Source organism: Somniosus microcephalus, unplaced genomic scaffold, assembly GCF_052327205.1.
Source record: "Somniosus microcephalus isolate GS21.2 unplaced genomic scaffold, FLI_Smic_1.0 scaffold1, whole genome shotgun sequence".
NCBI lineage: Eukaryota > Metazoa > Chordata > Chondrichthyes > Squaliformes > Somniosidae > Somniosus > Somniosus microcephalus.
In genome coordinates, this window is record NW_028225188.1 from 1,390,389 (window position 1) to 1,534,567 (window position 144,179).

Below are 144,179 nucleotides of genomic sequence, written 5' to 3' on the forward strand. Positions count from 1 at the left end.
ACCGACCCCTGGGCGTTGCGTGCTGGCGTCAGCGCGTAATCGGAGGGGGGTGATTGACGCGAGGCGCCCACCAATCAGGAGCGCGGAAAACGCTGGGAGGACCGGGCGGGCTGACGGTCCTCCAACCAATGGCGGCGCGGGAGGGAGGGGGGCGGGACCTCGGTGGGCTGCGTGCGCCGATCCAACCGACCCCCCCTGGGCGTTGCGTATATGCGTCAGCGCGTAAACGGAGAGGGAGTTGATTGACGCGACGCGCCCGCCAATCAGAAGCGCGGAAAACGCTGGGCGGACCGGGCGGGCTGACGGTCCTCCAACCAATGGCGGCGCGGGAGAGAGGGGGGCGGGACCTCGGTGGGCTGCAGGCCGCTTTCCTGCTTTCATTGTCGGCAGGAGCTGTTAAAGGGAAGGGGAGGAGGAGGTGGAAAAAACCCAGCTTGTGAGTGTTTATTCCTTTGCATTACCTTTATTGCAAGGCTATTCATCAATTGCATACATTTAAAAATAAGTGAACCTTTTCTCTTTTCGACTTTTATCCAGAACAAAGAGCCCTGGTGCTGTGAACATTTTGGTGGGCAGCCACTTTTAAAGGGACAAAGACCAGCATTCTTCCTCCCTCTCTCTCTCTCTCTTGTGAGTATTTGTGGTGGGTGAGAGGGTGGGGGGGTGAGTCAAAGGGGACTGCGGCCCCTTTTCAACAAAAAAATTGCTTGGTCATTTAAAGGGGAATGGGTGCCCCCCAGGTATTTAAAGGGGCAGTGCCTCTCTCTTTCTGTATCATGTAAGAGCAGGGAGGTTCTGCTTGAACTGTACAAAAACACCAGTTAGGCCACCGGCTAGAGTGCTGCGTGCAGTTCTGCTCGCCCCATTGCAGGAAAGATGTGACTGCTCGAGACGGGAGATTTTCGAGGATGTTGCCAGGACTAGAGAATTTCAGCTACAAGGAAAGATTGAATACATAGAAACATAGAAGATAGGAGCAGGAGTAGGCCATTCGGCCCCTCGAGCCTGTTCTGCCATTCAATGAGATCATGGCTGATCATCCAAATTAAGTACCCTGTCCCTGCCTTCTCCCCATATCCCTTTAGCCTTAAGAAATATATAAGTACAGGAGTAAAGAAGTTGGAGTCGATTATTAAGGAAACAGTAACAGAGCATTTGGATAAACATAATTTAATAGGACAGAGTCAGCATGGTTTTATGAAGGGGAAGTCCTGTTTGACAAATTTGCTTGAATTCTTTGAGGATGTAACATATAGGGTGGATAAAGGGGAACCAGTGGATGTGGTGTATTTGGACTTCCAAAAGGCATTTGACAAGGTGCCACACAAAAGATTACTGATCAAGATAAGAAATCACAGGATTGGGGGTAATATACTGGCATGGGTGGAAGATTGGCTATCTAACAGAAAACAAAGAGTTGGGATAAATGGTTCATTCTCGGGCTGGCAATCAGTAACTAGTGGTGTTCCGCAGGGGTCAGTGCTGGGACCCCAACTCTTTACAATCTATATTAACGATTTGGAGGAAGGGACCGAGTGCAACATATCCAAGTTTGCCGATGATACAAAGATGGGAGGGAAAGCAGTGTGTGAGGATGACATAAAAAACCTGCAAAAGGACATAGACAGGCTAAGTGAGTGGGCAGAGATTTGGCAGATGCAATATAATGTTGGAAAGTGTGAGGTTATGCACTTTGGCAGAAAAAATCAAAGAGCAAGTTATTATCTAAATGGAGAGAAACTGCAAAGTGCTACAGTACAAAGGGATCTGGGAGTCCTGGTGTATGAAACACAGAAGGTTAGTATGCAGGTGCAGCAGGTGATCAGGAAGGCCAATGGAATCTTGGCTTTTATTGCAAGGGGGATGGAGTATAAAAACAGGGAAGTCTTGCTGCAGTTATACAGGGTATTGGTGAGGCCACACCTGGAATACTGTGTGCAGTTTTGGTTTCCATATTTAAGAAAAGATATACTTGCTCTCGCAGTAGTTCAGAGAAGGTTCACTCGGTTGATTCCGGAGATGAGGGGGTTGACGTATGAGGAAAGGTTGAGTAGGTTGGGACTCTACTCATTGGAGTTCAGAAGAATGAGAGGCGACCTTATCGAAACATATAAGATTGTGAGGGGGCTTGATCGGGTGGATGTGGGGAGGATGTTTCCACTGATGGGTGAGATTAGAACTGGGGGGCATAATCTTAGAATAAGGGGCTGCCATTTCAAAACTGAGATGAGGAGAAACTTCTTCACTCAGAGGGTAGTAAATCTATGGAATTTGCTACCCCAGAGAGCTGTGGAAGCTGCAACATTAAATAAATTTAAAATGGAGATAGACAGTTTCCTAGCAGATAAGGGAATTAGGGGTTACGGGGAGCGGGCAGGGAAGTGGACGTGAGTCTAGATTCGGATCAGCCATCATCCTATTGAATGGCGGAGCAGGCCCGAGGGGCTGTATGGCCTACTCCTGCTCCTACTTCTTATGTTCTTATGTACTCCAATTATATAGGGCCTTGGTGAGACCACACCTGGAGTACTGTGTACAATTTTGGTCTCCTTACCTAAGGAAGGATATACTTGCCATAGAGGGAGTGCAATGAAGGTTCACTAGATTGATTCCTGGGATGAGAGGGACTGTCGTATGAGAAGAGATTGAGCAAACTAGGCCTGTATTCTCTTGAATTCAGAAGAATGAGAGGGGATCTCATTGAAACTTATAAAATTCTAACAGGACTAGACAGACTAGATGCAGGAAGGATGTTCCCGATGTTCGGGGAGTCCAGAATCAGGGGGTCACAGTCTAAAGATAAGGGGTAAGCCATTTAGGACAGAGATGAGGAGGAATTTCTTCACCCAGAGAGTGGTGAACGTGTGGAATTCTCTACCACAGAAGGCAGTGGAGGCCAATACATTAAATATATTCAAGAAGGAGTTAGATATATTTCTTAAGGCTGAAGGGATCAAGGGATATGGGGAGAAGGTAGGAACAGGGTACTGAGTTTGGATGATCAGCCATGATCTCATTGAATGGTGGAGCAGGCTCGAGGGGCCGAATGGCCTACTCCTGCTCCTATCTTCTATGTTTCTATGTCTTAAAGGAGGATAGCAAGGCGGAGAGGTTCAGGGAGGGAATTACAGAGCTTAGGGCCGAGGCAACAGAAGACACGGCCACTGATGGTTGAGCAATTATAATCATTGATGCTCAAGAGGGCAGAATTGGAGGAACGCAGATATCTCCGGGGGGAGGAGGTTGTTTTCTTTGGAACCGAGGAGGCTGAGGGGAGACCTGATTGAGGTGTATAAAATTCTGAGGGGCCTAGATAGGGAGGACCTATTTCCCTTGGCAGAGGGGTCCACAACCAGGGGGCATAGATTTAAAGTAATTGGTCGGAGCTTTAGAGGGGAGTTGAGGAGAAATGTTTTCACCCAGTGGGTGGTGGGGGTCTGGAACTCGCTGCCTGACAGGGTGGTAGAGGCAGAAACTCTCATCACATTTTAAAAAGTACTTGGATATGCACTTGAAGTGCCGTAACCTACGAGGCTACGGACCAAGTGCTGGAAAGTGGGATTAGTGTGGATAGCACTTAATCGGCCTGCACGGACAAGATGGGCCAAATGGCCTCCTTCTGTGCCGTAATTTTTCTGTGATTCTATCGCGGGGGGCGGGTGGTTGTGAGGCTGAAGGGAATAACTAAGATAGGGAGGGGCGAGGCCATGGAGGGATTTGAAAACAAGGATGAGAAGTTTGAAATCGAAGCATTGCTTAACCGGGAGCCAATGTAGGTCAGCGAGCACAGGGGTGATGGGTGAATGGGACTTGGTGTTGAGTTACGACACGGGTAGTTTTGGATCACCTCAAGTTTACATAGGGTAGAATGTGGGAGGCCAGCCAGGAGTGCGTTGGAATAGTCGAGTCTAGAGCTAACAAAGGCCCAGGTGAGGGTTTCAGCAGTGGATGAGCTGAGGCAAGGGCGGAGACGGGCCATGTTACCGAGGTGGAAATAGGCGGTGTTTGTTATGCTGCAGATATGTGTTCGGAAGCTCATTTCAGGGTCAAATACGACACCAAGGTTGTGAACAGTGTGGTTCAGCCTCAGACAGATGTTAGGGAGAGGGATGGAGTCAGTGGCTAGGGAACAGAGTTTGTGGCAGGGACCGAAAACAATGGCTTCGGTCTTCCCAATATTTAATTGGAGAACATTCCTGCTCACCCAGAACCGGATTAGAGATCGTGGAGGGGTCGAGAGAATTGGTGGTGAGGTAGAGCTGGGTGTCGTCAGCGTACATGTGGAAACTGAGGCTGTGTTTTCAGATGATGTCACCAAGGGGCAGCATTTAGATGAGAAATAGGAGGGGCCCAAGGATAGATCCTTGGGGGACACCAGAGGTAACGATGCGGGAGCGGGAAGAGAAGCCATTGCAGGTGATTCTGTGGCTATGATTAGATAGATAAGAATGGAACCAGGCGAGTGCAGTCCCGCCCAGCTGGACGACGGTGGAGAGGCGTTGGAGAAGGATGGAGTGGTCAACTGTCAAAGACTGCAGACAAGTCAGGAAGGACGAGGAGGGGTAGTTTACCTTTGTCACAGTCACAAAGGATGTCATTTTTGACTTTGAAACTTGATTTGACTTCAGGGCCAAGTCAGTGAGGTGGATTGGGCTGTTTCTGGCCCGCTGGTTATTGTGGGCACGGCTGGACACCAGACAAAATTAGCCAAAAAAAAAACTGCTTCCCCCCTTACCCTTTCTACACTCCTTTTACAGGGTTTTAGAAGTGGAGCATTTACAGCCAGGAAGCTCAAACCAAACATCACGTCAAGATCTGACAGAGTCGCTCGATTCATCAGGACCTGATTCAGTCGCTTCTCCAGTCTGCTGGCACACCCGTGAGTTCACACTGATGAGAGACCTTTTAAATGTTCTGAAAGAGCTTCAAAATCTACAAATACCTGAAGTGGGGAGAAACCCCGGCCCCGTGTGTGGGAAGGGATTCACTCAGCCATCCGCTCCAATGATACACCAGCAAGTTCACACTAGGGAGAGACCTTTAACCCGCTCCGTGTGTGGGAAGGGATTAATTGCACCATCCGTGCTGCTGAGACACCAGCTTGTCCACACCGATGAGAGACCGTTGACCTGCTCCGTGTTTTTGAAGCGATTCTCTCATTCTGCCACCCTCCTGAGACACCAGCTTGTTCACATTAAATGTTCTGACTGTGGGAAGAGATTTAACAGGTCCCAGGATCTGAAGAGACACCAGCTGGAGAGAGCAGGAGAGGTTCTGTTCACCTGCTCCGTGTGTGGGAAGAGATTCACTCGGTCCTCGAATCTGCTGGCACACCAGCGAGTTCACACTGGGGAGAGACCAGTGAAACATTCCGACTGTGGGAAAAGCTTTAAAAGGTCCCAGGAGCTGAAGGGACACCAGCTGGAGAGAGCAGGAAAGAGGCCATTCACCTGCTCCGTGTGTGGGAAGGGATTCACTCGGCCATCCCACCTACTGATACACCAGCGAGTTCACACTGATGAGAGACCATTTCAATGTTCTGACTGTGGGAAGAGCTTTAAAAGCTCCATGGAACTGAAGTTACACCAGCGAGTTCACACTGATGAGAGACCATTTAAATGTTATTACTGTGGGAAGAGCTTTAAAAGCTCCGTGGAACTGAAGGTACACCAGCGAGTTCACACTGATGAGAGACCATTTACATGTCCTGTCTGTGGGAAGAGCTTTAAAAGCTCCACGGAACTGAAGTTACACCAGCGAGTTCACACTGATGAGAGACCATTTAAATGTTCTGACTGTGGGAAGAGCTTTAAAAGCTGCGCGGAACTGAAGGTACACCAACGAGTTCACACTGATGAGAGACCATTTATATGTTCTGTCTGTGGGAAGAGCTTTAAAAGGTCCGGTGAGCTGAAGAGACACCAGCGAGTTCACACTGGGGAGAGGCCGTTCACCTGCTCCGTGTGTGGGAAGGGATTCACTCAGTCCTCGAATCTGCTCGAACACCAGCGAGTTCACACTGGGGAGAGGCCGTTCACCTGTTCCGTGTGTGGGAAGGGATACACTCAGTCCTCGACTCTGCTCGAACACCAGCGAGTTCACACTGGGGAGAGACCGTTCACCTGCTCCGTGTGTGGGAAGAGCTTTAAAAGCTCCGCGGAACTGAAGGGACACCAGCGAGTGCACACTGATGAGAGACCATTTACATGTTCTGTCTGTGGGAAGAGCTTTAAAACCTCTGGGGAGCTGAAGGGACACCAGCAAGTTCACACTGATGAGAGACCATTTAAATGTTCTGAGTGAGGAGGACATAAAAACCTGCAAAAGGACATAGACAGGCTAAGTGAGTGGGCAGAAATTTGGCAGATGGAATATAATGTTGGAAAGTGTGAGGTTATGCGCTTTGGCAGAAAAAAATCAAAGAGCAAGTTATTATCTAAATGGAGAGAAACTGCAAAGTGCTACAGTACAAAGGGATCTGGGGGTCCTGGTGCATGAAACACAGAAGGTTAGTATGCAGGTACAGCAGGTGATCAGGAAGGCCAATGGAATCTTGGCTTTTATTGCAAGGGGGATGGAGTATAAAAGCAGGGAAGTCTTGCTTTGTTATACAGGGTACTGGTGAGGCCACACCTGGAATATTGCATACAGTTTTGGTTTCCATATTTAAGAAAAGATATACTTGCTCTCGAGGCAGTTCAGAGAAGGTTCACTCGGTTGATTCCAGAGATGAGGGGGTTGACGTATGAGGAAAGGTTGAGTAGGTTGGGCCTCTACTCATTGGAGTTCAGAAGAATGAGAGGCGATCTTATCGAAACATATAAGATTGTGAGGGGGCTTGATTGGGTGGATGCGGGGAGAATGTTTCCACTGATGGGTGAGACTAGAACTAGGGGGCATAATCTTAGAATAAGGGGCTGCCCTTTCCAAACTGAGATGAGGAGCAACTTCTTCACTCAGAGGGTAGTAAATCTATGGAATTTGCTACCCCAGATAGCTGTGGAAGCTGCAACATTAAATAAATATAAAACGGAGATAGACAGTTTCCTAGCTGATAAGGGAATTAGGGGTTACGGGGAGCGGGCAGGGAAGTGGACGTGAGTCTAGGTTCGGATCAGCCATGATCCTATTGAATGGCAGAGCAGGCCCGAGGGGCCATATGGCCTACTCCTGCTCCTACTTCTTATGTTGTAAGAGCTTTAAAAGCTCCGGGAACCTGAAGAGACACCAACGAGCTCACATTGATCTGTAGCGCAGGGCCCTGCAGACAGCGGGGGCATCATGAACATGGAATGGATGAATGTTTTGAAATTCTTGTACTGCTGTTTAATCTTTAAGACTGTTGTGCTGATGATTCCTTTCGATTGACTGTTCATGGTGTTACATAGAATGTACAGCACAGAAACAGGCCATTCGGCCCAACTGGTCTATGCCAGTGTTTATGCCCCACACCCGCCCTACTTCAATTAACCCGATCAACATATCCTCCCATTCCTTTCTCCCTCGTGTGGCTTCCCCATAAATGCATCTGTGCTGTTCACCTCAACTACTCCCTGTGGTAGTGAGTTCCCCATTCTCACCATTCTCTGGGTAAAGACATTTCCCCTGAATTCCCTCCTGGATTTATAAGTGACTTTTATATTTATAGCCACATAAATATGATGAGATTTTGTTAAGCTGACCAGTATGTTGTTGTTCTTTGTCTTTTTCTGATGAATGCAACATTACTGAGCCCCTGTACCCGTGTTATGGGATGAAGTGCCAGACAAGTGAAGGCACAACGTCTGGGTGTGAATCTAATAATAACCTCATGGACCATATAGGTGTGATAACCAGACGGCTTGTGGTTATAGTCTGGTCACAGATGGACTAAATTCCCTGAATTAGCAGGAGTTCAGGAGGCGGTCAACAGACGGGTCCAAACAATCCCATTTCCTGAGTGGTAACCAAGCTTGTGTCTAAGAACAGGCCACTTAAGCCGTTGTCAGTTGGAACAGACTCGAGAAGATCGCGCGTGAATCCACTGTACTTCTATTCTCCAGATTGAGGGAATTATCACCCGATCTGTGTTATGCAGCGCTCTTAATAAAGCCTGGAGAGACCATTTGTGTTCTTGTGAGCTTGGTTATCTGGTATCTGAAACCCTGGGACTCCCGATCATTGGAGTCAACCTCAGTGTGTGGAAAGGGATTCCCTGGTGTATCCCACCCGCTGACACACCAGAGTGTCCACAGTGTGACTGCGGTGGGTCGATTCCACTGTTTCCGATGCCTTTAATCACATCCAGGACTGAACCATGTTAATTCAGGCAACTGGGGCTTGTTAATGTTAAAACCCCAATAACTGGGCTGGATTTTAATATTCTTTATAAATAAATCAGCTTTGTTTGAAACACACAGTCTATTGAGTCCCTGTTTCTACAATAAGCTATGGTGTGGAGATGCCGGAGTTGGACTGGGGTGGACAAATGTAAAAAGTCACACAACACCAGGTTATAGTCCAACAGCTTTATTTGAAATCACAAGCTTTCGGAGCGCTGCTCCTTCTTCAGGATGACTTGTTACATACATTCCCCGTCCTTTCAATAATTTAACTGTGAGCTGTGGTCAGTAGGTGGCACTCTTGCCTCTGAGTCCCACTCCAGAGACTTGAGCACAAAAATCTAGGCTGACACTCCAGTGCAGTGCTGAGGGAGTGCTGCACTGTCGGAGGTGCTGTCTTTCCAATGAGATGTTAAACCGAGGCCCTGTCTGCTCTCACAGTTGGACATAAATGATCCCACGGCACTATTTGAAGAAGAGCAGGGGTGTTATCCCCAATGTCTTGGCCAATATTTATCCTTCAATCAATGCTGGTACATGGAACTCGGTTAATTAGCTTCTGAAAGGTGTTTGTGTTTAGTTCATTCGATATAGGGAAAAATGTGGTTAGTATTAGAGACAGAGGGAGATATACAGATATCACTTAGCAACCAACCACCCTTGGATATTTTCAGAATAGAATGTTTAGATTAGAAATGTTATGTTATGATAAGAATGTCTGCAGACTAGAAGGGTTCTGCTTACCACAGCAAGGCCACGGTACTTTTACGTGCATCTAACGTTGTTGATGTATGTTGAAGAAACTGTCGACTTGTGTCTCTGGACGATGCATTAACCAGCGACTACCACATTAGGCAATGCCAGTTCCAGTTTGATAAGAAAGCACCGTATAAATATACTCCTGACATGTAGGTGGCGGAGAGGCTTTTGGGAGTCAGGAGGTGAGCCACTGGCTGCAGAATACCCAGCCTCTGATCTTTCCTCCTGGTCAGGATTGAGCTGAATTCCTTCCTGTTGAAAAATGCTTCGTGTGACATTTGGAGTTAACCCCTTAATAGCAGTATAAAAAATGTGAAATATTCAACTGTGGCGAAAATAATGAATGGCTGATGGGTCCTTTTTAAATGTGGAGGCTCAGATAATCAAAGTCCCAGTAACTCTTTCCCAAGGGTACAAAGGTCCTGTTTAAATAAAAGAGCTAGCATAGTGGATATGGAAGCTGGTGGGGGCAGGGGATCAATAGAAATGTTCCAGGCTGAGATGGATACATGGTTGTTGGGTAAGTGTATCGAGGGATATGGAAGCTGGCGGGATCGGGGGTCAATAGAAATGTTCCAGACTGAGATGGACACATGGTTGTTGGGTAAGTGTATCGAGGGATATGGAAGCTGGTGGGGGCGGGGGGTCAATAGAAATGTTCCAGACTGAGATGGATACATGGTTGTTGGGTAAGTGTATCGAGGGATATGGAGCAAAGGGGGGTAACTGGAGTCGAGGTACGGATCAGCCATGTTCTGATTGAATTGCAGAACGGGCATCGATGGAGCTGAAAGGCCTCCACCAGTATTCTGGGCTGGAGAACCATAATGATGGTGGGCTAAAAATAAGCCCTTTTCAATTTAATTTAAAATAAGACAATACTTCAGAAAATATGATTAAATATAAAATAAATATTCACAACCTCCGCCTTTTTACTTTAGACACACCCCTCCTCCAGCATTCATCTGTGTGAAAGGCTCAGAGGGTGTGGAATTCTTAAAGTGCATCCAGGAGAGCTTTTTGAGCCAGCATGTAGAAAGTCCTACAACAGAGGGGGCGGTACTGGACCTAATTCTAGGGAATGTAGCTGGGCGTGTGGTAGAAGTGTTAGTAGGAGAGCATTTTGGTGACAGTGACCATAATTCGGTGAGATTTAAGGTAGTCATGGAGAAGGACAAAGATGGACCAGAAATAAAGGTTCTAAATTGGGGGAAGGCCGATTTTAATATGATAAGGCAGGATCTGGCCAAAGTGGACTGGGATCAGCTACTTGTAGGAAAATCCACATCAGAGCAGTGGGAGTCTTTCAGAAAGGAAATAGAGAGAGTACAATGGCAACATGTTCCCGTAAAGGTCAAGGGTGGGACCAACAAGCCCAGGGAACCCTGGATGTCAAGGGATATACGAGAATGGATTAGTAAAAAAAGGGAGGCTTTTGGCAGATACAAAGGACTAAAAACAGTGGAAGCCCTAGAGGAGTATAGAAAGTGCAGGGGGGGTACTTAAAAAAGAAATTCGGAGAGCAAAGAGGGGGCATGAAATAACACTGGTGGACAAAATAAAGGAAAATCCCAAGGTGTTTTATAAGTATATTAAGGGCAAGAGGATAACCAGGGAAAGAATAGGGACCAAAGTAGCAATCTGTGTGTAGAGCCAGAAGATATTGGTGGGGTTTTAAATGAATATTTTGCATCTGTGTTCCCTATGGAGAAGGATGATGTAGGCATAGAAATCAGGCAGGGGGATTGTGATATACTTGAACAAATTAGTATTGAGAGGGAGGAGGTACGAACGGTTTTAGCGCGCTTAAAAGTGGATAAATCCCCAGGCCCTGACGGGATGTATCCCAGGTTGCTGGGTGAGGCAAGGGAGGAGATTGCAGGGGCTCTGACACAAATTTTCAGAACCTCTCTGGCTACAGGGGAGGCGCCAGAGGACTGGAGGACAGCTAACGTAGTACCATTGTTCAACAAGGGTAGTAGGGATAAACCAGGGAATTACAGGCCAGTGAGCCTAACATCAGTGGTAGGGAAATTATTGGAAAAAATTCTGTGTCGGGGAGATCATGTCTAACCAATTTGATTGAATTTTGAGAGGGGGTGACCAGGTGTGTGGATGAGGGTAGTGCAGTTGATGTAGTTTACATGGACTTCAGTAAGGCTTTTGACAAAGTCCCACATGGGAGATTGGTCAAGAAGGTAAGAGCCCATGGGATCAAGGGCAATTTGGCACATTGGATCCAAAATTGGCTTAGTGGCAGGAAGCAGAGGATGATGGTCGAAGGTTGTTTTTGTGACTGGAAGCCTGTGCCCAGTGGTGTACTGCAGGGATCGGTGCTGGGTCCTTTGCTGTTTGTAGTATACATTAATGGTTTAGATATGAATGTAGGAGGTATGATCAGTAAGTTTGCAGATGACACAAAAATTGGTGGGGTGGTAAATAGCGAGGGGGGAAGCCTCAGGCTACAGGACGATATAGACGGATTAGTCAGATGGGCAGAACAGTGGCAAATGGAATTTAACCCTGAAAAGTGTGAGATGATGCATTTTGGGAGGACTAACAAGGCAAGGGAATACACAATGAATGGTAGGACCATAGGAAGGACAGAGGATCAGAGGGACCTTGGTGTGCATGGACATAGATCCCTGAAGGCAGCAGGACAGGTAGATAAGGTGGTTAAAAAGGCTTATGGGATACTTATATTCTATGCCTCAGCTAATGAAGGCAAGAGCAGGGAGGTTATGATGGAGCTGTACAAAACGCTAGTTAGGCCACAGCTGGAATACTGTGTGCAGTTCTGGTCGCCACACTATAGGAAGGATGTGAAATAACAACAGAAAATGCTGGAAAAACTCCGCAGGTCAGGCAACATCCGTGGAGAGAAATTTGAGTTGACGTTTCGGGTCGAACCCTTCTTCAAAACTGGAAAGAAAAGATAGATCGGAGGCAGGGCTGCGATCGGACAAAAGAATAAAAGAAACAAAAGAAGTAAAAGAGATTAGAAGCTAGACGAGATGGTAATATGCTGAGATTAGGTGTAAAGTGTACTGGCAGGGCAAAAGATAGCTGCCAGGTGTGAGAGAGAAACAAAAGGAAAGGGCGGGGGGGGGGAAAAGGAGTGGAAAAATTACAAGAAAAAATGAAATGGGGGCCGAGCTTATGATCTGAAATTGTTGAACTCGATATTGAGTCCGGAAGGCTGCAGACTGCCTAATCGGAAGATGAGGTGCTGTTCCTCGAGTTTACGTTGAGCTTCCGTGGAACAATACAAGAGGCCAAGGACGGTGAGGTCCGAGTGGGAATGGAGCGGTGAATTAAAGTGACGGGCGACGGGAAGCTCGGGGTCACCCTTACGGACTGAACGGAGGTGTTCCGCAAAGCGGTCACCCAATCTGCGTTTGGTCTCCCCAATGTAGAGGAGATCACATCGTGAGCAGCGAATACAGTACACTAGATTGCGAGAAGTACAAGTAAATCGCTGTTTCACCTGGAAGGGGTGTTTGGGGCCCTGGACAGTGGGAAGGGGGGAGGTATAGGGGCAGGTGTTACATCTCCTCCGCTTGCACGGGAAGGTGCCAGGCGAAGGGGAAGGGCTGTTTGGGGTGATAGAGGAGTGGACTAGGGTGTCTCGGAGGGAGCGGTCCCTGCGGAATGCTGAAAGGGGAGGGGAGGGGAAGATACGTTTGGTGGTGGGATCACTTTGGAGGTAGCAGAAATGCCGGAGGATGATCCGTTGAATGTGGAGGCTGGTGGGGTGAAAGGTGAGGACAAGGGGAACCCTATCGTGGTTCCGGGAGGGAGGGGCAGGGGTGAGGGCAGAAGTGCGGGAGATAGAACTGACACGGTCGAGGGCCGTGTCAACCACGGTAGAGGGGAATCCTCGGTTGCGGAAAAAGGAAGACATGTCTGAAGCACTGGTGTGGAAGGTGGCATCGTCGGAGCAGATACGGCGGAGGCGGAGAAACTGGGAGAATGGAATAGAGTCCTTACAGGAAGCGGGGTGGGAGGAAGTGTAGTCCAGGTAGGAAGGATGTGATTGCATTGGAGAGGGTGCAGAGGAGATTCACCAGGATGTTACCTGGGCTGGAGCGCTTCAGCTATGAGGAGAGACTGGACAGGCTGGGGTTGTTTTCCTTAGAGCAGAGAAGGCTGAGGGGGGACCTGATTGAGGTGTACAAAATTATGAGGGGCATAGATAGGGTAGATAGAAAGGAACTTTTCCCCTTAGTAGAGGGGTCAATAACCAGGGGACATAGTTTCGAGGTAAGGGGCAGGAGGTTTAGAGGGGATTTGAGGAAAAACTTTTTCACCCAGAGGGTGGTTGGAATCTGGAACTCACTGCCTGAAAGGATGGTAGAGGCAGGAACCCTCACAACATTCAAGAAGCATTTAGATGAGCACTTGAAACGCCATAGCATACAAGGCTACGGACCCAGTGCTGGAAAATGGGATTAGAATAGACAGGGCTTGATGGCCGGCGTGGATACGATGGGCCGAAGGGCCTCTTTCTGTGCTGTATAACTCTATGACTCTAACTCTGAGCCGAAGTTCCTCGAGTTGCAGACACTTCTGGTCACCACACTTTAGGAAGGATGTGAAGGCCCTTGAGAGGGTGCAGAGGAGATTTACCAGAATGGGTCCGGGGATGGGGGATCTTAGCTCCAAGGACAGGTTGGAGAAGCTGGATTTGTTTTCATTAGAGCAAAGGAGGTTGAGGGCTGATTTGACAGAGGTGTACAAGATTATGACGGGTTTGGATAGGCTAGACGGGGAAAGGCTGTTCCCACTAGTTGATGGTACAAGGACTAGGGGACACAGATTTAAGGTTTTGGGCAAGAGATACAGGGGGGATGTGAGGAAAAACTTTTTTACGCAGCGAGTGGTGAGGACCTGGAACTCACTGCCGACGGAAGTGGTGGAAGCGGAGACACTGAATGTTTTCAAGGGGAGACTGGACAGGCACTTGGGGGAAATAAACTTGCAGGGCTACGGGGATAGAGCGGGGAATGGGACTGACTGGATTGCTCTACAGAGAGCCGGCACGGACTCGATGGGCCGAATGGCCTCCTTCTGTGCCTCTATGACTCTATGTGGTTGCTGTGGATCACACTGGGGTCCACCAGCTCCCACATGCTACAGCTGCAACACATCACCTGCCCGGCCATCTCTATTGTATTTTATTTAACTAATTAGGTTTCCAAGGTTTGAAATAACCAATTGTCTATTAATAGTTTTTAATCTAGGTAATAACCTTGTTTAATTTATTACATTTAGTTATATGCTTTAGGTCTTTACTGTAACTTAGCCCACAGTCCTAATTAAACCCGAGTTGTTTATATATTTTCACGTATCAAGCAGCCCCTCTTACCCCCACCTCATCGAATTCGCTCACTCACCCAATTCCCGAGTTAAGTACTCTGTAGAAGCCGTACTCCGTAGAACTGGACTCCGTGCTACTTACCTCCCAAACATTTCTCCTTCCGCACTCAAAAGGCCGATGAATTTCAGGTCCTGATGAATGGAGTGACTCTCTGAGATCTTGATGTGAAGTTTGGTTTGAGTTTCCCCGTCTGTCAATCCTGCCCTTCTCACAGCCTGTGAAAGGAGTTTCCAAAAGCCATCACTGAGAGTCCAGGACAGAAATTGACAACATTCTCCCCCAGCAACAATTCTCTTGTCCTCACCCAATCACGTTCCCTTAGCAACAAGGTATTGAAACTTCTTTTATACATTCTCGCAAAATATTACACACAGGTGTCTTCAACCAATCTCGCTCCCCAGCAACAACTCCCCGGTCCTCACAGGATACTAGTTTGGCAACATAAAATGATATGGAACCTTCCAGAACTTTGGGCACTTTTTAATGGTTAATTACAAAACGGGCAGTTTTGCAGCTACCAATTACTGTAACTCATCAATACTCACAATTCTCATTCATCGACTTTGCATCATAGAATAGTAGAATTACATTAATACATCCAAAGGGCTTCCAGCAAGTAGTTTACAGAAGGCTGCACCACTGAATAAATGTGAAATATTTAGTGTTTCCCACATTCAATAACTGTTCATTTTATTTTGCCTCATTTGAACACATTAATCTGACTGGCTGAAGGGCACTGATGTAATTTGATTGGCGGCCTTCTATCAATTATCTTGCCTACCCTCAATCTGGCAAGAAACTACTTAAAAATGTCGACTATTCCTCAATTCAATTAATGTCAAGCACAATGGTTTTAATGGGAACAGACACAAACAGTTAATTCCTGCCCCTTGCCCACCACAACAGCACTTAGACATACTATGGGGAATCCTCATGGAACAAAGATGGAAGCTTTGTGAATTTAACACAAAATGGGGGCAGCGAATGTTATAAAGCCTAAGGGGGAATTACAGGTTGTGTCCCGAGCTGAGCCGCCCCCTCTTAAGCTGAGTTTGTTTTGTCTTGTTTCTTATTTACAAGTTCACTTCTTACAAAACATTCTTTAATTCTTTATGTTGCTGCTTTAAGCTATATAATTTTCACCCTAACAGATATGCACTTGAAGTGCCGTAACCTACAAGGCTACGGACCAAGTGCTGGAAAGTGGGATTAGGGAGGATAGCTCTTTGTCGGCCGGCACGGACAAGATGGGCCGAATGGCCTCCTTGTGTGCTGTAAATGTCTATGATTCTATGATTCATTGATCATCCCATTCCCAAGCTGACTCTGTGTTAACACCTCAGACGAGCCGTCCCACGTAGGGTGACTCCCTCAACCTGTTCTCCCAGTTACAGAACCAGATTGTCTCTCTCAGGAATGCCCAAGCCTCTGTTGTCTGGGCACCAACTCACTCGTGACCTCACATGTTGCCAACAAGTCTGCTGCCGGAGCAGTTTGCAGTGTTATTAGGTCTGTGGGTCTCTTAGCAACAACCTCCCTTATCGAGGCAAAGGGCTCATCTCCTGACTTTGGGTGTTATCATTCCAAACTTCAGCATTCTCTGTCTTTTAGCTTCAATCTGTCTGTGTCCACCCAGTGACAACACTGAGCTCCTCCCTCCAACCACTGACACTCACCCTCACCCTCTTGCTGAGAAAGAAAGACTTGCATTTATATAGCGCCTTTCACAATCTCAGGACGTCCCAGGGCGCTTTACAGCCAATGAAGAACTTCTGAAGTGTAGTCACTGTTGTAATGTAGGAAACGCGGCAGCCAATTGGTGCACAGCAAGCTCCCACAAACAGCAATGTGACAACGACCAGATAATCTATTTCGGTGATGTTGATTGAGGGATAAATATTGGCCCCAGGACACCGGGGAGAACTCTCCTGCTCTTCTTCAATGTAGTGCCATGGGATCTTTTACATCCACCTGAAAGAGCAGACGGGGGCCTCGGTTTAACATCTCATCCGAAAGATGGCACCTCTGACAGCGCAGCACTCTCTCAGTACTGGAGTGTCAGCCTAGATTTTTATGCTCAAGTCTCTGGACTGGGACTTGAACCCACGACCTTCTGACTCAGAGGTGAGAGTGCTGCCCACTGAGCTAAAGTGCCTGGAGCTAAGCCAGCTGGGATACTTGACATAGGATGACATCGGATATACGGCACAGAAACAGGCCATTCGGCCCAACCAGTCCATGCGGTGTTTATGCTCCACTCGAGCCTCCTCCCGTCTTTCCTCATCTAAATCTATCAGCATAACCCTCGATTCCCTTCTCCCTCATATGCTTGTCTAGCCTCCCCTTAAATGCATCGATACTATTCGCTTCAACCACTCCCTGTGGCAGCGAGTTCCACATTCTCACCACTCTCTGGGTAAAGAAGTTTCTGCTGAATTCCCTATTGGATTTCTTGGTGACTATCTTATATTGAGGCCTCTAGTTATGCTCTTCCCCACAAGTGGAAACATTCTCTCTGTATCCACTCTATCAACATTTTTCATAATTTTAAAGCCCTCTATTAGGTCATCCCTCAGCCTTCTGTTTTCAAGAGAAAAGAGACCCAGCCAGTTCATCCTTTCCTGATATGTATACCCTCGCATTTCTGGTATCATCCTTGTAAATCTTCTCTGCACCCTCTCCAGTGCCTCTATATCCTTTTTATAATATGGTGACCAGAACTGTACGCAGTACTCCAAGTGTGGTCTAACCAAGGTTCGATACTGGTTTAGCATAACTTCACTACTTTTCAATTCTATCCCTCGAGAAATAAACCCCAGTGCTTGGTTTGCTTTTTTTATGGCCTTGCTTACCTGTGTCGCAACTTTTAGTGATTTGTGTATTTGTACTCCGAGATCCCTTTGTTCCTCTACCCCACCTAGACTCGCACCCTCCAAGTGATAAGTGACCTCCCCATTCTTTCTACCAAAATGTAATACCTCACATTTATCTGTTCAGCCTTGGTCACTCTGCAAAAACTCTGAAATGTTTAATAATGAAATCAGGGAGTCAAAAAGCTCAGGTGAGGCAGTTTAAAAAGACAGTCCCTGACCAGAGATTGCTGGATGCTGACACTCGGCGCTCACGAGGATAGAATGTCCCATTCCCCAGGCACGGACATCCAGCACCTTGATCACAGCAACAATTCACAAAGCGTTGGCAATGTAACTTGGAGCAGAGACGGTTAAGTGGAGCTGTGATCGAGGTGCTCAAAATTATGAGAGGTTTTGATCGAGCAAACAAGGAGAAGCTGTTGTCACTGGCAGGAGGGTCGGTAACGAGAGGACACAGATTTCAGATCATTGGCAAAAGAATCGAGAGAGGAAATGAGGAGACTTTTTTTACACAGCGAATTGTGATGACCTGGAATGCACTGCCTGAATGGGAGGTGGAAGCAGATTCAATAGTAACTTTCAAAAGGGAATTGGATATATACTAAAAGCAGAAATTTGCAGGGCTGTGGGGAAAGAGCAGGGCAGTGGGACTAATTGCATCGCTCTTTCAGAGAGCTGGCACCAGCACGATGGGCCGAAAGGCATCCTACTGTGCTCTATGATTCTATAACATCAGCTTCTCTCTGCACACTAGTACTGAGAGAACAGGGAATAATCTTTAAATCCAGCTCAGTTATTGGGGTTTTAACATTAACAAGCCCCAGTTGCCTGAATTAACATGGTTCAGTCCTGGATGTGATTAAAGGCATCGGAAACAGTGGAATCGACCCACTGCAGTCACACTGTGGACACTCTGGTGTGTCAGCGGGTGGGATACACCAGGGAATCCCTTTCCACACACTGAGGTTGACTCTAATGATCGGGAGTCCTAGGGTTTCGGATACCAGATAATCAAGCTCACAAGAACACAAATTGTCTCTCCAGGCTTTATTAAGAGCGCTGCATAACACAGATCGGGTGATAATTCCCTCAATCTGGAGAATAGAAGTACAGTGGTACAGAGGGCCATTCAAGTGGAGGGAGTAAAAAGAAATGTTGTAGTGGTAGGGGATAGTATCATTAGGGGGATAGATAGGGTTCTCTGCAGTCAAGAGCGGGAGTCCCGAAGGCTGTGTTGCCTGCCTGGTGCCAGGGTTAAGGACATCTCTTCTGGGCTGGAAAGAAACTTGCAGTGGGAGGGGGAGGATCCAGTTGTCGTGGTCCATGTTGGTACAAACGACGTAGATAGGACAAGGAAGACGGTTCTGTTAAAGGAGTATGAGCAGCTAGGGGTCAAATTAAAAAACAGAACCTCAAGGGTAATAATCTCTGGGTTATTACCTGAGCCACGAGCGAATTTGGCTAGGATAAATAAAATTAAAGAGTTAAATGTGTGGCTCAAAGACTGGTGTGGGAGAAATGGGTTTTGCTTCTTGGGACACTGGCACCAGTACTGGGACAGGAGGGAGCTGTTCTGTTGGGACGGACTCCACTTGGCCAGTGCTGGGACTAGAGTCCTGGCGAATCATATAACTAGGGCTGTAGAGAGGGCTTTAAACTAATTAGTGGGGGGGAGGTTTCTAGAGAGCAAATAATAGAAATGACAACAGAGAAGGTCATAGACTTAGGTAGCAGTGGGGGAATTAAAAAACAGAATGTGTCAGGAAGGGACAGAAGGTATGGAGTAAAAAGTAAAGTACTAAGAAGGGAAAAAACAGGAACTAAGTGTTACAAAACATATTTGAAAGTTCTTTATCTGAATGCACGTAGCATTCGTAACAAAATGAATGAGTTAACGGCACAAATAATGACATATGGGTATGATCTTGTGGCCATTACAGAAACATGGCTGCAGGGTGACCATGACTGGGAATTAAACATACCAGGTTATTTAACAATCAGGAAGGACAGGCAGGAAGGGAGAGGAGGTGGGGTAGCTATGTTAATAAAGGAAGGAATCACTATAATACAGAGAAATGATATTGGGTCAAAGGAGCAGGATAGTGAAACAGTTTGGGTGGAGGTAAGGAATAATAAGGGGAAAAAAACACTAGTGGGTGTAGTCTATAGGCCTCCGAACAGTTGCAACTCTGTTGGACGGAGTATTAATCAGGAAATAGTTGAGGCTTGTAATAAGGGAACAGCTATAATTATGGGGGATTTTAATTATCATATTAACTGGACAAATCAAATTGGGCAGAGCAGCCTTGAGGAAGAGTTCATTGAGTGTATTAGGGATGGGTTTCTTGAGCAGTATGTAACTGAACCGACCAGGGGGCAAGCCACCTTAGATTTGGTCCTGTGTAATGAGACAGGATTAATTAAAAATGTCCTAGTAAAGGATCCCCTTGGAATGAGTGACCATAACATGGTTGAGTTCCATATTCAATTAGAGGGTGAGAAGGTTGGATCTCAAACAAGCGTGCTGAGCTTGAATAAAGGAGACTATGAAGGTATGAGAGCGGAATTAATTAGAGTGGACTGGGAAAATAGATTAAAGGGTAAGACGGTACATGACCAGTGGTGTACATTTAAGGAGTTATTTTACAACTTCCAAAAAAAATATATTCCACTGAGGAAAAAAGGGTGTAAAAGAAAAGATAGCCATCCGTGGCTAAGTAAAGTAATTAAGGATAGTATCCGACTAAAAACAAGGGCATATAAGGTAGCCAAATCTAGTGGGAGGATGGAAGATTGGGAAGTCTTTAAAAGACAGCAAAAAATAACAAAAAGATTGATTAAGAAAGGGAAGATAGATTATGAAAGTAAATTAGCAAAAAATATAAAAACAGACAGTAAAAGTTTCTATAGTTATATAAAAAGAAAAAGGGTGGCTAAAGTAAATGTTGGTCCCTTAGAGGATGAGACCGGGAAATTAATGGTGGGAAACATGGAGATGGCAAAAACACTGAACAATTATTTTGTATCAGTCTTTACAGTAGAGGACACTAAGAATATCCCAACACTGGACAAACAGGGGGCTCTAGGGGGGGAGGAACTAAATACGATTAAAATCACTAAGGAAGTGGTACTTGGTAAAATAATGGGACTCAAGGCGGATAAATCCCCTGGACCTGATGGCTTGCATCCCAGGGTCTTGAGGGAAGTAGCGGTAGGGATTGTGGATGCATTGGTAATAATTTTCCAAAACTCACTGGACTCAGCAAAGGTCCCGGCAGATTGGAAAACTGCTAATGTAACACCCTTATTTAAAAAGGGTAGTAGGCAGAAGGCTGGAAACTATAGACCTGTTAGCCTAACATCTGTGGTTGGTAAAATGTTAGAGTCCATTATTAAGGAGACAGTAACGGGACATTTGGATAAACATAATTTAATAGGGCAAACTCAGCATGGTTTCATGAAGGGGAAGTCATGTTTAACAAATTTGCTTGAGTTTTTTGAGGAAGTAACATACAGGGTGGATAAAGGGGAACCAGTGGACGTAGTGTATTTAGACTTCCAAAAGGCATTTGACAAGGTGCCACACAAAAGATTATTGCTCAAGATAAAAAATCACGGGATTGGGGGTAATATTCTGGCGTGGGTGGAGGATTGGCTCTCTAACAGAAAGCAGAGAGTTGGGATAAATGGTTCGTTCTCAGATTGGCAACCAGTAACTAGTGGTGTTCCGCAGGGGTCAGTGCTGGGTCCCCAACTCTTTACAATCTATATTAACGATTTGGAGGAGGGGACCGAGTGTAACATATCAAAGTTTGCAGATGATACAAAGATGGGAGGGAAAGTAGTGAGTGAGGAGGACATAAAAAACCTGCAAAGGGACATAGACAGGCTAAGTAAGTGGGCAGAGATTTGGCAGATGGAATACAATACTGGAAAGTGTGAGGTTATGCACTTTGGCAGGAAAAATCATAGAGCAAGTTATTATCTTAATGGCAAGAAACTGGAAAGTACTGTAGTACAAAGGGATCTGGGGGTCCTGGTGCACGAAACTCAAAAAGTTAGTATGCAGGTGCAGCAAGTGATTAAGAAGGCCAATGGAATGTTGGCTTTTATTGCTAGGGGGTTGGAATATAAAAACAGGGAGGTATTGCTGCAGTTGTACAAGGTATTGGTGAGGCCGCACCTGGAATACTGCATACAGTTTTGGTGTCCATACTTAAGAAAAGACATACTTGCTCTCGAGTCAGTACAAAGAAGGTTCACTCAGTTAATCCCGGGGATGAGGGGGTGGACATATGAGGAGAGGTTGAGTAGATTGGGACTCTACTCATTGGAGTTCAGAAGAATGAGAGGCGATCTTATTGAAACATATAAGATTGTGAAGGGGCTTGATCGGGTGGATGCGGTGAGGATGTTCCCAATGATGGGCGAAACTAGAACTAGGGGGCATAATCTTAAAATAAGGGGCTGCTCATTCAAAACTGAGATGAGGAGAAACTTCTTCACTCAGAGGGTGGTAGGTTTGTGGAATTTGCTGCCCCAGAAAGCTGTGGAAGCTACATCATTAAATAAATTTAAAACAGAAATAGATAGTTTCCTAGAAGTAAAGGGAATAAAGGGTTACGGGGAGCGGGCAGGAAATTGGACATGAGTCTGGGTTCGGAATGGTCATGGCCCTGTGGGTAGTGGAGCGGGCCCAGGGGCCGTGTAGCCTTGTTCTGCTCCTACTGTGTTCTAATTCTGTTAGATTTCAGGAGATGGTTTTATTCCTGTTCCTGGCTGGGGTGGAGATCGCCTTTACAGAAGGTAAGTACTGTAGAAAATATAGGGACAGAGTGATCCCCTGGAAGAATTTCGATCGCCTAGATGGGTCGGAGAGGAATTTCCCAGATTTTTTTCTCCCAAATTGGCCATTGGGTCTTTATCTGGTTTTTCGCCTCTCCCGGGAGATCACATGGGTTCGGGTGGATGCAGAGTGATAGAAGATTTGAGGTTAGGATCAGATCAGCCATGATCTTATTGAATGGTGGAGCAGGCTCGAGGGGCCGATTGGCCTACTCCTGCTCCTATTTCTTATGTTCTTATGTTCTTCTTGAGTCTGTTCCAACTGACAACGGCTTAAGTGGCCTGTTCTTATACACAAGCTTGGTTACCGCTCAGGAAATGGGACTGTTTGGACCCGTCTGTTGGCCGCCTCCTGAACTCCTGCTAATTCAGGGAATTTAGTCCATCTGTGACCAGACTATAACCACAAGCCCATCTAGTTATCACACCTATACGGTCCGTGAGGTTATTATTAGATTCACACCCAGACGTTGTGCCTTCACTTGTCTGGCACTTCATCCCATAACACGGGTACAGTGGCTCAGTAATGTTTCATTCATCAGAAAAAGACAAAGTACAACAACATACTGGGCAGCTTAACAGAATCTCATCATATTTATGGGGCCATAAATATAATAGTCATTAATAAATCCAGGAGGGAATTCAGGAGAAATTTCTTTACCCAGAGAGTGATGAGAATGGGGAATTCACTCCCACAAGGAGTAGTTGAGGTGAATGGCATAGGTGTATTTAAGGAGAAGCCAGATAAACATAGGAGGATATGTCGGAGGAGGCTCGTGTGGAGCATAAACCCTGGCATGGACCAGTTGGGCCGAATGGCCTGTTTCTGTGCTGTACATTCAATGTAATAACATGAACAGTCCACCGGCGCGCTCGAGGCCTTCCGTGATCGGTGGGTATCGGAGGGACTGGCATGTATCATCACCACCGAAAATAGAATTTTAATTTAATTTAAGTTTCCTTTAAACTTTTTTGGTTATGTTACATGTTTTATTGGTTGTGATGGTTGACTTTTAATAGGCAATTGCCTGTGATAAGGAGAAAAACAAAAATAACATTAACAGTCAAATCAAGGGAATCATCAGCACAACAGATTGAAAGATTAAACAGCAGTACAAGAATTTATAAAACATTCATCCATTCCACGTTCATGTCACCCCAGCTGTCTACAGGGCCCTGCGCTACAGAACAGTGTGAACTCGCTGGTGTCTCAGCAGGTCATTGGAGCTTTTAAAGCTCTTCCCACAGTCAGAACATGTAAACACTCTCTCATCAGTGTGAACAAGCTGGTGTCTCAGCAAGTTGGATGAATTAGAGAATCGCTTCCCACACACAGAGCAGGGAAATGGCCTCTCCCCGGTGTGAACTCGCTGGTGTCTGGTCAGAACCCCGGGGCTTTTAAAGCTCTCCCCACAGTCAGAACATTTAAATGGTTTCACATCATTGTGAACAAGATGGTGTCGCTTCAGGGCACTGGAGCTTTTAAAACTCTTTTCACACACAGAACATTTAAACACTCTCTCATCAGTGTGAACAAGCTGGTGTGTCAGCAGGGTAGATGAATCAGAGAATCCCTTCCCACACACAGAGCAGGGAAATGGCCTCTCCCCAGTGTGAACTCGCTGGTGTCTGGTCAGAACCCCGGAGCTTTTAAAACTCTTCCCACAGTCGGAACATGTAAACGGTTTCTCATCGGTGTGAACAAGCTGGTGATCCTTCAGATGCCCAGGGTATTTGAAGCTCTTCCCGCAGTCAGAACATGTAAACGGTCTCTCATCGGTGTGAACAAGCTGGTGTTGCTTCAGGACCCTGGAGTATTTGAAGCTCTTCCCGCAGTCAGAACATTTAAATGGTTTCTCATCAGAGTGAACAAGCTGGTGTGTCAGCAGGTGGGATGAATAAACAAATCCCTTCCCACACATGGAGCAGGTGAACGGACTGTCCCCAGTGTGATTGCGCCGATGAATTTCTGATGCAGACGGGGAACTGAATCTCTTCCCGCCGTCCCCACCTTTACCCGGTTTCTCCCCGGTGTGACGGTGCACGTGTCTCGCCAGGTCAGGCGATCGGCTGAAGGCGAGTCCACACTTGGAACACGTGAGCGGTTTGTCCGCGCTGCGATCGCTGCTCTCTCCTTCCATGTGCAAAGGCCGATGATATTCAGGTCCTGATGAATCGAGCGACTCTGTCAGATCTTGTGATGTTTGGTTTGAGCTTCCTGTCTGTAAATGCTCCACTTCTAAAACCCTGTAAAAGGAGTGTAGAAAGGGGTAAGAGGGAGAATGTTGTCTCATGTCCCCCTTTCCCAGCCCAGGGGCAGTGAAGCTGAATTTCAGGCTCCAGTTGCTGCACAGGTTGGTTGAAAGGATCAACAGTAATGGCGGCTGCAATCCCCACAAGCCCCCGCACTCCAGAAAGCGCCCCGGCCGCCGCACTGAGTTGTGGCTGACCCCGCGCATGTGCCCCATGGCCCTGCCCTCAACTACTCCACAGGCACCCGGCCCTCACTGCGCATGCTCAGCACACACCCTGAGCCCCTGTCAATCATCCTCCCCTGCACCTGCGCGCTGGGCCAGAGCTCCAGGCTGCCACGCGGGGCTTTCTTTGTAAAGTCGGTGTTGGTGAAGAGCCGCAATCAGTGAGGGAAACATAGAGTAGGAGTAGGCCCTTCGGCCCCTTGAGCCTGCCCCACCATTCAATGAGATCATGGCTGATCATCCAAACTCAGTACCCCGTTCCCGCCTTCTCTCCATATCCCTTGATCCCTTTAGCCTTAAGAAATATATCCAACTCCTTCTTGAATATATTTAATGAATTGGCCTCCACTGCCTTCTGTGGTAGAGAATTCCACAGGTTCACCACTCTCTGGGTGAAGAAATTCCTCCTGATCTCTGTCCTAAATGGCTTACCCCTTATCCTTAGACTGTGACCCCTGGTTCTGGACACCCCGACAATCGGGAACATCCTTCCCGTATCTAGTCTGTCTAGTCCTGTTAGAATTTTATAAGTTTCAATGAGCTCCCCTCTCATTCTTCTAAACTCCAGCGAGTATAAGCCCAATCGACCCAACCTCTCCTCATACGTCATTCCTGCCATCCCAGGTATCAGTCTGGTGAATCTTCGCTGCACTCCTTCCATGGCAAGAACATCCTTCCTCAGATAAGGTGACCAAAACTGCACACAATACTTATGATGTGGTCTCACCAAGGCCCTGTACAACTGCAGCAAGACATCCTTGTTCCTGTACTCAAACCCTCGCGCTACAAAGGCCAACATACCATTTGCCTTCTTAACCACCTGCTGCACCTGCATGCTTACCTTCAGCAACTAGCGCACAAGGACACCCAGGTCTCGTTGCACTTCCCCTTCTCCCAATCTATTGCCATTCAGATAATAATCTGCCTTCCTGTTTTTGACACCAAAGTGGATGATCTTGCATTTATCCACGTTATATTGCATCTGCCATGCTTCTGCCCAATCACCCAACTTGTCCAAATCATACTGGAGTTTCTCGGCACCCTCCTCACAGCACACATGCCCACCCAGCTTTGTGTCATCTGCAAACTTGGAGATATTACATCTAGTTCCCTCGTCTAGATCATTAATATATATTGTGAATAGCTGGGGTCCAAGGACCGATCCCTGCGGTACCCCACTAGTCACTGCCTGCCACTCGGAAAAAGAGCCATTTATTCTAACTCTTTGCTTTCTGTCTGCCAACCAGTTCTCTATCCAATTCAATACCTTGCCCCCAATCCCATGTGCCTTAATGTAGCACGCTAATCTCTTATGCGGTACCTTATCAAAAGCCTTCTGAAAGTCCAAATACACCACATCCACTGGTTCTCCCTTATCTATTTTACCAGTTACATCCTCAAAAAATTCCAGTAGATTAGTCAAGCACGATTTACCTTTTGTAAATCCATGTTGACTTTGTCCGATCCTGTCACTGTTTTCCAAGTGCTCTGCTATTACATCTTTTATAATGGACTCTAGCATTTTCCCCACTACCGATGTCAGGCTTACCGGTCTGTAATTCCCCATTTTCTCTCTACCACCTTTTTTGAATAGTGGGGTAACATTAGCTAACCTCCAATCCATGGGTACTGTTCCAGAGTCTATCGAATTTTGGAAGATGACCAGTAATGCATCTACTATTTCTAGGGCCACTTCCCTGGTGATTGTAATTTTTTTGAGTTCCTCCCTCCCTTCCATTTCCTGATTTACAGCTATTTCTGGGATGTTACTTGAATCCTCTATAGTGAAGACCGATGCAAAATACCTGTTCAATTCAACTGCCATCTCCTTATTTTCCATTATTAATTCCCCAGACTCACTTTCTATAGGACCAACGCTCACTTTGTTAACTCTTTTCTTTTTAAATATCTATAGAAACTCTTACTATCTGTGTTTATATTTCTAGCTAGCTTTCTCTGGTACTCTCATTTTTCTCTCATTAATCTTTTAGTCATTCTTTGCTGTTTTTTATATTCTGTCCAATCTTCTGACCTGCCAGCCATCTTTGCACAATTATATGCTTTTTCTTTAAGTTTGATACTATCTTTAACTTTTTTAGTTAACCACGGATGGTGGGTCCTCCCCTTGGAATTTTTCTTTCTCGTTGGAATGTATCTATTCTGTGTATTCTGAAATATCCCCTTAAATGTCTGCCACTGCAAATCTTTGACCTATCCCTTAACCTAATTTGCCTGTTCACTTTAGCTAGCTCTGCTTTCATGCCCTCATAATTGCCCTTATTTAAGTTTAAAATACTAGTCTTGGACCCACTCGTCTCTCCCTCAAACTGAATGTAAAATTCAATCATATTATGATCGCTGCTACCTAGGGGCGCCTTCACTATGAGGTCATTAATTAATCCTATCTCATTGCACAATACCAGGTCTAGTATAGCCTGCTCTCTGGTTGGCTCCAGAATGTGCTGTTGTAAGAAACTATCCCAAAAAGATTCTATGAACTCCTCATCTCGGCTACCTTTGCCCATCTGATTTTTCTAGTCTATATGTAGATTAAAATCCTCCATAATTATTGCCACACCTTTCTGACAAGCTCTCGTTATTTCTTCCTTTATACTCCATCCTACCGTGTGGTTACTGTCAGGGGGCCTGTACACCACTCCCACAAGTGACTTCTTGCCTTTATCATTTCTCATCTTAACACGCAGGTGCAGCAAGCAATTAGGCAAGCAAATGGTACGTTAGTCTTTATTACAAAAGGATTGGAGTATGAGTAAAGTCTTACCGCAATTATATAGGGCCTTGGTGAGACCACACCTGGAGTATTGTGTACAGTTTTGGTCTCCTTACCTAAGGAAGGATATACTTGCCTTAGAGGGAGTGCAACAAAGGTTCACCAGACTGATTCCTGGGATGGGGGGATTGTCCTGTGAGGAGAGATTGAGGAGACTGGGCCTATATTCCCATGAATTTTGAAGAATGAGAGGTGATCTCATTGAAACATCTACAATTCTTACAGGGTTTGACAGGGTAGATGCTGGGAGACTGTTTCCCCTGGCTGGGGAGTCTAGAACCAGGGGTCACAGTCTCAGAATAAGGGGTCGGCCATTTAGGACTGAGATGAGGAGAAATTTCTTCACTCAGAGGGTGGTGAATCTTTGGAATTCTCTGCCCCAGAGGGCTGTGGAGGCTCAGTCATTGAGTATAATCAAGGCTGAGACAGATAGATTTTTGGAGTCATGGGGAATCAAGGGATATGGGGATCGGGCGGGAAGGCAGAGATGAGGTAGAAGATCAGCCATGATCTTATTGAATGGCGGAGCAGGCTCGAAGGGCTGAATGGCCTACTCCTGCTCCTATTTCTTATGTTCTTCATGTGATGAAATAACTCTGTGTTCTGGCATTTGAATTGGCTGTTGTTGTTGTACTTATTAATGTCTGGAATGTTCTACAGGTGTAACCACCAATGCTCCTCCCTAGCCCTGCCCCTCTGGATCCTTTGGATTGGTGGGAGTCTTACTTATGTGACCAACAGGCAGAGTACTAGGCGCAGGCAGGTAGTGCAGGGATCCGCTGTGGCCATCCCCCTCTCCAACAGATACACCACTTTGAGTACTGTTGGGGGGGATGGCTTATCAGAGGAAGGCAGCAGCAGCCAGCTTCCTGGCACCAGGGGTGGCTCTGCTGCACAGAATGGGAGGAGAAAGAGTGGTAGAGCTATTGTAATAGGGGATTCTATTGTAAGGGGGATAGGCGTTTATGCGGCTGCAAACGAGACTCCAGGATGGTGTGTTGCCTCCCTGGTGCAAGGGTCAAGGATGTCTCCGAGCGGCTGCAGAACATCTTGGAAGGGGAGGGTGAACAGCCAGTTGTCGTGGTCCATATAGGCACCAACGATATAGGGAAAAAGCGGGATGAGGTCCTAAAAGCGGAATATAGGGAGTTAGGAGGTAAATTAAAAAGCAGGACCTCAAAGGTAGTAATCTCAGGATTGCTACCAGTGCCACGTGCTAGTCAGAGTAGAAATAGAAGGATACTTCAGATGAATACGTGGCTAAAGGAATGGTGCCAGGGGGAGGGATTCAAGTTCCTGGGACATTGGAACCGGTTCTGGGGGAGGTGGGACCAGATCAAACCGGACGGTCTGCACCTGGGCAGGACTGGAACCGATGTCCTAGGGGGAGTGTTTGCTAGTGCTGTGGGGGAGGGTTTAAACTAAAATGGCAGGGGGTTGGGAACCTGAGCAGGGAGACAGAGGAAAGGGAAACAAGGATAAAAGCAAAAGATAGGAAGGAGAAAAACAAAAGTGGCAGTCAGAGAAATCAACGGTTTAAATCAAACGTGGCCACAGTAAATAATAATTCTAATAGGTCTAAGAGCATTAAAAAAACAAGCCTGAAGGCTTTGTGTCTTAATGCGAGGAGCATTTGTAATAAGGTGGATGAATTGGCTGCGCAAATAGAGGTAAACGAATATGATTTGGTTGGGATTACGGAAACGTGGCTCAAGGATGGCCAAGACTGGGAACTCAACATCCAGGGGTATTCGATATTCAGGAAAGACAGGCAAAAAGGAAAGGGAGGTGGGGTAGCATGACTGGTTAACGAAGGGATTAACATGATTGTAAGGAAGGATATTAGCTCTGATGATGTGGAATCTGTATGGGTAGAATTGAGAAATACTAAGGGGAAAAAAACGTTTGTGGGAGTGGTATATAGACCTCCAAACAGTAAGGTGGAGGTTGGGGATGGCATTAAAAGGGAAATTAAAGAAGCGTGCAATAAGGGCACGGCAGTCATCATGGGTGACTTTAATCTACATATAGATTGGGCCAACCAAATTAGTAACAATACTGTGGAGGAGGAATTCCTGGAGTGTTTACGGGATGGTTTCCTGGACCAATATGTCGAGAAACCAACCAGAGATCAGGCCATCTTAGACTGGGTATTATGTAATGAGAAAGGATTAATTAGCAATCTTCTTGTACGAGGCCCCTTGGGTCGGAGCGATCATAATATGATCGAATTCTTCATTAAGATGGAGAATGAAGTAGTTGACTCAGAGACTAGGGTCCTCAATTTAAATAAAGGAAACTACGATGGTCTGAGGAGCGAGTTGGGTAGGATTGATTGGGGAATGGCACTCAAAGGGTTGACGGTGGATAGGCAATGGCAAACATTCAAAGACCGAATGGATGAACTACAGAAGTTGTTCATCCCAGTTTGGCATAAAAATAACACAAAAAAGGTGACGCAACCGTGGCTAACAAGGGAAATTAGGGATAGCATAAGATCCAAGGAGAGGATATATAAATTGGCCAGGAAAAGCAATAATCCTGAGGATTGGGAGCAGTTTAGGATTCAACAAAGGAGGACAAAGGGATTAATTAAGAAAGGGAAATAGAATATGAGAGTAAGCTTTCAGGGAACATAAAAACTGACTGTAAAAGCTTTTATAGATATGTGAAGAGAAAAAGATTGGTGAAGTCAAGCGTAGGTCCCTTGCAGGCAGAATCAGGGGAATTTATAATGGGGAACAAAGAAATGGCAGACCAACTAAATACATATTTTGGTTCTGTCTTCACAATGGAGGACACAAATAACCTCCAAGAGATGCCGGGGAACATAGGGTCTGGTGAAAGGGTGGAACTGAAAGAAATCAGTATTTGTAGGGAAATGGTGTTAGGAAAATTGATGGACTGAAGGCCGATAAATCCCCAGGGCCTGATAATCTACATCCCAGGGTACTTAAGGAAGTGGCCCTGGAAATAGTAGATGCACTGCTGGTCATCTTCCAGAACTCGATAGACTCTGGAACAGTACCCATGGATTGGAGGGTAGCTAATGTTACCCCACTATTCAAAAAAGGTGGTAGAGAAAAAGCGGGGAATTATAGACCGGTAAGCCTGACATCGGTAGTTGGGAAAATGCTAGAGTCCATTATAAAAGATGTAATATCAGAGTGTAGTGTATGTGCCTTTAAGAGCCCCATGTGTACTGTAATGCCGGTAATGGCCACTCGGCTATATAAGCCTGAGTATTATGTTGTATCTGTTAGTTCCCCTCCAGACTTTGTTTAGTAAACACCTATCAAACCAACTCCTGTCTTCAGTGTCTCTATCAACACACAGACACAACAGTGGCGACGAAGTGCAAACGGACTTACCTACAATTCAGCAGCACCTCAAGGACATCGATTCCTCTGGCGTCCAGAAGAATCAAGAAGTGAAAGAAGCTGTTGTTTCACCAGCTGGCCAAGCTGGTGGCAGGTACTGCGGTAATCCTTCCTGGGCGTCAGGCTGGGCCAAGCAGCGAAAGCGGAGGCAAGCAGTAACAGATGGGGAGGGAGCACTCGGGAGACGGCCGGCACTGCAAGCAGGTCGGCGTTCAGACCGAGACAGAGAGTCCGGCGGGAACGAGTCTCCAACTGTAAATAAATAAATAAATAAAAAAGAACGGAAACCGCGGGAAACAGCGTTGTCATCGGCAGCAGCGGCGGGAAAGCGCCATATCTTTTCTGCAGAAAAGAAAGAAAAGCGCGGGAAGCGCCATATCTTTTCTAAGATGCCTAATTCTGGCAATATTGATGCTTTTGATAACGAGATAGAGGATTGGACCACATATGTGGAAAGAGTGGAGGTATATTGCACCGCAAATGGAATAGAAGATGAAAAAAAAAGCTTCAGTACTTCTAAATCTAATGGGCACAAAGACATACAAGCTGTTACGAAACTTAATCACTCCAGCCGAACCGATGGCCAAGAATTTTAAGGAGATTGTTGATACCCTACACTGCCAATTCGAGGCAGGACTGGCAGATTCTCTACGAGACAAATTCATCTGCGGTCTCCTAAGTGTAGGAACACAAAAAAGGCTACTTTCTGAGAAAGATTTAACACTGGACAAGGCTTTCAGTGCAAGAGGAGCTGCAGAGATACAGCAAAAGCCACAAGACTTCGGCACCCATGAAATGACACGGGGTTTCGAGAGATGTTATCGCTGCGGCAGATCCACCCATGACCAGAGGGACTGCTGGTTCAAGGACAAAGCATGCAGGCAATGCGGAAAGATGGGACACATTACACGTGTATGCCGATCTGGAAACAAAAAATCCACTAACAGGAAAAAAATCAATAAGGAAAAGCACAGAAAGGTACAAATGATGACGGACAGTAGCTCCGAAGACCAGAAGAGCGATAGCGACTCCGGGAACAAGAGACTAAGCTCTCTCAAATTACATAATGTAATTGCCAAAGAAGATTACCAGACCATTTGGGTTACCCTCACAATAGCAGGGTCCCCAGTTAAAATGGAGCTAGATACAGGATCAGCTCTGACCATCATAAATCGATGGGATTACGAGCGGCTATTTCCGCATATACCTTTAAAAGACACATCCATTATCTTGAAAACATATACGGGGCAGAAAGTATACCCCAAAGGAAAAATAAGGGTGCCTGTTGTATACAATGGCAAGGAAATACAGAAGTTGTATTTATACGTTCTACAAGATGGTGGTCCACCGCTGTTGGGACGTGAATGGATCAGGAAAATACGTTTAGACTGGCACTCCATTCAGGCACTGACGGTGACCAGTAAGGAAAAAAATGATGATGACGTCATACCTGAACGATTAAAAGACATCTTGGCCAATGCCAAGGAAGTGTTTCAAGAGAAACTAGGAACCTTGAAAGGCATCACCGCCTCAATAAAAGTGGAAGATGCAGCAATTCCCAAGTTTTTTAAGGCAAGACCAGTGCCATACGCAATTCGTCCAGCAGTCGAGGCAGAGCTGGAGAATTTGGAAAAGGCAGGCGTATTATCTAAAATAGATTGGAGCGAGTGGGCAACACCCATCATCCCAGTCATGAAGAAAGCATTGAAGAATGATAAATCTGAAGAACAGAGAAAAATTCGCATCTGTGGAGACTTCAAGGTGACTGTAAACCCAGTCCTTCACACGGTACAGTGTCCTCTTCCGAGGATAGAAGATATTTTCACCTCACTATCCGGAGGGAAACGTTTCACCAAAATTGACTTGGCACAGGCATATCTACAGATGCAGGTTGAAGAGGCCTCTAAAAAATATCTCACGATAAATATACACAAAGGTCTGTACCAGTACAATCGACTGGTTTTCGGAGTAGCATCCGCTCCAGCTATCTGGCAAAGAGCTATGGAGAAAGTCCTCCAAGGGATTCCGGGGACTCAATGCTACCTAGACGACATCCTTGTAACAGGAGAAAATGACAACGAGCACCTTGCCAATTTGGAGCAGGTGCTCACTAGGCTGAGAGAACGGGGCCTACGAGCAAATCGCCCCAAGTGCGAATTTTTCCAAAATCAAATATCATACTGTGGCCACATAATTAATAAGGAAGGGTTGCATAAGTCACCTGAAAAAATTGAAGCGGTCATAAAAGCCCCAGCACCTGAAAATGTTTCACAATTAAGGTCGTTCCTGGGATTAATAAATTACTATCATAAATTTTTACCGAACTTATCAACTCTTCTACACCCTCTTAATGAACTGCTACAAACAGGAGTAATTTGGAAATGGAGCGAGGGCTGTAAACGTGCCTTCCATAAATGCAAAGACTTAATCACGTCCAAAGAAGTTTTGGCTCATTACAACCCATCACTGCCAATCAGACTGGCGTGCGATGCATCCCCTTACGGCGTAGGAGCAGTATTATCGCATAAATTCCCTGATGGCTTGGAACGACCGATAGCTTTTGCGTCACGCTCATTGAACTCAGCTGAGCGTAACTATGCCCAAATCGACAGGGAAGCACTCAGCCTGGTATGGGGAGTGAAGAAATTCAACCATTACCTACACGGACAAAAATTTACCTTATTGACTGACCATCAGCCCCTCATCTCCATATTCAACCCTAAAAAGGGTGTTCCCATTATGACAGCGCAAAGGCTACAGAGGTGGTCCCTTTTTCTAGGGGCACACCAATACAACATAGAATACAAAGGATCAAAACAGCATGGGAATGCTGACGGTTTATCGTGCCTACCGTTGCCAACGGTAGAAGAGGCACCTACAGTAGACCCAGTGGAGATGTTCCACTCAACCATAGTGGAATGTCTACCAGTAACAAATTCTGCCATTGAAAGGGAAACTAGAAATGACCCAACTCTCTCACGAGTCTACAATTTAACAGTGAAGGGATGGCCAGCACATGGCGAACCACTGTTGCCAGCATTCTCGCAAAGAAAACAGCTGTCAGTGTGCCGAGGAACCTTGATGTGTGGATCCAGAGTGGTGATTCCACCCAAACTCCAGGATAAAGTTCTAAAGGAGCTTCACGAAGGGCATCTGGGTGGAGTGAAAATGAAGAACCTAGCCAGGGCGTTTGTATGGTGGTCAGGTATCGATGGAGACATCGAAGAAATGACCAAGAGCTGCCTAGGGTGCCAGAAGGTCCAAAACGTTCCACCACAAGCCCCTCTACATCCATGGGAGTGGCCCTCATCTCCCTGGCAAAGGGTACACATCGACTTTGCTGGTCCATTTATGGACTCAATGTTCTTAATCGCGGTTGATGCACACTCCAAGTGGCTGGAGGTAATAAAGATGTCCTCCACCACCACGGAAAAAACCATCACAGTATTAAGGACCATATTTGCCAGGAATGGGCTGCCGGAACAGATCTGTTCTGATAATGGACCGCAATTTGTGTCTGAAGAATTCAGGAAGTTCTTAAAAAACAATGGGGTTAAGCACTACACGTCCGCCCCATACCATCCCGCCACCAATGGATTGGCTGAAAGGTTTGTCCAGACCTTCAAGAAGGCCATAAAGGCCATGGGTAATGAAGACATAAAACTTCAGCACAAGGTGGATAACTTCTTGTTCGAATACAGGAATGCAACACATATGGTTACAAACCAAACTCCCACCATGATGTTCTTCAATAGAAGCCTAAGATGCCGGCTGGATTTGATCAAGCCCAGCATCAGAAGGGACGTGGAGAACTGGTAATTTCAAGGCATGAATGAAAGGCCAACTAGAACCTTCCAGATAGGTCAACAAGTTTTGGCCCGGGACTACCGTACCGAGAAATGGCAGCCTGGAACTATCGGCACACGACTAGGACCGCTGATGTATACCGTGGACATCAGAGAAAGCATAATAAGGCGCCATGCTGACCAAATCATAGAGTCATCCGAAATGGGACAACCTACACCACAACTCTATACGCCTAACGATGAAGTAGAGATACCCATATCTACCTCCAATCCAGTGATACTGGAACCCGATGAACCCGACACTGGCATTCAAGCCGAATCAGCCTTGCCAAAAGAACCTACTACACCACCAGAAACTACTACACCACCGAGGCGTTATCCGGACCGAGTCAGGAAGCCTCCAGAGAGACTGACTTATGATTAATTAACTGCAGCAATGTATAGATTATTTTTCTTGTAACATGTAATTAATAATTACTTAAAATATTATGTACTGGTTAGCTAAAAAGGGAGGAATTGTAGTGTATGTGCCTTTAAGAGCCCCATGTGTACTGTAATGCCGGTAATGGCCACTCGGCTATATAAGCCTGAGTATTGTGTTGTATCCGTTAGTTCCCCTCCAGACTTTGTTTAGTAAACATCTATCAAACCAACTCCTGTCTTCAGTGTCTCTATCAACACACAGACACAACACAGAGCACTTAGAAAGCAGTGACAGGATCGGACAAAGTCAACATGGATTTACAAAAGGTAATCATGCTTGACTAATCTACTGGAATTTTTTGAGGATGTAACTGGTAAAATAGATAAGGGAGAACCAGTGGATGTGGTGTATTTGGACTTTCAGAAGGCTTTTGATCGGGTCCCGCATAAGAGATTAGCATGCAAAATTAAGGCACATGGGATTGGGGGCAAAGTATTGACTTGGATAGAGAACTGGTTGGCGGACAGAAAGCAAAGAGTTGGAATAAATGGGTCGTTTTCCGACTGGCAGGCAGTGACTAGTGGGGTACCGCAAGGATCGGTCCTAGGACCCCAGCTGTTCACAATATATATTAATGATCTGGACGGGGGAATTGGATGTAATATCTCCAAATTTGCAGATGACACAAAGCTGGGTGGGAGGGTATGCTGTGAGGAGGATGTCATGAAACTCCAGTACGATTTGGACAGGTTAGGTGATTGGGCAGAAAGATGGCAAATGCACTATAATGTGGATAAATGTGAGGTTATCCACTTTGGTGGCAAAAACAGGGAGGCAGATTATTATTTGAATGGCAATAGATTGGGAGAAGGGGAAGTGCAAAGAGACCTGGGTGTTCTTGTGCACCAGTCGCTGAAGGTAAGCATGCAGGTGCAGCAGGCGGTTAAGAAGGCAAATGGTATGTTGGCCTTCGTAGCAAGAGGATTCGAGTGCAGGAACAAGGATGTCTTGCTACAGTTGTACAGGGCCTTGGTGAGACCGCACCCTTGAGTATTGTGTGCAGTTTTGGTCGCCTTATCTGAGGAAGGACGTTCTTGCCATGGAAGGAGTGCAGCGAAGATTCACCAGGCTGATACCTGGGATGGCAAGAATGACATATGAGGAGAGATTGTGTCGATTGGGCTTATACTCACTGAAGTTTAGAAGAATGAGAGGGGATCTCACCGAAACCTATAAAATTCTGTCAGGCCTTGACAGACTAGATGCTGGAAGAATGTTCCCAATGGTCGGGGAGTACAGAACCAGGGGTCACAGTCTAAGGATAAGGGGTAGGCCATTTAGGACTGAAATGACGAGGAATTTCTTCACCCAGAGAGTGGTGAACCTGTGGAATTCTCTGCCACAGAGGGCGGTGGAGGCCAGTTCATTAAATATATTCAAGAAAGAGTTGGATATGTTTCTTAAGGCTAAAGGGATCAAGGGATATGGAGAGAAGGCAGGGACAGGGTACTGAATTTGGATGATCAGCCATGATCTCATTGAATGGCTGAGCAGGCTCGAAGGGCCGAATGGCCTACTCCTGCTCCTATCTTCTATGTTTCTATGTTATAAGAGCTGGGTTTTACTCATAAGTGCTGGGTCGGTGATGAATGATGGTTGCCCTGTGTTAATATTATGTTATGTTCTTACTTAATAAAAGCCTTGAGTGTAGTGTATGTAACCTGTACCACCTTAAGAGACTACCTTAAGGTGATGAACTACTTTCTGATGGCTCCTGTATATTGTAGTACCGGTGGTGACCACACTGGTATATAAACTCTGTGGAGCAGTTTGTATTTCAGTTCAGCCCTGACCCTCAATTACTAAAGACCTGTTTAAGTATTCTGTTGTCTGTGTCCAGTTATTCAGCATAACTACATTTGGAAAACACAGACTCAACAGTGGCGACAAGTCTGATCGTACCTAGCGGCAGTTTTGCATCCAAGGAAGCTTCGTCCTCAGAACGGGCGTCGAAAAGGGGCATCCGCCCTCATCATCCTGCTGAGCACCGCATCGCACAGGAGGCATCGGGAACCCAGTTTTGATTTGCTGGCCACGAAGTCCACCATCAGCAACAGGCAGTGATCATCCCTTCTACGACAGCGGCGGGTAAGCCCGATCTAGCGACACGGAGAGAAAGTCGGCCGAGTTGTCAGTGGGAGAAGGGGAGGGAAACCGAAGAAAAGGGCGGAGAACATGACCGCAGCCGGTGAAAAGGGCCGGACCGCAATCGGGCAGAGACGCGCAGCAGCCAGAAAAGCGTTAATGTCCACGAGGACCGCGGGAGCAGCAGGGAACAAGAGCAGCAGCGTCGGGGGAAATAAGGACCGCTGGGAGGAGAGAACGGCAACAGCGCGGTAATCGCCATTTTAGCCAGCGGGGGAAGATAAGCGCAGGAAAAGCCGCCAAGCGCGGGAAGCCACCATTTTGGAAAAATAAATAAAATAAAGGAAACTCAACAAGATGCCAAAAACGGGTAACATCACTGCTTTTGATAGCGATGTAGAAGATTGGGCCACTTATGTGGAACGCGTTGAAGTTTACTGTACAGCGAATGAGGTACCGGCGGATAAGAAAGCACTAACCATATTAAACTCGATGGGTGCGAAGACGTACGGGTTATTAAGGCACCTTGTAACACCAGATAAACCGGTAGGAAAGAGTTTCGCTGAGATTGTTACTATCCTGCAAGAGCATTTAAACCCCACGCCGCTGCTGATAGCGGAACGATTTAAATTTTACAAAAGAATTCAGCTTAAAGAGGAAAGCAACGCTGAATTCTTAATCGAACTGCGCAAGTTATCAAAGTACTGTCAGTTCGGTACAGGACTAGCAGACGCTCAGAGATAAGTTCGTGTGTGGGCTACTAAAGGAAGGAACCCAGAAGCGATTGCTAGAGGAAAAGGATCTTACGCTGGACAAAGCTTTCAGCATTGCAGCATCGCATGAGGCAGCAGCACGAGGCACTGTGGAAATGCAGCAAAGGCCATCGGAATTCAGCACCAATGAAATGGCATTGGGTGCAGCAAAGTGTTATCGTTGCGGAAGGACAATGCATGATCAGAACCAGTGCTGGTTCAAAGATAAAGAATGTAGGAAATGTGGCAGACTTGGTCACATAGCGAAAGTATGCCGGTCAGGAAAGAAGACCAGCAACAAAAAGTCGCCGCAGGAGAAGTACAAGAAAGTACACAAGGTGACAGAGAACAGTTCGGATGAACAAAAGACGGATTCAGACTCCAGCAGTAAGGAACTGGGTTGTCTAAAAATACATAATGTGGGTAACACAGCAGACCACCAAACTATCTGGGTCATGCTTCGGATAGCAGGAGTCCAAGTGAAGATGGAATTGGACACTGGATCGGCATTGACGGTCATGAATAAGCAAGAGTACAAAAGGTTATTCTCACACATTCCCCTGAGGGATACGGAGATTGTATTGAAAACATACACGGGGCAAAGAGTATACCCCATCGGAAAGATAAAGGTAAAGGTGGTCTACAATGGTAAAGAAAGTCAGGGAATGGACTTGTATGTGTTACCTGAGGGAGGTCCACCACTACTGGGACGGGAATGGATCCGGAGAATAAATATGGACTGGCATTCCTTACAAGCACTAACTGTAGATTCCTGTAAAGAGGACGATGTCAAACATAAACGACTGTCCAAAATATTGGACGATGCTAAGGAGGTGTTCCAACAGGGACTGGGAACACTGAAAGGAATTACGGCAAACATCAAGGTTGAAGAACATGCAAACCCAAAATTTTTCAAAGCCAGACCGGTACCTTATGCGATACGACCTGCTGTGGAAGCAGAGCTGGAAGGGCTAGAACGTTCAGGAGTACTGTCAAAGGTGGACTGGAGCGAATGGGCCACGCCCATTGTTCCCGTCATGAAGCGTTCGTTGAGCAACAAGCCGGGGGAACCTGGGAAGGTTCGCATCTGTGGCGATTTCAAGATCACTGTTAATCCGGTTCTTCACACGGTGCAATATCCGCTTCCGCGGATTGGGGATATCTTCGCTTCGCTGTCTGGTGGGAAACACTTCACCAAGATAGACCTGGCGCAGGCGTACTTACAGATGGAAGTTGATGAAGCGTCACGCCAGTATCTCACGATCAACACACATAAGGGCTTATATCGGTATAATAGACTGGTTTTTGGAGTGGCATCGGCTCCAGCAATTTGGCAAAGGGCCATGGAGCGGGTATTACAGGGAATTCCAGGCACACAATGCTACCTGGACGACATTCTGATTACAGGAGATGATGATAAGGAACACCTCGCGAATTTGGAGCAGGTGCTCACCAGATTGAAAGAATATGGACTCAGAGTTAATCGCCAGAAATGTGAGTTCTTTCAGAAGCAAATCTCATACTGCGATCACGTCATTGACCAGGAGGGGCTTCATAAGTCACCTGACAAGATCGAAGCTGTTGTGAAAGCTCCCGCTCCGGTAAATGTATCCCAGTTGAGGTCGTTCCTTGGGTTGATTAACTATTACCACAAGCTTCTTCCAAATTTATCCACGGTGTTACACCCGCTGAACACTCTTTTGCAAATGGGAGTACCATGGAAGTGGAGCGAGGACTGTAAGCGGGCTTTTCAAAAAAGCAAGGCACTGATCACCTCTAAGGAAGTGTTGGCTCACTTTAACCCAACGCTGCCTATTCATTTAGCTTGTGATGCTTCTCCATATGGTATCGGGGCAGTGCTCTCACATAAGTTGCCAAATGGCTTGGAAAGGCCAGTCGCGTTCGCATCCAGATCATTGACCTCTGCTGAGCGCAACTATGCTCGGATAGATAGGGAGGCTCTCAGCCTCGTGTGGGGAGTTAAGAAATTTAACCATTACCTGCAAGGCCAAAGGTTTACGCTGCTGACAGATCACCAGCCGTTGGTTTCCATCTTTAACCCTAAGAAGGGTGTTCCGGTTATGACGGCGCAGAGGCTTCAGAGATGGTCCCTTTTCCTAGGGGCACATCAATATGATATCGAATTCAAAGGTACAAAGCAACATGGTAATGCTGATGGGCTGTCGCGCCTGCCACTACCTACAGCGGAAGAGGCACCGGCAGTTGACCCTGTCCAGATATTTCACTCGACCATCATCGAATGCTTACCAGTCACCAATGCGAGTATTGAGAGAGAGACCAGAAACGACCCGACACTGTCTCGGGTCTACGATTTGACAGTGAAGGGATGGCCAACACATGGCGAACCACTGTTACCGGCATTCTCAGCCAGACGAGAGCAGCTGTCCGTCTGTCAAGGAACATTGATGTATGGAACAAGGGTGATTATTCCTCCTAAATTAAGGGAGAGAGTTCTGAAGGAACTGCATGAAGGTCATCTGGGGGGAGTCAAGATGAAAGGCCTTGCTAGGGCTTATGTGTGGTGGCCAGGTATCGACAAACAAATAGAGGATCTGACTAAAAGCTGCTCAGGGTGCCAAAAATTTCAAAATGCACCTCCAATTGCACCGCTGCATCCATGGGAATGGCCTTCAACCCCATGGCAACGTGTGCATATCGACTTTGCAGGTCCATTCATGGATTCCATGTTTTTGATAGCGGTAGACGCACATTCTAAATGGCCAGAAGTGATTAAGATGTCGACCACTACCTCTGAAAAGACGATCGCAGTTCTAAGAACCATATTTGCAAGGAATGGGTTGCCGGAACAAATATGTTCAGACAACGGACCACAATTCGTGTCAGAAGAATTCCAGAAATTCATGAAGAAGAATGGGGTGAAACACTATACATCTGCCCCATATCATCCGGCTACAAATGGGTTGGCCGAGAGATTTGTACAAACGTTCAAAAAGGCGATAAAGGCCATGAGCGAAGACCATATTCCACTACAACACAAGGTGGACAATTTCTTTATGGCATATCGAAACACCACGCATGCAGTGACAAATCAAAGCCCTGCCATAATGTTCTATAACAGGAGGTTGCGGTCCCGATTGGATTTGTTAAAACCCAATGTGCATAGGGAAGTCGAAAACAAACAATTCCAGCACGTAAATAACAAGGGCACTCGGAGTTTCGAAATAGGACAACCAGTGTTGGCCAGGGACTATAGGAATGATAAATGGCAATCCGGAACAATTCGTGCCCGACAAGGACCCTTGATGTACACGGTAGACGTTGGTGAGAACATAATACGACGTCATGCTGACCAACTTGTGGAATCGAGAACAAGGGTCGACCCCATGTCTACGGCAGAGACACCAGTTGAAGAAGTTATTGAGCCTGTAGCATCTACCTCAGACTCGAACGTACATGATGACATTCAATCCATAAGAGATCAAATGGATGAGTCACCCCAGCAACAAGAACCAGAGACCCCTGAGAGGCTTTATTGGGCCAGGATCAGGAGGCCTCCTCAGAGACTGAATCTTTGAACAGTTTTGTATGAAAGTTGTATATATGTTATCCATGTTATGTTTAAATTGGGGTGTACACTGTTAAGCTAAAAGGGGAGGAATTGTAGTGTATGTAACCTGTACCACCTTAAGAGACTACCTTAAGGTGATGAACTACTTTCTGATGGCTCCTGTATATTGTAGTACTGGTGGTGACCACACCGGTATATAAACTCTGTGGAGCAGTTTGTATTTCAGTTCAGCCCTGACCCTCAATTACTAAAGACCTGTTTAAGTATTCTGTTGTCTGTGTCCAGTTATTCAGCATAACTACATTTGGAAAACACAGACTCAACATTGAGTTTTAAGCTTTAACCTCTTGGATTCAGACCATTATTCGGCACATCAATTTTATTAAGTAACAACTTTTGGAAGATGGATCGATTTTTGAAACCAGAGCGTTTGGATATCGATCCCCATTCAGCAGACGCGTCGAAGAAATTTACGCATTGGCTTCGATGTTTTGAACACTTCATCGCATCATTCACTGATCCGACGGTTAACAAGTTGGGTCTTTTAACCAACTTGGTAAATCATCAAACTTACTCTATAATTGAAGATATTACTACATATGAAGAGGCCCTCACAGCCCTTAAGGCCCAGTACCTTAAGTCGGTTAATGAAGTATACGCCAGGTATCTTTTGTCTACTCGCAGGCAATTACCCGAGGAATCCCTGGATGATTTCCTGCAGGACCTTAAGGCTTTGGCTAAGGATTGCAATTACAAGGCTGTCTCTGCCATATTGTATCAGGAAGAAGCCATCCGCGATTCTTTTATATCTGGCCTCCGATCTAATTATATTAGGCAGAGACTTCTCGAGAATGACTCGTTAGTTTTAAAAACAGTCGTCGCTACGGCTCGATCGTTAGAGGTAGCCCAGAAGAATTTAGAAGTGTATGCATCAGCCCATGCGTCTCTCTCAGCCTCTTGTGTTCCGAGTATGGAGGCATCCATAACACCAATAGAGCCTCCACTTAATCCTATTGTTGCGGCTGTAGCCCATGGGTCTAAGTGTTATTTTTGTGGGCAATCTAAACACCCCAGGCAAAGAGGCCCGGCCAGAGAGGCTACCTGTTTTAAATTTAAGAAACGGGGACATTTTAGTAAAGTGTGTAAGGGTAATCCTGTACCCGATGTTTTCTCTGCTGCGGCCTCGGTTACGGTTGACCAGACCATACCGTGTTCCTTGTCGAAATCTAGGATGGACATCAAGATTAATGGTCGTCCTACTGGGTGTTTGATAGACTGTGGCAGTACTGAAAGTTTTATACACCCCAATCTTGTTAACTCCTGTTCATTGAAGGTGTATCCTACTCGAAGTGAAATTGTGATGGCGTCCAAATCCCTTACTTCGGAGGTAACTGGATATTGTAAAGTTACATTGACCGTTAAGGATACGGAGTATAAGGACTTTAAACTCCTCATATTACCTCAGTTGTGTGTGAACTTAATTTTAGGTTTGGACTTCCAGTGTCAGCATGAGAGTGTCACCCTTAAGTATGGTGGATCCCAGCCTCCGTTCACAGTCTGCGGCCTTTCTACTTTAAAAATAAGTCCGCCTTCTTTGTTCGTGAACCGTGCTCCTAATTGTAGACCTATAGCGACTAAGAGTCGACGGTATAGCTCAGAAGATAAAAAATTTATAAAAGAGGAAGTGGAAAGGCTTCAACGGGAGGGAGTCATCGAACATAGCAATAGCCCGTGGCGTGCCCAGGTGGTGGTGGTTAAAACTAATGAAAAGAAAAGACTTGTGGTCGATTATAGCCAGACTATAAACTTGTATACCCAACTAGACGCCTATCCTTTGCCTCGTATTTCTGAGATGGTGAACCAGATAGCTCAGTACCGCGTGTTCTCCACCATTGATTTAAAGTCTGCCTACCATCAACTCCCCATCAAAATAGAAGACCGACCTTATACGGCCTTCGAAGCTAATGGGCGCCTGTATCAATTCCTTCGGGTGCCCTTTGGAGTGACGAATGGGGTATCTGTCTTCCAACAGGAGATGGATCATATGGTGGATGAATACGCGTTGGAAGCAACATTCCCGTACCTGGACAATGTTACTATCTGTGGGCACGACCAACGGGAGCATGATCAAAATCTCGCGAAGTTCCTAGAGACTGCAAAGAGGTTAAACCTGACCTACAACAAAAACAAGTGTACCTTCAATACTACATGTTTGTGTATTCTTGGTTGCATTGTGGAGAATGGGGTAATCGGGCCGGATCCTGAAAGATTACGCCCACTTAAGGAATTACCTTTACCTCACACTATAAAAGCTTTAAGAAGGTGTCTGGGATTCTTCTCATACTATGCCCAGTGGGTGGCTAACTACTCAGATAAAGTCCGACCTCTTATTAAGTCGACGTCTTTTCCGCTGTCGGTGGAAGCTCAGGAAGCTTTCTTTAATATCAAACGGGACATTGAGAAGGCAGTGGTATGTGCCGTAGATGAGAAGATGCCTTTTCAAGTGGAAAGTGATGCATCTGATTTTGCGTTGGCAGCAACTCTTAACCAAGCTGGTAGACCAGTAGCCTTCTTCTCTCGTACATTGCAAGGACCAGAAGTTCGACATTCTTCAGTGGAAAAGAAGGCACAGGCGATTATCGAAGCAGTCAGGTATTGGAGACATTATCTCGCTGGCCAATGTTTTACGCTCATTACTGACCAGCAGTCCGTGGCCTTTATGTTCAACACTAAGCAGAGAGGCAAGATCAAAAATGATAAGATTTTAAGATGGCGAATAGAACTGTCAACATATGACTATGATATTCAGTACAGGCCTGGAGTATTCAATGAGCCATCGGATGCTTTGTCACGAGGAGTATGTGCTAGTCTAGGTATAGATAAGCTTCAAAGTCTCCACGACGCACTCTGCCACCCTGGGGTTACCAGAATGAACCATTTCATTAAGTCCCACAATCTACCCTACTCTATTGAGGAGGTCCGGACAATGACCAGAACCTGTCGTGTTTGTGCTGAATGCAAACCCCGCTTCTATAAGCCATCCGAGCCAGCCCATCTTATTAAAGCAACTCGACCATTTGAGCGTTTGAGTCTCGATTTTAAAGGTCCCCTTCCATCGAGCGACCGTAATGTCTATTTTCTTAATATTATAGACGAGTACTCTCGGTTCCCTTTTGTTATCCCCTGTCCGGATGTGACTAGTGCTGTTGTAATTAATTGCCTCTGCCAACTGTTTTCCTTGTTGGGCATGCCTAACTATATACATAGTGATAGGGGTTCTTCCTTTATGAGCGAAGAATTACGACAGTTTTTGCTATCGAAGGGGATTGCAACGAGTAGAACTACCAGCTATAACCCTCGTGGTAATGGGCAGGTCGAGAAAGAAAATACGACAGTGTGGAAGGCTATCGTACTGTCTCTGAAGTCACGAGGCCTGCCGACCTCTCGCTGGCAGGATGTCCTGCCAGACGTGCTGCATTCCATAAGGTCTCTTTTGTGTACAGCGACGAATGCCACCCCTCATGAAAGGATGTTTAGTTTTCCAAGAAAAGCTACTAATGGAGTATCGTTACCCACATGGTTGACGACCACGGGCCCTGTGTTGTTGCGCAGACATGTGAGAGGCCACAAGACTGATCCACTGGTGGAGGAAGTACAACTCCTCCATGCTAATCCCCAGTAATGCGCATATTCAATATTCGGATGGGCGAGAGGATATGGTCTCTATTAAAGATCTTGCACCTGCTGGAGCTCGAAAAGAGTTCGACTCTGAGAGTAGAGTTTTCAATCGTGGTGTTGGACCTTCAGAGACACAAACCCTCAGTGTGGAAAATACTGATGATTCTGGGAATTCGAATGAACCGGAGTTAGTACTCCAGGAGGAGCCTCAGCAAGAGTTACGTCGTTCCCAGAGGATTATCAGACCTCCTGACAGACTGAATCTATAGCAGGGGGTGAATGTGATGAAATAACTGTTCTGATATTTGTACTTGTACTTGTAATGTCTGGAACGTTCCACCGGGGGGGAACCACTAATGCTCCTCCCTGGCCCCGCCCCTCTTCTGGTATGTTCTACCAAGGGCTCGGTCGATGATGAACTCTGTTAACTCTGCCATGATTCTTACTTAATAAAAGGCTTCAGTCTTAAGCTTTAACTTCACGGATTCGGGCAGTTATTTGGCACATCAAGGGGCCGAATGGCCGACTCCTGCTCCTATCTTCTATGTTTCTATGTATTCAATCTTTCCTTGTAGCTGAAATTCTCTAGTGCTAGCAACATCCTCGAAAATCTCCCGTCTCGAGCAGTCACATCTTTCCTGCAATGAGGCGAGCAGAACTGCACGCAGCACTCTAGCCGGTGGCCTAACTGGTGTTTTGTACAGTTCAAGCAGAACCTCCCTGCTCTTACATGATACAGAGAGAGGCACTGCCCCTTTAAATACCTGGGGGGCACCCATTCCCCTTTAAATGGCCAAGCAATTTGTTTTGTTGAAAAGGGGCCGCAGTCCCCTTTGACTCACCCCCCACCCTCTCACCCACCACAAATACTCAAGAGAGAGAGAGAGAGAGAGAGAGAGGAGGAAGAATGCTGGTCTTTGTCCCTTTAAAAGTGGCTGCCCACCAAAATGTTCACAGCACCAGGGCTCTTTGTTCTGGATAAAAGTCAAAAAGAGAAAAGGTTCACTTATTTTTAAATGAATGCTAAAGCATTCTTTTACTTTGCCATTCACTCGTGGTCAGAGTTTTATTTGACTCCAAAGGCTTCTGTTGGGATCGTGTCAACCTAGAATATCACCTGGTCCATGTAGCCCCAAATTAGCTACAACAATTGGCGCTGCGAGCAGGGTCACCGAGTGACTGGCCGCCCTGATCAAGCGGACACACGCTCGAGTGATCTAAAAGAACAAAAGAGAGGTGAGATGGCATATGTAAAATTGTGCTAGGATACTAACAACCGTAAGACTGCATTATTTCTTGTAATTCCAGGGAAACTAGGTATAGCCTGGGAGGAGAACTGGAGATTCCAGGGAAACCAGGTATAGCCTAGGAGGAGAACTGGAAGAGAGGAGAGGTAAAGGAGCCGGACCAACCTTTACCTACACGTGACGGACCCCGAGAGAAAGGTATTTGTGTTCTCAGAATCGGGGGGCCGAAGATAGTGACCAAGGGACATAATGTCGAGTAAGGATCTGAAGCGGGGGCCCCCGGGCTCCCTCATCGATACTTTTATGACGGATAGATGTACCCTTATTGAAAGAATGCAGGAAGACGGGTGGGACGTATCCAAAGGTTTGGACCGACAGCGGTCATGGTGGGACACACAGAAAAAGGGAAGAACTAAAAAAGCAGGAGTACTGTTGGTTCATCAATTGGCAGGATTGATAGAACAGGCAGAAAAGGCAGCGGTGAGTCTTAAGGGAAAACAACTTCAGATAGATAACCTCCGAACAGAGTGTGAGGGATGTAAAAAGCAAATAGAAGTCCTCAAAGGAGTTAATGAAGGACAACAACAATGGCTGAGAGAATATAACCGACAAACCTGGGGAGAGACAGGGAGAGAAGAAGCTCTGCCCCCATATACCAACCCCAGCGCACCCCCAGTTTATAATGTAGCACCGGTGACAAGGCAAGACCCACTGAATGACCTAGTGGTTGCTAATAGGGGAAGAGCAGATTGGAAAGCATTTACCCCAGGTGAAAAGGAAGCCGTTATGAGCCGTCTGGGAAAACTACAGACCCGGAGTTCTAACACTAAATTTTGGGCGGAGCTGGATTCAGTTTGGCAGGGTCATTCCCTCCACCTTAGGGACGTACACCAATTAGTGCAGGCAGCATGCCCCGTGGACAGATGGCGGTTGGTGCCTGAAAACCAAGGCGCTGGCAATGCCAACACAGACTACCGCAACGGAAGATGGGTGAATCAATGCCCACTAAAAATGAATAAGGAAGAAATGACTCCCGCCTTCCAGTTATACAAAATAGCAGTACAAGGGGTGTTAGGAGAGGCCCCCACAAATTGGAATAAAATAACGGCGTGTAAACAAAAGAAAGGAGAGGGCTCTTCAGAATACGGGGAACGATTGTTCGCCGTCTACGGAGAATCCTCTGGACAGCCAAACGCGGTGAGAACAGACCCAGCCTTTATCCAGGCATTTAAAGATGGGCTGTCCCCCCCCCCCCATCAGGCAATCCTAAAACTAGGAGTACTGACTACCAGAGTATATGATGAGATAGTTGAATGGGCATGTGGCGTTGACGGATTACAGACTAGGGAGAAGGAAGAGGTGCAAGTGAAGAAGGAGAGAGTAAGTGCAGTCCAATCCGACAATGTCGGGTCAGGGACAAAACCGAAAGGCGCTTGCCACAATTGTGGTAAGGTAGGACACTTTATTAGAGACTGTAAGCAACCAAAACCGTTGAAGGAGTGTAGTTATTGTGGGAAAAAGGGGCACTTGGCACTCACATGTTATCAAAGGCTAAAGGAGACAGGAAGCCTAAAGGATGCTGAGATGACCGTCCCAACTGCTCAGTATGAGGATTTTAAGAAATGGCAAAGTTATCTCAAATGGCAACAAGAATGATATTCGGTGGCCCCCATACAGGGAGGAAGAAAAAAGGGGGGGCGAATATATGTGTCTGCACTAATAGGGGGCCGACCATGTGAGATGTTAGTGGACACAGGAGCAGCAATATCTATAACCAACCTCCCCCTCCCTGTAACAAAGAAAAGTGCGGTAATTACTGGGGTGGGCGGTGAAGGTGTCACAGCCTTCCGCAGCATCCCGCAAGTAGTAGAAATAAATGGGCGTTATATCCCCATGAGCTTTTATGTATGTAAAAATAATGAAGGGACTATAATGGGTAATGACCTGTTAAGAGAGTACCAGGTATTGTAGATTGTGGAAAGGGTAAGTTAACCTGGCCAGATGTAAGTGGAAAGACCCAAGATGTGGGGTGCTTAACGGGCCACACGACAACGTTAGGAGTAGCAGCAATAAATACGTGGTCCAACCCACCTCTACCAGAATATGAAGACATTTGTAACTCTGTGGAGGGCACCTGGGCGGCGAACAAGCTGGACACTGGTAGGGTCAACATGGACCCTATCATAGTGCCCGGACCAGAGCATAAACCCCATCGTCAGTACCCCATAAAGCCAGAAGCCCGTAAAGCAGTAATAGAGATAGTAAAAGGGTTAGTGGAGCGAGGTATTCTAAGGGAAACAACCAGCACCACTAACTCCCCGACCTGGCCAGTGGGAAAACCTGACGGGAGCTTCAGGCTTACAATAGATTACACCGCCCTAAATAAGGTAACCCCAAAGTTACACCCCATAGTTGCTAGCCCCTCCACGATATTAAATGGGTTAGACCCGGGGCATAAGATCTTTACCGTGCTAGACATAGCTAACGGGTTCTGGGCTCTGCCATTAGACCCGGGGTCTCAAGAAAAGTTTGCCTTCACAGTAGGCGACAAGCAATATACATGGACCCGACTTCCCCAAGGGTTCCATAACAGTCCAGCGATCTTTCACCAGGTCATGTGTGACATTCTCCAAAAAGTGGAACTCCCACTTGGGAGTACCACCCTCCAGTATGTGGACGATATACTCATAGCGTCCACTACAAAAGAGGGACATAAGACTGCACTCGGTGCAGTCCTAAAGACCTTAGGGGAGGCAGGACTGAAGGTCAGCCCCAAAAAGGCACAAATAGGCAAAACCCAGGTCTTATATTTAGGACACCTTATCTCACAAGGGGTAAAGGAGATGCCCGCAGATAGAAAAGGGGCAATACAAACCATGCCTAGACCGGTAACAGTAAGAGGAGTAAGGAAAGTACTGGGGCTTTTTAATTACAGCCGAAACTTCATCCCGGGGTTCGCAAAAACAGCGGAACCCATACAGCGATTGGTAAGAGGGGGTAAGCCTGCCCTGGACCCCATTGAATGGGGTCCTGAGCAGGAACAAGCTTATACCCAACTTAAACGAGATCTGATATCAGCCCCAGGACTAGGACTCCCAGATATGAACAAACCCTTCCACATACACTGCGATAATGAGGAAGGATTTTATTCGGCCGTAGTCACCCAGGAGCATGGAGATAAACGTAGACCCGTAGCATACTATTCCACTGCAGAAGGACCAGTAGTATCGGGACTCTCGCGCTGCATAGCCGCTCTAGATTGTGCAGCTTGGGCCGTAAAAATTAGCGAGCCCGTTGTAATGACAGGAGATATTATTCTCCACACAAAGCATACTTTGGTAGAAATGTTAAATACCAGAAAATTGCGATCAGTCTCACACTTGAGACGAGCGAAATGGGAGGCTGTTCTCCTCCCTCCCAGTAAAGCAGTAACAATAGTCAGAGACGCAAGGGAAAACCCGGCTGAAGGAGTATTGGGGTCGGGTATTTCCCATGATTGTGGAGATGTAGATGCTGACTTAGAGGGAGACAAGATAAAAGACACTCCGTTACCAGGGGCTGAAGAGACCCTGTACGTGGACGGGTCCCGAAAATATATAGACGGACAGCCTCGTACGGGCTGGGCTGTAGTAAATAGTCAGATGAGAACTGTACGATCGGGGAGACTTGAAGGAGGCTTGTCAGCCCAAGTAGCAGAACTAGTGGCTCTGACAGTAGCATTAGAAGAGTCCGAGAATAAAATTGTAAATATATATACAGATAGCCGATATGCGTTCGGTGTAGTCCATGACTACATGACTGCATGGGGCAGACGGGGATTTGTAACTACCGGAGGAACCCCCATAAGACATCAGGAAAGAATCGAAGCCCTCCTGGAAGCGAGTAATAAGCCTAAACAGGTCGCAGTAATAAAGATTAAAGCACACCAAAAAGAACCAGCCAGAGACAGTCCAGAATGGACGGGTTATATGGGCAACCAGGCAGCTGACAGGGCAGCTCAGGCAGCCCTGATCTTGGAACGGAAAGAAGCAAACCTAGAACGGAAGGAAGGAAAGCAGATAGCGAAACCATCCGCGGAGTTAGCCTTAGGATGGGAACCCGAGGAACCTGTAGCCAGTGTAGATAGCCCAGGAAATGAAATTAGTATCGCTGAGCTACACGAGGATATATTACCTAGTGAAAGGCAAAGATGGAAAGAACAAGGAGCCAGACCAACAGCAGACGGAGTATGGCGAATAAATAACAAGGTAATGGCCCCCGAGTGTATACAGAATACCCTACTCAAAATACACCATGGATTAAGCCACTCTGGAAAGGAGGCGATGCAACAGACTTTAGATAAGGAGTGGTGGTGGAAGGGTATGGGGCGGGACATTGCTAAGTATTGTCAACGATGCATCGTGTGCGCTCAGCATAACCCAGGAAGACCGGTTAAGATTAGATTAGGACACCAACCCAGGCCCCGAGGGCCATGGGAGCACTTGCAAATTGATTTTACGGGGCCCCTACCCATGTCAAAGGGTAAGACGTATTGCTTGGTAATCATTGATCAATTCACAAGATGGGTGGAGGCCTTTCCCACCAGAAATTGTACGGCCACTACAGTCGCTCAAATCTTGGCGGAGGAGGTAATCCCACGTTGGGGAATGCCGCTCCAGATAGATTCGGATCAAGGGACCCACTTCACAGGAGGTGTGGTCAAACATATGTGCCAGTTAATGGGAATTAAGCAAAAGTTTCATATACCCTACCATCCCCAGAGCTCGGGGATGGTAGAAAGAATGAACCGAACACTAAAAAATGCGCTGGCTAAGGCCATGCAGGAATCGGGAAAAACATGGGTGGAAGTGTTACCTATCATTCTGATGAAATTACGAGCCACCTGTAATCGTACCACAGGCCTTGCCCCGTATGAACGTATGACAGGACGAGCAATGCAATTGCCAGAAGGCATAATTACGGGAGGGGTGGATGTAGGCCCCTTAAAGGACAAGCTACGGCGATATGTCCAAGAAATGAGTAAACAACTAAAAGAAATGCGGACGCAGGTAAGGTACCGCCAGAGGGAGCAGGACGAGAAGGAATTCCCCTTCCCGTTACCAGAAGTCCCGACAGCGGGAACTAGGGTAATGCTAAAGGTATTACCAACCAAATCAGGCTTTGCTCCCAAGTGGAATGGGCCTTACGAAGTTATTATTAGTGGAGATACTTGTGCCTGTCTAGACATACGGGGAAAGGGAGTGTGGAAACATTGGACACAGCTAAAGATATATGAGCCAAAGTCATCCCTGGAGCCTCCTGAGACGGAGACTACCGGGGAGAGTGAAACCACGAAAGAAAAGACTGACTAAATGAATGTAACCAGCATAAAATTAAGATTAAAGTTGTTAAGGTATTGTGTTAAGGACTCAATCTGTAGGGGCGTACAACGCAGATTGAGAATTGATACTGTTTGGTTAAGGCATAAGGATTACGCTTCGGGGTTACAGAACTCGTACTCGGCCTTGGAAAGGTGACTGCGATTATGCGAGATCTGTTATGGTGTTTGGATCGTTCTGACCTGCTGACATCCAACACCCATTTTAAGTTTTAAGCCTTAATCTACCTCAGAAGGGGTGTGCATAGAAGTTACTAATAATACACCCTTGTATTATTTTCCAGGTCAACATCAGCTGATTAATGCCTGATACTTTGATCTGTTTGCCTGTGTGGGCATTTATTTCGTGGCTTATTGCATCGGTTGTGCTTGTGTGCTTTTATCTTAACGCGTTGTTACAAGAGTGTTATCGGGAGGGCCAGAGAAACCATAAGCCAGTTTCAGACAGGCAGTCCTTACTTAAAATTGAAAATGAAGACCGTAATATGTTTAGTTGCGATAATATGCATTGTTACAGTAACCCGGGGCAGACCGCGGTGTAAGCGTAATTTACACGTAAATACCTTTGTTTATATGTCCTACGAGTATGCTAAGAAAAGGGAGCAGTCCAGCTGTTGGGTCTGTATCCACATCCCGTTACATAGTAGGGGTGGAATACCCCTTCGTCCGGTGGCCTTTAATGTTACTCAAATGCTAATATGGATGCACCACCAGAACCAAACTAACGTACCGTGTGAGGAGGCAGTTGGAAACCGTACTGCCACCAGGGGTGCAATCCGACGGAACCCTTTTACTGAAATGAATTGTTCCGCCCTCAGGACGGCGGGTTATGAAATGACCGAGTTTGAGGGATGGTATTATACATCCTATAATACCAGTGTAAACCCCCCTTATCTGGTACTAACCAATACCAGTGGAATGGGAAACCCACGTACGGGAGTGTGTATTATGCGTAACCTAGAGAAAGGTGGGGTCCCGGTAGGAAGCAGTAGCTGCTATAAGATCATTAACTGTACCACCGGGCCGAACGGGACGTCCCAGGCAAATAGGATTCTGATTCCCCCCCGGCCGGGGTACACGGAGTCCGTTATCCTAACGGGACCCAGCACATTCAATCAAGAGCAGGATCCAAGTAACCCAAGTCCTGGGCTAGATAGTCTAAAAGCCTATAATGGTACATATTTTATATGTGGTCACCGAGCCTATCCATGGTTACCCCGGAATTGGACGGGTTCGTGTTACTTAGGTTATGTAGTACCCTACATTCACCTCTTGAATGAGATTGGGGAACACCACGAATTTAAGAAATACCGGATTAAAAGAGAGCTAGGAGCTTATCAAAGATTTTTTGGTGTAATAAACTCTCCCTATGGAATAATGAACTTAATGGATGAAACAAGGAAGTTGGCAAGGTTAATAGAGGTAGTTGCCAATGTTACTGGGGAAGCTTTAACAGAAATGAGTACCGAAATGGTAGCCATTAGAACAGTAGCCCTCCAAAATCGAATGGCCTTAGATTACCTCCTTGCGGCACAAGGAGGAACCTGTGTCTTGATAGGAAGTGAGTGCTGTACTTATATCCCTGATAGTGCGGAAAATATCACAAACTTAGTAAACCACATGAAGGATGAAGTGAAGAGAGTCCATACCAATCCGGGAGAAGGATGGTTGGAGTGGCTAGGACTAACAGGATGGGGTTCCTGGATAACGCATGCATTGGCTATCATCGTTGCGATATGTGTTGCAATATGCTGTCTGCTAACTATAGTGAGAGCTTGTTGCAAAATGGCAATGACACCGGTAATGCCAGTCAGTGTGATTCAGGCGGATGAACTATCGCTTATGGAAAAGGACAAGGAGGACCAACCTGAACCAACTGCCTTCCCTCGGATGAGTCAGTGGTTGTAGGAACAACACTGTGAAGAAAGAAGATTGATGGTCAGCTGGACCAAGAAGATCGTGATCCAGGACCAAAAGGAGGGATTGTTAAGGAGAATTTCAGTACTAAGGACTTTGCAAAGACTGTCGGGATACTTGACATTAAACTGGTTGACAAAGGGGCCCCCTGAACTCGCACGTAGGCTGGGATGAGATAATGCCAGCTGCAGTTTTGTTATTGAACGATTGTGGTCACCTTGCGACGGAAAATAGGTTGGACTTCTGCTTCTCCTGTCTGCGGTTAAAGGTCCCGAAAAAGGTTTTAGACCTAGGGTCCATCGCTTGCTTAAAATAGGTAACCATTATAGATGTCACGGGGTATCGCGGTGATTAGTAATATGAGGTAATTTGTTTTGACCCCTGTATATAGGCAGGGGCTTTGTGTGTGTAAAATGAGAAGTGTGGCGATTGCACACCGGGTGTATAGCTGCTTCTCCCAGAGCTCTGCAATAAAGCATTCTTTTACTTTGCCATTCACTCGTGGTCAGAGTTTTATTTGACTCCAAAGGCTTCTGTTGGGATCGTGTCGACCTAGAATATCACCTGGTCCACGTAGCCCCAAATTAACTACAACAAAAGTCCTGGAACTCCCTCCCTGACAGCACTGTGGGAGTACCTTCACCACACGGACAGCAGCGGTTCAAGAAGGTGGCTCACCACCACCTTCTCAAGGGCAATTAGGCATGGGCAATAAATGCTGGCCTTGCCAGCGACGCCCACATCCCATGAACGAATTAAAAAAAAACTTCATCCCATAACACGCACACAAGGGCTCAGTAATGTTTAATTTATCAGAAAAAGTCAAAGTACAACAACATACTGGTCAGCTTAACAGAATCTCATCATATTTATGAGGCCACAAACTTAAAATAGTCACTAATAAATCCAGTAATGAATTCAGGAGAAGTGTCTTTACCCAGAGAATGGTGAGAATGGGGAACTCGCTACCACAGGGAGTAGTTGAGGTGAGCAGCACAGATGGATTTATGGGGAAGCCACATGAGGGAGAAAGGAATGGGAGGAGATGTTGATCGGGTTAATTGAAGTAGGGTGGGTGTGGAGCATAAACACCGGCATGGACCAGTTGGGCCGAATGGCCTGTTTCTGTGTTGTACATTCGATGTAACACCATCAACAGTCAATCGAAGGGAGTCATCAGCACAACAGATTGAAAGATTAAACAGCAGTACAAGAATTTATAAAACATTCATCCATTCCATGTTCATGATGCCCCAGCTGTCTACAGGGCCCTGTGCTAAACAGTGTAACCTCGCTGGTGTCTCTTCAGCTCCCCGGAGCTTTTAAAGCTCTTAGCACAGTCAGAGCATTTAAATGGTCTCTCATCAGTGTGAACTCGCTGGTGTGTCAGCAGGTGGGATGGCCGAGTGAATCCCTTCCCACACACGGAGCAGGTGAATGGCCTCTCCCCAGTGTGAAGACGCTGGTGTGCAATCAGATGCCCGGAGCTTTTAAAGCTCTTACCACAGTCAGAGCATTTAAATGGTCTCTCATCAGTGTGAACATGCTGGTGTCCATTCAGATTCCTGGAGCTTTTAAAGCTCTTCCCACAGTCAGGGCATTTAAATGGTCTCTCATCAGTGTGAACTCGCTGGTGTTCCAGCAGGTGGGATGACTGAGTGAATCCCTTCCCACACACGGAGCAGGTGAATGGCCTCTCCCCAGTGTGAAAACGTTGGTGTCCATTCAGATGCCCGGAGGTTTTAAAGCTCTTACCACAGTCAGAGCATTTAAATGGTCTCTCATCGGTGTGAACCAACTGGTGTTTCTTCAGATCCCCAGAGGTTTTAAAGCTCTTCCCACAGTCAGAACATTTAAGTGGTCTCTCATCAGTGTGAACATGCTGGTGTCTATTCAGATTCCTGAAGCTTTTAAAGCTCTTCCCACAGTCAGAGCATTTAAATGGTCTCTCATTGGTGTGAACCAACTGGTGTTTCTTCAGATCCCCAGAGGTTTTAAAGCTCTTCCCACAGTCAGAACATTTAAATGGTCGCTCATCAGTGTGATATTGCTGGTGTCTCAACAGGTTTGATGGCTGAGTGAATCCTTTTCCACACACGGAGCAGGTGAATGGCCTCTTTCCTGCTCTCTCCAGCTGGTGTCCCTTCAGCTCCTGGGACATTTGAAAGCATTTCCCACAGTCGGAATGTTTCACCGGCCTCTCCCCAGTGTGAACTCGCTGGTGTGCCAGCAGATTTGAGGACCGAGTGAATCGCTTCCCACACACGGAGCAGGTGAACAGAATCTCTCCTGCTCTCTCCAGCTGGTGTCTCTTCAGATCCTGGGACCTTTTAAATCTCTTCCCACAGTCAGAACATTTAATGTGAACAAGCTGGTGTCTCAGGAGGGTGGCAGAATGAGAGAATCGCTTCAAAAACACGGAGCAGGTCAACGGTCTCTCATCGGCGTGGACAAACTGGTGTCTCAGCAGCACGGATGGTGCAATTAATCCCGTCCCACACACGGAGCGGGTTAAAGGTCTCTCCCTAGTGTGATCTTGCTGGTGTATCATCGGAGCGGATGACAGAGTGAATCCCTTCCTACACACGGGGCCGGTGAACGGGCTCTCCCAGTGTGTACCCACTGGTGTTGCTTCAGGTACTTGTAGATTTTGAAGCTCTCCCCACACACAGAACATTTAAAAGGTCTCTCATCAGTGTGAACTCGCTGGTGTGCCAGCAGACTGGAGGAGCGATTGAATCAGGTCCTGATGAATCGAGTGACTCTGTCTGTTCTTGACGTGATGTTCGGTCTGAGCTTCCTGTCTGTAAATGCTCCACTTCTAAAACCCTGTAAAAGGAGTGTAGAAAGGGGTAAGAGGGAGAATGTTGCCTCATGTCCCCCTTTCCCAGCCCAGGGGCAGTGAAGCTGATTTTCAGGCCCCAGCTGCTGCACAGGTTACATATGAACATACGAATTAGGAGCAGGAGTAGGCCACTCGACTCCTCGAGCCTGCTCGCCATTCAATAAGATCATGGCTGATCTGATTACTCCACATTCCCACCTACCCCCGATAACCTTTCACCCCCTTGCTTATCAAGAATCTATCTACCTCTGCCTTAAAAATATTCAAAGACTCTGCTTCCACCGCCCTCTGAGGAAGAGAGTTCCAAAGACTCACGACCCTCTGAGAAAAAATGTCCTCATCTCTGTCTTAAATGGGCGACCCCTAGTTCTAGATTCTCCCACAAGATGAAACATCCTCTCCACATCCACCCTGTCCAGGCCCCTCAGGATCTTATATGTTTCAATCAAGTCACCTCTTACTCTTCTAAACTCCAGCAGATACAAGCCTAGCCTGTCCAACCTTTCCTCATAAGACAACCCGCCCATTCCAGGTATTAGTCTAGTAAACCTTCTCTGAACTGCTTCCAATGCATTTACAACCTTCCTTAAATAAGGAGACCAATACTGTACACAGTACTCCAGATGTGGTCTCACCAATGCCCTGTATAACTGAAGCATAACCTCCCTACTTTTGTATTCAGTTTCCCTCGCAATAAACAATAACATTCTATTAGCTTTCCTGATTACTTGTTGTACCTGAATACTAACCTTTTGTGATTCATGCATCAGGACACCCAGATCCCTCTGCATCTCAGAGCTCTGCAATCTCTCACCATTTAGATAATATGCTTCTTTTTTATTCTTCCTGCCAAAATGGACAACTTCACATTTCCCCACATTATACTCCATTTGCCAGATCTTTGCCCACTCACTTAACTGATCTATATCCCTTTGTAGCCTCCTTATGTCCTCTTCACAATTTACTTTCCTACCTATCTTTGTGTCATCAGCAAATTTAGCAACCATGCCTTCGGTCTCTTCATCCAAGTCATTTATATAAATTGTAAAAAGTTGAGGTCCCAGCACTGATCCCTGTGGCACACCACTCGTTACATCTTGTCAACCAGAAAATGACCCATTTATGCCTACTCTCTGTTTCCTATTAGCTAGCCAATCTTCTATCCATACCAATATGTTACCCCCTACACCATGAGCTTTTATTTTTCGCAATAGCCTTTGATGTGGCACCTTATCAAATGCCTTCTGGAAATCTAAGTACAGTACATCCAACGGTTCCCCTTTATCCACAGCACATGTTACTTCCTCAAAGAACGCCAATAAATTGGTTAAACATGATTTCCCTTTCACAAAACCATGTTGACTCTGCCTGATTACCTTGAACTTTTCCAAGTGCCCTGCTATAACGTCTTTAATAATAGCTTCTATCATCTTCCCTATGACAGATGTTAAGCGAACTGGCCTGTAGTTTCCTGCTTTCTGTCTCCCTCCCTTTTTGAATGAAGGAGTTACATTTGCTATTTTCCAATCTAATGGAACCTTCCCCGAATCTCGGGAATTTTGGAAAATTAAAACCAACGCATCAACGATCTCACTAGCCACTTCTTTTTAGATCCTAGGATGAAGTCCATCAGGACCCGGGGACTTGTCAGCCCACAGCTCCAACAATTTGCTCAGTACCACTTCCCGGGTGATTGTAATTTTCTGGAGTTCCTCCCTCCCTTCCATTTCCTGATTTACAGCTATTTCTGGGATGTTACTTGAATCCTCTATAGTGAAGACCGATGCAAAATACCTGTTCAATTCAACTGCCATCTCCTTATTTTCCATTATTAATTCCCCAGACTCACTTTCTATAGGACCAATGCTCACTTTGTTAACTCTTTTCTTTTTTAAATATCTATAGAAACTCTTACTATCTGTGTTTATATTTCTAGCTAGCTTTCTCTGGTACTCTCATTTTTCTCTCCTTATTAATCTTTTAGTCATTCTTTGCTGTTTTTTATATTCTGTCCAATCTTCTGACCTGCCAGCCATCTTTGGACAGTTATATTCTTTTTCTTTATGTCTGATACTATCTTTAACTTTTTTAGTTAACCACGGATGGTGGGTCCTCCCCTTGGAATTTTTCTTTCTCGTTGGAATGTATCTATTCTGTGTATTCTGAAATATCCCCTTAAATGTCTGCCACTGCAACTCTATTGACCTCTCCCTTAACCTAATTTGCCTGTTCACTTTAGCTAGCTCTGCTTTCATGCCCTCATAATTGTCCTTATTTAAGTTTAAAATACTAGTCTTGGACCCACTCGTCTCTCCCTCAAACTGAATGTAAAATTCAATCATATTATGATCGCTGCTACCTAGGGGCGCCTTCACTATGAGGTCATTAATTAATCCTATCTCACTGCACAATACCAGGTCTAGTATAGCCTGCTCTCTGGTTGGTTCCAGGACGTGCTGTTATAAGAAACTATCCCAAAAAGATTCTATGAACTCCTCATCTAGGCTACTTTGGCCCATCTGATTTTTCCAGTCTATATGTAGATTAAAATCCCCCATGATTATAGCCATACCTTTCTGACAAGCTTCCATTATTTCTTCCTTTATACTCCACCCTACCGTGTGGTTACTGTCAGGGGGCCTGTACACCACTCCCACAAGTGACTTCTTGCCTTTATCATTTCTCATCTTAACATGCAGGTGCAGCAAGCAATTAGGAAAGCAAATGGTACGTTAGTCTTTATTACAAGAGGATTGGAGTATAAGAGTAAAGTCTTACCGCAACTATATAGGGCCTTGGTGAGACCACACCTGGAGTATTGTGTACAGTTTTGGTCTCCTTACCTAAGGAAGGATATACTTGCCTTAGAGGGAGTGCAACAAAGGTTCACCAGACTGATTCCTGGGATGGGGGGATTGTCCTATGAGGAGAGATTGAGTAGACTGGGCCTATATTCCCATGAATTTTGAAGAATGAGAGGTGATCTCATTGAAACATCTACAATTCTTACAGGGCTTGACAGGGTAGATGCTGGGAGACTGTTTCCCCTGGCTGGGGAGTCTAGAACCAGGGGTCACAGTCTCAGAATAAGGGGTCGGCCATTTAGGACTGAGATGAGGAGAAATTTCTTCACTCAGAGGGTGGTGAATCTTTGGAATTCTCTGCCCCAGAGGGCTGTGGAGGCTCAGTCATTGAGTATAATCAAGGCTGAGATCGATAGATTTTTGGACTCATGGGGAATCAAGGGATATGGGGATCGGGCGGGAAGGTGGGGATGAGGTAGAAGATCAGCCATGATCTTATTGAATGGTGGAGCAGGCTCAAAGGGCCGAATGGCCTGCTCCTGCTCCTATTTCTTATGTTCTTAAGAAAGCTGTTTGCTATAGCCTGCTGCCCCACGACAAATACACAGAGGATTTCAGTTACGTGGAGAGACTGGAGAAGCTGGGATTGTTCTCCTTGGAGCAGAGAAGGTGCAGCGGAGATTTAATACAGGTGTTCAAAACAGGAAGGGTTTTGATAGAGTAAATAGGAGCATGGGAACAGGAGGAGGCCATTCAGCCCCTCCAGCCTGTTCCACCATTCAATGAGATCATGGCTGATCTGTGTCTTAACTCCACCCACCTGCCTTGGCTCCATATCCCTTTGCTCCCTTGTCCAGCAAAAATCTATCACTCTGGGATTTAAAATGATTAATTGAGCTGGCATCGACTGTTTCCTGTGGGAGAGGGTTCCACACTTCAACCACCCTTTGTGTGAAGCAGTGTTTCCCAACTTCTCTCCTGAATGGCCTGGCTCTGATTTTAAGGTGATGTCCCCTTGTCCTCGACTGCCCCACCGGCAGAAAAAGTTTCTCTCTATCTACTCTACCAATTCCTTTCAAAATCCTAAAATCCTCAATCACTCCTTAACCTTCTAGATTCCAGGGAACACAAGCCTAGTTTATGCAATCTCTCCCTCATAATCTAACCCTTGGAGCCCAGGTAACATTCTGGTGAATCTGTGCTGCCCTCCTTCCAAGGTCAGTATATCCTTTCTGAGGTGCGGTGCCCAGAACTGTACACAGTGCTCCAGGGAGTTACTGTGCGTAGGTCCCTGAAGGTGGCGGGACATATTGAGAGAGTGGTTAACAAAGCATATGGGATCTTGGGCTCCATAAATAGAGGTATTGAGTACAAAAGTAGAGAAGTTATGCTGAACCTTTATAAAGCGCTGGTTAGGCCACAACTGGAGTATTGCATCCAGTTCTGGTCACCACACTTTAGGAAGGATGTGAAGGCCCTTGAGAGGGTGCAGAGGAGATTTACCAGAATGGGTCCGGGGATGGGGGATCTTAGCTACAAGGACAGGTTGGAGAAGCTGGATTTGTTTTCATTCGAGCAAAGGAGGTTGAGGGGTGATTTGATAGAGGTGTACAAGATTATGACGGGTTTGGATAGGCTAGACGGTGAAAGGCTGTGCCCACGAGTTGATGGTACAAGGACTAGGGGACACAGATTTAAGGTTTTGGGCAAGAGATACAGGGGGGACGTGAGGAAAAACTTTTTTATGCAGCGAGTGGTGATGACCTGGAACTCGCTGCCGACGGAAGTGGTGGAAGCGGAGACACTCAATCTTTTCAAGGGGAGACTGGATAGGCACTTGAGGGAAATAAACTTGCAGGGCTACGGGGATAGAGCAGGGGAATGTGACTGACTGGATTGTATACAGAGAGCCGGCTCGGACTCGATGGGCCGAATGGCTTCCTGTTGTGCCGTTATGATTCTCTGGGGTCTAACCAGGGCTTTGTATAGCTGTAGCTTATAAGGAGAAACTGTTTCCAGTGGCAGGAGGGTCGGTAACCAGAGGACACAGATATAAGGTCATTGACAAAAGAACCAGAGGCGAGGTGAGGAGAATTTTATTGACGCAGCGAGTTGTTGTGATCTGGAATGCGCTGCCTGAAAGGGCGGTGGAAGCAGAGTCAATAATAACGTTCACTGGGGAATTGGATAAACACTTGAAGGGGAAACATTTTCAGGGCTATGGGGAAAGAGCAGGGGGAGTGGGACTAAATGGAGAGCTCTTTCAAAGAGCTGGCACAGGCACGATGGTCTGAATGGCCTCCTTCTGTGCTGTCTGATTCTAGCAGCCACTCCTAGAGTGGAGTGGTGCCCGCAGGGATCGCTTGGCAGGAAATTGGGAGGAGGTGGTTCACACACAGACTGCACCTGATTTCGAGACGCTGTCCTTTTAAAATTGGTCCTCCACAGGCAAGGAGGGACTCGGACCCTTTAATGAAAATCACATTGAAAAGGAGAGTCCCTGTCCCTTTAAGAGCCCTCCGCCCACCACTCCCACCTTTTTCGTAAAGTCTTTGAAATTAATAATAAAAGTTCATGCAGAAAAAATGTGAGTGTGTGTCTGACTGTATTTTAGTGAGTATCTGTGTCTGTCTGACTGTATGTGTGTGTGTCTGTGTAGAATAGCATCATAGAATGATACAGTACAGAAGGAGGCCATTCGGCCCATCGTGCCTGTGCCAGCTCTTTGAAAGAGCGATCCAATTAATCCCACTCCCCCTGCTCTTTCCCCAAAGCCCTGTAAATGTTTTCCCTTCAAGTATTTACCTCAATCTCTTTTGAATTATATAGTAATCTCGGATGTAATGCTTAAGTTATCCACTAGATGGAGACAAATGCTAAGGGTTCATTTACCAGTGTTTTAAGGTAAGCCCTGCTGCACAAATATTTAGGTAATGTGGCCTTGTGGGTATGACATCATAGCATCCTCCATTTTGGTTTGCTCGTGCAGTAAGAAATACAGAGTGCATGCCTGTAGCTTGTAAGAGCTCTGTTTTCTCCTTATTCTGTGTAAATTAAAAGTAAAGTTTTGAGTTCCTGAAGTCTCACTTATATCAATTAATTGGACCTTACTACTCGGAAATAACATTTGGCGACGAGGATTAACTGTTTCAACTTGAAGGGAAAATACAAGAACACTGCATCGGAATCATGGCTACTCGAGTAGGAGAGATTTCTGCTTTTGATGTTAAAAATCAAACTCGGGAAGAGTACTGTGAGTTATTGGAGCATTTCTTTGTAGCAAATGATATTGTCAATGTTGGAAAAAGGAGAGCTATTTTGCTAACTTCGGTGGGAAGTCTGACGTATAGTTTACTGAGAAACGTATGCAGTCCTGCAAAGCCTGGAGATAAATCATTTACTGAATTAGTGGACTTGCTAAAGGAACATTTCAATCCCAGACCGAGTGAGATTGTACAGTGTTTCAAATTTAATTCACGGAACAGGATACCGGGAGAGTCTGTGTTGGATTATGTAGCGGTGTTGAGAAAACTGGCACATGATTGCAATTACAGGAACAGTTTGAAAGACATGCTGAGAGATAGGCTGGTTTGCGGAATAATGGATGCTCGAATGCAGAGGAGATTATTGTCCGAGACTGGGCTTACGTATGAAAAAGCGTTGGAACCTGCTCAATTAATAGAGACAGCTAACCGTGATGTAAAAGAAATACAAGGTTCAGACTGGGCTACTACGAAGCAAGTTGCAGGTCAGACGCTGGTGCACAAGTTAAATATGAGTCGTACACCACAACGTGAGCATATAAAAGCATGTTATAGATGCAATGGAGATCACCTGGCAAGGGAATGCAGGTTTCTGGAGGAAAAGTGCCACAAGTGTGGGAAAAAAGGACATATAAAACGTGCATGCAGGGCAAAAGCTACCCTGGAGGTATACGAACCTAAAGGGGGAGAGAAGCAAAACCTGGTAAGAGAAGTGAAAAAACAGGGAGCACATCACATCAGTGGAGAAGCTGAGGAAGAAGACGACGTGTTCATATTGCATAGTATGGTAGAGGACATTCCAAAAGTGGATCCTATCATTTTGCAACTTATAGTAAATGACACTAAGGTCAACTTTGAGGTGGATACTGGATGTGGTGTTACCATAATGAACAGGGAAGAGTATTCAAAATTGTGGAACCGTGCAAAAGTTCTAGAGTTAAAGTCTTGCTCTATGAAGCTTAAAACCTATACCGGTGAACGAGTGACAACCTTGGGTACAGCTACTGTAACTGTGAAACACAGGGACACCGTGGAACAGCTACCTGTAGTTGTAGTATCGGGTTCTGGACCAAATTTGTTAGGTTGGGGCTGGATACGAGAACTTAAATTAGATTGGGGAGCAATAAATCAATTGGAAGGAGGCAAACAGTTGTCTTTGCAAGAAGTCTTGATTGAACATGAGAACGTGTTCAAGGAAGAACTTGGAACATTTAATGGCCCCCCCAGCTAAGATTTATGTTGACAAGGAGGCACTGCCAAGATTTTTTAAACAACGACCTGTGCCTTATGCCATGAAACCGAAGGTAGAGGCTGAGCTTGATCGTCTTTTGAGGGAGAACATTCTGGAACCCGTGAAATGTTCAGAATGGGCAGCTCCCATTGTACCTGTTTTAAAACCGGACAATTCGGTAAGAATCTGTGGAGATTATAAATTGACTGTAAATAGGGTGTCTAAACTAGAACAGTATCCTATTCCTAAAACTGAGGATCTTTTTGCAAACCTGGCTGGAGGGAAGAAATTCACGAAGCTGGATATGAGTCATGCATACTTGCAGATTACACTAGATGAGGAATCCAAGAAGTATATAACCATAAATACACACTAGGGTTTGTTTACCTATAACCGCTTGCCATTCGGTGTCTCATCTAGTCCAGCTATCTTCCAGAGAACAATTGAGGGTGTACTGCAAGGGATTCCACATGTTTCCATCTATTTGGATGATATTCTGGTGATGGGAAGAACCGACCAGGAGCATCTGAGCACTCAGAGAGGTACTGCAAAGATTGGATAAGGCTGGGTTACGGCTCAAGAGAAGTAAGTGTACTTTCATGGGGAATGAGGCCATGTTCCTGGGACACAGAGTGGACGCCACAGGGCTCCATCCAATCAAGGAGAAGGTAAAAGCACTGCAGGAGGCACCAGATCCTACAAATGTGACTGAGTTAAAGGCTTACCTGGGACTGCTAAACTATAACAGGTTTTTGCCAAACTTGTCAACAGTGTTAGCACCTCTTCACAAACTACTACGCAAGGAGACACCGTGGCAGTGGGAAGAGGAACAGAGGGTTTCATTTGAACAATCCAAGAAACTGATGCTGTCCTCAGATGTGCTGGTTCACTACAATGCAGAGAAAGACATCATTCTCTCTTGTGACGCTTCACCTTACGGGGTGGGGGCAGTTCTTTCAGACTGTATGGAAGATGGAACTGAAAGACCGATAGGGTTTATGTCTCGAACTCTGACCCCAGCGGAAAAAAACTATTCCCAGTTGGATAAAGAGGGGTTAGCAGTAATGTTTGGGTTACAGAGGTTTCATAAGTACATATATGGCAGGAAATTCACCATATGCACCGATCATAAACCTCTTCTATCTCTTTTCAATGAGATGAAAGCAGTACCACAGATGGTGTCACCCCGAATCCAGAGATGGGCAGTGACGTTGAGAGCGTATGAGTATGTCATCGTTTACAAGGCGGGCAAGTACCATGGGAACGCAAATGCCTTGAGCCATCTTCCACTACCAGGTACACCTATCCGTGCAGCTCCAGAGGACAGAGTTTTGATGTTGGAGGACACGGACACGGCGATTGTGACCGCAGAACAAGTAAGGACTTGGACTGGTAAGGATCCAGTACTGTCTAGAGTTCGAGAATACGTAATGAGGGGTTGGCCACAACATCCGAAGGGACTGATTTCACACCTTACAGTGTCAGGAAAACAGAGCTGAGTGTGCAGGATGGTTGCGTGTTGTGGGGAGCTCGAGTGATTATTCCACAGCCAGCACGACAGTCTATCCTAGTGCAACTACATCAGTGTCATCCTGGAGTTTCGCGCATGAAAGCCTTGGCAAGGAGTTACTTGTGGTGGCCAAAGCTAGGTGAGGAGATAGAAAATCTTGTCAAGACATGCAGCACTTGTCAAGAACACAGGAAGGCACCAGCAGCGGCTCCACTCCACCCCTGGGAGTGGCCGGATAAACCATGGAGGAGATTACATGTAGATTATGCGGGTCCATTCATGGGAAAGATGTTTCTCATAATCATTGATGCACATTCCAAATGGATGGCTGTGTATCCTGTAAATTCTGCTTCATCTACTGTTACTATAGACTGCCTGCATAGGAGTTTTAGTAATCAAGGAATACCGGAGATCGTAGTAAGTGACAATGCCATGTGTTTTGTGAGTACAGAAACAAAAGAGTTCATGAGAAACAATGGCATAGTGCACGTGACTTCAGCTCCATATCATCCGTCTTCAAATGGACTTGCGGAGAGAGCCGTACAAACATATAAGGAGATGATGAAAAAAAGTGCAGAAGGGAGTTTGACAGCAAAGGTGTCACGAGTTGTGTTCAGCTACAGAATAACACCTCAATCTACCACAGGACTCTCTCCTGCTGAGTTATTGTTAGGACGTCGACTACGCTCCACTCTTGACCTGGTTCACCCAGATCTAAAAAGGAAGGTGGAAAACCGACAGTTCAAACAAAAGGAGAACCACGACAGAAGGACAAAGAGCCACAGTTTTGGAGAAGGAGATGCGGTACTTACCAGAAATTTCAGTTATGGTCCAAAATGGATTCCTGGCGTCATAGATTCAAGGACTGGTCCAGTTTCATATAGGGTCATGTTGGGAACTGGTCAGGTAGTACGCAGACATGTGGATCAGATGCTGACCAGACCACGGGAAATCGAACTGGAGGTTCCAGAGGAAAGGCTGGAGGACAAGTTGGTCCCCAGTAATTCAAATGCACTGGTGGTACCAGCACCACGAACAGTGACAGTTATACCTGGACCCCTTCATCAAGAGGAAACCATCGTAGCAGAGTCAGATACTCTCAGTACTGCTCAGGAGCAGCAGGTGGCTCTACCACAACCAAGCAGGGACTTGACTGTAAGACGTTCAACAAGGTCTCACAAGCCACCAGAGCGACTGATCACGACCTGCTAAATTCGTTCAGGATGGACTATCGTTAAAGGAGTTTCCTTATGGACCTTTAAGAATGTTGTTAAGAATTGTTGTAACTTAAGAGGGGGGGATATAGTAATCTCTGATGTAATGCTTAAGTTATCCACTAGATGGAGACAAATGCTAAGGGTTCATTTACCAGTGTTTTAAGGTAAGCCCTGCTACACAAATATTTACGTAATGTGGCCTTCTGGGTATGACATCATAGCATCCTCCATTTTGGTTTGCTCGTGCAGTAAGAAATACAGAGTGCATGCCTGTAGCTTGTAAGAGCTCTGTTCTCTCCTTATTTTGTGTAAATTAAAAGTAAAGTTTTGAGTTCCTGAAGTCTCACATCAATTAATTGGACCTTACTACTCGGATATAACATAACAAATTATAATATTGAATCTGCTTCCACCGCCCTTTCAGGCAGTGCATTCCAGATCACAACAACTTGGTGTAAAAATCTGTTTCCTCATGTCACCTCTGGTTCTTTTGCCAATCGCCTTAAATCTGGTTTCTGTCCCTTCAGCCATTGGAAACGGTTTCTCCCTATTTACTCTCTCAAACTCCATCCTGATTTTGAACAACTCTATCAAATCTCCTCTTAATCTTCTTTGCTTAAGGAGAACAACCCCAGCTTGTCCCGTCTCTCCACGTAACTCAAATTCCTCATCCCTGGTCCCATTCTCGTAAATTTCTTCTGCACCCTCTCTAAGGCCTTGACATCCTTCCTAAAGTGTGGTGCCCAGCGGAAGCCTAGCCAGTGTTTTATAAAGGCTTACCATAACCTGCTTGCTTTTGTACTCTATTCCTCTATTAATAAAGTCAAGGATCCTGTTTGCTTTTTTAACAGGCTTCTCAACTTGTCCTGCCACCTTCTAAGATTTGTGTACATACCCCCCGAGGCCTCTCTGTTCCTGCACCCTCTTTAAAACTGGACCATTTAGTTTATATTGCCTCTCCTCATTCTTCCTACCAAAATGAATCACTTCACACTTCTCTACATTAAATTTAATCTGCCACGTTTCTGCCCATTTCACCAGTCTGGCTACATCCTCCTGAAGTCTGTTACTATCCTCATTGTTTGCTACATTTCCGAGTTTCATGTCATCTGTAAATTTTGAAATTTTGCCCTGGATCCCCAAATCCAGGTCATTGATATATATCAAAAAAGCAGTGGTCCGAATCAATGTTCACGTTATGTTGCGCGGCCACGCAGCGGTCTGGAGGTCCCGCGCAGCCGGCTCACCGCACTATAAATGGAATAAACGCGCATGCGCGGAAATTTGAATGGGCCGTGCAGCCCGTTAAAGGGGCCACGCACCTCAAAAAAAAATTAGAGGGAACATTGATCCTAATACCGACCCCTGGGGAACATCACTGTTTACCTCCCTCCAGTCTGAAAAGCAACCGTTCACCACTACTCTCTGCTTTCTGTCCCTTGGCAGAAAATTGGGAGGGGGCGAGAGCAAACAGCACCTGATTTCTCACCAAGCACTCACGGGAGCAGGGGATTAGCCCCACTTTAAATGTCAGTCTCTTACATATACATTAATAAAAAGGGAGACGCTGTCCCTTTAAAATCAGTCATCCACAGGGACGCGGTCCCTTTAATGAAAATCTCATAGAAAAAGAGAGCGCCTGTCCCTTTAAGAGAACCCCCACCACTCCCATATTTCTCTTAAAGTGCTTGAAATTAATAATTAAAAACGCACAAAATTAATATTTTAAAAATTAACTCGGAGAAAAAATATTTTTACTCACATTTGCGTCACAGGGTTTCTTGTTTCTGTTTCATCAATTTAAAAACAAACTGCTTTTTTTAAAACAAGTATCGTCTGTAAAATAAAATTAGTTTGAGCTGTAAAATGCGAAAGGAACATTAAAAATAAACTTTCCCAGGATCAGAGATTCTGACCAGGCCGCTTTACAAAATGGCGGCGGGCCGATCCCAGGTCCCGCCTCCTCCTTCACCGCGATTGGTTGGAGGACCAAAGCCTCTCGGTCGGTCCTCCAGGCTCTGCCTCCCCTCGCTCATTGGTGGAGAGCTCACGTCTATCATTGTACGACGGCGACGTCTTGACGTGACTGGTTAGGCGAAGAGGTGGGTGGGTGCGCAGGGCGACGGCTCGCTCCTCCAGCCCCGCCGCGCTCACTCCCTATTGGTCGGAAGCTCCCGTCAATCAGGCCCTGGGCCCGGGTCACGTGTCCCTGGAGCGCGCTCCGCCAAACTGAAGAAGCTCCGCTCGGGGCCCGGATCCGCGGACTCTCAGGTTTGGATTCCCCTTTATTCTCTCCCCGCCTCTGATCTCAATCGGATCTGGGGAAAACTCACTTTCCCTCACTGATTGCGGCTCTTCACCAACACCGACTTTACAAAGAAAGCCCCGCGCGGCAGCCTGGAGCTCAGGGGCCCAGCGCACAGGCGCGGGGGAGGATGATTGACAGGGGCCCAGGGTGTGTGCTGAGCATGCGCGGTGCGGGCCGGGCGCCTGTGGAGCAGGAGAGGGCGGGGCCATGGGGGCGCATGCGCGGGGTCAGCCACAACTCAGCGCAGCGGCCGGTGCGCTTTCTGGAGCGCGGGGGCTTGTGGGGATTGCAGCCGCCATTACAGTTGATCCTTTCAACCAACCTGTGCCAGCAGCTGGGGCCTGAAAATCAGCTTCACTGCCCCTGGGCTGGGAAAGGTGGATATGTAAAACTGTGACCCCTGGTTCCAGAAACATAGAAGATAGGAGCAGGAGTAGGCCATTTGGCCCCTCGAGACTGCTCCGCCATTCAATGCGATTATGGCTGATCATCCAAATTCAGTACCCTGTCCCCGCCTTCTCCCCATATCACTTGATTCCTTTAACCTTAAGAAATATATCTAACTCCTTCTTGAATATATTTAATGAATTGGCCTCTACTGCCTTCTGTGATAGAGAATTCCACAGGTTCATCACTCTCGGTGAATAAATTCCTCCTCATCTCAGTCCTAAATTAATTTTTTTTATTCATTGATGGGATGTGGGCGTCGCTGGCTAGGCCTGCATTTAGTGCCCATCCCTAATTGCCCTTGAGAAGATGGTGGTGAGCCGCCTTCTTGAACCGCTGCAGTCCATATGGTGTAGGTACACCCACAATGCTGTTAGGAAGGGAGTTCCAGGATTTTGGCCCAGTGACAGTGAAGGAACGGCGATACAGGTCCAAGTTAGGATGGTGTGTGGCTTGGAGGGGAACTTGTAGGTGGTGATGTTCCCATGCGTCTGCTGCCCTTGTCCTTCTAAGTGGTAGAGGTCGCGGGTTGCTGCAGTGCATCTTGTAGATGGTACACACTGCAGCCACAGTGCGCCGGTGGTGGAGGGAGTGAATGTTGAAGGTGGATGGAGTGCCAATCAAGCGGGCTGCTTTATCCTGAATGGTGTCGAGCTTCTTGAGTGTTGTTGGAGCTGCACTCATCCAGGCAAGTGGAGAGTATTCCATCACACTCCTGACTTGTGCCTTGTAGATGGTGGAAAGGCTTTGGGGAGTCAGGAGGTGAAACACTCGCCACAGAATTCCCAGCCTCTGGCCTGCTCTTGTAGCCACAGTATTTATATGGCTGGTCCAGTTCACCCCCAGGATGTTGATAGTGGGGGATTCAGCGATGGTAATGCCTTTGAATGTCAAGGGGAGATGGTTAGAGTCTCGCTTGTTGGAGATGGTCATTGCCTGGCACTTGTGTGGTGCGAATGTTACTTGCCACTTGTCAGCCCGAGTCTGAATGTTGTCCAGGTCTTGCTGCATATGGACACGGACTGTGTCAGTATCTGACGAGTCTCGAATGGTGCTGAACAGTGTGCAATCATCAGCGAACATCCCCACTTCTGACCTTATGATGGAGGGAAGGTCATTGATGAAACAGCTGAAGATGGTTGGGCCTAGGACACTGCCCTGAGGAACTCCTGCAGTGATGTCATGTGATTGAGATGAATGACCTCCAACAACCACAGCCAACTTCCTTTGTGCTAGGTATGATTCCAACCAATGGAGAGTTTTCCCCTGGATTCCCATTGACTTCAGTTTTGCTAGGGCTCCTTGATGCCACACTCGATCAAATGCTGCCTTGATGTCAAGGGCAGTCACTCTCACCTCACCTCTTGAGTTCAGCTTTTTTGTCCATGTTTGGACCAAGGCTGTAATGAGGCCAGGAACTGAGTGGCCCTGGCAGAACCCAAACTGGGCGTCAGTTAGCAGGTTATTGCTGAGTAAGTGCCGCTTGATAGCACTGTCGACGACACCTTCCATCACTTTGCTGATGATTGAGAGTAGACTGATGGGACGGTAATTGGCTGGGTCGGATTTGTCCTGCTTTTTGTGGACCGGACATACTTGGGCAATTTTCCACATTGCCGGGTAGATGCCAGTGTTGTAGCTGTACTGGAACAGCTTGGCTAGGGGCGCAGCTAGTTCTGGAGCACAAGTCTTCAGTACTATTGCCGGAATGTTGTCAGGGCCCATAGCCTTTGCAGTATCCAGTGTCTTCAGCCGTTTCTTGACATCACGTGGAGTGAATTGAATGGGCTGAAGACTGGCATCTGTGATGCTGGGGACCTCAGGAGGAGGCCGAGATGGATCATCCACTCGGCACTTCTGGCTGAAGATAGTTGCAAATGCTTCAGCCTTGTCTTTTGCACTCACATGCTGGGCTCCACCATCATTGAGGATGAGGATATTTTTGGAGCCTCCTCCTCCTGTTAACTGTTTAATTGTCCACCACCACTCACGACTGGATGTGGCAGGACTGCAGAGCTTTGATTTGATCCGATGGTTGTGAGATCGCTTAGCTCCGTCTATCACATGTTGCTTCTGTTGTTTGGCATGCAAGTAGTCCTGTGTTGTAGCCTCACCAGGTTGACACCTCATTTTTTGGTGTGCCTAGTGCTGTTACCGGCATGCTCTCCTGCACTCTTCGTTAAACCAGGGTTGATCTCCCGGCTTGATGGTAATGGTAGAGTGAGGGATATGCCGGGCCATGAGGTTACAGATTGTGGTTGAATACAATTCTGCTGCTGCTGATGGCCCACAGCGCCTCATGGATGCCCAGTTTTGAGTTGCCAGATCTGTTCGAAAACTGTCCCATTTAGCACGGTGGTAGTGCCACACAACACGGTGGAGGGTATCCTCAACATGAAGACGGGACTTCGTCTCCACAAGGACTGTGCGGTGGTCACTTCCACCAATGTCTTACCCCTTATCCTTAGACTGTGACCCCTGGTTCAGGACACCCGACCATCGGGAACATCCTTCCTGCATCTAGTCTGTCCAGTCCTGTTAGAATTTTATAAGTTTCAATGAGATCCCCTCTCATTCTTCTAAACTCCAGCGAGTGTAAACCCAATCGACCCAATCTCTCCTCATACGTCATTCCTGCCAAGACGCACCTTAAAACCCACCTCTGTGACCAAGCTTTTGGCCATCTGCCCTAATTTCTCCTTCTGTGGCTCGGGGTCACATTTTTCAATGTCTTACAATACTCCTGTGCAGCACCTTGGGACGTTTTCCTACGTTAAAGGCGCTATAGAAATACAAGTTGTTGTTCTTCTCATTGTTGGAGGTGAGCTCTGAACAGGCCCCGCCCCTCCCCCTACTCCGCATGCGCCGCTCCAAGGTGAGCGCGGGCTCTGACCAGGCCCCGCCCCCTCCCCCTACTCCGCATGCGCCGCTCCAAGGTGAGCGCGGGCTCTGAACAGGCCCCGCCCCCTCCCCCGCATGCGCCGCTCCAAGGTGAGCGCGGGCTCTGAACAGGCCCCGCCCCTCCCCCTACTCCGCATGCGCCGCTCCAAGGTAAGCGCAGGCTCTGAAAAGGCCCCTCCCCCTCCCCCGCTCCAAGGTGAGCGCGGGCTCTGAACAGGCCCCTCCCCCTCCCCCGCTTGCGCCGCTCCAAGGTGAGCGCGGGCTCTGAACAGGCCCCGCCCCCTCCGCCTACGCCGCTCCAAGGTGAGCGCGGGCTCTGAACAGGCTCCGCCTACTCCGCATGCGCCGCTCCAAGGTGAGCGCGGGCTCTGAACAAGCCCCGCCCCCTCCCCCAACTCCGCATGCGCCTCTCCAAGGTGAGCGCGGGCTCTGAACAGGCCCCGCCCCCTCCCCCTACTCCGCATGCGCCTCTCCAAGGTGAGCGCGGGCTCTGAACAGGCCCCGCCCCCTCCCCCTACTCCGCATGCGCCGCTCCAAGGTGAGCGCGGGCTCTGAACAGGCCCCGCCCCCTACTCCGCATGCGCCGCTCCAAGGGGAGCGCGGGCTCTGAACAGGCCCCTCCCCCGACTCCGCATGCTCCGCTCCAAGGTGAGCGCGGGCTCTGAACAGGCCCCGCCCCCTCACCCTACTCCGCATGCGCCGCTCCAAGGTGAGCACGGGCTCTCAACAGGCCCCGCCCCCTCCCCCTACGCTCCGCTCCAAGGTAAGCGCGGGCTCTGAACAGGCCCCGCCCTCTCCCCCTACTCCGCATGCGCTGCTCCAAGGTGAGCATGGGCTCTGAACAGGCCCCGCCCCCTCCCCCTACTCCGCATGCGCCGCTCCAAGGTGAGCGCGGGCTCTGAACAGGCCCCGCCCCCTCCCCCTACTCCGCATGCGCCGCTCCAAGGGGAGCGCGGGCTCTGAACAGGCCCCGCCCCCTCCCCCTACTCCGCATGCTCCGCTCCAAGGTGAGCGCGGGCTCTGAACAGGCCCCGCCCCCTCCCCCTACTCCGCATGCGCCGCTCCAAGGTGAGCACGGGCTCTGAACAAGCCCCGCCCCCTCCCCCTACTCCGCATGCGCCGCTCCAAGGTGAGCACGGGCTCTGAACAGGCCCCGCCCCCTCCCCCTACTCCGCATGCTCCGCTCCAAGGTGAGCGCGGGCTCTGATCAGGCCCCTCCCCCTACTCCGCATGCTCCGCTCCAAGGTGAGCGCGGGCTCTGAACAGGCCCCGCCCTCTCCCCCTGCTCCGCATGCGCCGCTCCAAGGTGAGCACGGGCTCTGAACAGGCCCCGCCCCCTCCCCCGCATGCTCCGCTCCAAGGTGAGCGCGGGCTCTGAACAGGCCCCGCCCCCTCCCCCTACTCCGCATGCGCCGCTCCAAGGTGAGCGCGGGCTCTGAACAGGCCCCGCCCTCTCCCCCTACTCCGCTCCAAGGTGAGCGCGGGCTCTGAACAGGCCCCGCCCCCTCCCCCTACTCCGCATGCGCCGCTCCAAGGTGAGCGCGGGCTCTGAACAGGCCCCGCCCCCTCCCCCTACTCCGCATGCGCCGCTCCAAGGGGAGCGCGGGCTCTGACCAGGCCCCGCCCCCTCCCCCTACTCCGCATGCTCCGCTCCAAGGTGAGCGCGGGCTCTGAACAGGCCCCGCCCCCTCCCCCTACTCCGCATGTGCCGCTCCAAGGTGAGCACGGGCTCTGAACAGGCCCCGCCCCCTCCCCCTACTCCGCATGCTCCGCTCCAAGGTGAGCACGGGCTCTGAACAGGCCCCGCCCCCTCCCCCGCATGCTCCGCTCCAAGGTGAGCGCGGGCTCTGAACAGGCCCCTCCCCCTACTCCGCATGCTCCGCTCCAAGGTGAGCGCGGGCTCTGAACAGGCCCCGCCCTCTCCCCCTACTCCGCATGCGCCGCTCCAAGGTGAGCACGGGCTCTGAACAGGCCCCGCCCCCTCCCCCGCATGCTCCGCTCCAAGGTGAGCGCGGGCTCTGAACAGGCCCCGCCCCCTCCCCTTACTCCGCATGCGCCGCTCCAAGGTGAGCACGGGCTCTGAACAGGCCCCACCCCCTCCCAGTACTCAGCATGTGCCGCGCCTGCGCAGGACCTCGCATCCTGGGTCGGCCCGGGTAACCGCAAGAGCCCGGATCACCGGCGGAAAGTGAGTTTTATCAGGGTTTTTTTTATATACCGGAGAGAAGCACGGCGGGGAGATAAATAAAAAGAAAATACAAACCGCACCGTCCCAGCGCCCTCCCGGCACCGAGCGGAGCGGATTGAGCGGCCGCAGCCCCTTGTCTTCTGCAGGGAGCCGGACTGGGGCACGTCATCAACTCCACGGCGGTCACTGACGGGAGCTCCGACCAATAGGGAGAGAGCAGGCGGAGCTTGGAGGACTGAGGTGGCGGCGGGTCCGCCAACCAATCGGGGTGTCCGAGGGGCGGGACTTCCGCTGCCTGCTTCTCCCGCTGCTGAGACAAGTGGAATGCAGCAGAGGGCGCTCTTCTGAGTTTGGGGCTCAGGCCTGTTAGTGGAGCAGTGCAGAGGGAACTTTACTCTGCACTGGGCTTTACTCCCTCAGCACTGCACTGGAGGGGCAGCACAGAGTTTTAGACTCCAGTCTCTGGAGTGGGACTTCAACCCACAACCTTCTGACTCAGAGGAGAGAGTGCTGCCGCCTGAGCCACGGCTGACACTCGGTATCTAACCCGTGCTGCACCTGCCCTGTTAGTGTTTGATGGGACAGTGTAGAGGGAGCTTTACTCTGTATCTAACCTGTGCTGTACCTGCCCTGGGAGTGTGTGATGGGACAGTGTAGAGGGAGCTTTACTCTGTATCTAACCCGTGCTGTACCTGCCCTGGGAGTGTTTGATGGGACAGTGTAGAGGGAGCTTTACTCTGTATCTAACCCGTGCTGTACCTGCCCTGGGAGTGTTTGATGGGACAGTGTAGAGGGAGCTTTATTCTGTATCTAACCCGTGCTGTACCTGCCCTGGGAGTGTTTGATGGGGCAGTGTAGAGGGAGCTTTATTCTGTATCTAACCCGTGCTGTACCTGCCCTGGGAGTGTTTGATGGGGCAGTGTAGAGGGAGCTTTATTCTGTATCTAACCCGTGCTGTACCTGCCCTGGGAGTGTTTGATGGGACAGTGTAGAGGGAGCTTTACTCTGTATCTAGCCCGTGCTGTACCTGCCCTGGGAGTGTTTGATGGGGCAGTGTGGAGGGAGCTTTACTCTGTATCTTACCTCGTGCTGTACCTGCCCTGGGAGTGTTTAATGTTGACACCAGGTGCTGAGAATGTTAAAATGTTCCTTTCCGCATAATGACATCCAGAATCTCGATGAGCACAAAAATTCACTCCACGAAAGTAACAGAAGCCCCTTAGCTTCTCTCCTGGACACAGTTATTGAGAGGACAGGGAATGTCTGTAACAAGTCATCAATTGGCTCTCGACTTATCTTCGAAACAGGGCCTCAATAGACTGTCTGTTTCTAACGAAGCTGATTTATTGATACAGAATATTAAAATCCAGTCCAGTTATTGGGGTTTTAACATCCACGAAATATAAGATGGTCACCAATAAATCCAGGAGGGAATTCAGTAGAAACTTGTTTACCCAGAGAGTGGTGAGAATGTGGAACTCCCTACTACAAAGAGTAGTTGAGGCTAAAAGTACAGATGCATTTAAGGGGAAGCCACATGAGTGTGTAAGGAATAGGAGGATATGTTGATCGGGTTAACTGAAGTAGGGTGGGTGTGGAGCATAAACACTGGACAAGTTGGATTGAATGTCCTGATTCTGTGCTGTACATTCTATGTAACACCAAGAACAGTCAAAAGAAGGGAATCATAGAAACATAGAAGGCCCTTCGAGCCTGCTCCGCCATTCAATGAGATCATGGCTGATCATCCAAACTCAGTACCCTGTCCCTGCCTTCTCCCCATATCTCTTGATCCCTTTAGCTTTAAGAAATATATCTAACTCCTTCTTGAATATATTTAATGATTTGGTCTCAACTGCCTTCTGTGGCAGAGAATTCCACAGGTTCACCACTCTCTGGGTGAAGAAATTCCTCCTCATCTCTGTCCTAAATGGCTTACCCCTTGTCCTTAGACTGTGACCCCTGGTTCTGGACTCCCCTGCCATCGGGAACATCCTTCCTACATCTCGTCTGTCTAGTCCTGTTAGAATTTTATAAGTTTCAATGAGATCCCCTCTCATTCTTCTAAACTCCAGCGAGTACAAGCCCAATCGACCCAATCTCTCCTCATACGTCATTCCTTCCATCCCAGGTCTGGTGAATCTTCGCTGCACTCCCTCCATGGCAAGAACATCCTTCCTCAGATAAGGTGACCAAAACTGCACACAATACTCAAGGTGTGGTCTCACCAAGGCCCTGTACAACTGCAGCAAGACATTCTTGTTCCTGTACTCAAACCCTCTCGCTACGAAGGCCAACATACCATTTGCCTTCTTAACTGCCTGCTGCACCTGCATGCTTACCTTCAGCGACTGGTGCACAAGGACACCCAGGTCTCGTTGCACTTCCCCTTCTCCCAATCTATTGCCGTTCGGATAATAATCTGCCTTCCTGTTTTTGACACCAAAGTGGATAACCTCGCATTTATCCACGTTATACTGCATCTGCCAGGCATCTGCCTAATCACCCAACCTGTCCAAATCATACTGGAGTTTCTCAGCATCCTCCTCACAGCACACATGCCCACCCAGCTTTGTGTCATCTGAAAACTTGGAGATATTACATCTAGTTCCCTCGTCTAGGTCATTAATATATATTGTGAATAGCTGGGGTCCTAGCACTGATCCCTGCGGTACCCCACTAGTCACTGCCTCCCACTCGGAAAAAGACCCGTTTGTTCCAACTCTTTGCTTCCTGTCTGCCAACCAGTTCTCTATCCAAGTCAGTACCTTGCCCCCAATCCCATGTGCCTTAACTTTACACGCTAATCTCTTATGCGGGACCTGATCGAAAGCCTTCTGAAAGTCCAAATACACCACATCCACTGGTTCTCCCTTATCTATTCTACCAGTTACATCCTCAAAAAATTCCAGTAGATTAATCAAGCACGATTTACCTTTTGTAAATCCATGTTGACTTTGTCTGATCCTGTCACTGTTTTCCAAGTGCTCTGCTATTACATCTTTTACAATGGACTCTAGCATTTTCCCCACTACCGATGTCAGGCTTACCAGTCTATAAGTCCCCATTTTCTCTCTACCACTTTTTTTGAACAGTGGGGTAACATTAGCTACCCTCCAATCCATGGGAACTGTTCCAGTGTCTATAGAATCATCAGCACAGCAGTTATATAATTTTTTTGATATATATAAATGACCTGGATATTGGAATTCAGTGTAGAATTTCTAAATTTGCTGATGACACCAAACTTGGGGGGTGTGACAAACAGTGAGGATGATACCAATCAACTGCAACAGGACATAGAAAGGCTAGCAGAATGGGCAGACAAGTGGCAGATGGAATTTAATAAAGAGAAGTGTGAGGTGATGCATTTTGGCAGAAGGAACAGGGAGAGGCAATATACACTTAATGGCACAGTTTTACAGAGCATGCAGGGACAGAGGGACCTGGGAGTTAACGTGCGTAGGTCCCTGAAGGTGGCGGGACATATTGAGAGAGTGGTTAGCAAAGCATATGGGATCTTGGGCTTCATAAATAGAGGTATTGAGTACAAAAGTAGAGAAGTTATGCTGAAACTTTATAAAGCACTGGTTAGGCCACAACTGGAGTATTGCGTCCAGTTCTGGTCACCACACTTTAGGAAGGATGTGAAGGCCCTCGAAAGGGTGCAGAGGAGATTTACCAGAATGGTTCCGGGGATGGGGGATCTTAGCTACAAGGACAGGTTGGAGAAGCTGGATTTGTTTTCATTAAAGCAAAGGCGGTTGAGGGGTGATTTGACAGAGGTGTACAAGATTATGACGGGTTTGGATAGGCTGGACGGGGAAAGGCTGTTCCCACTAGTTGATGGTACAAGGACTAGGGGACACAGATTTAAGGTTATGGGCAAGAGATACAGGGGGGATGTGAGGAAAACTTTGTTACGCAATGAGTGGTGAGGAGCTGGAACTCGCTGCCGACGGAAGTGGTGGAAGCGGAGACACTCAATGTTTTCAAGGGGAGGCTGGATAGGCACTTGAGGGAAATAAACTTGCAGGGCTACGGGGATAGAGCGGGGGAATGGGACTGACTGGATTGCTCTACAGAGAGCCGGCACGGACTCGATGGGCCAAATGGCCTCCTCCTGTGCCGTTATGACTCTATGACTGTGACTGGAACCGTGTGAACGCGCTGGTGTCTCAGTAGGCTGGAGTACTGAGCGAATCCCTTCTCGCACATGGAGCAGGTGAATGGCCTCTCCCCAGTGTGAACTCGCTGGTGCATCAGCAGGTTGGAGGACTGAGTGAATCCCTTCCCACATACAGAGCAGGTGAATGGCCTCTCTCCAGTGTGGACTTGCTTGTGTGTCAGTAGGTGGGATGGCCGAGTGAATCTCTTCCCACACACAGAGCAGGTGAACGGCCTCTCCCCAGTGTGAACTCGCTGGTGTGCCAGCAGATTCGAGGACCGAGTGAATCTCTTCCCACACACGGAGCAGGCAAACAGAATCTCTCCTGCTCTCTCCAGCTGGCGTCTCTTCAGCTCCTAGGACCGTTTAAATCTCTTCCCACAGTCAGAACATTTAATTGGTCTCTCATCACTGTGAACAAGCTGGTGTCTTAGGAGGGTGGAAGAATGAGTGAATCGCATCAAAAACACGGAGCAGGTCAACGGTCTCTCATCGGTGTGGACAAGCTGGTGTCTCAGCAGCACGGATGGTGCAATTAATCCCTTCCACACATGGGGCCGGTGAACAGTTTCTCCCCAGTGTGTAGCCACTGTTGTCGCTTCAAGTACTTGTAGATTTTGAAGCTCTTCCCACACTCAGAACATTTAAAAGGTCTCTCATCAGTGTGAACTCACGGGTGTGCCAGCAGATTGGATGAGCGACTGAATCAGGTCCTGAGGAAACGTGTAACTCTGTCAGATCTTGAGGTGCTGTTTGGTTTGAGCTTCCTGTCTGTAAATGCTCCACTTCTAAAACCCTGTAAAAGGAGCGTAGAAAGGGTAAGGCGGGAAGCAGGAATTTTTTTTGGCTTATTTTGCCTCAAAGAACAAACAGGGCAGAGCCGGTCCCACTGGTGTCCTGCCGTGCCCACAATAACCAGCGGGCCAGAAACAGCCCAATCCACCTCACTGACTTGGCCCTAAAGTCAAATCAAGTCTCATCAAATGACATCCTTTGTGACTGTGACAAAGGTAAACTATCCCTCCTCGTCCTTCCTGACTTGTCTGCAGCCTTTGACACGGTTGACCACTCCATTCTTCTCCCAACGCCTCTCCACCGTCGTCCAGCTGGGTGGGACTGCACTCGCCTGGTTCCATTCTTATCTATCTAATCGTAGCCACAGAATCACCTGCAACGGCTTCTCTTCCCGCTCCCGAATCGTTACCTCTGGTGCCCCCAAGGATCTATCCTTGGGCCCCTCCTATTTCTCATCTAAATGCTGCCCCTTGGTGACATCATCTGAAAACACAGCATCAGTTTCCACATTTACGCTGACGACATCCAGCTCTACCTCACCACCACTTCTCTTGACCCCTCCACAATCTCTAATCCGGTTCTGGGCGAGCAGAAATTTTCTCCAATTAAATATTGGGAAGACTAAAGCAATTGTTTTCAGTCCCTGCCACAAACTCTGTTCCCTAGCCACTGACTCCATCCCTCTCCCTAACATCTCTCTGAGGCTGAACCACACTGTTCACAATCTCGGTGTCATATCTGACCCTGAAATGAGCTTCCGAACACATATCCGCAGCATAACAAAGACCGCCTATTTCCACCTTGGTAACATGGCCCGTCTCCAGCCCTGCCTCAGCTCATCCGCTGCTGAAACCCTCACCCGGCCCTTTGTTACCTCTGGACTCGACTATTCCAATGCACTCCTGGCTGGCCTCCCACATTCTACCCCACGTAAACTTGAGGTGATCCAAAACTACCCGTGTCATAACTCAACACCAAGTCCCGTTCACCAATCACCCCTGTGCTCGCTGACCTACATTGGCTCCCGGTTAAGCAATGCTTCGATTTCAAAATTCTCATCCTTGTTTTCAAATCCCTCCATGGCCTCGCCCCTCCCTATCTTAGTTATTCCCTTCGGCCTCACAACCACCCGCGATAGAATCACAGAAAAATAATGACACGGAAGGAAGCCATTCGGCCCATCTTGTCCGTGCCAGCCGATTAAGTGCTATCCACACTAATGCCACTTTCCAGCACTTGGTCCATGGCCTTGTAGGTTACGGCACTTCAAGTGCATATCCAAGTACTTTTTAAATGTGATGAGAGTTTCTGCCTCTACCACCCTGTCAGGCAGTGAGTTCCAGACCCCCACCACCCACTGGGTGAAAACACTTCTCCTCAACTCCCCTCTAAACTTCTGACCAATTACTTTAAATCTACGCCCCCTGGTTGTGGACCCCTCTGCCAAGGGAAATAGGTCCTTCCTATCTCGGCCCCTCAGAATTTTATACACCTCAATCAGGTCTCCCCTCAGCCTCCTCGGTTCCAAAGAAAACAACCTCCTCCCCCCCCCCCCCCCCCCGAGACACCTGCGTTCCTCCAATTCTGCCCTCTTGAGCATCCCTGATTATAATCGCTGCACCATCAGTGGCCGTGTCTTCTGTTGCCTCGGCCCTAAGCTCTGGAATTCCCTCCCTGAACCTCTCCGCCTCTCTTTCATATAAAATAGGAGCAGGAGTCGGCCATTCGGCCCCTCGAGCCTGCTCCGCCATTCAGTGAGATCATGGCTGATCATCCAAATTCAGTACCCTGTCCCTGCCTTCTCCCCATATCCCTTGATCCCTTTAGCCTTAAGAAATATATCTAACTCCTACTTGAATATATTTAATGAATTGGCCTCCACTGCCTTCTGTGGTAGAGAATTCCACAGGTTCACCACTCTCTGGGTGAAGAAATTCCTCCTCATTTCTGTCCTAAATGGCTTACCCCTTATCCTTAGACTGTGACCCCAGCTGTTCACAATATATATTAATGATCTGGACGAGGGAATTGGATGTAATATCTCCAAATTTGCAGACGACACAAAGCTGGGAGGGAGGGTAAGCTGTGAGGAGGATGTCGTGAAACTCCAGTACGATTTGGACAGGTTGGGTGATTGGGCAGAAACATGGCAAATGCACTATAATGTGGATAAATGTGAGGTTATCCACTTTGGTGGCAAAAACAGGAAGGCATATTATTATTTGAATGGCAATAGATTGAGAGAAGGGGAAGTGCAAAGAGACCTGGGTGTTCTTGTGCATCAGTCGCTGAAGGTAAGCATGCAGGTGCAGCAGGCGGTTAAGAAGGCAAATGGTATGTTGGCCTTTGTAGCAAGAGGGTTCGAGTACAGGAACAAGGATGTCTTGCTACAGTTGTACAGGGCCTTGGTGAGACCGCACCTTGAGTATTGTGTGCAGTTTTGGTCACCTTACCTGAGGAAGGACGTTCTTGCCATGGAGGGAGTGCAGCGAAGATTCACCAGGCTGATACCTGGGATGGCAGGAATGACGTATGAGGAGAGATTGTGTCGATTGGGCTTATACTCACTGGAGTTTAGAAGATTGAGAGGGGATCTCATCGAAACCTATAAAATTCTGTCAGGTCTCGACAGACTAGATGCAGGAAGGATGTTTCTGATGGCCGGGGAGTCCAGAACCAGGGGTCACAGTCTAAGGATAAGGGGTAGGCCATTTAGGACTGAAATGAGGAGGAATTTCTTCACCCAGAGAGTGGTGAACCTGTGGAATTCTCTGCAACAGAGGGCAGTGGAGGCCAGTTCATTAAATATATTCAAGAAAGAGTTGGATATATTTCTTGAGGCTAAAGGGATCAAGCGGTATGGGGAGAAAGCAGGGATAGGGTACTGAATTTGGATGATCAGCCATGATCTCATTGAATGGCGGAGCAGGCTCAAAGGGCTGAATGGCCTACTCCTGCTCCTATCTTCTATGTTTCTATGACCCCTGGTTCTGGACTCCTCCGCCATTGGGAACATCCTTCCTGCATCTAGTCTGTCTAGTCCTGTTAGAATTTTATAAGTTTCAATGAGATCCCCTCTCATTCTTCTGAATTCAAGAGAATACATGCCTAGTTTACTCAATCTCTTCTCATACGACAGTCCCGCCATCCCAGGAATCAATCTCGTGAACCTTCATTGCACTCCCTCTATGGCAAGTATATCCTTCCTTAGGTAAGGAGACCAAAATTGTACACAGTACTCCAGGTGTGGTCTCACCAAGGCCCTTTATAATTGGAGTAAGACTTCTTTACTCCTGTACATATATTTCTTAAGGCTAAAGGGATATGGGGAGAAGGCAGGGACAGGGTACTGAATTTGGATGATCAGCCATGATCTCATTGAATGGGGGAACAGGCTCGAGGGGCCGAATGGCCTACTCCTGCTCCTATCTTGTATGTTTCTATGTATTCAATCTTTCCTTGTAGCTGAAATTCTCTAGTCCTGGCAACATCCTCGAAAATCTCCCGTCTGGAGCACAGTCACATCTTTCCTGCAATGGGGCGAGCAGAACTGCACGCAGCACTCTAGCCGGTGGCCTAACTGGTGTTTTGTACAGTTCAAGCAGAACCTCCCTGCTCTTACATGATACAGAAAGAGAGAGGCACTGCCCCTTTAAATACCTGGGGGGCACCCATTCCCCTTTAAATGGTCAAGCAATTTTTTTTGTTGAAAAGGGGCCGCAGTCCCCTTTGACTCACCCCTCTCACCCTCCCCCCTCTCACCCACCACAAATACTCACAAGAGAGAGAGAGAGGAGGAAGAATGCTGGTCTTTGTCCCTTTAAAAGTGGCTGCCCACCAAAATGTTCACAGCACCAGGGCTCTTTGTTCTGGATAAAAGTCGAAAAGAGAAAAGGTTCACTTATTTTTAAATGAATGCAGTTGATGAATAGCCTTGCAATAAAGGTAATGCAAAGGAATAAACACTCACAAGCTGGGTTTTTTTTCCACCCCCTCCTCCCCTTCCCTTTAACAGCTCCTGCAGACAATGAAAGCAGGAAAGCGGCCTGCAGCCCACCGAGGTCCCGCCCCCCTCACTCCCGCGCCGCCATTGGTTGGAGGACCGTCAGCCCGCCCGGTCCGCCCAGCGTTTTCCGCGCTCCTGATTGGCGGGCGCCTCGCGTCAATCAACACCCCTCCGATTACACGGTGACGCCAGCACGCAATGCCCAGGGGTCGGTTGGATCGGCGCACGCCACCGCAAGGTAAAAAAAAGACACCCCACACAAATGAGGAAAAACAAAAATAATAATAATCGCACTTTAGAGGGGAGGAGGTTGGGGGAATTAATGAGTGTTTTCAATTTGTTTCTCAAAAAAAAATATTTGAAAAGCTTCCCAACGGTGCGAGGCGGGCTGCGCATGCGCTCCAGCCGGCCTTTGACTCCCCACGTGGGCCGGACACGCCCACTTGCCTTCCCCTGCACCAATCACAGCGCGGGCAGGCGCGGGGTCTCCGGGTAGCAGACAGAAGGCCTGGGACGTGGCGGAATCAGCGGCCGGGGTAAAGTAGTGTGTTGGGGAATCGATTTAAATCGAGGTGAGGCGGAGAGCGGGATTATAAAGTAAAATACGAGAAAAACCAAACCTGAGAGTCGGGCGAGCGGGACCTCCGCGGACGCCGAACGGAGCGATTGACCTGCGCGCGGGGTGGCGGAGTGAGCCGGAGCAATGTGATTCTGACTGACGGGAACGCTGACCAATAGCACGAGGGCGGGCCCGGGTCCTCCGACCAATGGCGGCGCGGCTAGGGGGCGGGACCTTCCTCCCCGGCGCTGGGGCTGGTGCCCGATTGTGACGTCATCACAGGAAGAGGCCTGTCGGCGGCCTGGTCCTCCAACCAATGGTGGCGCGGGAAGGGGGCGGGGCCTCCTCTCCAGCTCAGGTGCGCTGGGGCCGATTGTGACGCGCTGTCCCCAGGTGAGAGCAGCTCAGTCAGCACAGAGCTGGGGCTGGAATCTGGGAGAGGGGCCGCAGGCAGCGGGCCTGGCAAAGGGGCACAAGCTTCACAATACAAGCTGCTTTCAAATGCACAATTGTTTCCTACAGACAGCTTTGGTCACTCTGCAAAAAACACTGTTTAACAATTCATCATAACTCCCCTGCTTTAGGAGAGGCGCAGAGTGCAAAAAGCAAGGAAGTTATGATGAAACTGTGTAAAAGACTGGAGTCAGCTGTGGCTCAGTGGATAGCAGAGCCAGAAGGTTGTGGGTTCAAATCCCGCTCCAGGGACTTGAGCATATAAAGCGAGGCTGACACTCCAGTGCGGTGCTGAGGGAGTGCCGCACCGTCGGAGGGTCAGTACTGAGGGAGCACCGCACTGTCGGAGGGTCCGTACCGAGGGAGCTCCGCACTGTCGGAGGGTCAGTACTGAGGGAGTGCCGCACTGTCGGAGGGGCAGTACTGAGGGAGCGCCGCACTGTCGGAGGGGCAGTACTGAGGGAGCGCCGCACTGTTGGAGGGGCAGTACTGAGGGAGCTCCGCGCTGTCGGAGGGGCAGTACTGAGGGAGCGCCGCACTGTCGGAGGGGCAGTACTGAGGGAGCGCCGCACTGTCGGAGGGGCAGTACTGAGGGAGCTCCGCGCTGTCGGAGGGGCAGTACTGAGGGAGCGCCGCACTGTCGGCGGGGCAGTACTGAGGGAGCGCAGCACTGTCGGCGGGGCAGTGCTGCGGGAGCGCTGCGGGAGCGCTGCATTGTCGGAGGGTCAGTACTGAGGGAGTGCCGCGCTGTCGGAGGGGCAGTACTGAGGGAGCGCCACGCTGTTGGAGGGGCAGTAGTGAGGGAGCTCCGCACTGTCGGAGGGGCAGTACTGCGGAAGCGCCGCAATGTCGGAGGGACAGTACTGAGGGAGCGCCGCATTGTCGGAGGGGCGGTAATGAAGGAGCGCTGCAGTGTCGGAGGTGCTGTCTTACAGATGAGACGTTAAACCGAGGCCCACGTCTGCCCCCTCAGGTGGATGTAAAAGATCCCGTGGTGCTCGTACTAGTGGTTAGCACTGTTGCCTCACAGCGCCAGGGACCCGGGTTCAAATCTAGCCTCGGGCGACTGTCTGTGTGGAGTTTGCACATTCTCCCTGTGTCTGCGTGGGTTTCCTCCGGGTGCTCCGGTTTCCTCCCACAGTCCAAAGATGTGCAGGTTAGGTTGATTTGGCTATGATAAATTGACCCTTAGTGTTAGGGGATTCAATACGTGGGGTTACGGATATAGGGTGGGATATGTCTCGGTGCAGGCTCGATGGGCCGAAATGGCCTCTTATCTGCACTGTAGATTCTGTGATTCTTTCAAATGCACAATTGTTTCCTGCAGACAGCTTTGCACTCTGCAAAAAACTGTTTAACAATTAATCATAACTCCCCTGCTTTAGAGGAGGCGTAGAGTGCAAAAAGCAAGGAAGTTATGATGAAACTGTGTAAAAGACTGGAGTCAGCTGTGGCTCAGTGGATAGCAGAGTCAGAAGGTTGTGGGTTCAAATCCCGCTCCAGGGACTTAGAGCATATAAAGCGAGGCTGACACTCCAGTGCGGTGCTGAGGGAGCGCCGCACTGTCGGAGGGGCAGTGCTGAGGGAGCGCTGCACTGTCGGAGGGGCAGTACTGAGGGAGCGCCGCACTGTCGGAGGGGCAGTACTGCGGGAGCGCCGCACTGTCGGAGGGGCAGTACTGAGGGAGCGCCGCACTGTCGGAGGGTCAGTACTGAGGGAGCTCCGCACTGTCGGAGGGGCAGTACTGAGGGAGTGCTGCACTGTCGGAGGAGCAGTACTGAGGGAGCGATGCACTGTCGGAGGGGCAGTACTGAGGGAGTGCCGCACTGTCGGAGGGGCAGTGGATGTGGTGTATTTGGATTTTCAAAAGGCTTTCGATAAGGTCCCGCATAAGAGATTAGCATGTAAAGTTAAGGCAAATGGGATTGGGAGCAAGGTATTGACTTGGATAGAGAACTGGTTGGCAGACAGGAAGCGAAGCGTTGGAATAAATGGCTCTTTTTCCGAGTGGCAGGCAGTGACTAGTGGGGTACCGCAGGGATCGGTCCTTGGACCCCAGCTATCACAATATATATTAATGATCTGGACGAGGGAACTAGATGTAATATCTCCAAGTTTGCAGACGACACAAAGATGGGTGGGCGTGTGTGCTGTGAGGAGGATTACGAGAAACTCCAGTATGATTTGGACAGGTTGGGTGATTGGGCAGAAGCATGGCAGATGCAATATAACGTGGATAAATGCGAGGTTATCCACTTTGGTGTCAAAAACAGGACGGCAGATTATTATCTGAATGGCAATAGATTGGGAGAAGGGGAATTGCAACGAGACCTGGGCATCCTTGTGCACCAGTCGCTGAAGGTAAGCATGCAGGTGCAGCAGGCGGTGAAGAAGGCAAATGGTATGTTGGCCTTCGTAGCGAGAGGGTTCGAGTACAAGAACAAGGATGTCTTGCTGCAGTTTACAGGGCCTTGGAGACCACATCTTGAGTATTGTGTGCAGTTTTGGTCGCCTTTTCTGAGGAAGGATGTTTTGCCATGGAGGGAGTGCAGTGAAGATTCACCAGACTGATACCTGGGATGGCAGGAATGACGTATGAGGAGAGATTGGGTCGATTGGGCTTATACTCGCTGGAGTTTAGAAGAATGAGTGGGGATCTCATTGAAACTTATAAAATTCTATCAGGACTGGACAGACTGGATGCAGGAGGGATGTTCCTGATGGTGGGGAAGTCCAGAATCAGGGGTCACAGTCTAAAGATAAGGGGTAAGCCATTTAGGACAGAGATGAGGAGGAATTTCTTCACCCAGAGAGTGGTGAACCTGTGGAATTTGCTCACACCAAGCTCGCACAGATAGCAGTGTGATAATGACCAGATAATCTGTATTGGTGATGTTGGGTGAGCGATAAATATTGGTCCCAGGACACCGGGTGAACTCCTCTTGCCCTTTTTAGTTTTTTAAACTGTCATTCGAGTTTCCCTCCCTCTATTGTGAAGGGCGGGTTTCCGCTGGGATACAGTCCCACAGTCACTGGTTGCCTTCTGGTGCCCCTCCGAGTGGCCAATGTGTGAGGGTGTGCAGTGATTGTTGGCAGCCTATTCAACCTTGGGGGCATCACAGACAAAATCAAGCCCCCTTTGCAGACTCAGCCTTTGCTGCTGGGGTGACTGGACAGTGATCAGCAGCAGGAGCCCAGGGCACTGAGGCTAACTGCAGTCTCCCCAACTGCATCCCAGGCCGGGATCAGCTGAGCACCCCCACAGCGTGCAGCTGGAATGTGCAACCTATCCTGGGGAGCGGGGGAAAGAGAGGTCAAGGGTCAGCACAGACTGTCAGTCAACCTTGACCTCTCAGACTCCCTCACTCATAGAAATTTACAGCACAGAAGGAGGCCATTTGGCCCATCTTGTCCGTGCCGGCCGACAAAGAGCTATCCACCCTAATCCCACTTTCCAGCACTTGGTCCGTAGCCTTGTAGGTTACGGCACTTCAAGTACATATCCAAGTACTTTTTAAATGTGATGAGGGTCTCTGCCTCTACCACCCTGTCAGGCAGTGAGTTCCAGACCCCCACCACCCTCTGGGTGAAAACATTTCTCCTCAACTCCCTCTAAACTTTCAACCAATTACTTTAAATCTGTGCCCCCTGGTTATTGACCTCCCTGCTAAGGGAAATAGATCCTTCCAATCCACTCTATCTAGGCCCCACATAATTTTATACACCTCAGTTAAGTCTCCCCTCAGCCTCCTCCGTTCCAAAGAAAACAACCCCAGCCTATCCAATCTTTCCTCATAGCTAAAATTCCCCAGACCAGGCAACATCCTCGTAAATCTCCTCTGCACCCCCTCTAGTGCAATCACATCCTTCCTGTAATGTGGTGACCAGAACTGCACGCAGTGTTCTAGCTGCGGCCTAACTAGTGTTTTATACAGTTCAAGCATAACCTCCCTGCTCTTATATTCTATGCCTCGGCTAATAAAGGCAAGTATCCCGTGTGCCTTCTTAACCACCTTATCTACCTGTCCTGCTACCTTCAGGGATCTGTGGACAGGCACTCCAAGGTCCCTCTGATCCTCTGCACTTCTCAGTGTCCGACCATTTATAGTGTATTCCCTTGCCTTGTTAGCCCTCCCCAAATGCATTACCTCACACTTCTCCAGATTGAATTCCATTTGCCACTGTTCTGCCCACCTGACCAGTCCATTGATATCTTCCTGCAGTCTGCAGCTTTCTTCTTCATTATCAACCACACGGCCAACTTTTGCATCATCTGCAAACTTCTTAATCATACTTCCTACATTCAAGACCAACTCATTGATATGGACCAATCAGCAGAACACGTTCTGTTGACGTCATGACGTCTGCACCTTTTATGACGTCAAGACGTCCCAGAGCGCGTCACCCGCCGCCCGCCCATTGATCCCAGGATCTGTCTCCCTAATGGTCGGCGGACACGTCAATCACGCCCACTGCCCGCTGTCACGTGACCCTGAGGCGCTCTCCGGCTCCGCCCGAGTGAAGTTGCTCCATTCGGTGCCTGCGGAGCCCTCGGACTCTCAGGCTTGGATTCCCTTTATTCTGTCCCCTCCTCTGATCTCAATCGGATCTGGGGGAAAACTCACTTTCCCTCACTGATTGCGGCTCTTCACCAACACCGACTTTACAAAGAAAGCCCCGCGTGGCAGCCTGGAGCTCGGGCCCAGCGCGCAGGCGCGGGGGAGGATGATTGACAGGGGCCCCGGGTGTGTGCTGAGCATGCGCGGTGTGGGCCGGGCGCCTGTGGAGCAGGAGAGGGCTGGGCCATGTGGCGCATGCGCGGGGTCAGCCACAACTCAGCGCGGCGGCCAGGACGCTTTCTGGAGCGCGGGGGCTTGTGGGTATTGTAGCCGCCATTACTGTTGATCCTTTCAACCAACCTATGCAGCAGCTGGGGTCTGAAAATCAGCTTCACTGCCCCTGGGCTGGGAAAAGGGGGACATGAGTACAGGTACCGTACCATAGTGGTTATGTTACTGGACTAGTTATCCAGAGGCCTGGACTAGTGATCTGGAGAAGTGAGTTCAAGTGAGAACTATATCTATCTCCTTCTTGAATATATTTAACAATTCATTAAATATATTCAAGAAGGAGTTAGATATATTTTTTAAGGCTAAAGGGATCAAGGGATATGGGGAGAAAGCAGGGACAGGGTACTGAATTTGGATGATCAGCCATGATCTCATTGAATGGCGGAGCAGGCTCGAGGGGCCGAATGGCCTACTCCAGCTCCTATCTTCTATGTTTCTATGTAATCCCAGCACGGCAGCTGCAGAACTTAAATTCAGTTAATTAAATAAATCTGGAATTAAAAGGCTAGTAATGGTGACCATGAAACCGTCGTTAAAAACCCATCTGGTTCACTAATCTGACTGGCTTATATGTGACTTCAGACTCACAGCAATGTGGTTGTCCCTTAACTGCCTTCTGAAGTGGCCTAGCAAGCCCCTCAGTTATACCAAACCACTGTAAAGAAGTGTACCCGCACTGTGGGAGCACCTTCACCACACGGACTGCAGTGGTTCAAGGCGGCGGCTCGCCACCACCTTCTCAAGGGCAACTAGAGATGGGCAATAAATGCTGGTGTTGCCAGCAACGCCCACATCCCGTGAAGGCTAAAGGGATCAATTGAATGGCGGAGGAGGCTCGAGGGGCAGAATGGCTTACTCCTGCTCCTATCTTCTATGTTTCTATGAATGATTATATAAATAAAATGGAGACCCCTTTCTGCACTCCTTTCACAGGGTTTTAGAAGTGTAGCCTTTAAGGACAGGAGGCTAAGACCAAACATCACGTCAAGATCTGACAGAGTTACAGGATTCCTCAGGACCTGATGCAATCGGTCCTCCAATCTGCTGGCACACCAGTGAACCAGAGAGTTCACACTGATGAGAGACCTTTTAAATGTTCTGAGCGTGGGAAGAGCTTCAAGATCTACAAGCACCTGAAGCGACACCAGTGGCTACACATTGGGGAGAGCCTGTTCACCGGCCCCATGTTCCAGAAGGGATTCACTCAGTCATCGGCCCCGATGATACACCAGCAGGATCACACGAGGGAGAGACCTTTAACCCGCGCCGTGTGTGGGAAGGGATTAATTGCACCATCCGTGCTGCTGAGACACCAGCTTGTCCACACCGATGAGAGACCGTTGACCTGCTCTGTGTTTTTGAAGCGATTCTCTCATTCTGCCACCCTCCTGAAACACCAGCTTGTTCACAGTGATGAGAGACCGATTAAATGTTCTGACTGTGGGAAGAGATTTAAAAGGTCCCAGGATCTGAAGAGACACCAGCTGGAGGGAGCAGGAGAGATTCTGTTCACCTGCTCCGTGTGTGGGAAGAGATTCAATCGGTCCTCGAATCTGCTGGCACACCAGCGAGTTCACACTGGGGAGAGGCCGGTGAGACATTCCGACTGTGGGAAAAGCTTTAAAAGGTCCCAGGAGCTGAAGGGAGACCAGCTGGAGAGAGCAGGACAGAGGCCGTTCACCTCCGTGTGTGGGAAGGGATTCACTCAGTCATCCAACCTACTGACACACCAGCGAGTTCACACTGATGAGAGACCATTTATATGTTCTGTCTGTGGGAAGAGCTTTAAAAGCTCCACGGAACTGAAGCAACACCAGCGAGTTCACACTGATGAGAGACCATTTACATGTTCTGCCTGTGGGAAGAGCTTTAAAACCTCTGGGGATCTGAAGCAACACCAGCAAGTTCACTCCGATCAGAGACCATTTACATGTTCTGTCTGTGGGATGAGCTTTACAAGCTCCAGGAATCTGAACGGACACCAGCGAGTTCACACTGGGAAGAGGCCATTCACCTGCTCCATGTGTGGGAAGGGATTCACTCTGTCATCCGACCTGTTGACACACCAGCGAATTCACACTGATGAGAGACCGTTCACCTGCTCCGTGTGTGGGAAGGGATTTACTCAGTCAGCCCACCTGGTGAGACACCAGCAAGTTCACACTGTTCTGTAGTGCAGGGCCCTGTAGAAAGCTGGGGTGACATGAACATGGACATTAATGTTTTATAAATCTTGTACTGCTGTTTAATCTTTAAGACTGTTGTGCTGACGATTCCCTTCGATTGACTGTTCATGGTGTTACATAGAATGTACAGCACAGAAACTGGCCATTCGGCCCAACTGGTCCATGCCAGTGTTTATGCCCCACACCCACCCTACTTCAATTAACCCGATCAACATCTCCTCCCATTCCTTTCTCCCTCGTGTGGCTTCCTCATAAATGCATCTGTGCTGTTCACCTCAACCACTCCTTGTGGTAACGAGTTCCCCATTCTCACCACTCTCTGGGTAAAGATTTTTCTCCTGAATTCACTACTGGATTTCTTAGTGACTTTTATATTTATGGCCCCGTAATTATGATGAGATTCTGTTAAGCTGACCATTATGTTGTTGTACTTTGTCTTTTTCAGATGAATGAAACATTACTGAGCCCCTGTACCTGTGTTATGGGATGAAGTGCCAGACAAGTGAAGGCACAACGTCTGGGTGTGAATCTGATAACCTCACGGACCGTATAGGTGTGATAACCAGACGGGCTTGTGGTTATAGTCTGGTCACAGATGGACTAAATTCCCTGAATTAGCAGGAGTTCAGGAGGCGGTCAACAGACGGGTCCAAACAATCCCATTTCCTGAGCGGTAACCAAGCTTGTGTATAAGAACAGGCCACTTAAGCCGTTGTCAGTTGGAACAGACTCGAGAAGATCGCGCGCGAATCCACTGTACTTCTATTCTCCAGATTGAGGGAATTATCACCCGATCTGTGTTATGCAGCGCTCTTAATAAAGCCTGGAGAGACAATTTGTGTTCCTGTGAGCTTGATTATCTGGTATCCGAAACTCTGGGACTCCCGATCATTAGAGTCAACCTCAGTGTGTGGAAAGGGATTCCCTGGTGTATCCCACCCGCTGACACACCAGAGTGTCCACAGTGTGACTGCGGTGGGTCGATTCCACTGTTTCCGATGCCTTTAATCACAGGCATGTGCGGCCCAGTTAAAGGGACATCGACCGTCACATCCTCTTCCCTCGGAGTATTGGTGTCAGTTAAAGAGTCTGCGACCTTTCTGTCTTCTCCTTTGTAACTAAAGGGACAATGTGTCTCCTTACCTCAGCGTAACACCCCGATATTTAAAGGGACATTGTCTCTCTGTATTCATAGAATCACAGAATAGCACAGAAGGAGGCCATTCAGCCCATCGAGTCTGTGCCGGCTCTTTCGAAGAGCAATCCAGTTAGTCCCACTCCTCCGCTCTTTCCCTATATCCCTGCAATTTCTTTCAGTTCAAGTATTTATCCCGTCCCCTTTTGAAGGCTCCTGTTGAATCTGCTTCCACCGCCCTATCAGGCAGCGCGTTCCCCATCACAACAACTCGCTGTGGAAAAAAAGTTTCCTCATGTCACCTCTGGTTCTTTTGCCAATCACCTTAAATCTGTGTCCTCTGTTTAACGACCGTTCCTCCGCTGCAACAGTTTCTCCTTATTTACTCTATCCAAATTATTCATGATTTTTAACACCTCTATCAAATCTCCCCTTAACCTTCTCTGCTCCAAGGGGAACAACCCCAGCTTCTCCACTCTCTCCACATAACTGAAGTCCCTCATCCCCGGTACCATTCTAGTAAATCTCCCCTTAACCTTCTCTGCTCCAAGGAGAACAACCCCAGCTTCTCCCGTCTCTCCACATAACTGAAGTCCCTCATAACATAAGAACATAAGAAATAGGAGCAGGAGTAGGCCAATCGGCCCCTCGAGCCTGCTCCGCCATTCAATAAGATCATGGCTGATCTGATCCTAACCGCCAATCCACTATCACAGAACCATCTCCTGAATCTAACAGAATTAGACACATTCTAGTAAATCTCCCCTTAACCTTCTCTGCTCCAAGGAGAACAACCCCAGCTTCTCCAGTCTCTCCACATAACTGAAGTCCCTCATCCCCGGTACCATTCTAGTAAATCTCCCCTTAACCTTCTCTGCTCCAAGGGGAACAACCCCAGCTTCTCCTGTCTCTCCACATAACTGAAGTCCCTCATCCCTGGTACCATTCCAGTAAATCTCCTCTGCACCCGCTCCAAGGCCTTGACATCCTTCCTAAAGTGTGGTGCCCTGAATTGAACACAATACTCCAGCTGAGGCCTAACCAGTGTTTTATAAAGGCTTAGCATAACCTGCTTGCTTTTGTACTCTATTCCTCTATTAATAAAATCAAGGACCCTGTATGCTTTTTAACAGCCTTCTCAACTTGTCCTGCCACCTTCTAAGATCCGTGTACATACACCCCGAGGCCTCTCTGTTCCTGCACCCTCTTTAAAATTGGACCATTTAGTTTTATTGCCTCTCCTCATTCTTCCTACCAAAATGTATCACTTCACACTTCTGTGTTAAATTTCATCTGCCACATGTCTGCCCATGTCACCAGTCTGTCTATGTCCTCCTGAAGTCTGTTACTATCCTCACTGTTTACGACATTTCCAAGTTTCATGTCCTCTGCAAACTTTGAAATTGAGCCCTGTACACCCAAGTCCCGGTCATTAATATGGATCAAAAAGAGCAGTGGTCCTAATTGCGAGCCCTGGGGATCCCCACTGAATCCCTCCCTCCAGTCTGAAACACAGCCGTTCCCCACTACTCTCTGCCTTCTGCCCCTGAGCCCATTCTAGATCCATGCTGTCACTGTGTGGTAAACCACTGTTTGTATTCCACTGTGTACATGCCTGGACATGCCTCGGCTGACTCCTCCCACAAGTCCTAGTATAAAGGTGACTGCTCCCCAGCCCTTTGTATTTCTGGACCGGTCGACCACTCGAGGCAGACCTTCATTCTTTTGTTAATAAAAGCCTTTAGTTACTCTCTTAACTCTCAGTCTTCTATGAGTAATTGATAGCGCATCACACTGTCCCTTTAATCCCATGGACTAAGGCCAACAAGTCTATTATGTGGGACTTTGTCAAACGCCCTTTCAGAGTCCATATACACAACATCAACCGCTCTACCCTCAACCCTCTCCATTACTTCATCAAAGAACTCCATCAAGTTAGTCAGACACGATTTGCCTTTAACAAACTGACTTTCAGTTACTAGCCCAGACTTTTCTAAGGGCCAATGAATTTTGTCCCGGATTATTGTCTCTAAAAGTTTCCCCACCACCGACGTTAGGCTGACTGGCCTGTAGTTGCCGGGTTTATCCCTCTCCCCTATTTTAAACAGGGCTGTAACATTTGCAATCCTCCTGTCCTCTGGCACCACCCCCATGTCCAAGGAGGATTGGAAGATTGTGGCCGGAGCCTCCGCAGTTTTCACCCCTACTTCCCTCAGTAACCGAGGACAAATCCCATCCGGACCGGGCGACTTTTCTGCTTTGAGGATTGCCAACCTTTGAAGTCCCTCCTCTTTATCTATTTGTATCCTATCCAGTATCGCTCCGGCCTCCTCCTTTACTGCTACACTGGCAGCATCCTCTTCTCCAGTGAAGACAGATGCAAAGTTCTCATTTAGTCCCTCAGCCCAGCCCTCTGCCTCCACAAGACAATCTCCCTTTAGGTCCCCAATCAGCCCCTCCCTTCCTTTGACTGCCCTTTTACTATTTAAGTGTTTATAAAAGACTTTTGGGTTCCCTTTTATGTTCGCTGCTAATCTGTTCTCAGACTCTCTCTTTGCCCCTCTTATTCCATTGTTTAGATCTCCTCTGTACTTTCTATATTCAGCATGATTCCCCACTGTATTATCAACCTTACATTTGTCATAAACCTCCTTTTTCTCTCTCACTTTAACCTCTATCTTTAGTCATCCAGGGAGCTCTAGCTTTGGATGCCCTTCCTTTCCCCCTCATAGGAATGTGTCTGCTCTGTACCCGAACCAGCTCCTCTTTGAAGGCCTCCCATTGGTCATTTTCTGTTTTGCCTCCCAATTTTTGACTCCAATCCACCTGGGCCAGATCCCTTTTCCTCTCACTGCAGTTAGCCCTCCTCCAGTTAATTATTTTTACGCTTGATTGTTCCTTGTCCTTTTCTATAACTATTCTAAACCTGATGATATTATGATCACTGTTCCCCTAAATACTCTCCCACTGAAACACGCTCCACTCGCCCCACTTCGTTCCCCAGAACTAGATCCAGCTCTGCTTCCTTCCTCCTTGGGCTGGAAACACACTGATCCAGAAAGTTCTCTTGTACACATTTCAGGGATTACTCCCCAATTTGCCCTTTACACTGTTACTATCTATATTCGGATAATTGAAGTCCCCCATTATCACTACTCTTGAAGACCGATAAATCCCCAGGGCCTGATAATCTACATCCTAGGGTACTTAAGGAAGTGGCCCTAGAAATAGTAGATGCATCGCTGATCATCTTCCAACATTCGATGGAATCTGGAACAGTATCACAGAATCACAGAAACCTCACAGTGCAGATAGAGGCCATTTCGGCCCATCGAGCCTGCACCGACACATATCCCACCCGATCCCCGTAACCCCTACACATATCCCACCCTATCCCTGTATTTAATCCCCCTAACACTAAGGGTCAATTTTATCATAGCCAATCAACCTAACCCGCACATCTTTGGACTGTGGGAGGAAACCGGAGCACCCGGAGGAAACCCACGCAAACACGGGGAGACTGTCTGTGTGGAGTTTGCACAGTCACCCGAGGCCGGATTTGAACCCGGGCCCCTGGCGCTGTGAGGCAACAGTGCTAACCACTATGCCACCGTGCTGCCATGGATTGGAGGGTAGCTAATGTTACCCCACTATTCAAAAAAGGTGGTAGAGAGAAAACGGGGAATTACAGACCGGTAAGCCTGACATCGGTAGTGGGGAAAATGCTAGTGTCCATTATAAAAGATGTAATAGCAGAGCACTTGGAAAGCAGTGACAGGATCAGACAAAGTCAACATGGATTTACAAAAGGTAAATCGTGCTTGACTAATCTACTGGAATTTTTTGAGGATGTAACTGGTAAAATAGATAAGGGAGAACCAGTGAAGGTGGTGTATTTGGACTTTCAGAAGGCTTTTGATAAGTTCCCGCATAAGAGAACAGCATGTAAAGTTAAGGCACGTGGGATTGGGGGCAAGGTATTGACTTGGATAGAGAACTGGTTGGCAGACAGAAAGCAAAGAGTTGGAATAAACGGGTCTTTTTCCGAGTGGCAGGCAGTGACTAGTGGGGTACCGCAGGGATCGGTCCTTGGGCCCCAGCTATTCATAATATATATTAATGATCCAGACAAGGGAACTAGATGTAATATCTCCAAATTTGCAGATGACACAAAGCTGGGTGGGCGTGTGTGCTGTGAGGAGGATGCCGAGAAACTCCAGTATGATTTGGACAGGTTGGGTGATTGGGCAAAAGCATGGCAGATGCAATAGAACATGGATAAATGTGAGGTTATCCAGTTTGGTGGCAAAAACAGGAAGGCAGATTATTATCTGAATGGCAATAGATTGGGAGAAGGGGAAGTGCAACGAGACCTGGGTGTCCTTGTGCACCAGTCGCTGAAGGTAAGCATGCAGGTGCAGCAGGCGGTTAAGAAGGCAAATGGTATGTTGGCCTTCGTAGCGAGAGGGTTCGAGTACAGGAACAAGGATGTCTTGCTGCAGTTGTACAGGGCCTTGGTGAGACCACATCTTGAGTATTGTGTGCAGTTTTGTTCACCTTATCTGAGGAAGGATGTTCTTGCCATGGAAGGAATTCAGCGAAGATTCACCAGGCTGACACCTGGGATGGCAGGAATGACGTATGAGGAGAGATTGGGACGATTGGGCTTGTACTTGCTGGAGTTTGGAAGAATGAGAGGGGATCTTATTGAAACTTATAAAATTCTGACTGGACTGGACAGACCAGATGCAGGAAGGATGTTCCCGATGGTCGGGGAGTCCAGAAACAGGGGTCACAGTCTAAGGATAAGGGGTAGGCCATTTAGGACAGAAATGAGGAGGAATTTCTTCACCCAGAGAGTGGTGAACCTGTGGAATTCTTTACCACAGAAGGCAGTCGAGGCCAATTCATTAAATATATTCAAGAAGGAGTTGGATATATTTCTTAAGGCTAAAGGGATCAAGGGGTATGGGGAGAAGGCAGGGACCGGGTACTGAAATTGGATGATCAGCCATGATCACATTGAATGGCGGAGCAGGCTCAAGGGGCCGAATGGCCTACTCCTGCTCCTATCTTCTATATTTCTATGTTCTTGCATCTTTCTGTAATTTGCCTGCAAATCTGCTCCTCTATCTCCTTCCCATTATTTGGTGGCCTGTAGTAAACACCCAGCAGTGTAATAGCTCCTCTATCTCCTTCCCACTATTTGGTGGCCTGTAGTAAACACCCAGCAGTGTAATCGCTCCTCTATCTCCTCCCCACTATTTGGTGGCCTGTAGTAAACACCCAGCAGTGTAATCGCTCCTCTATTGTTCCTGAATTCAAACCAATCTTTGCTCCCTCGACTACATCACCCTCTCCAGTGCTGTAATAGTTTATTTGATCAATACTGCCACCCCTTCTCTTTTTCCTTCCCTATCTTTCCTGAATACCTTGTAGCCAGGAATATTAAGATCCCAATCCTCCCTTTCTTTGAGTCTGGTCTCTGTTATTGCCCCTATATCAGAGTCCCCTGTGGCACCTTGTGCCTGCAGCTCACCAACCTTATTTACCAGGCTATGTGCATTTACACACATGCACTCCAAACACATCTTAGTCTGCCTCGCTTTTGCCCCGTCTGATTCCTCCTATTTCTGAACTTTTCTTTACTCTGGTGCTATTTCTCTCTCTCATATTATTATATCTATGACAGCGAGTTCTGGTCCCCCCGACAAGTAGAAACATTTTCTCCATGTCTACCCTATCAAACCCTTTCATAATCTTGATGACCTCTATCTGGTCACCCCTCAGCCTTCTCTTTTCCAGAGAAATGAGCCCCCAGCCTGTTCAGCCTTTCCTGATCAGTATATCCTCTCAGTTCTGGTGTCATTCTTGTGAATCTTTTTTGCACCTACTACTGATGTCAGACTAACTGGCCCAGGGGTCCTTGTTTTCTCTTGCCCTCCTTTCTTGAACGGCGGGGTTACATTTGATACCTTCCAATCCCCGGGGACCATTCTAGAATCTAAGGAATTCTGGAAGATCATAACCAAGACTCGAGGAGTTATTGGTAAACTCCTGGAGTCTCTAATATGGGATAAAGTTAATTACAAACTCGCAGAACAAGGAGAATCGCTGTCCCTTTAACCAGCACAAATCCCTGTGTGGAGGAGAGGGGGAGATACAGTCTGTCCCAGGAACTGTCGCACAACAGAATGAGAGACCCTGTCCCTTTGATTCATGAATTTAAAAAGTCTGTATTGCAATCTGAGCCCGTGTGTTGTGAGCCAAAGAGCCTTGTGTCCAATGAGGGGAATAAAGGCCCACAGCCTCCCCTGGCCCCGGGCCCTGAACAAGGGACTGGAGAAACTCGCTGCCCTGCGGATCAGACAATCAGCCAGCGCAAGTCATGCCCCTCAGGCTCCCCGGTTGGTTGGAGGACCCGCCGCCAGCTTGCTCCTCCAGCCCCACCCCGCTCGCTCCCTATTGGTCGGAAGCTCCCGTCAATCAGGCCCTGGGCCCGGGTCATGAGTCCCTCACAAAGAAAGCCCCGCACGGTCACCGGGCGGAGCTGCTGGTCAGCGGGAGTGGGGTCGGGAGATTAATAAACTGCGGGTAGTCCACGCCGCAGGGTTTATAAAGCTGGTGAATGGCCTCAGGCCCGAATGAGATCCAGCGGCCTGGTCTCTGTTCCACCGGACTGCAGTTGTGAGGCTTTTTCTCGGTGACAGGCCCGGGTTACGCGTCGCCATCTTGGTGCAGGAAAGACAGACCGGTTCCGCTGGCAGCACGGTGCATGCGCGGCCATCTTGGTATAGGAACAAAGAGTGGGCGGGGCTTCAGGGTCCCCGTAACCAGGAGAGATAATCATTCACTCATTGATTTTATTCTCACTCTGCACACAGCGGGTGTAGAACTGAACCCAACCAGAGTAGAGTGAGGGAGAAAACTGGGAGTGGAGGAAAGAAATGTTGGAGATGGTGCGATGGGTTTGGATTTCAGCACAGGGAGGAGGGAGAGTGTGTGGGATGGGGATTTACAGCTTTGGGGAAACGAGAGGAAAGAATGTTCCACAGAAACTAGAATTGTTTGTTCTGAATTTCTATCCTGTATTTACAGTGATGGCTTTTGTAAACTCCTTTTACAGGGTATTAGAAGGGGAGGATTTGCAGATGGGATACTCAAACCAAACATCACATCAAGATCTGACAGAGTCACTCCATTCATCAGGACCTGAATATCATTGACCTTTGAATATGGAAGGACAAATGTTTGACTGTTCTGTCTGTGGGAAAAGATTTCAAACATCCGTGTGACTGGAAAACACACACCCGAGTAAGAGTGTTCCAGTGCGCTGACTGTGGAAAGAGGTTTAACCAGTTACACAGCCTGAAAAACATCACACCATTCACAGCGGGGAGAAACCATACACGTGTTCTGTGTGTGGATGAGGCTTCAACTGATCATCCAACCTGGATAAACACAAGGACACCCGCACCACGGAAAAACAGTGGAAATGTGGGGAGTGTGGGAAGAGATTCAATTATCCATCCAAGCTGGAAACTCATCGGCGCACTCACATCGGGGAGAGGCCGTTCACCTGCTCCGTGTGTGGGAAGGGATTCGCAGAGTTATCCAAGCTCCAGATACACCAGTGAGTTCATATTGGGGAGAGGCCGTTCACGTGTATTGAATGTGGGAAGGGATTCACTCAGTCATCCAGCCTCCATACACACCAGCAAGTTCACACTGGGGAGAAACCGTTCTCCTGCTCCGTGTGGGGGAAGGGATTTGCAGAGTCATCCAAGCTCCAGATACACCAGAGAGTTCACACTGGGGAGAGGCCGTTCACCTGCTCCATGTGTGGGAAGGGATTCACTGGTTCATCCATCCTGCTGAGACACCAGCTTGCTCACACTGATAAGAGACCATTTAAATGTTCCCATTGTGGGATGAGCTTTAAAAGTCCTGGGGAGCTGAAGGGACACCAGCGAGCTCACACTGGGGAGAAACCGTTCACCTGCTCTGTCTGTGGGAAGGGATTCGCTCGGTCCTCCAACCTGCTGGCACATCAGCGAGTTCACACTGACGAGAGACCCTTTAAATGTTCTGACTGTGGGAAAAGCTTTAAAAGCTCCCGGGAGCTGAATGGACACCAACGATTTCACACTGGGGAGAGACTGTTCACCTGCACTGTGTGTGGGAAGGGATTCACTCGATCCTCCAACCTGCTGGCACAACAGCTTGTTCACACTGACGAGAGATCCGTGAAATGTTCTGACTGGGAAGAGCTTTATAAGCTTGAAGAGCCTTAAGAGACACCAACGTCTTCACACTGATCAGAGAATCTAACAGCACAGAAGGAGGTGATTCGACCCATCGTGTCTGTGCCAGCTCTTTGAAAGAGCTGTCCAATTTAGTCCCACACCCAGCTTTACCCCAGAATTCTGCTAATTAGTCCTCTTCAAGTACATGTACAATTACCGTTTGAAAGTTGCTGTGGAACCTGATTCCAGCATCCTTTCAGATGGTGCGTTCCAGATCTTAACAACTATAGAAACATAGAAACACAGAAGATAGGAGCAGGAGTAGGCCATTCGGCCCCTCAAGCCTGTTCCGCCATTCAATGCGATCATGGCTGATCATCCAAATTCAGTACCCGGTCCCTGCTTTCTCTCCATATCCCTTGATCCCTTTAACCTTAAGAAATATATCCAACTCCTTGAATATATTTAATGAATTGGCCTCTACTGCCTTCTGTGGTAGAGAATTCCACAGGTTCACCACTCTCTGGGTGAAGAAATTCCTCCTTAACTCTGTCTAAATGGCTTACCCCTTATCCTTAGACTGTGACCCCTGGTTTTGGACTCCCTGACCATCGGAAACATCGTTCCTGCATCTAGTTGTCCAGTCCTGTCAGAATTTTATAAGTTTCAATGAGATCCCCTCTCATTCTTCTAAACTCCAGTGAGTACAAGCCCAATCATCCCAATCTCTCCTCATACGTCATTCCTGCCATCCCAGGTATCAGCCTGGTGAATCTTCGCTGAAATCCTTCCATGGCAAGAAGATCCTTCCTCAGATAAGGCGACCAAAACTGCACACAATACTCAAGGAGTGGTCTCACCAAGGACCTGTACAACTGCAGCAAGACATCCTTGTTCCTGTACTCAAACCCTTTCGCTACAAAGGCCAACATGCCATTTTGCTTCTTAACCGCCTGCTGCACCTGCATGCTTACCTTCAGCGACTGGTGCACAAGGACACCCAGGTCTCGTTGCACTTCCCCTTCTCCCAACTATTGCCATTCAGATAATAATCTGCCTTCCTGTTTTTGCCACCAAAGTGGATAAGGTCACATTTATCCATGTTATATTGCATCTGCCATGCTTCTGCCCAATCACCCAACCTGTCCAAATCATCCTGTAGTTTCTTGGCATCCTCCTCACAGCACACACGCCCACCCAGCTTTGTGTCGTCTGCAAATTTGGAGATATTACATCTAGTTCCCTTGTCTAGATCATTAATATATATTGTGAATAGCTGGGGCCCAAGGACCGATCCCTGCGGTACCCCACTAGTCACTGCCTGCCATTCAGAAAAAGGCCCGTTTATTCCAACTCTTTGTTTTCTGTCTGCCAACCAGTTTTCTATCAAAGTCAATACCTTGCCCCCAATCCCATGTGCCTTAACTTTACACGCTAATCTCTTATGCAGGACCTTATCGAAAGCCTTCTGAAAGTCCAAATACACCACATCCACTGGTTCTCCCTTATCTATTTTACCAGTTACTTCCTCAAAAAATTCCAGTAGATTAGTCAAGCACGATTCACCTTTTGTAAATCCATGTTAACTTTGTCCGATCCTGTCACTGTTTTCCAAGTGCTCTGCTATTACATCTTTTATAATGGACTCTAGCATTTTCCCCACTACCGATGTCAGGCTTACTGGTCTGTAATTCCCCATTTTCTCTCTACCACCTTTTTTGAATAGTGGGGTAATATTAACTACCCTCCAATCCATGGGTTCTGTTCCAGATTCCATCAAATGTTGGAAGATGATTAGCAATGCATCTACTATTTCTAGGGCCATTTCCTTAAGTACCCTAGGATGTAGATTATCAGGCCCTGGGGATTTATTGGCCTTCAATTCCATCAATTTCCCTAACACCATTTCCCGACAAATACTGATTTCTTTCAGTTCCTCCCTTTTATCAAACTCTATGTTACCCGACATCTCTGGAAGGTTATTTGTGTCCTACTTTGTGAAGACAGAACCAAAATATGTATTTAATTGGTCCGCCATTTCTTTGTTCCCCATTATAAATTCCCCTGATTCTGACTGCAAGGGACCTACGCTTGACTTCACCAATCTTTTTCTCTTCACATATCTATGAAAAGCTTTTACAGTCAGTTTTTATGTTCCCTGCAAGCTTACTCTCACATTCTATTTCCCCCCCTCTTAATTAATCCCTTTGTCCTCCTTTGATGAATCCTAAACTGCTCCCAATCCTCAGGTATACTGCTTTTTCTGGCCAATTTATATGTCCTCTCCTTGGATCTTATGCTATCAATACAATACAATACAATACAATACAAATCGCTTTATTGGCATGATAAGGTACATCTTATGTTGCCAAAGCATCAAAATACATTTATGGTTGAACACATAAACGCGGTTCCATTCATACAGTGTATAAACAGGTATATCCCTGAGTTTATAAATATATTTTCGCCTTGTTTATATATACTCTTGTCTTAGTTTACTGGTTGTCCCTCTGTTCATGGCAAGCTGTAACATAGTGTGCCGCCAGTGTTACACAGCTTCTCTCCTCCCCCAGTAGGAATGGGAGTTTTTGGTTGTCAGTCAGATTTCTGAATTCAGGGCATATTTGTGAGAATTTTTGATAGAAATTCTCTCTGATGCCCTGATATTTTCCACAGGCTGTGAGGAAGTGCATCTCTGTCTCAACTACTCCCTGACTGCAGTGAGAGCATATCCTGTCTTCTCTTGGCAGCCTGGTCTGCCTGTGTCTGCCTTTTTCGATCGCTAGGCTATGTTCGCTAAGTCTGTACCTTGTCAAGGTTCTTCTCAGTTTGTTATCCTTTACCATGGTCAGGTAATCAGCTATGTTGTATTGTCTGTTTAGGGCCAAGTAGCAATTGAGTTTGCTTTGGGTTTTTGTTGTTTCTGCCCAATATGACAGATATTTTTCCTTTTGCTTAGCGACGATTGTGTTGGGTCGAATTCTTTGTGTTACCCTGTCACTGTCCTGGGGCTGGTTATTGTTAGTATTGTTATTAGTTACTTTATTGAGTCCCAGGACTAGTTGACTGAGGGTATTCTTCTTTATGGTCAGCTCTTGGCATTTCAGGGCGTCGTAGTGATAGCATTGGGGGTTGCTCATTTGTAGGTGATTCCAAAATTTGGTGGCTCTTTTTTGGATAGTGATTATTAATGGGTATTGGCCTAGTTCCGCCCTGCATGCGTTGTTTACTGTTTTCCTTTGAGTCCGGAGGATACTTTTACAGAATTCCGCATGTAGGATCTCAATTGGGTGTTTGTCCCATTTTGCAAAATCTTGTTGTGTTAGTGGTCCCCAGACCTCACTGCCATAGAGTGCAATTGGTTCAATTACTGATTTGAAAATTTTGAGCCAAATGCTAATTGGGATTTCTATTTGGATTGATTTTTTGATGGCATAGAAAGCCCTTCTTGCTTTCTCTTTCAGTTCATTCACAGCCAGTTTGAAGTTTCCCGTAGAACTGATTTTTAAGCCCAAGTATGTGTAGTGAGTGGTTTGTTCAATTTTGGTTGTTCCTACTGTGAAATTTATTGTGAGTCCATGTTGTTTGGATCTTTGCTGGAACACAAGGACTTTGGTTTTTTGGGGATTTATTGTCAGGGCCCAAGTCTGGCAGTACGCCTCCAGCAGGTCCAGGTTCTGCTGTAGACCCTCCTTAGTTGGTGACAGCAGAACCAGGTCGTCGGCATAGAGGAGGAATTTAACCTTGGATTCATATAGGGTGAGGCCGGGTGCTGTAGATTGTTCAAGTAGTTTTGCCAATCCATTAATGTAAATATTAAAGAGTGTCGGTGAGATTGGCGAGCCCTGCGTCACCCCCCGCCCCTGTGGGAAGTATTTTGTTTGTTTGTCTCCAATTTTAACTGCACATTTATTGTTTGTATACATTGATTTAATTACATCATATGTTTTACCTCCTACCCCGCTTTCGATAAGTTTCAGGAATAAACCGTCATGCCAGATGGAGTCGAAAGCCTTCTGGAAATCTACAAAGCATGCGTAGATTTTGCTTTTGTTATGGTGAACGTGTTTGTCAATTAGGGTCTGTAGGGTGAAGATATGATCGGATGTTCTATAGTTTGGCAGGAATCCAATTTGGCTTTTACTCAAGACATTGTGCTCTTCAAGGAAGTTTATAAGTCTTTTGTTTATGATGCTACAGAATACCTTCCCCAGGTTACTGTTTACACAGATGCCTCGATAGTTGTTTGGGTCGATTTTGTCCCCACTTTTGTATATGGGTGTTATGAGTCCTTTGTTCCAGATGTCAGGGAAATAACCGACACTCAGAACCAAGTTGAAGAGTTTTAGGATAGCCAGTTTCAGTTTGTCGTCTGCGTGTTTAATCATCTCGTTTAGTATGCCGTCTGTCCCGCAAGCTTTTCCTGGTCGCAGGTCCTTGAGTTTTTCAAGAAGTTCTTTTTCTGTTATTATGGCGTCTAGCGGGTTTTGGTTATCTTTTATGGCCATTTCAAGCTTTTCAAGTTTTTTGCGTATTTGGTGTTGCTCTGGTCCTAGTGTGTTTTTCTGGTATAATTTTTCAAAGTGGTTTACCCATGTGTCCCCATTTTGAATGGACAAATCGTCGTGTTGTTTTTTGTGTAGTGTTTTCAAGTTGTCCCAGAAACAATTCGACTCAATGGATTCCTCCATGGAGCTGAGTATTCTTAATAAATTGCTCTTTTTTGGTCCTGAGTGTGTTTCTGTATTGTGTTAGCGTCTGACAATAAGTAAGGCATAATTCCTCGTTTTCTGGATGTCTGTGTTTTTGGTTTGATAGTTTTCTAAGTTTTTTCCTCATGTTATGGCAATCATGGTCAAACCATTTTTCATAGTTTTTTGTTTTGGGTTTGTTCTTGCGAGCTTTCAAGTTTGCATTTGTTGCCAAATTATCAAAAATATTGTTTAGTTTACTAACTGCCCGGTTTACGCCTTCTTTATTGTGAGTGTATATGTTATCCAGAAAGGTGTCTAAGAGAGCTTGAGTTGATGCATTGCTAATTGTTTTCTGGTATTTTTCCGTGTCGTTTTTGGCCCATCTGTACGATTTTTTGGTGTTGTACAGTTTACTGGGTTGTGTTTCTATGTTGTTTGTTTCTGTCTTTTTGAGAAACATAGTAATTTGACTGTGATCTGACAGTGTTGTTTGTGGTTTGACTGTGAATGCTCTGAAAGAGGATGAGTCCAAGTCCCTAAATTCCCTTGTTAGCCACGGTTGAGTCACCTTTTTTGTTTTATTTTTATGCCAAACTGGAATGAACAAATTCTGCAGTTCATCCATGCGGTCTTTGAATGTTTGCCATTGCCTATCCACCGTCAACCCTTTGAGTGACATTCTCCAATCAATCCTACCCAACTCGCGCCTCAGACCATCATAGTTTCCTTTATTTAAATTCAGGACCCTAGTCTCTGTGTCAACTACTTCATTCTCCATCGTAATGAAGAATTCTATCATATTATGATCACTCCGACAACAAGATTGCTAATTAATCCTTTCTCATTACATAATACCCAGTCTAAGATCACCTGATCTCTGGTTGGTTCCTCAACATATTGGTCCAGGAAACCATCCTGTAAGCACCCCAGGAATTCCTCCTCCACAGTATTGTTACTAATTTGGTTAGCCCAATCTATATGTAGATTAAAGTCACCCATGATGACTGCTGTGCCCTTATTGCACGCTTCTCTAATTTCCCTTTTAATATATACCACTCCCACTAACGTTTTCTGCCCCTTGGGATTTCTCAGTTCTACCCATACAGATTCCACATAATCAGAGCCAATATCCTTCCATACAATTGTGTTAATCCCTTCTTCAACCAGCAATGCTTCCTCACCTCCCTTTCCTTTTTGCCTATCTTTCCTGAATATTGAATACCCCTGGATGTTGAGTTCCCAGCATTGGGAGCTTTACTCTGTATCTAACCCGCGCATTACCTGCCCTGGCAGTGTTTGGTGGGTCAGTGTAGAGGGAGCTTTGCTCTGTATCCAACTCATGCTGTAACTGCCCTGGGAGTGTTTGATGGGACAGTGTAGAGGGAGCTTTACTCTGTATCTAACCCATGCTGTAGCTGGCCTGGGAGTGTTTGATGGGACAGTGTAGAGGGAGCTTTACTCTGTATATAACCTGCCCTGGGGATGTTTGATGGGACAGTGTAGAGGGAGATTTACTCTGTATCTAACTCATGCTGTACCTGCCCTGGGAGTGTTTGATGGGACAATGTAGAAGGAGCTTTACTCTCTAGCTAACCTGCGCTGTGCCTGCCCTGGGAGTGTTTGATGGGACAGTGTAGAGGGAGCTTCACTCTTAACTCCCACAAACAGCAATTCAAAAATTATATAGATTATGGAACAGTTCCTGCAGATTGGAGGGTGGCAAATGTAACGCTGCTATTAGCCTAACATCAGTAGTAGGGAAAATGCTAGACTCGATTATAAAGGATGTGATAACATGACACTTAGAAAATATCAATGGGATTAGACAGAGTCAATATGGATTTATGAAAGGGAAATCATGTTTGACAAACATACTGGAGTTTTTTGAGGATATAACTGGTAGAATAGATAAGGGAGAACCAGTGGATGTGGATTTTCAGAAGGCCTTTGATTAAAGGCCCACATCAGATGTTAGTGTGCAAAATTAAAGCTCATGGGATTGGGGGTAATATACTGGCATGGATTAAAAATTGGTTAACAGACAGGAAACAGAGAATAGGAATAAATGGTTCTTTTTCATGGTGGCAGGCGGTGACTAGTGGGGTACCACAGGGATCAGTGCTTAGGCCCCAGCTATTCACAATAAAAATAGCAATGATTTGGATGAGGGAACCAAATGTAATATTTCCAAGTTTGCTGATGACACAAAACTAGGTGGGATTGAGTTGTGAGGAGGATGCAAAGAGGTTTCAAGGCGATTTTGACAAGTTGAGTGAGTGAGCAAATACATGACAGAGGCAGTATAATGTGGATAAATGTGAAGTTATCCACTTCGGTAGAAAAAACAGAAAGGCAGAGTATTATTTAAATGGTGATAGATTGGGAAATGTTGATGTACAAAGGGACTTGGGTGTCCTTGTACACCAGTCACTGAAAGCAAACATGCAGGTGCAGCAAGCAGTTAGGAAGGCAAATGGTATGTTGGCCTTCATTGCAAGAGGATTTGAGTACAGGAGCAAGGATGTCTTACTACAGTTGTACAGGGCCTTGGTGAGACCACACCTGGAGTACTGTGTACAGTTTTGGTCTCCTTACCTAAGAAAGGATGTACTTACCATAGAGGGAGTGCAGCGAAGGTTCACCAGACTGATTCCTGGGATGGCAGGACTGTCATATGAGGAGAGATTGGGTCGACTGGGCCTGTACTCACTAGAGTTTAGAAGAATGAGAGGGGATCTCATTGAAACGTATAAAATTCTGACAGGACTAGACAGACTGGATGCAGGGAGGATGTTTCCCCTGGCTGGGGGGTCTAGAATGAGGGTTCACAGTCTCAGGATACGGGGTAGGGCATTTAGGACTGAGATGAGGAGAAATTTCTTCACTGAGAGGGTGGTGAACCTGTGGAATTCTCTACCACAGAAGGCTGTGGAGGCCAAGTCACTGAATATATTTAAGAAGGAGATACATAGATTTCGAGACACAAAAGGAATCAAAGGGTACAGGGAGAGAGCGGGAATATGGTATTGAGATAGAGGATCAGCCCTGATCATATTGAATGGCGGAGCAGGCTCGAAGGGCCGAATGGCCGACTCCTGCTCCTATTTTTCTATGTTTCTATGTATCAAACTCATGCTGTACCTGCCCTGGGAGTGTTTGATGGGACAGTATAGAGGGAGCTTAACTCTGTATCTAACCTGTGCTGTACCTGCCCTGGGAGTGTTTGATGGGACAGTGTAGAGGGAGCTTTACTCTGTATCTAACCCGTGCTGTACCTGCCCTGGGAGTGTTTGATGGGACAGTGTAGAGGGAGCTTTACTCTGTATCTAACCCGTGCTGTACCTGCCCTGGGAGTGTTTGATTGGACAGTGTAGAGGGAGATTTACTCTGTATCTAACCCATGCTGTACCTGCCCTGGGAGTGTTTGATGGGGCAGTGTAGAGGGAGCTTTACTCTGTATCTAACCCGTGCTGTACCTGCCCTGGGGGTGTTTGATGGGACAGTGTAGAGGGAGCTTTACTCTGTATCTAACCCATGCTGTACCTGCCATGGGAGTGTTTGATGGGACAGTGTAGAGGGAGCTTTACTTTGTATCTAACCCGTGCTGCACCTGCCCTGGGAGTGTTTGGTGAGACAATGTAGAGGGAGCTTTACTCTGTATCTAACCCGTGCTGTACCTGCCCTGGGAGTGTTTGGTGAGACAATGTAGAGGGAGCTTCACTCTGTATCTAACCCGTGCTGTAGCTGCCCTGGGAGTGTTTGATGGACAGTGTAGAGGGAGCTTTACTCTGTATCTAACCCGTGCTGTACCTGCCCTGGGAGTGTTTGATGGACAGTGTAGAGGGAGCTTTACTCTGTATCTAACCCGTGCTGTACCTGCCCTGGGAGTGTTTGATGGACAGTGTAGAGGGAGCTTTACTCTGTATCTAACCCGTGCTGTACCTGCCCTGGGAGTGTTTGATGGGACAGTGTAGAGGGAGCTTTACTCTGTATCTAACCCGTGCTGTACCTGCCCTGGGAGTGTTTGATGGACAGTGTAGAGGGAGCTTTACTCTGTATCTAACCCGTGCTGTACCTGCCCTGGGAGTGTTTGATGGGACAGTGTAGAGGGAGCTTTACTCTGTATCTAACCCGTGCTGTACCTGCCCTGGGAGTGTTTGATGGACAGTGTAGAGGGAGCTTTACTCTGTATCTAACCCGTGCTGTACCTGCCCTGGGAGTGTTTGGTGAGACAGTGTAGAGGGAGCTTTACTCTGTATCTAGCTCATGCTGTACCTGCCCTGGGAGTGTTTGATGGGACAGTGTAGAGGGAGCTTTACTCTGTATCTAACCCGTGCTGTACCTGCCCTGGGAGTGATTGATGGGACAGTGTAGAGGGAGCTTTACTCTGCATCTAACCCATGCTGTACCTGCCCTGTGAGTGTTTGATGGGACAGTGTCGAGGGAGCCTTATTCTGTATCTAATCCGTGCTGTACCTGCCCTGGGAGTGTTTGATGGGACAGTGTAGAGGGAGCTTTACTCTGAATCTAACCCATGCTGTACCTACACTGGGAGTGTTTGATAGGACAGTGTCGAGGGTGCTTTACTCTGTATCTAACCCATGCTGTACCTGCCCTGGGAGTGTTTGATGGGACAGTGTAGAGGGAGCATTACTCTGTACCTAACCCATGCTGTACCTGCCCTGGGGGTGTTTGATGGGACAGTGTAGAGGGAGCTTTACTCTGTACCTAACCCGTGCTGTACCTGCCCTGGGAGTGTTTGGTGAGACAGTGTAGAGGCTGCTTTACTCTGTATCGAACACGTGCTGTACCTGCCCTGGGAGTGTTTGATGGGACAGTGTAGAGGGAGCTTTACTCTGTACCTAACCCGTGCTGTACCTGCCCTGGGAGTGTTTGAAGGACAGTGTAGAGGGAGCTTTACTCTGTATCTAACTCATGCTGCACCTGCCCTGGGAGTGTTTGACGGGACAGTGTAGAGGAAGCTTTACTCAGTATCTAACCTGTGCTGTACCTGCCCTGGGAGTGTTTGATGGGACAGTGTAGAGGGAGCTTTACTCTGTATCTAACCTGTGCTGTACCTGCCCTGGGAGTGTTTGATGGGACAGTGTAGAGGGATCTTTACTCTGTATCTAACCCATGCTGTACCTGCCCTGGGAGTGTTTGGTGAGACAGTGTAGAGGCTGCTTTACTCTGTATCTAACACGTGCTGTACCTGCCCTGGGAGTGTTTGATGGGACAGTGTAGAGGGAGCTTTACTCTGTATCGAACCCGTGCTGTACCTGCCCTGGGAGTGTTTGAAGGACAGTGTAGAGGGAGCTTTACTCTGTATCTAACTCATGCTGTACCTGCCCTGGGAGTGTTTGACGGGACAGTGTAGAGGAAGCTTTACTCAGTATCTAACCTGTGCTGTACCTGCCCTGGGAGTGTTTGATGGGACAGTGTAGAGGGAGCTTTACTCTGTATCTAACCTGTGCTGTACCTGCCCTGGGAGTGTTTGATGGGACAGTGTAGAGGGATCTTTACTCTGTATCTAACCCATGCTGTACCTGCCCTGGGAGTGTTTGATGGGACAGTGTCGAGGGAGCTTTACTCTGTATCTAACCCATGCTGTACCTGCCCTGGGAGTGTTTGATGGGACAATGTAGAGGGAGCTTTACTCTGTATCTAATCCACGCTGTATCAGCCCTGCGAGTGTTTGATGGGACAGTGTAGAGGGAGCTTTACTCTGTATCTAACCCGTGCTGTACCTGCCCTGGGAGTGATTGATGGGACAGTGTAGAGGGAGCTTTACTCTGTATCTAGCCCATGCTGTACCTGCCCTGTGAGTGTTTGATGGGACAGTGTCGAGGGAGCTTTACTCTGTATCTAACTCATGCTGTACCTGCCCTGGGAGTGTTTGATGGGACAGTGTCGAGGGAGCTTTAATCTGTATCTAACCCGTGCTGTACCTGCCCTGGAAGTGTTTGATGGGACAGTGTAGACGGAGCTTTACTCTGTATCGAACCCGTGCTGTACCTGCCCTGGGAGTGTTTGATGGGACAGTGTCGAGGGAGCTTTACTCTGTATCTAACCTGTGCTGTACCTGCCCTGGGAGTGTTTGATGGGACAGTGTAGAGGGAGCTTTACTCTGTATCTAACCCATGCTGTACCTGCCCTGGGAGTGTTTGATGGGACAGTGTCGAGGGAGCTTTAATCTGTATCTAACCCGTGCTGTACCTGCCCTGGGAGTGTTTGATGGGACAGTGTAGAGGGAGCTTTACTCTGTATCGAACCTGTGCTGTACCTGCCCTGGGAGTGTTTGATGGGACAGTGTAGAGGGAGCTTTACTCTGTATCTAACCTGTGCTGTACCTGCCCTGGGAGTGTTTGATGGGACAGTGTAGAGGGAGCTTTACTCTGTATCTAACCCATGCTGTACCTGCCCTGGGAGTGTTTGATGGGACAGTGTCGAGGGAGCTTTACTCTTTATCTAACCCATGCTGTACCTGCCCTGGGAGTGTTTGATGGGACAATGTAGAGGGAGCTTTATTCTGTATCTAATCCACGCTGTATCTGCCCTGCGAGTGTTTGATGGGACAGTGTAGAGGGAGCTTTACTCTGTATCTAACACGTGCTGTACCTGCCCTGGGAGTGTTTGATGGGGCAGTGTAGAGGGAGCTTTACTCTGTATCTAACCCATGCTGTACCTGCCCTGGGAGTGTTTGATGGGATAATACAGAGGGAGCCTATTGCCCATGATGCACCCTCCAATTAATGCTCCGATGGTCCCAGCACTTGATCCTCCTGAAGATCCCTCCACTTATTGCCTCTGGTGCCCTTCCTGTTACAGGGAATAGACATGTTTCAGAGCACAAAGGAGGGAGAGGTAATATCCCAAACACCATTCCCACAAACCGTCTCTGTCTGCCAAAGCAGGAGGGAGAAACACTCAGATATAAAGTGAGGGGAGACTTTCTGGAGTATAAAGCAAGAGGTAGAAATGGGGGCCTTTGAATCGTGGGACCTCACATTCAGAGGATGGGAGGGAGAATTTATCAGTGGTAATTTTGGGAGTCAGTGCTCCCTGCCTGGAGTCTCAGTACGCGGGAGCAGGGTTGGAGACGGGACTGATTGTGCAACCTGCGTTCATGCCCAGTGAGACTGCACACCAGGAGCAAAGCCTGGTCATGTGACTCTGTAATACCTAGAGTGGGAGGGGTTTGGGCTGCTTTGTGACATGGTCCCTGGCTCCTTTCTGATGTCACCTGGAGATGGTTTACGCCCCTGGTTACACAGCATCAGTGGGAGTCACTGTGGGTGGAGCTGGACATGGCAGCTGACACTGCCGGTGAGTCTAGTCCATATAAATAGGGGAAAGGAAAGAACAATTTAATATTAAGGTAAGTAATTCAACCTAATGTCATTAATTCCAAATATATTCAAATTAAATCTAATCACAGTCACAAAAATTGTATTCCAATTACAGATTCTAGAATTAATATTAATCAGTTTCATGTTAAAGGATTCTTGGACTGAACAGTATCTGTGAAAAGTGGAGAGGAGTCGAATCATCGTCACACTAACTGGGACTGGATGGAGGTGGCTGGATTCACAGAGCCGATCAGGTGGGACTAAGACCCCTCCATAGGTGAGAGTTTAACCAGCCACAGGGAGCTGTCTGACAGCTGCCAGAAGGCTCGGCCTTTGATGCGACAAGTTGACCTGAGCTTAACTCGTGTGTGAAGCTACCTGGGAGTGCTTGACACTTACATGTAGAGGGATTTTTATTCTGCATTCTTACTATGCATTACCTGAGCTGGTGTGCATCATTGGATAGTGTCAGAGGAGCTGTACGCTGCATTTAACACATGCTGGATCTGAGTTGGCTGTGGTTGGTGTGATAAGTTAAATTAATCACATACTGCCGTACAAATGCCTTGCAAAGCATGATGGACTAGTTGACATGGGTTAAAAGTTTAAATGTTGAAAAAACTGATGCAAGGCTATTGAGATGCAGTAGGAGTAGATAAGAAGGAACAGAAGGAGCAGAATGTTTTACTCCCCAACCCCACTCAAGGCGCATCCTGCAGATAAAAAAGAACTGAACAATGTTGGAGGAATCAAAATAAGCTTGACATAAGATAACTGGCGTAGCAATGTGAAACTCAAGCAAAACTTTGTAAAAACAAGTGACTCACAGAACGCGTGATCGTCTAGTTTAATGTTTTCCCATGACTTGCAGTGTATGAAAATGTATAAATGTTGTAGCTCCGTGGGTCTCGGGGCTCACTCTTGGGGAGGCATACTTGTGTGCAGACACAAAGGGTTTCTCAGAGTGAGTCCAGGTACCGGATTACTTTAATAAAACGTAATTATTTTACAGTTTCTGACTTTGTGTATTACTGAGAAAGTGATAGACTGACCGGCGTGTATAGTCTCCTAAAGCAACAAACCTTGATCCCCCACGGGAGGGGTAGATCCTCCTCAATGACTGCGAGGAGTTAACAATTCTGGCGACGAGGATGGGATTCCAAAGCACTTCGGTCTAAATCACTGCGGTCTAGGCTGACGAGTCGCTTTCAGACGACTGAGCAACTAAGTGGCCACAGGTAAGATTTTTACCTTTTTGCTCTGTCTGTTACGAAGTGACTTGGCGCATTCGCTTGTGATCCTGACCTCGTGCCGACAGAATCCTTTAGGTAGGAATTCGTGAGATAACACTTTCTCAAAGTCAGACTAAAATGTTAGGTTAAAGTCCCTTGGGTTCGAGTCCCATAAATAAAGAAGGTTCGAGTCCTTCGAGGAAAGGGTTAGGCACATTGAACCGGTTCGAGTCCGGAGAACTAAATCAAGTACGTACTAAGGGCGGGTATATGGGGGCAGGAAATAGTAAATTGACGGAGATCGGGGATCCGAAAACTCCGTTGGATATAATAATCGAACAAAATAAGAACGAAGGAAAGATGGTGACTAAATATTGTAAGAAATGGGCTAAAGGGAAGACAGGCTGGCCACAAACAGGTACCTTTGATCCGGATATAATACAGAGACAACAAGTCGAGCTCAGAAGCAAAGCGCCGAAAGTAAATCAAAAAGAATGGGACGTCTTGGCAAAATGGTCAAAAGAATCCAATGATCGGCTCCAAAAGTCCCAGTTTGCCTCACGGCAAAGTAACGCCCAAGCAAAGGGAATATTATTGCAAGATGAGTTTGGTGTGTGATATACCTTAAATAGCTACAGAGACTGGTAGTTATAACTCAAACAGTTGGCTTTTAATAGCTTAGAACTGGACAGAACAGAACACACATGTTAGCCTTCTGACCAGCTTCTCAGAAGTGAACTAGGAGGCGGAGCCAGGGGCGAAGTAACAGATCAGGACAATCAATGGCACAGCAGAGTGGTATACAGTACATCAGCATTCCTGGCCAACCAAGAAAACAGCAGGGTTACAATAGATTACAATAGGAAACTATACACAGGTAGAATAAGGTATATACTTATAAGACTTATTTCACCACATTCACCCCTCCTATAAGTTAAGTCTGACCGGGGGTTTTACAGTTCGTAGTGAGCAATGTAGCGTCGGCCAAGGAATCTCTTGGGGGACTTGCTCAGGTTCCTCCGCCATCCCGGCGTCTGCTGGGTTTTCCAAAACGACGTTTTGTACATCTTGTACCTCCGGGCATCCCATTCCCACAGGCGGCGCATCACGGTGCTCCACACCCGCATCTTCGCTAGCAGCATCGCTCTCTCTCTCTTCTCCTGCCGGAGCCAGGTCCTTTATTGAAACAGTATCCTCACATCCATCAGGGTATTGAATATATGCGTCCTGAGGATTGGCGTGGAGGAGCTGTACTTCCTCCACTAGGGGATCAGTCTTATGACCTCTCACATGTTTTTGTAGCAGTACAGTGCCCGGGGACATCAACCACCCGGGTAGTGAAATACCTGAGGAAGATTTCCTGGGGAAACCGAACATCCTCTCATGAGGAGTAGCATTTGTTGTGGTGCACAGCAGGGACCTTATGGAATGCAGTACATCGGGAAGAACTTCCTGCCAGCGAGAGGTCGGTAGGCCTTTCGATTTTAAAGACAGAACGACTGCCTTCCACACTGTCGCATTCTCCCTCTCAACCTGCCCATTGCCCCGGGGGTTGTAGCTAGTGGTTCTACTAGTAGCAATCCCTTTTGATAGTAAGAACCGGCGTAACTCATCACTCATAAATGACGTCCCTCTGTCGCTATGGATATAGTTGGGCATACCGAACAGACAGAATAAGTTGCAGAGGCTTTTGATTACCATAGCACTGGTCATGTCCGGGCAGGGAATGGCAAAGGGGAAACGAGAGTATTCGTCTATAACATTGAGGAAATAGACATTACAATCAACCGATGGGAGAGGACCTTTGAAATCAAGGCTTAGGCGCTCGAATGGCCGAGCTGCCTTGATGAGGTGAGCTTGTTCGGGCCTGTAGAAGCGGGGTTTGCATTCCGCACAAACGCGGCAGGCTCTGGTCATCGTTCGGACCTCCTCAATGGAGTAGGGTAAGTTGCGAGACTTGATGAAGTGATTCAATTGGGTGATTCCTGGGTGGCAGAGTGCGTCGTGGAGACTTTGGAGCTTGTCAGTACTAAGGCTGGCACATACCCCTCGAGATAGGGCATCGGGTGGCTCGTTGAGTGCTCCTGGCCTGTACATAATATCGTAGTCATAAGTGGACAGTTCTATCCGCCATCTTAGGATCTTGTCATTTTTTATCTTGCCTCTCTGCTTCGTGTTAAACATGAAGGCCACAGACCGCTGGTCAGTGAGGAGTGTGAAACGTTTGCCGGCGAGATAATGTCTCCAATGTTTGACCGCCTCGATAATTGCTTGTGCTTCCTTCTCAACGGAAGAATGCCTGACTTCAGGACCCTGTAGTGTACGGGAAAAGAAGGCTACCGGTCTCCCGGCCTGGTTGAGGGTTGCAGCCAACGCGAAATCAGAAGCATCGCTCTCTACCTGGAAGGGTATCCTCTCATTTACAGCACATACCACGGCCTTTTCAATGTCCCGTTTGATGTTGGTGAATGCCTCCTGCGCTTCTACTGATAGAGGGAAGGATGTCGACTTGATAAGGGCTTGGGCTTTGTCCGAATAGTTGGCCACCCACTGAGCATAATAAGAGAAGAATCCCAGACACCTTCTTAAGGCCTTAGGGTTATGTGGCAGTGGTAGTTCTTTAAGCGGGCATAATCGTTCAGGGTCTGGCCCGATTACCCCATTCTCTACCACACAGCCGAGAATACACAGACGAGTAGTGTTGAAAGTACATTTGTGCTCGTTATAGGTCAGGTTTAGCTTTTGGGCAGTCTCTAGAAATTTAGCGAGATGCCGGTCATGCTCCTGTTGGTCGCGTCCACAGATAGTAACATTGTCCAGGTACGGAAATGTTGTCTCCAACGCATTCTCATCTACCATACGGTCCATTTCTTGTTGGAAAACAGAAACTCCATTCGTGACCCCGAAGGGTACCCTAAGGAATTGGTACAGGCGTCCATTTGCTTCAAAAGCCGTATAAGGACGGTCGTCTACTTTTATGGGGAGCTGGTGATAGGCAGACTTTAAGTCAATAGTGGAAAACACACGATACTGGGCAATCTGGTTCACCATCTCGGAGATGCGAGGCAAGGGATAAGCGTCTAGTTGCGTATATATGTTGATGGTCTGGCTGTAGTCAACCACGAGCCGTTTCTTTTTGTTAGTTTTAACCACCACTACCTGAGCACGCCACGGGCTATTACTATTTTCGACGATACCCTCCCGCTGTAGCCTTCCTACTTCTTCTTTTATAAATGTTTTATCTTCCGAACTGTACCGTTGACTTTTGGTCACGATAGGTCTACAGTTTGGGGCGAGGTTCGCAAACAGGGATGGCGGGCTTATTTTTAAAGTGGAGAGGCCGCAAACTGTGAGCGGGGGCTGGGATCCGCCATATGCAAGTGTGACGCTCTCGTGGTGGCACTAGAAATCTAGGCCTAGAATTAGTTTCACGCAGAGCTGCGGCAACACAAGGAGTTTAAAATCTTTATACTCTGTGCCCTTAACAGTCAGTGTTACTTTACAGAAACCGATTACCTCCGAAGCGAGGTACTTAGATGCCATCGCGATTTTGCTCCGGGTAGGGTACACCTTTAGTGAGTACGGTTTGATGAGGCTAGGGTGAATAAAACTCTCAGTACTCCCGCAATCGATTAAACACTTCGTCGGGTGTCCGTTTACCTTAACGTCCATCATAGACTTTGATAGTGGATGCGGTCTGGACTGGTCAACCATGACTGAGGCTATCGTAGATCCGTAGGCGGCCGCTGAGACGGTATCAAATTCTGGGACCACGTGTAGGGCCGCGGAGACTGTATCAGGTACGGGATTCCCCTTACATACCTTGCTGAAATGTCCCCGTTTCTTGCACTTGAAACATGTGGCGTCTCTCGCAGGACATCGGTGTCTGGGGTGCTTGAGCTGGCCGCAGAAGTAGCATCTTGGTCCGCGGGACATCGCTGCAGTGGTGGGGCTGGGTGGAGACTCCCGTGGTGTAGGGCTGTTCCGAGGCCCAGGCGGAGAGGATGGCGCCTCCTCGCTCGGCGCGCACGAGGCTGAGAGGGCCGCATGGCCTGACGCATAGGTCTCAGAGTTCTTCTGCGCCACATCCAGCGATCGAGCTGTAGCCACGGCCGTCTTTAGATCCAGAGTGTCCCTTTCAAGCAACCTCTGCCTAATGTAATTCGATCGAAGGCCCGATATAAACGAATCGCGAACCGCTTCTTCCTGGTACAAAATGGCCGTCACGGCCTTGTAGTTGCAGTCCTTCACCAGGGCCTTTAGATTCTGTAGAAAATCAGCCAGCGATTCCTCCGGTAGTTGCCTGCGGGTAGCCAAGAGATGCCTGGCATACACCTCGTTAACAGGCTTCAGGTATTGGGCCTTGAGAGTCGCGAGTGCATCCTCGTATGTAGAAGCATCCTCGATTAGCGAGTAAGTCCGATGACTTACTAGGTTAGTCAGTAGGCCCAGTTTGTTGGCCCCATCATCGAGCGATGCAATGAAATGTTCGAAACACCGGAGCCAATGTGCGAATTTCTTCGATGCGTCCGCCGAATGTGGATCACTGTCTAGACGCTCCGGCTTCAGGAGTCTGTCCATCCCTGGAAGTAATAAGCTATTAAAATTGATATACCTTAAATAGCTACAGAGACTGGTAGTTATAACTCAAACAGTTGGCTTTTAATAGCTTAGAACTGGACAGAACAGAACACACATGTTAGCCTTCTGACCAGCTTCTCAGAAGTGAAATAAGAGGCGGAGCCAGGGGCGAAGTAACAGGTCAGGACAATCAATGGCACAGCAGAATGGTATACAGTACATCAGCATTCCTGGCCAACCAAGAAAACAGCAGGGTTACAATAGATTACAATAGGAAACTATACACAGGTAGAATAAGGTATATACTTATAAGACTTATTTCACCACAGTGTGCAAAAATCCTTAGACAGGCTTAAAGCAGAATGTAAAGCCGACAATTTGAAACTGAAACAAGATCGTGAAAAACAAAAATGAGAAAAAGGTATAAAAGATCGAAAGGAAGGAATGTACCCGATGGCTGAGGAATTGGCTAAAGACGCGAAGGCAGCTGCGGATAAAGTAGAGCAGGATATGTTAACTGTGAAACAAGCTTTTGAACAACTGCCATACGATGAAGCATCAGAGGATGATGAAATTATCACTCAAACGTTGGTAAAATTGGGGGGATTATTGGCTTCAGCTCAGTCTCGGCAACAGCAGCAACCCCAACCATCTTCACCAGCACAGTCACTGTCGGTGCAGTCACCTTGGCAACCACTTCCCCAACCATACAGTCACCCTCCGCTACCCAACAAATCAAATAATCCATTTCTCGGGTTATCTAATTTACCGACCCCACCAGTGTCAGCAGGACAAACGATCCCATTAGGAGGCCATTTTCCATTACCACAAGCTCAATCCACCCCCTACTTAAACTCTCAAAATTTAGGGTCTGACCCTCATGTGGCCCCACAGAGGCATGCTCCCCTAGATGTTAGTTCCCTTTTGATCCCACAATTTTCGCCCTATGTAACTCCTACTGCATTGGCTCCAGCAGTCAATCTTTCCCCTGGATCTCCACAATGTGATCCCTCGTGTTATACGGACCCTAATGATTCCACCAATCCCGCTCCTCCCTTTTCTCCCTTGACACCCTTAGGAGCTCAAATGGCCCCTACTGGTGGAACCCCAACTGGTAGTCCTAACCACGGGTCCCCAGCGACACCACGAGGACGGTCCCGAGGACACGGAGACCCTACAATGGTCCCCATTAGGGAATACCCCGATGGATTAGGGCGTACGGTAGAAATGTATAAACCATGGTCACCAGGAGAATTGTGTGCTCTCAGAAAGGACTGCCCAAATTTAGAAACCGAGGGAGCAGAAAGAACATGGGATTGGTTACAACAAACGGTTGTAGCTTATCAGGGAAATGCAAAAGATATGTGGGACTTGATCGCACATTGCCTAACTAGACCACAATTTAATGCTGTTAAGATGGAATTAGGAGACACCTCATGGACAGACTTTGAAATAAGTCATCCAACAAGCACGGTTACAGACCGACAGAGAATTGATTATTTGGGATGTGCATTTAGGGATCAAAAAATCAAAAAAATCAAATCAACTTTTATTGTCATTGTTAGTGCACAAGTGCAGTACAACGAAATGTAGGCTTGCGGCTCCCGAGAGTGTACATTTAGATTAAGACATTTAAACATTCAACATTCATTTGGCTTGTAATACATTAACATAAATATAACCATAATAAAGTGGATTGAAGACGAAGATTAACTATTCTAAAATAATAAATACTAAACAGAAGAAAGAGGAATGGGTAGAGGACTTTGTTCAGCGATTCTCTCAGGTCTATAGCAAGTACTCAGGAGATACCGATTTTGATGAAGACGAAAACTCTCCTCAGTATAATGCCTTGATTCTATCTTGCCTTAAACCTGAAATTGCCTCTGCCTATAAATTAACCACTGAAAATTGGGAGGAGAGAACTACAAATGCAACTCATAAACGGCTTGTACAGGTTGAAGAAAGTTTGGGAAAAGAGAAAAAAGAGGAGAAAGACAGTAAGGGAGGGAATAAAGAGACAATGTTTGCCCAGGTTCCCAAGCAACAGGGCCCCCAGACGAATGCGACATGGGTGCCCCCAGCCAACTCCGGATGTTATACTTGTGGTAGTCCTCATCATTGGCAAAGGAATTGCCCGTCCCGACCACAAAATGAATGGTCATTTCAAGGGGCAAGACCACGTTTTAATCCAGGCCAGAGAGGCAGGGGCAGGGGAGGTTTCAGAGGACGTGGCGGACATAGGGGCAGAGGAGGTTACACTCAGGATGATCAGGCCTGGCAATCTCGACAGGAATGTTGGAACGGCGGTCAGTCCACACAGGAACCATTGCCACCCCCACCACCACCGGCGGCCCCACATTATGAGGGAGGTGCGTGGTATCCCCATAATAATCAGTTTTGACAACCCACACCCTCGGGAACCTCGAGTGATACTGACGCCGCGTCACTAATAGACAAACAATTTCCCCAATTTACGGCGAATGCCAAGTTGGAGCCATATGTATTTTTACGGATTGAAGGACAAGATTTGGCCTTTTTAGTGGATACCGGAGTCACATACTCATCCATCTCAGGGAAGGATTTGGATATCCCTGGCACAGGAAAAGTTAAAAATCTTTGGGGCTTCTCAGGAACTATGGTTACTAATGAAATCTCAAAAGAAGTAAAGGTGGAAGCAGCAGGCATCGTCACCCCCACCAATTCCTAAAAACAAAGGATATAGGCCTAGAAATTGGGTTGGGGCGCCAAAGTGGCGCAAAAGCCGCCTGAGCGCAGGATTTAGCGCAGCGATCGGAGTGATACCGATCGCCAGAAATTCAGTTTCATTGCCACTCGAGGGACACGGGGCGAGGCTCGAGGCGCTCCGTGTCCCTCTTAGGGCGCTGAAACTGATTATCGCAGCGCAACGTGCCGCAGCGCCACATGCTGCGGCACGGCACGCTGCGGTACTGCAGGCCTTCCTCCCATTGTTAAGGGGGAGGGGCCTGCAACAGCGCAATCCCCGCTCGCGAGTGCCGGCCAATGAGCCCGGCACCAAGGAGAAGTGCCGGGCTCTCGGGAAACAGCCGGCAATGCCGCGGGGGGGGGGTTAGGAGGCCGGGGACGGAGGTGCTGGCAGGCGGCCGCCCCGCACCTCCACCTTAACTTGCACCGCTGCCGGCACAGTAAGGCCCCGTGAACCGGGCGCGGGTAGCGAGCGGCGCAACTGCGGCATTCGCTACCAAATATCGCGAACAGGGCATGAATGGGGCGCTGCGCACACCGATGACGTCATCAGTGGCGGCGCAGCACAAATGCCTAACGCCACCATTAGCGCCCCTACTGAATATCGCCGGAGATGCAGCCAGTGGCGCTACAGCCACTGACTGCCTCTTTAGGCGCTAACAGGTGGCGCTACTCACCCAATTTCTCCCCCATAGAGTTTAATGTCCTCGGCCGGGACCTATTGTGTAAATTGGGAGTAGTGATCAAATGTAATAAGGAAGGATTATCAATCGATCAGGAGGAAAGGAGTCTTATGCTTTCCAAAGCGGAAAGGTATTCTCCGCAATGGTGGGCTTTGGACTTAGGAGAGGATGAGAAAGAAAAGCTTGTCCTGTCCCTTGGATCACTGTGCTGTAAAACTAATCCGTCACAAGTTTTTACAGAACAAATAAACCCGAGATCACCTTTACATTGTACGCTAGCATATGATAAAACTGGGAAGGATCAGGTTCTGGAAGATTTTTTCAAACCTTTTATTGGGACACAGCATACTCTTGAAGTCTGGGGATACTTTGCAGGAAGGGAAGGAACTGCCGCCTGGGTTCAGCTAGCATCAGGAGATACGAGTCTTTACCAACAAGGTTGAAATAGGGCCCCCCATATCACCCTGCATGTCAACATAGGTTTTCCGGCCAAAGATCTCGGGCCTATGGTTCAAAGAGTTCTGTCAAAACTACCAATCAATGCTGAACCAGGATTTCACCGGCTAGATGAGCACACGTTCGCTTGGTTATGCGATTGGCCCCTACGCCTGGCATCGATCCTCTCTCAAATCAAATCGACTTTTATTGTCATTGTTAGTGCACAAGTGCAGTACAACGAAATGTAGGCTTGCGGCTCCCGAGAGTGTACATTTAGATTAAGACATTTAAACATTCAACATACATTTGGCTTGTAATACATTACATAAACATAACCATAATAAAGTGCATTGGCAGATGTGCAGGCTTTAGAGTTTATTTGTGGAGTTCAGTAGGATGACAGCCCTGGGAAAGAAGCTGTTCCTAAATCTGGTCGTTCGGGTGCGAATGCATCTGTAGCATCTCCCAGATGGCAGGAGGGTGAACAGACTGTGGCTGGGGTGGGTAGGGTCTTTGATGATGGACCGTGACCTCCGTAAACAGCGTTTCTGGTATATGTGCTCTATGCACCCGGATCGATCCACGGTTCCCTTAAAAATGGAAGAGGGGGTTAATAATAACCTGACAGAGGGAATAGATCCTGCTGTATGGGCAATACATCCTAACCAAGTAGGATTCGCTAAAAACGCTGAATCATACAGAATCCATTTAAAACCAGGGACTCGATTGCCAGCCATTCCACAATACCCGATGAAACTGCAGGCTAGAGACGGCATTAGACCAATGCTGAAGGATTATTTACAACAAGGAATTTTAGTACCCACCTCCTCCCCGTGCAACACACCCATATTTCTAGTTCCTAAGCAAAATAATGATTGGAGATTAGTACATGATTTAAGGGCCGCAAATGAAGTAATTGTTAAGTCTGTGTGTTCCAGTTGTATTAAGATTAATTACTGACACAGACTACAAGAATAAAGTTCAACAGGTCTTTACTAGTTGGAGGTCAGGACTATACTAAATACAATATCACTACACAATACTTATATACCGGTGGTCACCACCGGTATTACGTATACAGCAGCCAGAGAAAGTAGTACATCTCTTAAGGTGGAACAGGCTTAAGTTCTCTTAAGGTGGAACAGGTTACATACACCACAATCCTCCCTTTTTAGCTTAACAGTCATATCCCCATTTAACATAACATCATAACATATATACATATATGTAACTTCAGGTATAAACAGTTCAAAGGTTCAGTCTCTCAGGAGGCCTTCTGATTCGGTTTGGATAACGCCTTTCAGTGGTCTCTGATTCTTGTTGCTGAGGTGACTCTTCTTGTTGGTTTCCTATGTATTGGATGTCATCATCAGGTACAGTCCCTGCTGAGGTAGATGCTTCAGGTTCATTAACGTCTTCCACAGTTGTCTCTGTCGCAACCATGGGTTCGACCCTTGCTCTTGATTCTACCAGTTGATCCGCATGACGCCTTATCACATTGTTACCAATATCTACTGTGTACATCAGAGGTCCTTGTCTGGCCTGAATTGTTCCGGACTGCCATTTTTCGTTTCCATAGCCCCTTGCCAACACTGGTTGTCCTACTTCGAAACTTCGAGTGGACTTGTTATTAATATGCCGGAACTGTTTGTTTTCCACTTCCCTCCGCACATTTGGTTTTAACAAGTCCAACCTGGACCGCAACCTCCTGTTATAAAACATCATGGCAGGACTTTGGTTAGTCACTGCATGAGCGGCGTTTCGATATGCCATTAGGAAATTGTCCACCTTGTGTTGTAACGGAATCTGATCATCGTTCATGGCCTTTATTGCCTTTTTGAATGTTTGGACAAATCTCTCGGCCAACCCGTTTGTCGCCGGATGATATGGGGCAGAGGTATAATGTTTCACCCCATTTTTCTTTAAGAATTTTTGGAATTCTTCCGACACGAACTGTGGTCCGTTGTCTGAACATATCTGTTCTGGCAATCCGTTCCTTGCGAATATTATTCTTAACACCGCAATTGTCTTTTCTGAAGTAGTGGTATTCATCTTGATCACTTCTGGCCATTTGGAATGTGCGTCCATCGCAATTAGGAACATGGAGTCCATGAATGGACCAGCAAAGTCAATATGTACGCGTTGCCATGGGGCTGAAGGCCATTCCCATGGGTGTAGCGGTGCGATCGGAGGTGCATTTTGCACTTTTTGGCACCCAGCGCAGCTTTTTGTCAACTCCTCTATCTGTTGGTCAATGCCCGGCCACCATACATAAGCCCTAGCAAGACTTTTCATCTTAACTCCCCCCAGATGACCTTCATGCAGTTCCTTTAGAACTCTTTCCCGTAACTTGGGAGGAATAATCACTCTTGTCCCGTACATCAAAGTACCATGGCAGACAGACAGCTGGTCTCGCCTTGCCGAGAATGCCGGTAACAGAGGATCACCATGTGTTGGCCATCCCTTCACTGTCACCTCGTAAACTCGGGACAGTGTCGGGTCGTTCCTGGTTTCTCTTTCAATACTTGCATTGGTGACTGGTAAACATTCGATGATGGTCGAATGAAATAACTCCACAGGGTCAACTTTCGTCGTCTCTTCTGCTTCAGGTAGTGGCAGGTACGACAGCCCATCAGCATTGCCATGCTGCTTTGTACCTTTGAATTCTATTTGATATTGATGTGCCCCTAGGAAAAGGGACCATCTCTGGAGTCGCTGTGCTGTCATCACCGAAACACCTTTCTTAGGGTTAAAAATGGATACCAATGGCTGATGGTCTGTTAGAAGTGTGAATTTTTGGCCCTGCAGGTAATGATTAAACTTCTTCACTCCCCATACAAGGCTGAGAGCCTCCCTATCGATCTGCGCATAGTTGCGCTCAGCGGAGGTCAATGACCTGGATGCAAACGCGACTGGCCTTTCCGTGCCATTTGGCAACTTGTGTGAGAGTACCGCCCCAATACCATATGGAGAAGCATCACAAGCCAACCGAATAGGCAGTGTCGGGTTGAAGTGAGCCAACACTTCCTCTGAGGTGATCAATTCTTTGCTTTTGCGAAATGCCTTCTTACAGTTTTCGCTCCATTCCCATGGTACCCCCTTCTGTAAAAGAGCGTTCAGCGGGTGCAGTACCGTGGATAGATTCGGTAGAAACTTATGGTAATAGTTAATCAATCCCAGAAACGACCTCAACTGAGAGACATTATCCGGAGCGGGAGCCTTTACAACTGCCTCTATCTTGTCAGGAGACTTATGAAGCCCCTCCCGGTCAATGACATGACCACAGTACGAGATCCGCTTCTGAAAGAACTCACATTTCTGCCGATTAACTCTAAGTCCATACTCTTTCAGTCTGTTGAGCACCAGTTCCAAGTTTGCGAGGTGTTCTTCATCACCATCACCTGTAATCAGAATATCGTCCAGGTAACATTGTGTGCCTGGAATTCCCTGTAATACCTGCTCCATGGCCCTCTGCCAAATTGCCGGAGCCGATGCCACTCCAAAAACCAGCCTATTATACCGGTACAAACCTCTATGCATGTTGATCGTGAGGTACTGGCGTGACTCTTCATCAACCTCCATCTGCAAGTACGCCTGCGCCAGGTCTATCTTGGTGAAGTGTTTCCCGCCAGACAACGAAGCAAAAATATCCTCAATCCGCGGAAGCGGATACTGCACTGTGTGAAGCACCTGATTAACGGTGATCTTGAAATCTCCACAGATGCGAACCTTCCCTGGTTCTCCTGGCTTGTTGCTCGAAGGACGTTTCATAACGGGAACAATGGGCGTAGCCCACTCACTCCAATCTACCTTAGACAGTACACCTGAATGTTCTAGCGCTTCCAGTTCCGCTTCTACAGTAGGTCGTATTGCGTAGGGTACCGGTCTGGCTTTGAAAAATTTTGGTTGTGCATGTTCATCAATCTTGATGTTTGCCGTAATTCCTTTCAGTGTTCCCAGTCCTTGCTGGAACACCTCTTTAGCATCATCCAATATTTTGGACAATCGTTTAGGTTTGACATCTGTTTCCCCGGAATCTACCGTTAGTGCTTTTAAGGAGTGCCAGTCCATATTCATTTCCTAATCCACTCCCGTCCCAGTAGTGGTGGACCTCCTTCAGGTAGCACATATAAGTCCATTACTTGGCTTTCTTCGCCCTTGTGGACCACTTTTACCTCTATCTTTCCGATGGGGTACACTCTTTGCCCCGTGTATATTTTCAATATAATCTCCGTATCCCGTAGGGGAATATGTTGGAATAACCTTTTGTAATCTTTCTTATTCATGACCATCAATGCCGATCCAGTGTCCAATTCCATCTTTACTTGGACTCCTGCTATCTGAAGAGTGACCCAAATTGTCTGGAGATCTGCATCCTTACCAACGTTGTGTACTCTTAAGCTACCCAGTTCATTACTGCTAGCGTCTGAATCTGACTTCTGTTCATTCGAACTGGTCTTTGTCACCTTGTGCACCTTTATGTATTTTCCTTGCGGTGACTTTTTGTTGCTGGTCTTCTTTCCTGACCGGCATACTTTAGCTATGTGGCCAAGCCTGCCACACGTTCTGCATTCTTGGTTTTTAAACCAACACTGGTTCTGATCGTGTGTTGTCTTTCCACAATGATAACATTTTTCAGTACTCAAACCCAATTTATTTGTACTGTGTTCCGGTGACCGTAGCTGCATTACTGCCGTGCCTCTCGCTGCGGCTTCGTGTGCTGCTACCATAGTGACCGCTTTCTCAAGCGTCAGCTCATTCTCCTCGAGCAGTCGCTTTTGTGTATCTTCTTTTACTAATCCACACACAAATTTATCTCTTAGCGCATCTGTTAGTCCCGTTCCAAACTGACAGTACTTTGCTAGCTTACGCAATTCCATTAAATATTCAGCATTGCTTTCATCCTTCAGCTGCCTTCTGCTGTAAAATTTAAATCGTTCCGCTAGCATCAGCGGCATGGGGTTTAGATGATTTTTCAGGACAGTAACAATCTCCTCGAACGTCTTATCCGCCGGTTCATCTGGTGATAAAAGGTGTTTCAATTGCCCGTATGTCTTTGCACCCATTAAGTTCAATAAAGTTAGTGCTTTCTCTGCATCTGGGATTTTATTTGCTTTACAATAATTTTGTATGCGTTCTACATACATGGCCCAATCTTCGATGTCGCCATCAAAGGTACCAATGTTCCCATGTTTAGGCATCGTTGCAATTTATTTTATCCCAAGATGGCGGCTTCCCGCTCTTGTCTTCGTCCTCCACCTACAAAATGGTGGTTTTCCCGCGCTTGGCTGCAATGGCGTTTGGCGTGCCGCTGCTGCTCCCCTTTCCCAGCGGTTAGTAACTCCCCCGACGCTGTCTCCGCTTCACCGCGGCTCCCTCGGGCATTCGTGCTTCCCCGATGTCGCGCCTCGCAGCCCTTCTTGCAGCCCGGTTATTAGCACCGGCTGCGTTCGCCTTCACCGCGTCTCTCGCGCCTTCAGTCGCCCCAGACGCTGCGCCTTTTTGGCCCGAAAGCGGCCCGGCCCTTATCACCAGCCGCGATCGATGTTCCCGCGCTGCGCCTTTCGGCCCGAATGCAGCCCGGCCCTTATCTCCGGTCGCGATCGATCTCACCGCCCTTATTCCTCTGTCTTCCTCCCCCCGTCTGTACAGCCAACGCGGCCGACTTTCTGTTCACGTCGCTGACCGGCTTACCCACTACCGAGGTAGAAAGAAGATAGCTGACTGCCGCTGATGGAGGTTTCGAGTTCAGGATGTCTTCTGCACTCCGGGTTCTCGATGCCTGCCGTGCGACGTGTCTTCCAGCAGGGTGATGAGGGTGGATGCCTCTCTTCAATGCCCGTTCTGTGGACGAAGCCGCCGTGGATGTAAACTGCTGCAGGGTAAGAATCGGACTCGTCGCCACTGTTAAGTCTGTGTGTTCCAGTTGTATTAAGATTAATTACTGACACAGACTACAAGAATAAAGTTCAACAGGTCTTTACTAGTTGGAGGTCAGGACTATACTAAATACAATATCACTACACAATACTTATATACCGGTGGTCACCACCGGTATTACGTATACAGCAGCCAGAGAAAGTAGTACATCTCTTAAGGTGGAACAGGCTTAAGTTCTCTTAAGGTGGAACAGGTTACATACACCACAATTGTTCCAATGTTTCCATTAGTCCCGGATCCATCCACTATTATGGCTTCTACTCCCCCGAAGGTTGAAAGATATACGGTTATTGATCTAAAAAATGCTTTTTACGCGATTCCAATCCATGTGGATTCACAGTACTTGTTCGCCTTCTCTTTTGAAGGCCGACAGTAAACTTGGACACAATTACCACAAGGTTTCGTTGATTCTCCGACCGTCTTTTCAAGGGAACTGCACAAATGTTTGGCCCCTTTGCAACTACCGGGAGGTTCAACTCTTGTACAATACGTGGACGACTTGCGTATTGCATCACCCACAGAGATGGATTGTCAAATGGATACAAATGTAGTATCAAAGGCAAAGATCCAATTTTGCAAAAAGCGTGTCACGTATTTAGGGCACATTCTGACACCAGATGAAAAAGTCCTGCTCTCAGAAAGGACCCAAACAATATCCCAATATCCAGAACCTACCACTAAAAGAGGGATACGAGCATTTTTAGGATTAATAAATTTCTGCAGGCAATGGATACCAAAAACCACCCATGGAAGAATAAATCAAAATTATGTACTCCAAGGCCAGTAGGAACGGCGGGAGGTTTTCCATTGATGGCAGTCACATCTGATGACTGTCTGATATGCGACTTAATGCATAAACAAGCCAAACTTACATACGCTTCTGATAAAAGGTGCAACTTGACAAGGCACAGAATACGACCCTGGTCCAAAGAACATTGCACCGGAACCGATAAATGCAAGAAATGTACCGAAGTAGAAGGTATACCAATAACAATCGTACCGCATTTCGAATGGTGTATAGAATCAAAAATTGGTGAAGTGGAGGTAGGGGCGCTTTTCCCCACATTTTGTGACAACATCATCTCCATAAATGGAAAGAGAGAGGGACAACACAATGAAACTATGTGGCCTACCAAACCCCATGATAAATCAAAAGGAACTACTAAATGTCTACAAACTTCAGAATGGAACCTAGAGAACCTAGCCAGACGATCATACCAGTGTTCTCCAACAGCACTTGAAGGGACTATGTGGGTGTGCAATCATACTGGGTACCCATATTTACCAAATAACTTTAAGGGAAGATGTGCTATAGCATTTATCATCCCAGCCTTCAGACTTGAAGATGAGATTCCGAGTGAAGACCCAACCTACAGTCAATGGAAAAAAAAGAAATTATGGAACTAATTTCGCCATGCGCAAACTCTTGGGCTCGGATCCTTTCAAAACACACCACCAAACCTGGTGGAACCGACTCCTAGGAGCTTTAATACCATCTTATGGAGTAATGATGGCATTAGATGAAATAAGAAATTTAGCACAGGATGTGGAAGATATTGCCAATGACATCGCCATGGCTTTGAAATTGATCAATAAGGAATTGGGCCAAATAAGAATGTTTGCCCTACAAAACAGAATGGCACTAGATTATGTTTTACATGCTCAAGGAGGAGCATGTGCAGTTATCGGAGCAGAATGTTGTACGGACATTAGTGATTTCTCAAAGCAAATCCAAAACGAAATTGATGAAATTGACAGAAAGGGAAAGGAGGCTGGAGACATTGACCACACAACGGGAAATTGTGGATGGGGAGCCGTTGTGTCTACTAGATGGACTATTTGGAGGACTGTTTAGAACAATATTGGAATGGGTCATTTGTCTGGTTGTCTCATACGTACTCGTCTCGGTGATAATTAACAGACTGATTAAGTGTGGATCAGGAGGTGAAAAGCAGATGGTTATAATCAATAAACCTCAAGGAAGTGTCAATGTCACACAGGATTGGACTAGGATTAATGTGGAAGAACTGCAAGAATTAGAGGAAGGTGATAGCATTTGCGAAGATTCGGCGTAGTACTAGGAAGAAATGAGACAAGAATGACGCATGCGTTTGGGCAAAGGAGGGCAAGAAACAGAAACTACAAGGGAGGACCCAACCCCTGGACATTGATATCGGGCTACCTTTGCCTGATTGTATGCTCATATTGTATATTGAAAATTACCCTGTCCAGTATGTAGAGAACAAAGTTGAGGTTATCATGTAATGATAAAAGGAGGGAAGGTTAAGTTAAATTAATCACACACTGCCGTACAAATGCCTTGCAAAGCATGATGGACTAGTTGACATGGGTTAAAAGTTTAAATGTTGAAAAAACTGATGCAAGGCTATTAAGATGCAGTAGGAGTAGATAAGAAGGAACAGAAGGAGCAGAATGTTCTACTCCCTAACCACACTCAAGGCGCATCCTGTAGATAAAAAAGAAAAAAAAGAACTGAACAATGTAGGAGGAATCGAAATATGCTTGACATAAGATAACTGGTGTAGCAATGTGAAACTCAAGCAAAACTTTGTAAAAAACAAGTGACTCACAGAACGCGTGATCGTCTAGTTTAATGTTTTCCCATGACTTGCAGTATATGAAAATGTATAAATGTTGCAGCTCCGTGGGTCTCGGGGCTCACTCTTGGGGAGGCATACACAAAGGGTTTCTCAGAGTGAGTCCAGGTACCGGATTACCTTAATCAAACTTTACTTATTTTACATGTTCTGACTTTGTGTATTAGTAAGAAAGTGATAGACTGACCGGCGTGTTTAGTCTCCTAAAGCAGCGAACCTTGATCCCCCATGGGAGGGGTAGATCCTCCTCAATGACTGCGAGGAGTTAACAGGTGAACCAATTTAGAGAGAGCTTTCCTCTGTATCTAACCTGTGCTGTTCCTGCCCTGGGAGTGTTTGATGGGACAGTGTAGAGGGAGCTTTACTCTGTATCTAACCTGTGCTGTACCTGCCCTGGGAGTGTTTGACAGGACAGTGTAGAGGGAGCTTTACTCTGTATCTAACCCGTGATGTACCTGCCCTGGGAGTGTTTGATGGGACAGTGAAGAGGGAGCTTTACTCTGTATCTAACCTGTGCTGTACCTGCCCTGGGGGTGTTTGATGGGACAGTGTAGAGGGAGCTTTACTCTGTATCTAACCCGTGATGTTCCTGCCCTGGGAGTGTTTGATGGGACAGTGCAGAGGGAGCTTTAATCTATATCTAACCCGTGCTGTACCTGCCCTGGGAGTGTTTGACGGGACAGTATAGAGGGAGCTTTACTCTATATCTAACCCGTGCTGTACCTGCCCTGGGAGTGTTTGACAGGACAGTGTAGAGGGAGCTTTACTCTGTATCTAACCCGTGCTGTACCTGCCCTGGGAGTGTTTGACAGGACAGTGTAGAGGGAGCTTTACTCTGTATCTAACCCGTGCTGCACCTGCCCTGGGAGTGTTTGACAGGACAGTGTAGAGAGAGCTTTACTCTGTATCTAACCTGTGCTGTACCTGCCCTGGGAGTGTTTGATGGGACAGTGTAGCGAGAGCTTTACTCTGTATCTAACCTGTGCTGTACCTGCCCTGGGAGTGTTTGATGGGACAGTGTAAAGGGAGCTTTACTCTGTATCTAACCCGTGATGTTCCTGCCCTGGGAGTGTTTGATGGGACAGTGTAGAGGGAGCTTTAATCTATATCTAACCCGTGCTGTACCTGCCCTGGGAGCGTTTGACGGGACAGTGTAGAGGAAGCTTTACTCTATATCTAACCCGGTCTGTTCCTGCCCTGGGAGTGTTTGACAGGACAGTGTCGAGGGAGCTTTACTCTGTATCTAACCCGTGCTGTACCCGCCCTGGGAGTGTTTGACAGGACAGTGTAGAGGGAGCTTTACTCTGTATCTAACCCGTGCTGTACCTGCCCTGGGAGTGTTTGATGGGACAGTGTAGAGGGAGCTTCACTCTGTATCTAACCCGTGCAATCAAATCAAATCAACTTTTATTGTCATTGTTAGTGCACAAGTGCAGTACAACGAAATGTAGGCTTGCGGCTCCCGAGAGTGTACATTTGGATTAAGACATTTAAACATTCAACATACATTTGGCTTGCAGTATATTAACATAAATATAACCATAATAAAGTGCATTGGCAGATGTGCAGGCTTTAGAGTTTATTTGTGGAGTTCAGTAGGATGACAGCCCTGGGAAAAAAGCTGTTCCTAAATCTGGTCATACGGGTGCGAATGCATCAGTAGCGTCTCCCAGATGGCAGGAGGGTGAATAGACTGTGGCTGGGGTGGGTAGGGTCTTTGATGATGGACCGTGACCTCCGTAGACAGCGTTTCTGGTATATGTGCTCTATGGTCGGTAGCTGGGTGCCGGTAATGCGTTGGGCAGTTTTGACTACCCGCTGCAGGGCTTTCCGGTCATCGTAGCTACAGCTGCCATACCATACTGTGATACAGTTTGTCAGGATGCTCTCTATAGTGCAGCGGTAAAAGTTAGAGAGGATCAGGGGTGACAGATTATATCCCTTCAGCCTCCTTAGGAAATATAGGCGCTGCTGGGCCTTCTTCACCAGAGAGGAGGTGTTGAGGGACCAGGAGAGGTCTTCCGTGATGTGGACTCCGAGTAACTTAAAGCTGTCCACCCTTTCCACCACAGCCCATTGATGTGGATGGGGGTGTGACTTCCACCTTTGGACTTCCTGAAGTCCACAATGATTTCTTTTGTTTTCTTGGTGTTAAGGGCCAGGTTGTTATCGGCGCACCACTTCACGAGATGCTGGACCTCCTCCCTGTAGGCTGACTCATCGTTGTTGGTGATCTGGCCTACTACCGTGGTGTCATCCGCAAACTTGATGATAGTATTGGAACCATTAACAGCCACACAGTCGTGTGCCTGCCCTGGGAGTGTTTGATGGGACAGTGTAGAGGGAGCTTTCCTCTGTATCTAACCTGTGCTGTTCCTGCCCTGGGAGTGTTTGACAGGACAGTGCAGAGGGAGTTTTACTCTGTATCTAACCCGTGCTGCAACTGCCCTGGGAGTGTTTGATGGGAAAGTGTAGAGGGAGCTTCACTCTGTATCTAACCCGTGCTGTACCTGCCCTGGCAGTGTTTGATGGGACAGTGTAGAGTAGAGCTTTATGCTGTTTCTAACCCGTGCTGTACCTGCCCCGCGAGTGTTTGATGGAACAGTGTAGAGGGAGCTTTACTCTGTATCTAACCCGTGCTGTACCTGCCCTGGGTGTGTTTGATGGGACAGTGTAGAGGGAGCTTTAGTCTGTATCTAACCCGTGCTGTACCTGCCCTGGGAGTGTTTGATGGGATAATACAGAGGGAGCCTATTGCCCATGATGCACGCTCCAATTACTTATCCGATGGTCCCAGCACTTGATCCCCCTGAAGATCCCTCCAATTATTGCCTCTGGCGCCCTTCCTGTTACAGGGAGTAGACTTGTTTCAGAGCACAAAGGAGGGAGATGGAATATCCTTGCCATATCCCAAACACCATTCCCACTAACCTTCTCTCTTTGCCAAAGCAGGATGGAGACACACTGAAATAAAGTGAGGGGAGACTTTCTGGAGTATAAAGCAAAAGGTAGAAATGGGGGTCTTTGAATAGTGGGACCTCACATTCAGAGGATGGGAGGGAGAATTTATCAGTGGTAATTTTGGGAGCCAGTGCTCCCTGCCTGGAGTCTCAGTACGCGGGAGCAGGGTTGGAGATGGGACTGATTGTACAACCTGCGTTCATGCCCAGTGAGACTGCACACCAGGAGCAGAGCCTGGTCATGTGACTCTGTAATACCTAGAGTGGGAGGGATTTGGGCTACTTTGTGACATGGTCCCTGGTTCCTTTCTGATGTCACCTGTAGACGGTTTACGCCCCTGGTTACACAGCATCAGTGGGAGTCAGTGTGGGTGGAGCTGGACATGGCAGCTGACACTGCCGGTGAGTCTAGTCCATATAAATAGGGGAAAGGAAAGAACAATTTAATATTAAGGTAAGTAATTCAACCTAATGTCATTAATTACAAATATATTCAAATTAAATCTAATCATAGTCACAAAAATTGTATTCAAATTACAGATTCTAGAATTAATAATAATCAGTTTTATGTTAAAGGATTCTTGGACTGAACAGTATCTGTGAAAAGTGGAGAGAGGAGTCGAATCATCGTCACACTAACTAGGACTGGATGGAGGTGGCTGGATTCACAGAGCCGATCAGGTGGGACTAAGACCCCTCCAGAGGTGAGAGTCTAACCAGCCACAGGGAGCTGTCTGACAGCTGCCAGAAGACTCGGCCTTTGATGCGACAAGTTGACCCGAGCTTAACTCGTGTGTGAAGCTACCTGGGAGTGCTTGACACTTACATGCAGAGGGATTTTTATTCTGCATTCTTACTATGCATTACCTGAGCTGGTGTACATCATTGGATAGTATCAGAGGAGCAGTACGCTGCATTTAACACATGCTGGATGTGGGTTGGCTGTGGTTGGTGAACCAATTTAGAGAGAGCTTTACTCTGTTTCTAAACCGTGCTGTACCTGCCCTGGGAGTGTTTGATGGGGCAGTGTAGAGGGAGTTTTACTCTGTATCTAACCCGTGCTGTACCAGCCCTGGGAGTGGTTGATGGGACAGTGTAGAGGGAGCTTTACTCTGTATCTAACCCGTGCTGTACCAGCCCTGGGAGTGGTTGATGAGACAGTGTAGAGGGAGCTTTACTCTGTATCTAACCCGTGCTGTACCTGCCCTGGGAGTGTTTGATGGGACAGTGTAGAGGGAGCTTTACTCTGTATCTAACCCGTGCTGTACCTGCTCTGGGAGTGTTTGATGGGACAGTGTAGATGGAGCTTTACTCTGTATTTAACCCGTGCTGCACCTGCCCTGGGAGTGTTTGATGGGACAGTGTAGAGGGGGCTTTACTCTGTATCTAACCCATGCTGTACCTGCCCTGGGAGTGTTTGATGGGCAGTGTAGAGTGAGCTTTACTCTATACCTAACCCTTGCTGTACCTGCCCTGGGAGGTTAATGGGGACAGTGTAGAGGGAGCTTTACTCTGTATCTAACCCGTGCTGGACCCCAGCTATTCACAATATATATTAATGACCTGGACGAGGGAACTAGATGTAATATCTCCAAGTTTGCAGATGACACAAAGCTGGGTGGGCGTGTGTGCTGTGAGGAAGATGCCGAGAAACTCCAGTATGATTTGTACAGGTTGGGTGATTTGGCAGAAGCATGGCAGATGCAATATAACATTGATAAATGCAAGGTTATCCATTTTGGTGTCAAAAACAGGAAGGCAGATTATTATCTGAATGGCAATAGATTGGGAGAAGGGGAAGTGCAATGAGACCTGGGCGTCCTTGTGCACCAGTCACTGAAAGTAAGCATGCAGGTGCAGCAGGCGGTTAAGGCAAATTTATGTTGGCCTTCGTACTGTGAGGGTTTGAGTACAGGAACAAGAATGTCTTGCTGCAGTTGTATAGGGCCTTGGCGAGACCACATCTTGAGTATTGTGTGCAGTTTTGGTCGCCTTATCTGAGGAAGGATGTTCTTGCCATGGAAGGAGTGCAGCGAAGATTCACCAGGCTGATACCTGGGATGGCAGGAATGATGTATGAGGAGAGATTGGGTCGATTAGGCTTGTACTCGTTGGAGTTTAGAAGAATGAGAGGGGATCTCATCAAAGCTTATAAAATTCTAACAGGACTAGACAGACTCAATGCTGGGAGGAAGTTCCCGATGGTCGGGGAGTCTAGAACCAGGGGTCACAGTCTAAGGATAAGGGGTAAGCCATTTAGGACAGAGATGAGGAGGAATTTCTTCACCCAGAGAGTGGTGAACCTGTGGAATTCTCTACCAAAGAAGGCAGTAGAGGCCAATTCATTAAATATATTCAAGAAGGAGTTGGATATGTTTCTTAAGGCTAAAGGTATCAAGGGCTATGGAGAGAAGGCAGGGACAGGTTACTGAATTTGGATGATCAGCCATGATCTCATTGAATGGCAGAGCAGGCTCGAGGGGCCGAATGTCCAACTCCTGCTCCTATCTTCTATGTTTCTATGTTTTCCTCACTGATTGCAGCTCTTAACCAACACCAACTTTACAAAGAAAGCCCCGTGTGGCAGCCTGGAGCTCAGGGGCCCAGCGCGCAGGCACGGGGGGAGGATGATTGACAGGGGCCCAGGGTGTGTGCTGAGCATGCGCGGTGCGGGCCGGGCGCTTGTGGAGCAGGAGAGGGTGGGGCCATGGGGCGCATGCGCGGTGTCAGCCACAACTCAATGCTGCGGCCGGAGTACTTTCTGGAGTGCGGGGGTTTGTGGGTATTGCAGGCGCCATTACTGTTGATCCTTTCAACCAACCTGTGCAGAAGCTGGGGCCTGAAAATCAGCTTCACTGCCCCTGGGCTGGGAAAGGGGGACATGAGACAACATTCTCCCTCTTACACCTTTCTAAACTCCTTTTACAGAGTTTTAGAAGTGGAGCATTTACAGACAGGAAGCTCAGACCAAACATCATGTCAGGATCAGACAGGGTCGCTCAATTCATCAGGACCTGAATATCATCGGCCTTTGCACATGGAAGGAGAGAGCAGCGATCGCAGCGCAGACAAACCGCACACGTGTTCTGTGTGTGGACTCGGATTTAGCCGATCGCCTGACCTGGCGAGACACGTGCACCGTCACACCGGGGAGAAACCGGGTAAAGGTGGGGATGGTGGGAATGGATTCAGTTCCCCGTCTACATCAGAAGTTCATCAGCGCTGTCACACTGGGGACAGTCTGTTCACCTGCTCCATGTGTGGGAAGGGATTTGTTTATTCATTCCACCTGCTGAGACACCAGCTTGTTCACACTGATGAGAAACCATTTAAATGTTCTGACTGTGGGAAGAGCTTTAAATGATCCGGGGACCTGAAGCAACACCAGCAACTTCACACTGATGAGAGACCGTTTACATGTTCTGACTGTGGGAAGAGCTTTAAATGCTCCAGGGTCCTGAAGCAACACCAGCAACTTCACACTGATGAGAGACCGTTTACATGTTCTGACTGTGGGAAGAGCTTTAAAAGCTCCAGGGCTCTGACCAGACACCAGCGAGTTCACACTGGGGAGAGGCCATTCACCTGTTCCATGTGTGGAAAGGGATTCTTGCAGTCCACCAAACTGCTGGCACACAAGCTTGTTCACACTGGGGAGAGGCCATTTCCCTGCTCTGTGTGTGGGAAGGGATTCACTCAGTCATCCAACCTGCTGATACACCAGCTTGTTCACACTGATGAGAGACCATTTAAATGTTCTGACTGTGGGAAGAGCTTTAAATGCTCCAGGGGCCTGAAGCAACACCAGCAACTTCACACTGATGAGAGACCATTTACATGTTCTGACTGTGGGAAGAGCTTTAAAAGCTCCAGGGCTCTGACCAGACACCAGCGAGTTCACACTGGGGAGAGGACATTCACCTGTTCCGTGTGTGGAAAGGGATTCTTGCAGTCCACCAACCTGCTGGTACACCAGCTTGTTCACACTGGGGAGAGGCCATTTCCCTGCTCCATGTGTGGGAAGGGATTCACTGATTCATCCAACCTGCTGATACACCAGCTTGTTCACACTGATGAGAGAGCGTTTAAATGTTCTGTCTGTCAGAAGAGCTTTAAAAGCTCCACAGACTTGAAGCAACACCATCTTGTTCATACTGATGAGAGACCCTTTAAATGTTCTGACTGTGGGAAGAGCTTTAAACGCTCCAATGACCTGCTGAGACACCAGCAAGTTCACACTGGGGAGGGGCCATTTCCCTGCTCTGTGTGTGGGAAGGGATTCTTGCAGTCCAACAACCTGCTGGCACACCAGCTTGTTCACACTGATGTGAAACCATTTACATGTTCTGACTGTGGGAAGAGCTTTAAAAGCTCTGGGGCTCTGACCAGACACCAGTGAGTTCACACTGGGGAGAGACCAATTCCCTGCTCTGTGTGTGGGAAGGGATTCTTGCAGTCCAACAACCTGCTGGCACACCAGCTTGTTCACACTGATGAGAGACCATTTATATGTTCTGACTGTGGGAAGAGCTTTAAAAGCTCCAATGACCTGCTGAGACACCAGCGAGTTCACACTGTTCTGTAGCGCAGGGCCCTGCAGACAGCTGGGGCGACATGAACGTGGAATGGATGAATGTTTTATAAATTCTTGTACTATTGTTTAATCTTTCAATCTGTTGTGCTGATGATTCCCTTGATTTGACTGTTAATGTTATTTTTGTTTTTCTCCTTATCACAGGCAAATGCCTATTAAAAGTCAACCATCACAACCAATAAAACCTGTAACACAACCAAAAAAAAGTTTAACGGCAACTTAAATGAAATTAAAATTCTATTTTCGGTGGTGATGATACATGTCAGTCTCTCCGGTACCCACCGGTCACGGAAGGCCTCGAGCGCGCCGGTGGACTGTTCATGTTATCACATCGAATGTACAGCACAGAAACAGGCCATTCGGCCCAACTGGTCCATGCCGGGGTTTATGCTCCACGCGAGCCTCCTCCGACATATCCTCCTATGTTTATCTGGCTTCGTCTTAAATACATCTATGTCGTTCACCTCAACTACTCCTTGTGGTAGTGAGTTCCCCATTCTCATCACTCTCTGGGTAAAGAAGTTTCTCCTGAATTCCCTCCTGGATTTATTGGTGACTTTTATATTTATAGCCCCATAACTATGATGAGATTCTGTTAAGCTGCCCAGTATGTTGTTGTACTTTGTCTTTTTCTGATGAATGAAACATTACTGAGCCCCTGTACCCGTGTTATGGGATGAAGTGCCAGACAAGTGAAGGCACAACGTCTGGGTGTGAATCTAATAATAACCTCACGGACCGTATAGGTGTGTTAACCAGACGGGCTTGTGGTTATAGTCTGGTCACAGATGGACTAAATTCCCTGAATTAGCAGGAGTTCAGGAGGCGGTCAACAGACGGGTTCAAACAATCCCATTTCCTGAGCGGTAACCAAGCTTGTGTACAAGAACAGGCCACTTAAGCTGTTGTCAGTTGGAACAGACTCGAGAAGATCGCACTTGAATCCACTGTACTTCTATTCTCCAGATTGAGGGAATTATCACCTGATCTGTGTTATGCAGCGCACTTAATAAAGCCTGGAGAGACAATTTGTGTTCTTGTGAGCTTGATTATCGGGTGTCCGAAACCCTGGGACTCCTGATCATTAGAGTCAACCTCAGTGTGTGGAAAGGGATTCCCTGGTGTATCCCACCCGCTGACACACCAGAGTGTCCACAGTGTGACTGCGGTGGGTCGATTCCACTTTTTCCGATGCCTTTAATCACATCCAGGACTGAACCATGTTAATTCAGGCAACTGAGGCTTGTTAATGTTAAGAGCCCCCAATAACTGGGCTGGATTTAAAGATTATTCCCTGTTCTCTCAGTACTAGTGAGCAGAGAGAAGCTGATGTTATAGAATCATAGAGCACAGTGGGATGCCTTTCGGCCCATCATGCTGGTGCCAGCTCTCTGAAAGAGCAATGCAATTAGTCCCACTGCCCTGCTCTTTCCCCACAGCTCTGCAAATTTCTGCCTTTAGTATATATCCAATTCCCTTTTGAAAGTTACTATTGAATCTGCTTCTACCTCCCATTCAGGCAGTGCATTCCAGATCATCACAATTCGCTGTGTAAAAAAAAGTCTCCTCATTTCCTCTCTCGATTCTTTTGCCAATGATCTGAAATCTGTGTCCTCTCGTTACCGACCCTCCTGCCAGTGACAACAGCTTCTCCTTGTTTGCTCGATCAAAACCCCTCATAATTTTGAGCACCTCGATCACAGCTTAACCGTCTCTGCTCCAAGTTATATTGCCATTGTTTTGTGAATTGTTGCTGTGATCGAGGTGCTGGATGTCCGTGCCTGGGGAATGGGACATTTTATCCTCGTGAGCACCGAGTGTCAGCATCCAGCAATCTCTGGTCAGGGACTGTCTTTTTAAACTGCCTCACCTGAGCTTTTTGACTCCCTGATTTCATTATTAAACATTTCAGTGTTTTTGCAGAGTGACCAAGGCTGAACAGATAAATGTGAGGTATTACTTTTTGGTAGGAAGAATGGGGAGGTCACTTATCACTTGGAGGGTGCGAGTCTAGGTGGGGTAGAGGAACAAAGGGATCTCGGAGTACAAATACACAAATCACTAAAAGTTGCGACACAGGTTAGCAAGGCCATAAAAAAAGCAAACCAAGCACTAGGGTTTATTTCTAGAGGTATAGAATTGAAAAGTAGTGAAGTTATGCTAAAACTGTATCGAACCTTGGTTAGACCACACTTAGAGTACTGCGTACAGTTCTGGTCGCCATATTATAAAAAGGATATAGAGGCACTGGAGAGGGTGCAGAGAAGATTTACAAGGATGATACCAGAAATGCGAGGGTATACATATCAGGAAAGGATGAACAGGCTGGGTCTCTTTTCTCTTGAACACAGAAGGCTGAGGGGTGACCTAATAGAGGTCTTTAAAATTATGAAAAATGTTGATAGAGTGGATACAGAGAGAATGTTTCCACTTGTGGGGAAGAGCATAACTAGAGGCCATCAATATAAGATAGTCACCAAGAAATCCAATAGGGAATTCAGAAGAAACTTCTTTACCCAGAGAGTGGTGAGAATGTGGAACTCGCTGCCACAGGGAGTGGTTGAAGCGAATAGTATCGATGCATTTAAGGGGGGGCTAGACAAGCATATGGGGGAGAAGGGAATCGAGGGTTATGCTGATAGATTTAGATGAGGAAAGACGGGAGGAGGCTCGAATGGAGCATAAACACCGGCATGGACTGGTTGGGCCGAATGGCCTGTTTCTGTGCCGTATATCCGATGTAATCCTATGTCAAGTATCCCAGCTGGCTTAGCTCCAGGCACTTTAGCTCAGTGGGCAGCACTCTCACCTCTGAGTCAGAAGGTCGTGGGTTCAAGTCCCAGTCCAGAGACTTGAGCATAAAAATCTAGGCTGACACTCCAGTCCTGAGGGAGTGCTGCGCTGTCACAGGTGCCGTCTTTCGGATGAGATGTTAAACCGAGGCCCCCGTCTGCTCTTTCAGGTGGATGTAAAAGATCCCATGGCACTACATTGAAGAAGAACAGGGGAGTTCTCCCCGGTGTCCTGGGGCCAATATTTATCCCTCAATCAACATCACTGAAATAGATTATCTGGTCATTGTCACATTGCTTTTTGTGGGAGCTTTCTGTGCACCAATTGGCTGCCGCGTTTCCTACATTACAACAGTGACTACACTTCAGAAGTACTTCATTGGCTGTAAAGCACTCTGGAACATCCTGAGGTTGTGAAAGGCGCTATATAAATGCAAGTCTTTCTTTCTCAGCAAGAGGGCGAGTGTCAGTGGTTGGATGGAGGAGCTCAGTGTTGTCACTGGGTGGACACAGACAGATTGAAGCTAAAAGACAGAGAATGCTGAAGTTTGGAATGATAACACCCAAAGTCAGGAGATGAGCCCTTTGCCTCGATAAGGGAGGTGGTTGCTAAGAGACCTACAGACCTAATAACACTGCAAACTGCTCAGGCAGCAGACTTGTTGCAACATGTGAGGTCACGAGTGAGTTGGTGGACAGACAACAGAGCCTTGGGCATTCCTGAGAGACAAACTGGTTCTGTAACCGGGAGAACAGGTTGAGGGAGTCACCCTTCGTGGGACGGCTCGTCTGAGGTGTTAACACAGAGTCAGCTTGGGAATGGGATGATCAATGAATCATAGAATCAAAGAAATTTACAGCACAGAAGGAGGCCATTCGGCCCATCTTGTCCGTGCCGGCCGACAAAGAGCTATCCACCCTAATCCCACTTTCCAGCACTTGGTCCGTAGCCTTGTAAGTTACGGCACTTCAAGTACATATCCAAGTACTTTTTAAATGTGATGAGGGTTTCTCCCTCTACCACCCTTTCAGGCAGTGAGTTCCAGACCCCCACCACCCTCTGGGTGAAAACATTTCTCCTCAAATCCCCTCTAAACTTCAGACCAATTACTTTAAATCTGTGCCCCCTGGTTATTGACCCTCTCTGCTAAGGGAAATAGGTCCTTCCTATCCACTCTATCTTGGCCCCACATAATTTTATACACCGCAATTAGGTCTCTCCTCAGCCTCCTCTGTTCCAAAGAAAACAACCCCAGCCTCTCCAATCTTTCCTCATAGCTAAAATTTCCCAGCCTAGGCAACATCCTGGTAAATCTCCTCTGCACCCACTCTAGTGCAATCACATCCTTCCTGTAATGTGGTGACCAGAACTGCACGCAGTGTTCTAGCTGAGGCCTAACTAGTGTTTTATACAGTCCAAGCATAACCTCCCTGCTCTTATATTCTATGCCTCAGCTAATAAAGGCAAGTATCCCGTGTGCTGTCTTGGAATCTCCTTATCTACCTGTCCTGCTACCTTCAGGGATCTGTGGACATGCACTCCAAGGTCCCTCTGATCCTCTACACTTCTCAGTGTCCTACCATTTATAGTGTATTCCCTTGCCTTGTTAGCCCTCCCCAAATGCATTACCTCACAGTTCTCCAGATTCAATTCCATTTGCCATGGTGTGGAGATGCCGATGTTGGACTGGGGTGGACAAATGTAAGAAGTTACACAACACCAGGTTATAGTCCAACAGCTTTATTTGAAATCACAAGCTTTCGGAGCGCTGCTCCTTCGTCAGGTGAAGTGAAAAGATGCATAAAGACCCAGCTTATATAGTCAGAGAATAATGCCAGATGATTACAGGTAATCTTTCTAACTGCCATTTATCACAACTCGGCAGCCATGATCTCATTGAATGGCGGAGCAGGCTCGAAGGGCCGAATGGCCTACTCCTGCTCCTATCTTCTATGAATCAAAGGTGTGAATGGTGTCCAAACAGGTCCGTCAGGAAAACATTACATCAAAGAACAATGAGGTGGGGTCACAAGGGGTCAAATGTTGCAGATGCTGGGGTCTGTATGGAAAACAAAAAAGACAAAACATTTTTTTTGCTGGAAATCACATCAGGTCCAGTCGCATCTGTGTAGAGAGAACAAGCCAACGACGACTCGAGTCTGGATGACCCTACGTCGGGTGGGGTTACATGTAGCATGACATGAACCCAAGATCCCGGTTGAGGCCGTCCTCATGAGTGCGGAACTTGGCTATCAGTTTCTGCTCGACGATTTGGCGTTGTCGTGTGTCTCGAAGGCCGCCTTGGAGAATGCTTACTCAAAGATCGGAGGCTGAATGTCCTTGACTGCTGAAGTGTGCCCCGACTGGGAGGGAACACTCCTGCCTGGCGATTGTTGCACAGTGTCCGTTCATCCATTGTCGCAGTGTCTGCATGGTCTCGCCGATGTACCATGCTCCGGGGCATCCTTTCCTGCAACGTATGAGGTAGACAACGTTGGCCGAGTCACATGAGTATGTACCATGTACCTGGTGGGTGGTGTCCTCACGTGTGATGATGGTATCTGTGTTGATGATCTGGCATATCTTGCAGAGGTTGCCGTGGCAGGGTTGTGTGTTGTCGTGGTCGCTGTTCTCCTGAAAGCTGAGTAATTTGCTGCGAAAGATCGTCTGTTTGAGGTTAGGCGGCTGTTTGAGTGCGAGCAGTGGAGGCTTGGGGATGGCCTTAGCGAGGTGTTC

The 144,179-nt window shown here is 47.5% G+C and overlaps 2 protein-coding genes and 1 long non-coding RNA gene across 3 annotated transcripts; 2 read left to right on the top strand and 1 right to left on the bottom strand.

The window, feature by feature from the left end:
- The first annotated feature begins 210 nt into the window (after positions 1 to 210).
- Positions 211 to 91,879, top strand: LOC147084131 (uncharacterized). Its single transcript, XM_085979828.1, has 3 exons — positions 211 to 222; positions 5,404 to 6,213; positions 90,938 to 91,879. Exons 1-3 carry the CDS (start codon positions 211 to 213, stop codon positions 91,439 to 91,441), a joined length of 1,326 nt encoding a protein of 441 aa, XP_085835954.1. The 3' UTR covers positions 91,442 to 91,879.
- LOC147084132 (uncharacterized) lies at positions 23,172 to 43,643 on the bottom strand. Its single transcript, XM_085979820.1, has 2 exons — positions 43,447 to 43,643; positions 23,172 to 24,425 (listed from the first exon to the last, which is right to left on the bottom strand). Exons 1-2 carry the CDS (start codon positions 43,626 to 43,628, stop codon positions 23,360 to 23,362), a joined length of 1,248 nt encoding a protein of 415 aa, XP_085835946.1. The 5' UTR covers positions 43,629 to 43,643; the 3' UTR covers positions 23,172 to 23,359.
- Positions 48,400 to 54,220, top strand: LOC147084133 (uncharacterized). The gene is made up of 2 exons (XR_015075917.1): positions 48,400 to 50,675; positions 52,090 to 54,220. It is a non-coding gene; the product is annotated as an uncharacterized LOC147084133 (long non-coding RNA).
- Positions 91,880 to 144,179: the final 52,300 nt, after the last annotated feature.

What these genes read in the sequence shown, in the direction of transcription:
- LOC147084131 (XM_085979828.1), top strand. An exon ending in AGAGACCATTTACATGTTCT is followed by an intron (nt 6,214 to 90,937) that starts GTCTGTGGGAAG and finishes AGAGCAGGACAG; the next exon opens with AGGCCGTTCACCTCCGTGTG.
- LOC147084132 (XM_085979820.1), bottom strand. Translation starts at nt 43,628, where the DNA reads ATGCTCCCGTTGGTCGTGCCCACAGATAGTAACATTGTCCAGGTACGG. An exon ending in AGCTTCGAAGGCCGTATAAG is followed by an intron (nt 24,426 to 43,446) that starts GTCGGTCTTCTA and finishes CTCCTTTTACAG; the next exon opens with GGTTTTAGAAGTGGAGCATT.